Source organism: Vicugna pacos, chromosome 11 (genome assembly GCF_048564905.1).
Source record: "Vicugna pacos chromosome 11, VicPac4, whole genome shotgun sequence".
NCBI classification, from domain to species: Eukaryota; Metazoa; Chordata; class Mammalia; order Artiodactyla; family Camelidae; genus Vicugna; species Vicugna pacos.
The window spans coordinates 78,747,550-78,891,728 of record NC_132997.1 but is presented as its reverse complement, the minus strand read 5'-3'; the positions used below and the strand labels follow the sequence as shown (position 1 = coordinate 78,891,728).

At 37.7% G+C, this 144,179-nt stretch overlaps 2 protein-coding genes and 2 long non-coding RNA genes across 13 annotated transcripts; 2 read left to right on the top strand and 2 right to left on the bottom strand.

Annotated features, from left to right (window-relative positions):
• The first annotated feature begins 1,519 nt into the window (after positions 1–1,519).
• Positions 1,520–40,167, top strand: LOC140699834 (uncharacterized). 2 transcript variants are annotated; one of them, XR_012078078.1, is made up of 5 exons: positions 1,520–2,607; positions 5,215–5,256; positions 29,695–29,805; positions 30,336–30,479; positions 39,960–40,167. It is a non-coding gene; the product is annotated as an uncharacterized lncRNA (long non-coding RNA). The 2 variants fall into 2 exon arrangements; XR_012078079.1 differs by lacking the exon at positions 5,215–5,256.
• INA (internexin neuronal intermediate filament protein alpha) lies at positions 7,360–18,995 on the bottom strand. Its single transcript, XM_072972353.1, has 3 exons — positions 17,857–18,995; positions 10,578–10,702; positions 7,360–9,381 (listed from the first exon to the last, which is right to left on the bottom strand). The coding sequence occupies exons 1-3, from the start codon at positions 18,919–18,921 to the stop codon at positions 9,072–9,074; spliced, it is 1,500 nt and encodes a 499-aa protein (XP_072828454.1). The 5' UTR covers positions 18,922–18,995; the 3' UTR covers positions 7,360–9,071.
• Positions 40,168–61,144: 20,977 nt separating the features above from the next.
• Positions 61,145–62,084, bottom strand: LOC140699407 (uncharacterized). Its single transcript, XR_012077561.1, has 2 exons — positions 61,990–62,084; positions 61,145–61,663 (listed from the first exon to the last, which is right to left on the bottom strand). It is a non-coding gene; the product is annotated as an uncharacterized lncRNA (long non-coding RNA).
• NT5C2 (5'-nucleotidase, cytosolic II) lies at positions 61,812–142,486 on the top strand. Of its 9 annotated transcripts, XM_072971802.1 has the most exons (21): positions 61,812–61,892; positions 78,291–78,415; positions 103,413–103,486; positions 113,735–113,915; positions 116,764–116,782; positions 119,846–119,906; positions 123,748–123,865; positions 124,681–124,776; positions 130,824–130,915; positions 131,053–131,110; positions 132,135–132,228; positions 132,874–132,927; positions 134,901–134,984; positions 136,008–136,049; positions 137,156–137,263; positions 137,528–137,594; positions 138,313–138,483; positions 139,743–139,794; positions 139,910–139,970; positions 140,269–140,445; positions 141,027–142,486. In XM_072971802.1, the coding sequence occupies exons 2-21, from the start codon at positions 78,315–78,317 to the stop codon at positions 141,270–141,272; spliced, it is 1,956 nt and encodes a 651-aa protein (XP_072827903.1). In that variant the 5' UTR covers positions 61,812–61,892; positions 78,291–78,314; the 3' UTR covers positions 141,273–142,486. The 9 variants fall into 9 exon arrangements, with proteins under 9 accessions (XP_072827903.1, XP_072827904.1, XP_072827906.1 ...); XM_072971803.1 differs by lacking the exon at positions 136,008–136,049; XM_072971807.1 differs by lacking the exons at positions 113,735–113,915; positions 116,764–116,782 and having other exon boundaries at positions 61,856–61,892.
• The last annotated feature ends 1,693 nt before the right edge of the window (positions 142,487–144,179 follow it).

Sequence of the window (144,179 nt, the reverse complement as noted above, 5' to 3'; positions counted from 1 at the left end):
TTCATTGTTTTCTCCGTAAGTCAGCTTAATGATTATTTTCCCATTACTTTGTCACTGGGATAAAGAATACGGGTGTTTGAGAGCTCACTCACTTGCATGCAAAGATTTCACTTTTAAACATTATTTGCCTAAAATTAGCGTTGTGATGCTTTCTAAAAGAAATATTTTATAGACCTTATTTCACTGCAAAATTTTCAAGTCTGCATAAAAGCAATTACAATTGGATAAAGATTGGCAATTGTTTTATAAAGAATTTGTGGAGTATAAATCTCTTCTAACATTTAATACAATTTTTTAATAAAAATTTAACCTATTTTGGAAAAATGTTCGTGTTTATGATAGATTTTTTAAAAGTAACCAAAACTCTTTAAGAGACAAGGTATCAGAATCAGTGTTTAACTGTGCCATCAGATATGTTATAAACATCTTTACCTTCACTGACTATACTAGATGCCTTTATTTGACAATGGACAGAATAGCAACTATGGAGTTCATTGCCTCTTCAATGTTTCTTGCACAAATTACTTACTACTTTTATTCTTGTCTCATGTTAACATACCAGGGATCTTCAAGACAACCCTCAGTTTTAATGGTTCAGAAGAAGGACTCATGGGATCCAGAAATCTATTATACTTGTGGTTACAGTTTATTACCATGACAAGATACAAATTAAAATCAGCAGTGGGAAGAGATGAATAGGGTAGGGTCCAGGAGACACCAGCCAGGAGCTTCCATTTGTCTTCTCCCCATAGAGATGCAGGAACAGTGTTTAATTCTCCCAGCAATGGCATGTGGCATATGTGAAGTGTTGCCAACCGGGGAAGCACACCTGAGTGCTAGTGTCCAGAGTTTTTACTGGGAATCAGTCACATGGGCACTGCGTGCCCATGTGTTTGACTCAGCTATTGAGACCCCAGCACCTACTCAGCAGTCAAACTGATATAACATGTCCCTGAGCCCCAGGGGTACAAAAATGGGCCTTTACCATAAATCACATTGTCAGCATGAACAATTTGCTGCAGCGCAAGGACTCAGGCATACAAAGACAGGATATTCCAAGGGCTTAAAATTTATGATTTATAGTAATATGGGAAAGCACTTATTTTTTTAAAGTAGAATATTAACTAATTATTTGGTAAACATTTCTGCAGTGAACAAGTCAAAAGAACATCCCTTGTTACACATTGTGTGGACAACAAGATTAAAATTAAAGGAGGGTGATCTACCTTCAAGGAAATCACAGCCTGTGGGTTACATATGTCTCTCAGAATCTTAACAAAGGGCAGATACTGGCAAATACTGTAAGAGTCACAAAGAACGTCACCCTTCCTTTTTTTTTCCTTCCCTCCTGGGCTTGACCCCCAAGAACCCCAAGAATGAATTTGTATCTGGTTATTTCTATTTGGCCTTTTGTTACCACCAGGCAGTAAACTAAGTAAGAATGCTGATTGACTGGTTTACAAATCTGTGCTTCCAAAACCAGTGTGACCTTGGGCTACATCAAAAGAAATAGTTTCAGATCAAGATAGTTAATACTTCTAATCTCTAATGCATCTTGTGGTCAGTTCTGGGTAGCATACCTCAAAGATACTGACAGAAGGGAAGGCAGTGGGATAGGGAACAGACAGGGAGAGACAGAACAAGAGTAAGCATCGAGCAACTGCTTCTGTCTATCTTGGAGAAGCAAAAAGCAGCGGTGAGAGGCAATGGTAGCTATCTTCAGATAACCAGAGGGTCAAAGACTTAGACGCGGCAAGAACAAACAAATGCCCTGTCTTGTTGCCTTGAGTTAGCCTTACTGCCCCCACCAGCCCCATGTATTTAGTTTAGCTGAGATAGGGTCAAATGTTTTCCAAGAGGAATTTTTGCTAGGAACATAAGCAGAAATAAAACTAAATGCCCAAATCTCCACAAATAGGACTATATGAAGTACAGATTCCAGAGCCTAACATCAATGGCTAGAGAAAGATTTGTTTGATTGGCACAGCTTTGCAGATCCCTTTGTTTTTGCTTAAGTCCTCTCTGAGCAAAGATGCCCAGAGGGCTGCTAGTCTGTGGTAGTTGTAGTTTGGCAGAACGTGTGCTTGGCCAATATCTCAGTTCCTCCCCAGATGCCATCCCAATCTTTTCTCTCTAGTATTGACCCAAGTCATTTCCTCTGACCTTGGGCTTCACTGAGCTTCCCCACTGCTTCCACTCATTGCTCTTCCCTTCTGATTGAGTCAGATACATTCTTATCCATGATGATCCCTCCTCTGGACTCCAAGTTAACACAGACCTTGCACACACTCACATAGTGACTCTCCTACAGCAGCTCTGACTTTGGATTCTTGAAAGTAATGCTACTCACGAGTTTACATGTCCTATTCAGCCTGCCCAAAGTATATACTTGGTGGTTTGATCGAGGATGAATATTCTTGAAGGATGACCAGGTCATAATTGCTTATTAGACGTGTGACTAATTTAAAAAATGTTTCCCCTTTAAAGTTTTAATAGTTGCAACCTCTGTGGTGTGTTTTATCTTGGAAAGCCCTAGCAACAGAAAATTCAACAGATACTGGTTCCTAGTGTTAACCTTTGCTGTCTTCAGTAGATCATAACCAAAGGGTAAGTACTCATTTTTGACCTTTAATATGTTGTTGTGTATGTGAGTTTGATTATTGGCCTCTCTTCAAAACTGGGCTGATGAAATCTAAAGTTAATACCTATTGAGATTAATAGTCCATACACAAATGAAACGCCATATTGATCTTCTGAAAGGTTGCCAAGTATTTACTTACATGGAATGGATATTGTGGTTTGATCTTTACCTTATTTTGATTTCCTTTTGATGGTGTCTGTGGTTTTACAGAGGTTATTATTATGATACTATATTCATTTAAGTGAGAAAAGTTTTTTGTCTTCCAGTATTTCTAAGAAAATGTTTTCTCAAGAGAAAAGCTGGTTGAATAAAACTTTAAATTAAAAGATAAAGAAGACAAAGTTTACCAGGAACAGATCTTTTTTTTCCCCAAAAAAAGACACAGGGGCAGTATGCACAGTGGTTAAGGATATGAATTGTGAAGTCAGACTGCATAGCTTTGACTTTCAGCTTTGCTATTTGCAAACTATATGATCTTGAACATGTTATGTAACTTCTCTGAGCTTTAGTTTTCTTTAACTGTAAATGGGGACAATGGTACTCAAAGACTTGTTATAAGAATTACTGACTATGTAAAGCATTCAGCACAGTGTCTGGCTTTAGCCTGTTTTCAAATTCATATATGGTCCTTATGTGGTCACTTCTTACTTTGCAGAGTTAGTTTCTAATGAATAAGTAGGTCTGTTAATATTAAAAGATTGATTTTAAACCATCTGTTTTTTTCCTTCTTTGTTACATATTTTCTCTATCCACCTCCTATTAATAACTGAGAAAAGGGTGGGGATATAGACTCTGGAGTCAGATCTGAATTCTGCTTTCACCCTACATCTAATCTTAGCTCTGGTATTTCTACTTCTCAGACTAGGTTAGTCCATGGAAAGTTTCAGTTACCAGAAAGGAGTTCCTTTTGTTAAGCTCATGTCTGGCTTAAGATAAAAAGATTATCTAGCCCTAAGGACATCAGGAAATCTATATGTCATGTATGAATCCTTATGCCAGGAAATCATGGGGGATGCAAGTTACCCCTCTCATTTATTCATACTTACGGCATAGCAGATGAACCTGAGTTAAATTTGTTTTAATAAGCACTTTTAGGGAAAAATGTTTTTTTGTCCTGTGCAATAATCAGCAGTTAACTAGACCTGCTACTGATTGTATACGAAAATTCCCACCCTTATGCTAATGATTTTGGTTACACTCTGCTGAGCATTCTATAACCCCTAGGAGCGTATGATAGAACCAGAATGAAATATCTCAGCACAGAGACCTCATCAGGGGAGAGAGTAGCCATGTGGTGACCTACAGTAATTAATCAATGAGAAAGTGAGGCTGGAGACCCTTCCAAGGTCAATCTTCATTATTCTTTGTAGCCTGAGCTTTTTCTATTTTGTTTTATTCAGAATTACTGAAGCATTGAAGAAACATAAATCTTTAAATATCTGTGGTGTGACTCACTCCATTTTATTACAGTCCTGGTGTGTGTGTGTGTATGTGTGTGTGTGTGTTTCAAGGGACTGTAAGAAAGAATTTATAAATTTTAGCAATTTCCCTCCCCTCACCTAGTAAGCTTGTGAAATAGCATAAAATGTGAGGGCAATCAAATCATCTAGGAAATTGATAGAGGAGGACAGAAGCCCTTGATCTACACAGTAACCATTCTTTTCACCCTTTAAGTGCATGCAGCAGGGGTTGGTAATGTAATAAAAACAGTCCTTTGTTTGGCTGGATTCAGGAGCACTCACCCCATTTGCAAATGGCGTACCCATGTGAGATATTTGAAAATAACAAAGACATCAGTCTAACCTGTACATGAAATTTGAACATGCAGCAAAGCCAGTAACATATATTCTATAAGGAAAAATAAAATTGCACATTGGAGCTCTATTTTAAGATCCTGCAAAGCTCCTCCCCTCCCCCTCAGTTATTTCCATTTTAAATTAGTACTGTGCTTTCAGGTATACCAACTTATTTGGCTTTAAAAAAAAATGTATTCTTATGATTTAGATGCTTTTAAGGACCTTAGAGATTTCTGATAATAATAAAAATAAAGTTAGCTGGAAATCAGTGATTGTTGCTTATAAGCAAGCAACATTTCTAGCTATTCTTTCTTTTGCTTATATCCGAGGAGATTTCTGGCTTTTTCTCCAGACTCTGTTTTGAAATCAATACTACTCTTATTAGATCTGGCTAATGTTGTCCTAATGGAATTCCTTCTAACTGGGTTGACCCAGGTGGCTGTACATAATGGTCTCAGCTGGAGCAGAAGGTATGGGAGACTTTGTAATTTTATTTTTCTGATAGTTTCATAAATTCTCTATCAATGGATTTTTTAAATTGAGGTGAGATTTATGTGACATAAGATTAATCATTTTAAAGTAAACAATTCAGTGGCATTTAGTACATTCACAATGTTGTGTAGCTACCACCTCTATCTACTTCCAAAACATTTCCATCATTCCACAATAAAATCCTATCCCCATGGCCCTTTTCTCTAGCCCTGGCAACTACCAATCTACTTTCTGTTCCAATGAACTTTAAATACATTTTTAAACCTGTTTCATGTTTTCCTTTAGAGTCATGATTGGTGGTTCTGGGCTCCCTGCTTATGTTCACAGGTAAGTTCTAGAAGTTTATCCCCAGGACTATATGTAACTTGCATTATCTCTGGAGCTAAAATTTAGACATTAGTTTCCAGACAATTGCTCAAATCTCACCCCTGTCTTTAGCCAGTCCAGTAAAATGAATTATAAGTATCCTGGACTTATTACCTCTTGAGAAATTGTCCCTTCTGTAATATTCCCTTAATTCCAGGCCCTTTGATACTGAACTACAGAATTTCTTTGCAAAATTATATTTTGAAACCCCTTTTTAAAAAATAGTTAAATACCACCCAATTCTTATAACTGTTAACAGCAGCAGAGATGACTCCTGGCTGGATAGGCCCAGAGCCCAGTACGGGGCTGCTACCACCTCACTGCAGTGCAGAAGGGCAGTAGGCTCAGGAAGTCTGCAAAATTTAGCAGTTTCCCTTTGGGATTTGATTTTGCCAAGGATTTCTGGGGCAGAGAAACCTTAAGTGAAACCTGGTGAGGAAGGGGTGAAAAAGGAGATAGAAAGATTTCTGTTCCCTCGAATGAGGGGATGCTCTTTTACGTAGAGAGGTAACACAGGAAAGAAAAGCAAGCACAGCAGAGTTAGGAGACCAACGCTCAACTCCTGGCTGTGTTCCTCGCTGTGTGGCATCAGACGAGGGTTTTAACCTTGTTCTTCCAAGGCTCTAGTGCTTCATTTGTCAAATAGGTATACAAACACTACAGCTAACAGGGGTCGTGAGGTTTAAATGAGATCATCTATGTTTACCGCCTAGTACAGTGCCTGACACGCAGTACATAGGTACTGAATAAGTCACAGCTGTTGTTAATAAGGCCCAGGATGCAGGGGATCTCGTTACCGAGTGCTTCTGAAACTCATATTGGGTATCACTCATGTGTTTTGTGGACAGGAAAGCTTCCCTTTGTTGTCCTGTTCCGTCATAACAGTTGATGTTGCTGCTTCCCTTTCCTCCTCCTCCCTGCTTTATGATTTTGAACACTGTGCTTCCCTGTTACTATAATTGTTCTGATTTAATAATTTATCAACTCCATAAAATGCTTTTAATGTCTTTCTTTTATAAATGAGCTCATGGCAATTAGTGGCGACTCACTGAAAATAGGAGACACAAATTAGTCAGAGCCAGAAATTATGTAAATTAATGAAAAGCTCTCTGGTTTTGCATAGAGAAGGATCCATTAACCATATAGTACTACTCTTAGAAGTGGCAACCAGTGTCTATATTGCAAATGTATTGATGAGATTGTTGTTTCTTAAGAGGCCCTAAAAGATACTTTGATTATAATAAATTGCTCATGGTTAGTGTGTGACTTACTCTTTTCACTAGCAGTACCATTGACTATGCAAGTGCCCTTAGGCAGACGGACTGAGAATGATGCTACTGTTTAGGATTCAGCAAGCTCCATCTTCAACCATCAGCATCAGCTGTGAATTGCATCTATCCCCTCACTTCTGGTCTCCATCCTGGATCCTGGCACAGCATTAGGCAGCCTCAACTTGATGTCCACATTCTAGATACCAGAAGTAGATAGTCCTAGAGATGTCACAAGCCCCTTGATGGGTACAATTTTGTGTGTGTACTTTTTTGGGAAAATGGTTCACAGCTTTCTCCAAGAGCTGTTTAATCCCAAAAAAGTTTAAGAATCATTATAGTAGAGGCAAATTCCATTACTGCTGCCCATGTTCTGCCTAAACATCTGGGTTCTGCAGAAGTATAACCTCATCTTCAAAGAAGGAAAAGATTCGTATTATTTTGAAGAACTTTTTATCATGTGCTTTCTGCCAGTTCATTCCCAGAAATTTTCACCAAGCTAATTAAATCATTATCCAGGCACAGAATGCATTATTATCTTTCATCATCTGATTGATCTGATTTCCTGCTTCCTGCCATGAACTGTCCACTTAGTGCATTATGTGTTTCAGACCAGACAGTCTGCAGACTATAGCCCCAAGGCTTCGGCAGAGGGAAAAAAAACACTAAACAAAACTAAATGTGGATGCATGGAACAGAGAACATGATTTCTCAGTTATCTGGGATACAGCTGTCTCCCTGAAGCAAAACAGCGCTTCTCTGTTGAAGCAGCAGAAACCACAGAACACAAGTTATGTTGGTGGGATTCGTGTGACTTTTAATTCTTATTTTACTATTGTTTTACAGTTAAGTGTGGGGAGTAAAGACAGGGATAGAGTAAGGGAAAGGGAGAAAAATATTCTTTTAAGTTTCCTTGAATAATTGAAGCAGGTGCTAGGATAAGAAAGTTCAGTAAAAGCATCACGTCCTCATCACCACAGAGCTCTTAATGGAGAGATGTGACAGAGACATAGCAACTCTTTAGATGTGGTGGAAGTGACTCCAACAGAGAACTAATCCTGCATCAAACTGGGCAAACGTGGAAGGCTGGGCAATGCAGCTGCTACACAGTAGGGCAGATGAAAACCTGACCCTGTGGAATCTACTTCCTTGCATGTGAGCAGGAGCACGTGTGCCCTTCTCTGGTCTGAGTGTCTCTTCCTCTCCAACAGTGAAGGGAGACCCTACCAACCGTGTATCAGTGGGAAAACTGTTGGGTAAGACTCTTTTAGAAAAGAGAAATATTTCTTTTTTATACTTGCTGGTAGTATTGATTGACCAGAAGTGACTTCTTTTACTTTGGGGCAGTAGCACTGTGTCCTAGTGATAACATGATCTACACTTAACACTCTTAAAAGGCATAGGAGTGAAAATGAGGCCTCTTTAGGACCTGGACTAGTGGGAAGGGGAATATGTGGATTCTGTCTAAGGGTAAGGGCATGAAACAGCTAATTCTTTACCACCACAAATGAACTGACACAGATAAATGAGACCTTGGCTTTTCCCCTTTATACAAATACCTCTTCCAGCTTATACTGCTAAATCTAAGGTCAGCTTAATCACAGTTTGGAATTAACTATGACTGTGCTTCTAAAGGTGAAAAGCTACGTTCTTAATAAAGTATTCATTTTTCCTAATTAAATGGATTTGAATAAGCTGAGAGCCTAAAATCTAGGAACAGTTTTCATTATTTTATTTGTCGGGGGCAACCCTTACAACTTATCACTGCCATTTTTTTTTAAACTACAGAATTAGAAGGATATGAAATGGGCAGGGAGAAGTCGTTACACGAATCATAGAAATGGTCAACATGCATCTAATCCTACCTATTGAGCAAAGAGAGCTAAACGGGGCAAGTTCTTTTGAGAAGAATCTAAATGTGTTTAAATGGGACAAATACTACACTAGCCTTTTTTCCCCCCCATATGGAAGAAAAGGATATATGGACTTGAGGGGGGTGGGAGAGAAAGTGTCCATTACACAAACACCTATCATGTGTGAAACAATTCTGTCAGTGGTGTTGGGTGTGAACCGTGGGTTTATCTTTGGCAGTGATTTTATGTTTTAGATATCTAGAGTGAGATTATATAGCTGGATAATGGCTGGGTATAGTGAGTGAATATAGGTTTTAATTTCAACTCACAGCAAAATGATGATGATCACAGATTTAGCACCTCAGTTTGTACTTCCTCTGTACCTGAATCATCTATCGCTGTGAAGCCTGAGCTTTAGGTGAGAAAGCTGTACACTTAGATAACTCCTCTGTGATTGCTCTAGAACTGCGGTTTGCTTCAATCTAAGGTGTGGTTTTCTTATTAGAGAAAGAAAGTATTTAATGCTAAATATGAGACTGAAGCCTTGAAGACATTGTATCATGGTGACAGGTGTTTTGGATCAGGAATAGGCTGCTTAGCAAGTTAAATGCATATTATCCCTTCTTAAGCATTAACTTTTTTTTAAGCAACAGAATTATATTTTTTGGCTTGAAATGGTGCTTTCTTCTATATTTGATTTCTCGGTTTTCTTAGTAGATATTATTGTTTCCTCCAATATTTCTTCAAAACTTTCCCCTATCTGGGAGGTTTTCTTAGAGGCTACCTTAGAAGCCTCCTCTTCCTCCTCCTCTTTCTTAAGAGACAGCCCAGTGGATGAGATTTTGGAGGTGGTGGAGCTGAGGATTCTAGGTGGGAGCAGATAACTTGGATTGGGAAGTGGATTCAGCCCGGAAATGCTTAATCCACTGGTGCTAAAACGTGTCTCTTCGCCTTCCAGCAGTTTCCTGTAAATCCGACAGAGAAAAACTCTTAGGAAATCAGCTTGTAATTTTTTTTTTAAAGAACTTAAACCTCCAGCCCCTATTCATTCCAGATTAGAGAGATTTCACAGTTTCTTCATGAGATTGAGACCAATAAATATTGAATTCTAAGGCTAAAGACTTGGACTTTATCCAAAATGTGTGCACACACACACACACATATTTCTCACATACATCACTCACATATCTTTAGCACCAGCTGCATTTAAACCACTGTCAACGGGAAACCTATCTATTCGTAGACACATTTGAGAAAAAAAAATCTACAACTCCTCTTGGCCTCATCACACCCATTTTTGGCACTTAGAGTCTACAAAGCTCTAAGGAGAAGTAATTTTATTAATTAACACCTTAAGTGCAACAGGGATAAGATAAGAGGTCCATAAAGGAACTGCCCAATTCAGCCTGAACTTGAGATTTGTATTCTTCCAACGTGTTAGGGTGCAAAGGAAATGGAATCAACAATAACAGAAACCAGTGAACACAGCTGTTTCAGATTCCAGACTTTCCCCCAGCCTGGCCTAAACAGCATCATAAAAGAATGGCCCCCAATACCTTTTTTCTCATGACCCTAGTAATTTTTATCATCCTTTTTTTTTAAATCAGAAATTCAAAACACTATCAAATCCTCTTGGAGCTTTGTTTTAAAGCAGTACACATAGTGTAAGGAAAAAAAAGAAAAAAATTCTCCCATTTGGGGTTGAGTCTGAGCTCCTCCATCTACCTGCACTGTGACTTTGAGTAAGTTACACAGTCAGTCTGTGGTTCAAGTTTCCTCACCTGCAAAAAGGGTATATGACCTGATACCTAGATAATTTATATGCACTATAATTCTCAGCACACAGTAGTCATTCAAAAAATAGTACCTGCTGTTTTTTACCTTTCATAAAGGTAAATGTGGAATCCAGGGGGATACCTCACCTATTGGGACTTTCTATGTTGTATGAACCCTATTTTTACGGTCTGATGGGTTTTAGTTTAACCTCTGTGTACTCACATTATCTCCTTAAGCCCTAGCAGAGGTAGGTAGACTACTCCAGGACCAGTAAGGTGGAGCTGGGATATAACCAAGTTGAGGGCAGAGAGAGACTAAAACCACTTATTCGGCTAGCATTGCCCAGGTGACTGGATCTGCCTGGGTGAGTATGCCCTTTGAGTACCTGTAAGCTGCTATCTCAATGTCAAGAGCCATTTTGACATTGAGCAGGTCCTGGTATTCCCGAAGGTGGCGTGCCATCTCACTCTTGGTGTTCCTCAGATCATTCTCCAGCTGCCCAATGTTATCCTGAAAAGCAACATGTTCAACATATTTAGGCCAAACCAGCTGAAATGCATTGTGGTTGAGATTGAGAAAGCACAGATTCTCAACCCTGACTGCATATGAAAAATCCAGACCTTTCCCCCAGCCCAGATTCTGACTCATTTGTTCTGGGGTGAGGTCCCGGCATCTGCATTTTTTTCATAAAGGTCCCCAGAACACATGTGGACACATGGTGAGGGTTAGGAACTTCTACCACGGGGCACGTGGGTCTCAACTGAACACCAGGGAGATATTTATTTTTTACTTACTTACCATCCCTCCCTTGCTTGTTGTATTACTGCTGAGTCACTCAGTTGGTCCATGTCCTTTCCAAAACCAAAGCCTCAGGTTAGGAGCTTAGATTCAGAAAATTCCAACTGTGGAAAGCACAGAGAGGACGGGAAGTCTTCTCTGCCTCCATTCGTTTTGATGGTTTCCCGGAAATCTGCTACTCAATCACTTTACTGAAAGCGTTTCACATGACAGATAGGGAGGAAGCATAAATACTCCAAGGAATTTTTTTTTAATCCAAATGGCAGACTGAAATTATAATATTATTTAAAAAGAAACTAAATTTATATAATACTTTTGCTTTAAGTTCCTATAGGTGCAAACCCAGGCATAGAAGAAAAATAGCTTTAAATCTGTGATCCTTGGGCAGCCAGAGGATGTTTTAAAAACACAGAAGATTCTGTTGCTCATCTGGTTAAAACCCTCCAACTGCTCAGCCTGGCCTATACTCTTGCTCTTGCTCAGTGTGTTTCAGCTACCCTGGCCTTCTCTTTTGCTGCTTAAACATACCAAGTTCATTGCTATCCCAGGCCCTTTAGGCTGGCTATTCCCTCTGTTTGGAATGCTCTGGGGTGGGTCTTCACATGGCTGACTTCCCGTCATATTGAGATTCAGTTCAAATGTCCTCACCAGTTAGAAAAAAGCCCCCGTTTGAAAGTAGCCACTCTGCTCTTAGCTCTTACCATTATCTGAAATTACCTTATTCACTTACTTTCTGTTACCTCCTTCTATAACAGGGTTTTTCAACCAGGGCACTACTGACATTTGGGGCTGGATAATTCTTTATTGTAGAGGTCTGTCCTGTGAATTATAGGATTTTTAGCAGCATCCCTGACCTCCAGCCACTAGATGCCAGTAGCACCTGCTCTCCCTCTCGATTGAGATAACCAACAATGTCTCCAGACATTGCTAAACATCCCGGAGCAGGCAAATCGGTCCTGTTAGGAAACTACTACACTAGAGTGTAAGTTACATGGAAACAGGGACCTTTTCTATCTAGTTCACCCCTGGAAATCCACAGCCTAGCAAAATGCATACTGCAGATGCTCAGTGAATAACTGTTGAATGAATGATTGAATGATGCTACATAAACACTTCTTTTCTTATGACTTGAAAAAGTATGAGCAAATAACTTATATAGTTCAGTTGCAACTCTTATCAACATGAAGAGCAAAGTGATTGACAGTTATTTTCATGAAACAGTGATGCAGATAAACATATCAGAAACCTCAAGAAAGCAAGTGCTAAGAGACCCTTGTGTGGAGGTGATAAAGTGATGGTGAAAGGCAGGGCTGATACATCAGAAGGTGCAAACTTACAAATCAAGGGTATCTGCAGAAGGAATTAAAATTCATCCCACCTATCTGTTCTGTAAATATTGACAGGAATACTGCAATGAAGAGACTCAACTGATAGGTACAGAGCAAGGGATGATAAGCAGTGGGGAAAATACATGATACGCTGGACAGTGATGGAAATATTCCAAAATGTTTAAAAGGAATTTCACCAAGAAATTTTACTTGATGGTTGTTATATTTGAGGTTAAACTAACTTACAGGCAAGTCTACTAGTGATATATTAGGGGTAAGAGAATCAGTATTACTTTGCTAAGAGGGGAAAGAGCCTAGGGTAAAAGAAAAAGGAAGTGCTCTCATTCTACAGAGGAGCAAGAGAAATGTTATATGAAGAAAAGAAGAGGATTTCAGGAAGATCTTTGGGTTGCATTTCTTGCCCCTTGCATTTCTGCCACAAACATCTAACACACCTCAGTCAGTTTTCTATATTTTACTTTCTTCAAAACTTTCAGTTTTGTATATGGGAAATTATAATGTTTATTCTTTTCTGAGGTGTTCTGAGATCTTCAAGTTAGGATTCCACTTTAATGTTCCTCACATTATTATATGATGAGTCCATTATCCATTAAATTAGATATTGTGCATTAGAACAGCACTTGGCACGTAGGAACTGCTCAAAAAATGTTACTGATTTTTATTATTGTTAATATCATACCAGGTGACTCTCTACCCTTTTCATGATATGGAAAAACTAATCCTGAGCCCTCCCTACAACCCCTTAGATAACTAAAGAAAGCAATGTATAATAAAACTTAAATATCGGCAAGTTGGAGGCATATCCCTTAAAGCATCGGATATTTATTTTCTAATTTTTCACAAAGATGTACATCTTCATAACACATTTTTAAAAAATAACAATTTGAGGGGCTTATCTTAGTGGTAGAGTGTGTGCTTAGCATGCATGAGGTCCTGGGTTCAATCCCCAGTACCTCCATTAAAAATAAATAAGTAAATAAATAAGCCTAAATACTCCCTCCCCCCCAAAATAATTTAAAAATAATTTTTAATAAAAATTTAAAATAAAAACCTTTCTAAAGTGGTTTGTACTATTCTTACTTAGGATATTAAACATAATGCAAACTTTCTCAGCGACTAAGGGTTATGATAATGATCAATTATTTTTCTATAATCCTGTGATGTCTTTTATCTTTTAGGTCAACTAAGGTATATTAGGCTGTTCATTTCTACCCTAAATGGTCCTTTAGAGCAGTGTTTGAATTACTGTTTGCTACTTATTGGTTTTTTTTTTTGTCCTGAAAGTTGAACTAATCTGCTGCTACTCATTCCTGATGATGCCTGACTCCAGTGGTTCCTCTTCTGTGTCTTGTTGCAGGCTTGAAATCCAAAGAACAAAGTGCTTTAGAATCATGTAAAGTGACAATAAGCTGGGGCACCAGAAGGGCCAACTCCTGATATGTGATTTAGAGACAGATGACGTTTTGTCTCATCAGTAGGTTAATTAGGCCCTTTAAAAAAAAAAAACTATTTTGTCTCATACCTGTGTTTTCTGCAAAAGAGGTTGTTGGGGGCATGAGTTCTAGAGTGATGAAATTTTCTTGAACTTTTTCTGGTACACATTTCACATGTCTATTTTATGGATCAGAGTAGACAAAAAGCACGACTTTGCTCCTTTCAGAAGGAATTGTGCTGACTGCTGACCACTGCTCTTCAACGTCTAGTCTCTTTGTTTGCGTTCTCCTCCCCACACGAGGCTGTCTTGCATTGCCCTTCAAAAGCCCTGCCAAAGATGGCCTCCAGCTCGAAATCTGAGCAGAGCACTGCAGTCTGCCCCCTCCCCCAACCACGCAGCTGCTGCTGGCTTAGCCTGAGGGAATGGGAGAGAGGCACTCCCAGCTCCAGCGGGGGTCTCTCCTGGAGTAGCTGATATAAGTGCTGAGCATCTTCCTCAGGGCTGGAAGGATGTGGGAGTAAGAGAACTGGCCACACTAGCATCTGCAGTGGAGACTGGGAACAGCAAACAGTGCTGTGGGTCCCCTCACTTTTAGGGGCCTTCAGCCAGGTGAGCAGTAGTGTGCAGCACAATCTGATTGAAAGAGGCCATTCAGAATTACTGCTCTGACTGATAAACGATGGTGGGGAGAGAGGATTTCTATACGTGGTACACCTGCAGGTCACCTTATTCTCACTCTTGTCTTTGCTTCATCCCATCTTTGGTTGTTTGGGTTTTTTTTTTCCTACCATACTTTAAAATTTTGCATTATATGTATTTCTATAGGTTGATTTACATTGGAAAATGTGATTTAAATCAGTACACCCCAAAAATCAGTCTGAGGAATGACAGGACACAGTGCTTTTGTTGCATCTCTCTGGGCACCACCTGCGAACTACTGAATCCGTATCTTTGGGAGTGGGCCTGAGAATCTTTTTGTTAAGCCCCTAAGTAACCTTGGTTGGTCAATGGGTTTATTAGGAACCACTAGTTTCTTTGAGATTTTTGTTTTGTTTTGTTTTTCTGTTAAGGAGCTATCAGGGTGGCTCAAGTGACAATAATACAGTGAGGTAGAAGGGGCAAAAACAGAACAACACAAAGCAAAAAGCACATGGAAGAGTTGGAGCGAAAAAAAAAGGAGAGATAGGGACCAAAGGAAGGTTTTTTCCCCTTGAATTCTCATTTCAGAAATGGATCTATCAACCTATAGATTTATACGCAGCCACTGCCACCCCTAATCTCCAAGGGGCCAACCCCTTCTTGCTATTTAATTAGGCTGCATTCCAATCTCATACTGAGAGAAGAGGGCATACTTGGCTCATCTCCCTGGAGAGCATTAACTAATAGTGATCTTGATTGTTCATCAAGGTCTTTCAAGGAAAGCTGAAGCTTTCCAAGACTGACCATAGTGAAGGGCCAGGGCCCCCAGATGTCCTTCAAAGATGTCCTTAGACATCTCTGGCAGAACAGGCACTCTAATGGTGGTGAAGCAGCTATGACCCTGAACCAGAATCACCCTATGTCAGAAATGAAAAAGCCTTCAGCTAAAGAGGGTGGCTGCATTTGGCTTCTGAAGACAACCCCCCTAGCGCCTCAAAATTTCTCCTGTTGCCTGATTCAGTCTCTCTCATACATCATTGTATGCTTATTAAGACACCCTGAACCATTCTTTACCCTTTCAAAAGTGTAATAAGCTTTCTTTCCTCAAGTAGGCTGTCAGCTCTCTGGGGCAGGAAAAATGTGACTTTAATGGGGCCTTCTTCTGCCTCTAAGAGGGTGGGAAACTTGCAAAGGAAAATGGGCCTACCACTAATCTCTGAAGCAGAAGAAAGAGAACAGCCTCCCATTGCTGCAGTGAAAGGGGAGGGGGAGGGGTGAGAGGGCAAGAAAACAATGGCTGAATCTCACTGTGGGAAAAGACGCTTCTCATCTCGGTCAGCACTGCTAAGATTGTTAGAGAGAATAGCCAGATGACACCCTTGTGACTTCAGGCCTTCAGGATCCGCACGTGACGATGTGAGCCCCTCCTCAGCCTTAGGTCCCAAAGGGTAAGATATTTCTATATATCTATAAAGATATATCTGTCGTCTGATCTCCTCTTCCACTCATAGCAGGTCCACTGAGGCTCTGAGGCTAAAGCTGATGGGGGCAGCACTGCAGAGCTGCAGATGCCGCAGTTTGTTTTTTGTTTCCTGCAGATTAGGTCTGGATGACCCTACTATTGTCTAACATTGAAAGCCCTTAAAGCAAACAAGACAAGCCAGACAATACTATCACTAGCTCTTAGAATGTAGGAGCTCTAACAAGCAAACAGAGGACATGGCAAAGTCCAGTTCAGATGGTAGTTGATGGATAAATTATCCTTTTTGTAGAAATACTGGGCTAGCCCTTCAGAAGACCACCTAGCTCATCCTTTGAGCTTCTAGAAGAAAACATGAAGTCTCAATTAACTAAATGTGATTAATTCAAGCCATCCAGAAGCTAGGCCGCATAGTGAAAAGTTCAAGTTACAGATTTTTGAAGCAGAATAGAAGTATTTATTTGAGTATGACTGTAATCCCCAACACCAAAACAAATGGTCCAAGCCAGCTTTCTTCCTTTATCAAAGGGAGTCATGTATAATGAACAGCAAATACTGCACACCACTAATTCTTTAGCTCCAGACTAAAATAGTATGGAGGTTTCACTCCTTTCTTGATTATATTTTATTAATGTTCTCAAATCTTATTAATTTCATCAAATGTAAACTTTGATCTTGGCTAGAATGGATTACTGCAAGTTTCCAAATTATTAGCATTCTATCCAATGAAGCTTTTATTGCACCTTGAAACTGAACCACACTATTTAGATTCTTTTCTACACATTTCACCTGCCTCTGTGCCCTTTGTGGTCATAAGCCCAGAATGTTCTATATAGTAAAACCGAAGATGCAGTGGCCTTTGTTTGGAGAGAAAAGGAGGAAAGAACCAATCAATACCTTCACAGGAGCTTAGAGGACAGGCAAAGATGGAAAAAAAAAGTGACCTATAACAAAGATGAACCTATCTCTGTGATTTATTATATGCACTTAGGATGGAAAAATGTTAAGGAAATGGGCATTTTCAAGTGGGACGTCACTGCTGCTGAGCAGATTAAGTGGTTTTTGTTAAGTGTTAAGCCATCCATGAAAGTGCAAATTGATGCTGTCCACGAGGTGACCTTTGATTGCAGGTAACCAAGACTGATGAGTTGGTGTTGCAGAAGAAAAAAAAAGTTAAAGCAGTTAATTGCCTAGAGAGTAGTAACTGGGACATGAGACAGGAGGTAAATTTCTGAGCCGCCGAACTCGAGATCAGCACCGAGGACAGCGCCCGACCATTCTCGTTTGCTAATGGGTGTAAAGCTTTCTTTAGGAAGAAATATCATCAGTCGGGCGACAAGGGAACCGTTTGTATGCTGGGGGAGGACAGAGCAGGGTGGTTATTACTAGCCCAGTCACCCATCTCGTTCACTCCAAATCTCTACTCCTTTGAGGGCACAACTCAAGACAATGGGATAGGACCCTTCCCAGTTCAGTCCAGCATTCTTCCCCCAACCCAAGGGCAGACCTACTCCATAAATATTTCCAGAGCACACCGAAAGCCTTTCGAAGTCAACCAAATAAGCCAGACAGCGGAAACAGCAACGCCAACCATGGAGAGGAGGCTGTGACCCACCCCGGTTGGGCTCACTCATACTTTGGGGTGGGGTCGCCAGTGTGTTCATGCCCATTTGCTGACAGGGAGGCGTGAGTTAGATTTCCAGACTCCAAAGAACAGAAGCTGATGGCTTCTTTGTTAGAAGGGCTCGGACAGGGACGTAAGTGAGGGGCAAGGAAAGAGGGCGTCCAGGCCCCTAAAATTAGCGGGAGAGACTCCAGGGCTTTTTGCTTGCCAACGCCTCCAGGCGGGACTCTTTCTCTCCCCTCCCTTATCCTCCCCCTGGTTCCTAGGGCCCCAACTGTGCGGGAAATATGCGCAGGGGAGAACAGGGTGCCCCGCCCTACACAGCACTCCAGCCTTTACCTGGTAGCTAGCCACCTCGGCACTGTGCCGCTCTTCCAGCTCCAGGATCTGTCTCTCCAAGGACTCGTTGGCCCCACGCAGCCCCTCGATCTCGATGGTGCGTGCCTGAAGCTGGCGCCGGTACTCGTGAATCTCCTCGCGGCTGGCCCGGATGGCCTCGGTGCTGCGCGCTGCCTGCTCGTTCAGGTTGGCAAACTTAGACTTGTACCACTCCTCGGCTGACTGCAGGTTCTTGGCGGCCAGGGACTCATATTGAGCGCGGATCTCTCTCAGCGCCGAACTCAGGTCTGGTTTAGCCACAGCCACGTCCACCTCGGCCGCGGCCTGCGACGACGCCTGCAGCGTGGCCAGCAGCTCAGCTACCTCCTCGTCATGCACCTGGCGCACAAAGGCCAGCTCGTCCAGCAGCGACTCCACCTTCTTCTCCAGGTCCAGGCGGGCCAGCGTGGCGCCGTCCACGTCGCGCTGCTGCGCCTTCAGGGCGCGCTCCGCGCCTTCGCGCCCGCGGCTCTCCTCCTCGCAGCGCGCCCGAAGCCGCTGCACCTCCTCGGCCAGCCCGTCGCGCTCCAGCAGGGCCTGCGCGCGCGCCGAGCTCGCTTCCTCCAGCTGCGCGCGCAGATCGCGCAGCTCGCGCTGGAAGAGCTCGCCGACGCGCGACGGCTCGGCGTGGCGCTGCCGCAGCGCGGCCAGCTCGGCTTCGAGCGCACGGTTTTGCGTCTCCAGCTGGTGCACCTTCTCGATGAACACGGCGAAGCGGTCATTGAGGCCCTGCAGCTGCTCCTTCTCGTTGGTGCGGATGATCTTGTACTCGTTGGTGCGCGCCGCCGCCTGACTCAGGTCCAGCCCGTCGGACGCCGGAGACCGGCGGTAGGCCAGGCCCAGGCCAAGAGACGAGACCGAGGAGCAGGCGGCCGAGGAGGCCACATTGCCGCGGGACAGCGACTGCGAACGGAAGCTACCCGGGCCGCCAGCCCCAGAGAGGCGCGAAGACAGGCGCGAGCCGTCTCCAAACACCTTGCGGTAGGAGGAGCCGGCGCACAGATAGTGTTCGGAGCTGAAACTCATGGTGCCGGGTCCAGGGCCGGGAGAGCGGCTGCAGCTGGAGCTGGAGAGAAGAAGAGAGGTGCGCCGGGCAGGGCGCGCTGGGGCGGTGTGCACTGGGTTTTAAGGCGTGGCGGGGGAGGGGGACTGGGGCGGTGCGTTGGGGGCGGAGCTCCTGCTCTGGGTCTGGCGGAGCGAGGGAAGGGGGGCATCCTGGTGCGGGGGCGGGGAAGCGCAGTGACTACCGCAGCGCCCGAGGACAGAGCCATTTGCGTAGCGCCCCCCACCCCCGCTGTCCGAAACGCCCCTCCCCAAGAATCACCTGCTTTGGAAGCGACTTGAGCGGAGGGGTGCCTAAACGATGTGCGTTTCCCATCCAGAAACCACAAGGCTCTGTCGCGTCCCTTGACCCTACCCCCCTTGTCCCCTTTAAGCCACCGGGAGGTTAGTGTTTTCTGGGAGGTGTGCTGTTCGCTCATGCTCACCCCAGAGCTCTCAAGCTTGAGGCCCTGTTTTCCCAGATAGAGTGGGGACCCTCAGGGCGCGGCTTTGTCCCCTCCCTCGGCCTGCTCGGGGTTCCCAGGGGAAAAGTGGGTCTACGTCAGAGCAGCTCATCAGCTGTTCCTCTGCAGCTCTCAAGAGCGCCCGGGGCTGGTGGTTGCGCTGAAAGCCTGCGACGCCCCTGGAAGAGAAGGGAGGTAGGTAAAGAGCGTGGGCCTGAGTTGCAGAGAGTGGAGAGAAGTGGAGGAAAGAGCTGGATGGCTGCAGTGGGCAGAGCTGAGATTCCCCTGCCACTTGTATAAGTGTGCTCTCTTGTTCACCACAGTCTGCAGCACTCTGCACTGAATAACGTCCGCCTTCTTAAGTCGTCTACTTTACCTGCCTGGCCCTGTACGCATTTGAGATTTCAGTCTGTGTAAATCTCCATCTGGCTCAGGAGGACCCCTTCTTGTGGAGGTCTGTCTTTGAACAAAAGAGGTCCCTGCAAACAGATTAAACTCCAAAAGTGGGGAATAGTGCTGGTGATTAAGCTGGCCTCCATCATCATCACACAGTGGTGGGAATCATAGAATGCGACCTGTAGAGATGAAGGCTGGGAGGAGTTAGTGTGGGGTCTGCGGTATGCACTCACTTTCAAATTTATAATCTCTCAGGATGTGGCTAAGGCTTTGGAGAGGGAGAAGGAAGAATTTTTAGTAGATTCCAGAATTCCAAACTGAAAGCCCTTCTTGAATTTGGAATCTGAAGGATATAGCTCTAGGATAAGTTTTACCTTCATGGGGGAAATGTTACCTGAGACAGACCACTAAAGGAAGGGGGGGTGAAGTCCTATGGGACTTTGGAGCATATTCTTGGCTTTGTGCTTTATGTTGTATAAGATGGTCAGGCCCTGCCACAGCCTGTCCCCATGGTTCCTTATCAGAGACCAAGACCTAAGCTAGAGGGACTCAATTGTGAGTTTGTGAGAGCTCTCAGTTGTGTGGGCTCTGAAATACCTGGTGCTTTGAAGAATGGAAGAGTGCTAGTGCTAACATTGCTGAATGAATGTTCTCTGCCAGCCATTGTGCCAGGAATTTTGCATAGGTTTACCTCCTTTGGCCACTCTTAAAGGTGGCCCTTACCCCCATTCTACAGATAAGAAACCAAGGCTTAGCTGCAGCACTCTGCATGAGATCACTAGCAAACAAACATATAATTTTCCCTCACTGCATAATTCTCCTTCTTAGAGCAATGAGACTCTTAATGTCTCTTTAATTTCCATGCAGCCAGAATAAGGCTATGTGGGCTTCAGAAAAGTTTTGACCAATAACAAAGTAGCAGGCTGGTTTGTAATTTAAAGAATCAGAGGTGATAGGTTTGAATTGTGGCTCCTGCCACTCACTAAGTGTGGGGATAACAATACCTATCTCCCCAAGGTCATGAATGATTGAGTTGATGCATGTGAAGGTGCTTTGTACAGGTATAAGGGGTTATTGTCATCATTGCCCTTTTTCAAATAACACATATTGCTTTGTATCTACCATCAACAGCATATGAGTTGGGTTTAGTGATGGCGTTATCACCCACCATATCCTTGCACAGGTCTCCAGGCTGCCCTTTGAGAGAGAGAATACTGCCAACCTTGAATGTTTATAGTACCAGGGGCCAACATGAGTGTGGCTATGTGGAAACAGATAATTAGAAGGTCTTACTTCTGAGTTATCATTCTAGTTTCATTTCAACCATGGTATTCAGGACTACCAAAAATCAGCAAAGTGTCCTAGTTGGAGTTTCAACCTTCTTCTTCCTTCCATCCTCCAATAGAAGCAGTAATCCAAAGGCAAAACACACATAGAGGAGAAGAAAGTGAGGCAAGGCCTGAATAATCCAGCAAAGGAGTAGTGGCCCTGGAAAATCTGAAGTGGGCTGCATTTTGCAGTTTCTGAATAGCTTACTTGAGATTCCAAATTGAAATTCCCCCATGAGACTTAAGCCTCCCTGCCCCTCCTTTCTTGGCATACCACTCCACAGGCCCAGATATTTGACTTTAATAATTTTAGCACAAAGCTTTACTACCAAGGAGTGATCTTGGCTGAGCCTCAAACCACAGCTCCTTCCAGCTGGCCAGGTCTCCAGAGGGAGTGCCCTGCCCTATATGAGCTGTGTCTTCATCTTCCTGTAATGTCAGACTCAGGCATTGCAGACACTCTGGTTGGTCGTCCCCAGGTTCTCCCTGATACCACATCCTCTGTGACCTCTCTGTGGCATTTGGCAGTGCTCACTACTCTCCTTGGTTTCAAGGACTCCCTCTTTGGCCTTCTGCTCTTTCCTCATAAACTCTTTTTTTTTTTTTTTTTACCACAGGGAGGCTTGTGGTAAAATTCTCTCCAAGAGATCTAGTTTTGCATCATGGTTCTTCCTAGCCATGAGACTTTGAACAAGTCACTATTATTTGCTGAACCCTAGTCTCATCATCTGTAAAATTTCAATAAAACCATCCACCTGAGTGGTCTCCAAACCTGACTGCTCTTTAGAAGTACCTGGGAACTTAAATTCAGATTCCCAGGAGTTACCCTAGACCCACTGAATTTAGGTTTGAGAACCCTTGACCCCCATCTCATGAAATTACTGTGGGGTTTAAGTGAGATTACGTATATGAAATGGTTATCACAGTGCCTACTGTGCATGCTCAATAAATGGTGGCTCTTGGAAGTAGCAAGTTTTTTCATTCATCCATTCAGCAGTATTTACTGAGTACAAGGCACTGGACTAGGTGCTAGGACTCTGCTTCCATTGAACTGGAATTCTAGCAGGAGAGACAGATTAAACAATTACACAGTTAATTGTTAATTGTAATTGTGACAAGTGCTCTGAAGGAGAGTACACGTTGCTGTGGGGCATATAACAAAAGGCCTGACTGATGATGATGATTCTAAAATCCGTTTCCAATTTCCAACTCCATTATACTCTTCTGTTTTTGTTTTGTTTTGTTTTGTTTTATTTGTCTTTTTTTTTTAATGGAGTTATTGGGGGTTGAACCCAGGACCTCGTACATGCTAATCATGCACTCTACCACTGAGCTATTTCCCTTCTCCCTCAAATTTCCAACCCCAAACCCACATATCCAACTGCCTGTTGGACATCTCCTCATAAATGCTGGCTGCTCTTCAAGTGCTATTATCTAAAAGTGAACATATCATCTCCCTCTAGCCTCTCCATCTCAGCCCACTTCTTGATCTTAACTTTTCTGTCTCATCTGTTCCTCTGCTTACTGTGTGACTCAGCAACCTCACTTCTGAATATTTAGCCTAGAAAACTGAAAACTTACATCCACAGAAAAATTTCTATATGAATGTTCACAGCAGCTTTCCTTATAATAGACAAAAACAAAACCAGCCCAAATGCCCTTCAATAGGTGAATGGATAAACAAACCATGATAGAGCCATTCAGTGGAAACGACTCAGTATTGAAAAGAATCAACTATTGATGAATAATTCTTAGCAGTTTGGATGAATCACAAGGGCATTATGCTGGGTGAAAAAAATATTACATATTATATGACTTCATTTATGTGGCATTATGGAAATGACAGAATGATTGAGGACAGATCAGTGGTTGATGGGTTAAGGCTGGGGGAGGATGTGATGATAAAGGGGTAACATGAAGGTTGTTTTGTGGTGACAGAACAGTTTTGTTACTCAGATCTATACACGTGATAAAAATGCATAGAATGAAAGAAGACAGAGAAAGAGAGAGAGAAACCAAGAAACCTAGTGAAATCCAAGATCTGTAGTTGAATTAATTTGTTGTGTCAGTGTCATTTTCTGGTCTTGATATTGTACTAAGATTATGTAAGATGTTATCATGGAGAACAAGCTGAGTGAATGGTACTGGGAACTTTCTGTACTATTTTTGCAACTTCTTGTGGGTCTTAAAATATTTCAAAGCAAGAAATACTTCTTTGAAAATCATATACATGGAAAAAATAGGCAAATGTTCTTTGGAGATACATGCTGAAGTATCTAGGTTTGCAATGTCATGATTTATATAACTTACTGTCAGGTAGTTTGGCAGAAACAGTACACACACACACACAGATGGGCAAGATAAAGCAAATGTGGCAAAAAGTTAACAGTTGGTGAATACAGATGTCCATTGTGTTAGCCTTGCAACTTTTCTATAGGTTTGAAATTTTTCAGAATAAAAAGTTATGAAAATTGATTAATACGTATATAGATAGATATCTAGATAGATAAAGTAAGCAAAAAAGAATATATCAGTCAAATCTGGGATTGAACCAATGACCTTCAATCTAAGGTTCTACCAACTTTGTCTAATTATGAAGTCCTCTCCCCACTTCCTGGCCAACGATAGGAAAATCCTGCTTGTTCGAGAGTCATAGAAAAAGGTCAGAATTTGTTGGAAGTATTTTAAGTGCTATTCTGAGTCCTTGATGTTACCATAGCCATTTAACAATTATTTACTGAACCCTGGCTATGTGCCTGCTGCTGGAATTATAACAATAAGTATAGCTAGAAGTGTCACTTTTCTTAGATTAATTAAATTTTTAGTAAATATAGAATCATATGCATTTTATATACTGTTCTACAACATTCATTTTTTTACTTCATAAGTTATAGCCATTTCCCCACATCAGTTATATAGATCTATTTACTTCTTTTTACAGTTCAGTGTGGTGTTCAGTTATGTGGATGTGATATAAGTTATTTAATCAGTCTCTTGGACTTTTATATTATTTTTTAGTTTTTCTCTATTAAAAATACCCTGATTTTTCAAAAAGAAAGAATAAGATAATACATTACCTGAGTGAAATACAGCCTCCAGCTCTAATTTGCTTTAACTAGTCAACCAACCAACACTTATTGAACACCTACTGTGTGCCCAGGTACATGTTTATGCTGTTTGTGTAGGAGAAGACATGAGACATGGTCACTGCCTCTAAGGAGCTTATGATTAGTTGAAGAGTTATGGTTAATTTGAAGTCCTAACTTACGGACTACATAAAGCTGTATGTATTTGACTGCAGACCATATGTGCTAAATACTTAGAGGGAAGTCCGCCCCTTTTCTGTGTCTGGTTTTACACTCGTGATATTTGTTCAGCAAAGTTTCTTCAGTCCCCATGAAAAGATGCTTGCATGAGTATATCAGTAATGCAATTGGGGAGGATAATGCCCCAGACTTTCTGGAGAAGGGAGAATTTTTTTTAACAAAGACATGTGAAAGAACATGACATCAAGCTACGTCATACTCCTGTTTGTCCTCTGTCCATAAAAATTAAACTGTTTTTATCTACAAGAAAAGATAAAAGAGCTGTGAGTCCTTTGGTGTGGCTCAGTTGATGTGGTTGTAGTTTTGCTCACAGATTGGTGCTTACACAATTTTGTGTTGCATTGTTTGATGCACAGCCTTTTGTCCCCTTTCACTTGTTCCATATGTTTGCTTAGGGATTCCTTGGTGACCATTCTTACTTAAAAATAAAATAAAAGTGAAAGTTTCTATGTTTTGCCTTTAGCAATCTCTCTATGCTTGGGCTGATCCAGAAAGCTGTGTGTTTGTATACTTCTCTCTCTCTCATCCTTTCCCCTTTCCCAGAATTAGCTCTTCGTTTACCTATTCTAAATCTGAGTTTAGGCAGACTCGGAGTTGCCGGGCCCCAGGAATAGGAGAAACAGGGAAGCTCGCCCACTCTTACACTTCAGGACCTAGGACAGCTCCCCAGCCTTCCTGGTCTGGGTGCCTACTTTTTAGTCCTTAAAGAAAGTCAGAATGGAATCAAACTTGAGAAACCATTTGATCCACCCCTCCTTCCCCACTCCACCCCCTGCCTCCGCCTTTCGATGATGCCTAGAGAAAGGATCCCACTCAGCAAATATTTCAGGATTATAAACTACCTGGCTGTGGGAGACACAAAGGACTTGGAGGGCTCCCTCTCCCCCAGCATTTTCTATGCGTCTGTCTGCTGATGCCTAAAAAATTCCTTCAGTTCAATTCAGCAGACTTCTATGGATCAGGCTTTTTCCTACCTAGAAAGAGATGTGGCCTAAATACAGATATGCTGTGGGAAGGGAAACAAGGTGACTCCAGTTTGAATGAGAAAATAATGCCTCCTAAGGGACTAGAGGAAAAGAGAGCACAAAGCGTTGGGAGCCCAAGAGCAGCTGGAGAGGAAATGGCAGGGTGAAGTGGAGAAAAGGGGCATTCAGAGAAGTCTGGGGTCTTTGAAGTCAGGCGTGGAGAGCTTCACGCTGCTCACACCAGTATACCCTGAACAGAGAGTCCAAGGAGAAGCCTTGCATTTTCTTAAAATGAGAAAACAGAAGCTTGTTGTCTCTTCTTCCAAATACACATAGCAAGACTCACTAGACTCATTTTCAAAATATAGTTATGTAATGATTTACTGCATTTTGTCTTCATTGTTCCTCAACAAACTTAGAAAGGGTTTTATTTCATACATTTTCCAAGTGAATAAACCAAGACATTGAGAGTTGACACAGCTGGAAAATGACAGAGCTGGGTCTTGAACCCAGTTTCCCTGACTTCAAGCTGGTATTCTTTCCATCACAATGTATCCCTAATAGGGTCTTTGTGTGTGTGTGGTACATGAATTTTACTGTTTTAACCATTTTAAAGTATACAATTCAGTGGCATTAAGTACGTTCACAGTGCTGTGTAATCATCACAACTATTTATTTTTAGAACTTTTTCATCACTCGAAACAGAGACTCTGACCCATTAAATAATAACTCCCCCTGTCCCAATTCCCTGAGCCCCCAGCCTCTGGTAACTTCTATTCTATGTTCTGTCTCTTTGATTTTGACTATTCTAGGTACCTCATATAAGTGGAATGATACAATATTTGTTCTTTTGTGTCTGGCTTATTTTATTTAGCATAATGTTTTCAGGGTTCATCAAGTTGTAATGGGTACCAGAACTTCATTTCTTTTTATGACCTGATGGGGTCCTGTGGTTGCAAAGGACAAATTCACTCAGGCCACGAGAAGTAACGAGGGGTTATTGTAAGCAACCTTATAGAATTAAGGAAGACAGAAATCTCAGCCACGAGGCTAGAAGTTCAGGAGTAGCCATATGGCTGGGCTTACTGGGGATTATAAATATAGTTTGGAATCTGATCAGCACAGCTCTAGGGACCAAAATATCTCATTGCTTCTGTAGTGGCAGGAATTTGCTGTTTCCTGATGCTTAGCCCGTTTGCCATCTTAGTAGTCTGCTTCCCCAGCTTCTGTATGGTCTGGCACTACCTACTTCTTACTCTATGAAAAGCAAAGCTCAGGCTCTTGCTGACTCCAGGGTTCTACCACTTCAGCGATATGCTGTCTTTTCTCCCTCTGTGCCCTTCATCTCTGGTGACTGTTGCCAGTTGACAAACCTTATCCCATGATCTGATTCTCTTTTTTGGTTGGCCTAGTTAGTCTCCAGTTGTCTCATACCATACCACCAAGCCACCTGCCTGCCCAGAAATTAGCTGCCTTCGAGTCAAGCATCTTTCTCTGCCCTGATCACTTGTGGCCAGGGTGCTAAGTCCAATGCTATTAAATATGGCTCTTAGTGGTAAAGACCTGCCTCTCTCAGGAGGAAGTTGAAAGCCCAGCAGGCAGTCACCCAGAGAAGACTTCATTCTTCTTCATCAGTTCCCCCACCTCTTTTATGGGGATGTCTTTGCACTTTAACCCTATGGCCTGCATCTACTTCTGTGACTTCTCAAGTCATGGAGCAGAGGTGTAAATGTTTGGGTTGATGTGTACTATGCAGATATTTCTGTACTTATTTTTAGATTATACAGGCATACCTTGGAGATATTGGGGGTTTGGTTCCAAAACACTACAATTAAGTGAATATCACAATAAAACAAAAAACACAAGAAAGTGAGTCACATGAATTTTTTTATTTCCCTATGCATATAAAAGTCACTTTTACACTCTACTGTAGTCTATTAAGTATACAATAGCATTATATCTTAAAAACGTACATACCTGAATTAAAAAATACTTTGTTGCCATCATCTGAACCTTCAGCAAGTGACAATTTTTTTTTTTTGCTGGTGAGAGGTTAGAAATATTGTGAGAATTACCAAAATATGATGCAGAGACATGAAGTGAGCAAATGCTGTTGGAAAAATGGCACCAATAGGCTTGCTCGATGCAGGGTTGCTACAAACCTTAAATTTGTTTAAAAAAAAGAAGAAGGAGAAGACGAGGAGGAGGAAGAAGAAGAGGAAGAAAAAAGAAAGGAAGGAGGAAAAAGAAAAAGGAAAAAACCAAAACACAGTATCTACAAAGCACAATAAAGTGAAGCACAATAAAACAAGGTATGCCTGTACAAATAATTGCCATATGGTAATACATAGTTTGGAGTTGCTTGAAATATCCCTAGCTTATGTCAAGCTGCCCACTTACAGTTTCTGAATGGGGTTGTTTCTCTTAAGACTGACAATCTGTTTTCAGTTCTCTTGCCAAATCTGCAGTAACAGGAAGATACTCAGAACACAGGGTACACTGAGGTGTTAGCAAATCCATGAAGTGGATTCCACTTCCTATAAACTGTGGGGAAAATGCCCAGATCACAGGAATCAGGCCGGTCCTAGTTCTGTGACTGTGATGGAGAATGCAGTGCTCATGAAACAGCACATGGATAGCTCTCTTTCCTCTACAATTCCTTATAGCTAGGCTGGGGCATGAGACTAATCCTGCCAAAGGTCTGTGAGAGGAAGGGATACATGTTCTCCATAATTTCTCTTCCTAGAAGGTATAAGTTGGGTTGGCATAATGCACAATAGCAGACTAGATCCCTGAGTCATCATCTAGAATGGGGTGCTGCCCTAAGGGGGAGGTCTCCTGGCCTGCAGAGGACTTTTTGTGAGTCGGAAAAAAAGCTCTATGGGTTAGGCCCTGGAGACTGAGGTTTGACTGTTACTGCAGCATAGCCTTGTGTCCCCTTGACTGGTACATTCACTAACCAACAGTGTGAGCTTGGGAAGGTAACAGGGTCCTCAGATCTCATCTTCTTCTTCTTCTGAAACCTAAGACTTGCCCCAGAGAGTCTCAAAGGTCACCTTCTAAGATTCTCTGATTCCTAATTGACCCGTTTCCTGTTGACTTTTCCTAGGCAAGGTTTCTGTCCACTTCTTTCCATTCTTACTGTCATTGGGATATATTTTTTCTCACTTGAGCCATTCCAAAAGCCTTCTAATTGCACCCCTCAGTGTCTCCAGGCTCTTGCATTTCAGCCTTCCTACTTTCTCAATAGGTATTGAATCACTTTTGTTCTCAAAAGCCTTCACTAGCTTCCCACTGCCTATTGAACAAAGTCCATGTGATATCTGGCATTTGAAGTCCTTGATTGTCTACAGCCATACCACCCTGCACACCCCCAGTCTCATCTGAAGTCCTTGATAATCTGTGGTTGGTTATTTGTGCAGAATTCTCTCACCCTAACTGTACTGTGGGCTCATGAGATTCAGTACCATGCAGGTCTGACTCAGTTTATAGCCTCCCACATAGCTAATGACTGTTGATATGAAATGTCTAATATCTCCAAACTAGGAATGAAACTCCAGGAAAATGATAGAAACCACCAAATGAATTTCAGTGGTGATGTTTGCCAGCAGTAGCATGCCTATGTTTTGCATTATGGAAACATGCAGAATATGTGTATGTTAAAATGCAGAATACGTGTATGTTAAAATCCACATCCCAGGTTGATTGAAGACTATCTGAAAGGCATTGTGCAGTAAGGGAGGAAAGGGAATTACAAAAGATGTGTAAGGCAAGGTCTCTGCCTCCCAGGGGATGAGGGGTACGAAGGACATGTGTGCAGGAAGCAGTCTGCTTAGAACAGCAAAGGAGTCCTTGAAGTGGCTTCCTGGGGACTGCAGCAAAGGGAAGCTGGTTATTTGGGCTGGCCCTGGTGAAGCCCTCCTTCAAAGAAGTACTGTGACTCAGACCCCACTGGCTTCACCCCTAGGGCACAGGGGACCCCTGTTGGGTGCAACATAGGCAGAGGGGAAAAAAGGAGGAATTAGAAAAGAGGAAGGAAAGGGGGAGAGAAGGAAAGTGAAGAAGAAAATGGGAGTAATGGAAGTACATTACCAAAGAATCTAACATTTACATCCTGTCTCCTAGTTCAAATGGCATTTTCACAAGAATCCTGTGAGGTGGCTATTAATATTTTTATCTTGCTGATGATAAATAGAAGGAGAGGTCAAGGGACTTGCCTAAAATTTACAAATTCAGGCTTCTAACATATAACCTTGTACTGTGTTCTCCATTGTACCAGGTGTCTCTCCAACTAGAGAAAGTACCTCAACTCCTGTACCATGAAATAAATTGTGACAGTAATGGATTATGACCCAAAGACTGAAATAAATATCTGTGAGCCCATACTGAGGTAATTAAAAGTCTGAATAAGTAAATAAGTGGGGAAGAAGGAAAGAGGAACAAACCTCCCTTACAGAAGAATTCTAATTAATACATGTGAAAGGAATGAGAGAAACAGAAAATCATGATTAGAGCACCACAGTAATAACTGATTCAGGCAAGATCTACTGATGAAGCTAACAGTGGTGAGCAAAGCTTTAAGGAGAAACATGATATTTGCACAGCCTCAAAGTATAGACCCCACAATATTTAATTATCTTGATGTTAACATTTGTCCAAAAATGCTTTGATACTTCTCCCTGTACAAGGTAAACTTTCATTCTCCTCCCCTTAAATGTGGGCTAGATTTAGTGATAGATTTCTAATGCATACAGCAGGAGCCAGCAAAGAACCAGGGAGGAATTATATTGGTCTCTGTGAGCCATACAGTCTCTTTCACAACAACTTACCTCTGCTGTTGTAACATGAAAGCACCCACAGAAAATATGTTTAAAAAAATTGAGTGTGGCTGTGTACCAATAAAATTTATTTACAAAACAGGCAGTGGGCTGGATTTGGCCTTCTAGCCATAGTTTGCTGACTTCTGGAAGAGCATACAGAAAGGAAAAAGAGTAACTTCGCAGTGGAGAAACACACGCACTACCTCAACTGACTGAAGAAGAAATGGAAAATCTGAATATACCTGTAAGTAATGAGATTGAATTAGTAATCCAAAAAATCTCTTAACAACAAAACCTAGGACCAGATGCTTCACTGGTGAGTTCTACCAAGTGTTTAAAGAAGAATCAACACTAATCTTTCTCTTGCAGAAAATAGAAGAGAGAACACTTCCTAACTCATTATATGAGGCCAGGATTGTCCTGATACCAAAGCCAAAAATAATACATAAAAAGAAAACTACAGACCAATATCCCTTATGAATACACATGCAAAAATCCTCAATGCAATACTAGCAAACTGAATGAAGCAGTACATGAAGATTACACTTCATGACCAAGTGAGCTTTATCCCAGCAATGCAGTGGTGGCTCAACATATGAAGATCAAACAATGCAATACACCACATTAGTGGGATATAGGACAAAATCTACACATGATCATTTTAGTAGATGTAGATGCAGAAAAAGTATTTGTCAAAATCTAACACCCTTACATGATAAAAAACACTCAACAAACTAGAAATAGAAAGGAACTTTCTCAGCCTCACTAAAGGCATCTACAGAAACTCATAGCTCACATCATAATGGTGAAAGACTGAAAGACCAAAGATCAGGTAGAAGACAAGGACATTCACTCTTTCCATGTTTATCCAACATGTACTGGAAATTCTAGCTAAGGAATTAGGCAAGAAAATGTAATTTAAAAGCCTTTAGATTAGAAAGGAAGAAGTAAAACTACCATTCACAGATGGCATGATTTTATACATGGAAAATCCTAAAGAATCCACAAAAAAACTATTAAAGTTACTAAGCAAGTTCTCTGAGGCTGCAGGATGTAAGATTAATGTACGAGAATCAGTTGTATTTCTATGAACCAGCAATGAACAATCTGAAAATTAAAAATTTAAAACTCCCCTTACAGTAGCATTAAAAAGAATAAATACAGTTGATCTTTGAACAATGTGGGGGTTAGGGGTGCTAACAGTTGAAAATCCTCATGTAACATTATAGATGGCCCTCTGGAGTTTTTACATCCACAAATTCAACCAACTGTGGATCATGTAGTACTATAGTATTTATTGGAAAAAAATCCGTATACAAATGGATCCATGCAGTTCAAATCCATGTTGTCAACTGTGCTTAGAAATACATTTAACAAAAGAAATTCAAGACTTACACACTGAAAGCTATAAAACATTATTGAAAGAAATTAAAGAGGAGCTAAATAAATGGAAAGATATCCCATATTCATGCATTGGAAGACTTAATATTGTTATGATTGTTATACTCCCTAAACTGATCTACAGATTTAATGCAATCCTTATCAAAATCCCAGCTGCCTTTTTTGCAGCTCAACATGGCCAAACTGATTCTAAAATTTACATGGAATTGCAAGGGACCCTGAATAGCCAAACCAATCTGAAAAAGAACAAAGTTGGAGAACTCATGGTTCCTGATTTCAAAACTTATACAAAACTGTGGTAACCAGAACAATGTGGTACTGGCATAGGATAGACATATAAGTCAATGGAATAGAATTAAGTGTCCAGAAAGAATCCCGTTAAAAAAAAAAAAAGAATCCCATATATCTAAGGTCACTTGATTTTTTTTTTATTGAATTACACTTGATTTACAATGTGTCATTTTCTGGTATACTGCAGTGATTCAGGTGTGTGTGTGTGTGTGTGTGTGTGTACTTCTTCAGTCTTGAATCTCAAGACTGTTAATCCCAAACTTCTAATTTATCCCTCCCCTTCTTTACCCTTTAGTAGCCATAAGTTTGTTTTCTATGTCTGTGAGTCTGTTTCTATTTTGTAAATAAATTTATTTGTGTCACTGTTTTAGATTCTACATATAAATGATATTACATGATATTTGTTTTTCTCTGTCAGACTTACTTCACTTAGTATGATAATCTCTAGGTCCAACCATGTTGCTGCAAATGGCATTATTTCATTCTTTTTTATGGATGAGTAATATTCCATTGTTTATCTATACCACATCTTTTTCATCCATTCATCTGTCGTTGATGATATTTAGATTGCTTTCATGTTTTGGCTATTGTAAATAGTGCTGCTATGAAAATTGGGGTGCATATATCTTTTCAAATTAGAGTTTTCTCCAGATACATACTCAGGAGTGGGATTGTAGGATCATATGGTAAGTCTATTTTTAGCTTTTTAAGGAACCTCCCTACTGTTTTCCATGGTGGCTGCACCAATGTACATTCCCACCAACAGTACAGGAGGGTTCCTATTTCTCCACACCCTCTCCAGCACTTATTATTTGTAGATTTTTTGATGATGGCCATTCTGAATGGTGTGAGATGATACCTCATTGTAGTTTTGATTTGCAGTTCTCTAACAATTAGCAACATTGAACATCTTTTCATGTATGGTCACTTGATTTTTGACAAGACCGTTCAATGGGGAAAGAATAGTCTTTTCAACAAGTGATTTTGGGACAACACTATAGATGCATACATAGGAACAAAGCTGACCTACATTCATTTGCTAGCGTTGCCCTAACAAATTCGATAGACTAGATGGCTTCACACAACAGAAATATATTTTCTCATAATTCTAGAAGCTGGAAGTCTAAGATGAAGGTGTTCGCAGAGTTGATTTCATCTGAGGCCCCTCCCCATGGCTTGTAGATAGACATCTTCTCCCTCTGTTTCCATCTGGTCTTTCACTGTGTGTACCTATGTTCTTATCTCCTCTCCTTACAAGACCAGTCATACTGGATTAGGGTCCACAGCAATGATGTGATTTAACCTTAGTAACTTCTTTAAAGATCCTATCTCCAAATACAGTCACATTGTAAGGTACTGGGGGGTAGGACTTCAACACATGAATTGGGGTGGGGGGCGCACACTTCAGCATGTGGGGGTGACCTTGGGAGCCCAGCACAGAGCACCACAGAGATTCAAAGCAACCAGCTCCTTGCAGGAAGAAGCGGAGATGTGTTTTCCAGAGGGTTTTCATCAGCCACACATGTGGCAGTGACAGAGGCGGCAGCTCCCCAAAACAGGTTTTCTGGTGAATGGAAACGTGTCTTCCATTCTCTGTCCTTAAGGCAATTAGAAACAACACCGGCCCCTTTGGTTTGTGTGAAACCAGGGATGCTGGACAACTCAAGGGAAGAAAGGGATATTGGACTTTTTGTTCATCTGGCATGAGGGTGAGCAAGCTGGTTTTCTTTTGAAAAGTAGAAGAGATGTGACCTTATCTGTCTCCTGGGCTGGAGATCCTGGTTGTTTCTGGTCACACTGGTTACTAACAAATTAAAACTGGGCTTCTGAGAAACAATTGCCTTATATCTTTTGTCATTATTTCTTTCCCTGTTTCTTTGGAGAGCAGGGCTAGGATAGTGGAGAATTGGAATCCTAAAGTGAACAGAAGGGCCCTCAAACTTCAGAGAGGACTGCCCCTGTGTATCTTAGTATCCTATAAAATGTGACCATGTGCCCTTCCCGCTCACCACAGATAAGTGATTTTCTCATCATTTGAGACAGTTTTCTTCCCAGCCTTTCCATCCTTGTTGCTTTTTTTCAGTCCCTATATTTGGACATATGCTGAGTGTTCTGTAATTAATGTTTAGTGATCCATCATTTCTATTGCTCAAATAAATTAATTAGGATGGATTATTCCTGCTCTAGGAGCTCATGATTAATGACTTGGTGCATTTAAAGTGTTTCCTGGACACGCAGGCAGTGTCAGGACCTAGGCATTCAAAGGCATTTTCCTCTTTTGTTTCTTCATTTAGAAGGATGTATTCCCTCTTTCTCATAAAAATAGGTTCAAAGTCTTAGGTAGACCATAGCTACTCCTTCAGAGATTCTCTCAGAATTCGGGCTTTTGTGATAAGGACAGAAATCAGTCTTAAACTGAGCTTCCACCCAGGCTTGTAAAAAGAACAAAGGTTTATTTTTCCTCCCACTTCTTTGTTCTAATTCTCTATTCTGCTTTTGTAAAATTTAACTTTTTCATTTTTCCCAATCTTCAAATATTTTAAAAATTATTATTCACAATTTTCACTTTTAATAGCTGCATTATAATCCATCAAGTTGATACAATTTAGTCATTCCTCAGTAGCTAGACATTTAGGGTTATTGTTCTCCAATATTTACCACTGTAAAAAACATTGCACTGAATATTTTTTCCATTTTTTTCCCTTCATTTCAGTTATTGACTTAAGGCAAACTCCCAGAAGCAGAATCACTGTGTTAAAGTGTACAGACATGTGTTATGAAATTGTCTTCTAAAGTAGTTGTGCCAGTTTATCATTTGGAATTTATTAGTATATTCATTTTACCATACCCTCACCAACATGGAGCATTATAATTTTAAAACTTTGCTAACTAGAATATATATATTTTTATTTTTGACTTTTTATTTTGAAATATTTCAAATCTTCAGAAAAGTTACGAGTAATACAATGAACACTGGATGTCCTTTCCTTAGATTGCATTGTTAACATTTTGCCATATTTGCCTTTTTTTGAAATTTTTATATGCATTAACATTTTTTTCCTTGTATATTTTTTTTTATTGAAGTATAGTCAGTTTACAATGTTGTATCAATTTCTGGTGTACAGCACAATGCTTCAGTCTTTCATGAACATACATATATTCATTTTCATATTCTTTTTCACCCCAAGTTACTACATGATATTGAATATAGTTCCCTGCGCTTACTGCATGAATTTGTTGTTTATTGCCATATGTGCTTTAACTCTTTATACAAACATATATACATACATACACCTTTTCCTAAACCACTGAGTTAGTTGTAGGCATCCTGATACTTCACTTCTAAATCCTTCAGCAAACCTCTCCCAAGAACTTGGATGTTCTTCCACATAGCCACAACATAATTATCATTCTTGGGAGATTTATCATTGATATAAAGCTACATTTGATATTTATCCATATTTTAATTCCCCTGCTTGTCCTTTGTAGCTGTTTTTGTTTTTTGTTTTTAGATCATACATAGCACTTGCTGACGCATCTCTTCTAATTTCTTTATTCTGGAACAGTTTTCCGTTTTTTTTGGTATTTTTTACATTGATTTTTTTTTCAGCCTCCAGGCCAATTGTTTTGTCTTTGATTCTTTCCTCATGTTTAGATTCAAGTTAGAAACTTAGGAGAGGAATATCACATAGACAGTATTGTCCCTCCTGGTTTCTCACATTTGGTTTCATCATGTTAAAGCCTTATATTTGTGATAATTTTGATGTACAGTTATTATTTCCTAAGAAAGACAGTACCCTCCAAACTAGTGCATGAGATGAATCAGGCTCTGTCTAATAGGAAGGGAGAGGGAAGTAACACCAGTTGAGCACTTACTCGTTCCAAACACCATGCCAAGGGTGTTTATGGAATTAATCCCATTAAACCCCCATAACAACCCAGGGTGAATGAGAATGAACCCTCATAACAACCCATGTGTGAATTATACACATTTCATACATATGGAATCTAAGGCTTAAAGAAAGGACCAAGTCACATTTCCAAGTTCCAGAAACTGATGGGGCTTAATTTTAACACAGGTCAGTCTTACTTTAAAGCTCATGTTTATTTAACATATTATGTATGCCTTCTTAAAACCATGTTCAGAATAAGATGGAATATCCCCCCATGGACCTGTCCAGCATGAGGTAATCGAAGGACGTCAAGTACAAGGCTCATACATCACCACTCACCATTCCTCACTCACGGCAGACATTGCTAATCAAACCCACCACAGAGCTCTCTAAGTCCAGGTGTTTTCAATTCTTTCCCAAGTCGCTGTTCCAGGCAGGTGCTAACGATTGAGAGGAGTCAGTATGGGAGATGAAATATAATCTGTGGATTTGTAAGCAGGCACACATGGGTTCAAACCCATACTCTACCACTTAACTAGCTGTATGACTTTCTGAAGCTCAGTTTTGTTACCTATAAATTGAAATATATGTATTTTGCCATAGAGTTGCATTAGAATTATCACGAGGGTTGAAGGCATGTTTGTAAAAGAACCCAGAGTTCTACCTGGTCCATATTAGGCACTCAAAAATGTATAGCTTTTGATGATCAACTTTGCTAATCATAAGAGAAATGCAAATCTAAACCACAATGACATATCACCTCACACCTGTCAGGATGGCTATCATCAAAAAGACAATAAATAACAAATGTTGTCAAGGATGCAGGAGAAAGGGAACCCTCGTTCACTCTTGTTGGGGGTGTGAATTGGTACAGCCACTATGGAAAACAGTATGGAGGTTCCTCCCTCCTTGGTTCAGTTTATTTCTAGGTATTTTGTTGTTTTTGATGCAATGGAAATGTTTATGCCAGTTATAAAATTCTGGTTTTTGAAGTAAAAAAAAAGTGAATGAAGGGCTACAAATGGCAAAATATCCTTCTTTCTTATGGGTGAGTTGTATTCCATTACATATGTATGCTGCATCTTCTTTATCCATTCATCTATTGATGTGCACGTAGGACACTTCCATAGCTTGGCAATTATAAATAATGTTGCTGTTAAAAAAAAAACAGTATGGAGGTTCCTCAAAAAACTAAAGATAGAACTACCATGTAATCCAGCAATTCCACTCCTAGGTATATATCCAAAGGAAATAAAAACAGTAATTCAAAAAGAGACATGCAACCCAGTGTTCATAGCAGCATCATTTATAGTAGCCAAGATATGGAAGCAACCCAAGTGTCCATCAACAGGTGAATGGATAAAGATCACACACACACGATGAAATACTACTCAGCCGTAAAAAAGAATAAAAATTTGAGCACCTAAATATATAAAACAAATACTAACAGACATAAAAGGAGAAATTGATGGGAACACAATAATAGTAAGAGACTTTAACACCCAACTAACATCATTGGACAGATCTTCCAGACAGAAAATCAACAAGGCAACAGAGATATTAAATGACACAGTAAAACAGTTGGACTTAGTTGATATTTTTAGGACATTACATTCCCCTCAAAACAGAATATACATTCTCTTCAAGTGTGCATGGACCATTCTCTAGGATAGGCCACATATACGGATACAAAAGAAGCCTCAACAAATTTAAGAAGATAGAAGTTATTTCAAACATCTTTTCTGACCACAATGGCGTGAAACTAGAAACCAACCACAGGAGAAAAAAAAAGAGAGGAGAAAAAAAAGAGAGAGAGAAGAACGACTGCATGGAGACTAAACATGCTACTAAAAAAACAGTGGGTCAACGATGAAATCAAAGAAGAAATGAAAAAATACCTGAGACAAATGACAATGAAAACACAACCACACAAAATCTATAGGATACAGCAAAAGCAGTCCTAAGAGGAAAGTTCATAGTGATATAGGCCTTCCTAAAAAAATTAGAACAATCTCAACTAATCAACCTAGGGGGAGGTAGAGCTCAAATGGCAGAGCACATGCTTAGCATGCACAAGGTCCTGGGTTCAATTCCCAGTACCTTCTCTTAAAAGTAAATAAATAAGTAGACCTAGTTACCCCTCCTCCCCCCAAAAATTGAATAAACAACCTAACCTACCACCTAAAAGAATTAGAAAAAGAAGAACAAACAAAACCTAAAGTCAGCAAAAGGAAAGAAATAATAAAGAAGAGGGAGGGAATAAGTAAAATAGAGATTAAAAAAATAGAAAAAAATCTATGAAACCAAGAGCTGGGTTTTTGGAGAAAAAAAAAAGAAGAAGAATGAAATGTTGCCATTTAAAACAACATGAAGGGCCCTGGAGGGTATCATGAAATAAGTTAGACAGAGAAAGACAAATACTGTATGTTATCATGGATATGTGGAATCTGAAATATAAAACAAATGAATGAATATAGCAAAACAGAAATAGACTCACAGATATAGAGAACAAACTAGTGGTTGGAGCAGTCAGAGGGAAGAGGGGAGGGCCAGGTAGGGGTAGAGGATTAAGAGGTACAAACTACCATGTATAAAATAAGTAAGCTATGAGGATATATATTGTACAGCACAGAGCATATAAAATATAGCCAATATTATATAATAATTTTAAATGGAGTATAATCTATAAACATTTTCAATCACTGTGTCATACAGCTGAAACTAGTATAATATTGCAAATCAACTATTTACAAAAAAAACAAAACAAAACAACGGCAACTTTTAAGGAGCCCGTCCATAACTTCAGTTCATGCTCTGGAGACCCTGGGAAACATTAAGAAAACCAGGAAATAATATCAAGGAATCAAAGTTGGGAGAGAACTACACACAGAGATAATTAAGTACAAGTTCTGTAGTGGTTAAAAAAAAGTATTGTGCTGTACACCAGAAATTGACACAACATTGTAAACTAACTGTACTTTAATAAAAACAAATTTTTTTTAAAGGTTGGGGTAGGGGGTGGAGGAGAGCTTGGAGGAGTGTTCGCAGGTGGCCTTCTGGAGGTGGCAGGATCTGAACAGGTCTGATGGAGTTTTAGAGTTTGAATAAGCCGCGGGCGGGGAGGTGGTGCAAGTGAGCAAACGCAGTGAGAGAAAGTTAACAGTGCAGAAAGGAGACCTACCCGTTTGGAGCGTGGAGTTGAGCCTGGCGAACATCTCAGGATAAGGAGTCTTCAGTTGAGAAGGAAAAGCCCGCCCAGGCAGAAACCCTTGGTTTCCCTTGGGTTGCCTGTAGGCCCCGGTCTTACCCAATCAGCCCCAAAAAGCACCCGGGAGATTAGGGACGCTGCACGGTTTTGGGTTACCACCAGGGGGCAGTATGGCCAAACGGCTCAGAACTCCGGTTCATTTAGAACTTTTTCTGAATTCCTACTTTGTACGAAGAGCTGAGGTAGGAGCTTAAAAGTATCTACCTACCAATCTAGGGGTCTAACGTTTGTGGAGCGTTTTGCATGGAGATTGCAATGTACTTTTCCCTCGGTGATCTCATCTAATACTAACCACAACCCTGTGTGGTCTCCTTCTCCATGGAGGAGCTAACGGTGAGGGTTTTAAGTGCAAATAGACTATGAGGGACTCCGAATTTGAACTCAGGGCTATCATCTCCAACCCGTGTCCTCTGCTACAGCCTACAGCCTTTTGTCAAGGAGATAGAAGCATACAAATATTTAGCATAACAATGAGTTATATTAATACTTATTAAAAACCAATGGCTGAATTTCAGGTTGAGAAGGTGGAAAAGTTCTGGAGATGGATAGTGGTGATGGTTGCACAACAGTGTGTATGTGCTTTTGCCACTAAACTGTACACTTAAAAATGGGTTAAATGGTAAATTTTATGTCATGTATATGTTACCACAACTTAAAAATGGCAATTACTACCAATGTATATATAAAACATGCATTAGTAATAATACTTAATGTTAATATTAGTAGCTGTCTTTCTAAAGTGTTTGTGAATGTATTAATCATTTAATTTTCACAACCACCAACTGAGTAGGTACTATTATGATTCCCATTAACAAATAATTTCATCATTTGATCTGTTCTTCCTCCTTCTCTTCCTCACCACAACTTCCAGAATAGGCTATGCCCTGCACCTGACTAATCCAGGGTTGACCAGCATTGTAAAGCGTGGTGGGGTGGAACGGCCATGGTCTTTGGAGCTGACCGACCTGGAGCTCACACAGGCTCTGCTGCCTTACCAGCTGAATGTTCTGGGGGAAGACACTTCATCTCTCTGAGCCTCAGTTTTTTCATTTGTGAAATAAAGATAATAATAGTACCTACTTCATAGCGTGTTGTGATGAGCAAATAAGCTATATAAGTGTAAAATACTTAGCATAGTGCCACTACATGGTAAGTACTTGAGAATTATGGCCATTCTTATTTGCACATAGTAGAGTGTTCAGGAAATAATAAGTAAACAGAAGGGTGTGCCTTGAGAGTGCGTCAGCCAGCTCCTGGCCCTCCTGGGGACATTGGAGGGAGGATTCTCAGTCCCAATCAGTTCAGTGCAATCAGTCCAGGAGTCACAGGACTGGATAAGTTTCTTTGAGCCCATCTCCATCATTTTACAAAAGAAACCAAAGCCCAAGAAAGGGAGTGGTTTTGTGCAAGGTCACCCTTTGTGCCAAGCAGCCAGGAAGTTGCTCTGAGAAGCAGTCTGGTGTGGTGGGAGCAAGGCCTGGGTGGTGACGGGAGCTGCACATTAGCCAGCCTGGAGCCCCACCTAGAATACAGGTTATCATCAAGTCCCTCCCCAACACCGCTGTTTTCCAAGAGGTATTCACCTCTGCCCTTTCTCTGAAGGAGCGACCCAGAGGATCACAAAACTGGGAAGTCAGCAGTTTGTCCTAGCTTCCAGGGTGGGGAGCAAGGGGAGAGCGGCAAAGGGAGGGGCCCTGGGCACCCAGCCCTAGCAATACCTTTGGTTAATATTTCTTCTTTCTCCTTCCTTGGCCTGGAAACCAAGGGGAAGCCAAGCAGCAGCATGTGAAGCAAGATCCAGTGAGAGATGACTCAGCATCAGCACAGGCCTCAGAACCCCAGGGAGCCCCCCAGCCTGGATTCCGTGCAGGCTGGTGCACGCTGTGCGGGCCACCGTGGCTGCTCTGTTTGTCTCCTCAGGGGAGATTCTGTCTCCTAGGAGCCCAAGGACATCCTGGCAGCCCCCAGCCAATGAGTGGGTGGTAAAATCAGAGTCCTTGTTGTGGTTTGATCCCGGAATAATGTACTTTCCCTTGAACAAGCCCCTCATGTCCCGCCTGGATGCAGCTACCCACCCTCTCTGCAGGCTCTTGTCCTCACCACCTCCAGACTGGAATTTCCAGAACAGATGTCATCAGGGCACTCCCAAAAGGTGCATGACTGACTTAGAAATTGACCTTCAAACTCCTTAGCATGATGTGGTCCTGACAAAAATTTCTACCTCACCCCAACCCCAACTCTTTCCTCCCACCGGGTACCCTCAACTCTAGCCCAAGGATTCTCGGTATGAACTATGGACCACCTTCTTCAGAAACATTGAGGACACTTGTTTTAAAATGCAGGTTCCCAGGCCTACCGGATCCTTTGCAGCTGGGGCCTGGGAACCTGCATTTTGATGATACTGAGACTGATTCATGTGCCAGCTGCCGTTTAAGAACTACTGCTCTGCCCAACCAGATTGTTAAGTTTCATGACTCTCTGGGCCCTCGATGCCCTTTCTCATGCTGTGCCTCTTCCTAGGATACCCTTCCTACACATCCCAGGCTGGTGCACTCTCCTCCTTCTTTAAGGTTCATCTGGAGTTTGCTCTTTCTGTGCTGCTTCCCCCAAATCTAGGTTCTTTTCTTTGTTGTCATGCAACCCCACTGCACTTTCTACCTACCTCTGCTCTAGAATTTTCATATTGCCAGGGTGTGGCTCCTTGTGCTTGTTTGTGAGCTCCGCAAAGACTATGATATGATAATTCATTTTTGAATACCCCAGGCTTAGCAGAGTACCTGGCGGAAAGAAGGCATGTTTGCTGAGTGCATGAATGAGACTAAGCCCCAGTCTAACTCAGAAAGGTAGATTTAACCCATTTTGTAGCGGATGGAGCCAGGTTCATCGTGCAGGTTTCCTGCTTCACAGTTTCGGTCTGCTATTTGATCTAAATATTTGGTCTACTCTGGGGGAGGCTACGATTAACGTTTTGGTGAGAGGTATTTAGACTGGCTATGAGTTAGGACTTAGAATTATTTTTTAAAATCTCAAAATGTGATTCTGTTTTAGGCCAAAGAACTGTTTTCTCTTGATCTGTTTGAGGATAGACCCACCAGACTTTTTCTCCACCTCAGAGTTGTTCCTAGGGATCATCCATCTCATAATTGCTGACCTTTTAACGAGTGCCATAACTGCCACCTCAGCCAGGCACACCCTGGACCTTGTCATGACTGCTTCAGCTCAGGCCAGAATTCCCTTGCCTTCAGCTTGCTCACTTCCCCCTCTCCCAGTTCACTTGCTTTCTGACATCATAACTCCCTGAGCTCTTTTCTGAGTCCCAGCCCACAGGTGGCCTCTTTTCTTCTTCCCCTTCCGCAGGGAGGTGCCCCTCCTCCTGTCCCAGGCAGTCCCTCACTTGGGCCCTGGACTCCATCCCTCCTGACTCCTCAGCACATCCTCATCTCCCCTCTTTCCTCCATTTTCAGTCTCTCCTCTGACTGTTGCCCTACCACACATAAACATAGTCAAGCTTCTCTCACCTTTGTGGCTTCCTTCCTCTAGCTATTAATTGGTCCCAGTTAAGGTCTGGAGCCAATTCCAATGTGTGGGGATTTATTTCCTCACACCTCCAGGCAATTCTTCAATACCAGCTGAGGCTCCTGCAATTCAACTCAGTTCTGACACTGTCTACCCAGAGGCAGCATCAGATCCCACAGGTGAAGGGCTCAGTCTCACAAACAAGACTGCCCAGCCACCTTCAGATGCCAGTCGAAAGCCCAGGTTGTTACCTGTGCTTCTGACCAGTTGGCTATAAACAGAGGTTCCCACATCCTCCTCCTTCCCTGTGTTTGATTAATTTTCCAGGATGACTTACAGAACTCAGAGACTCATTTTCCTTACTAGATCAGCAGTGTATTATGAAAGGATATATACCTCAGGGGCAGCCAAATGGAAAGAGATGCAGGGGGCAAGGTGTAGGGAAGGGGTGAAGAGCTTCCATGCCCTCTCCTAACACCCCACTCTCCCCAAACTTCCACGTGTTCACCAACTGGGAGGCATTCTGAACCTTGTTTTTGTGGGATTTTATGGAGGCTTCATTATATAGATGCAATTGATTGAATCATTGGCAACTGGTGGTTGATTCAACCTCCAGCCCCCCACCCCTGGGGTTAGAGGGTGGGAAAGTTCCACCCCTCTAACACATGATTGGTTCTCCTGGCAGCCAGTCCCCATCCTTAGTCATGGTCCAAGAGTCACCTCATTAATAAAAGACACTTCTATTTCTTTCATTACTAGAGAATTCCAAGGGTTTTAGAAGCTCTGTGCCAGAAACAGATGAGAACCAAATATGTATTTCTTATTATAAATCACAATATCACACCAGTCTTTCAAGTTCCCTTCACAGCATAGCTTATCAGAAGAGCAGGCCCAGTTTGTTACCCACTCACTCCTAACCCCGTTTCTGTCTGCCCACCGCCCCCTCAACCCCCAGTGGTTCTTCCCAAGAGCACAGCAACCTCCTAATGGCAAAATCCAATGAACAGTTTTTAGTTGCTACTTTGCCTACACTTTGTGTGGCATTTAACCATTCCTTTCTTCCTGAATCTCTGTTCTTCCTTGGTTTGCAAATCACTCTACCAGCCGCCTTCTTTCTGGGGTCCTTTTTCTATGCTCAAATGTCAGGAGTCCATACTTTCCCTTGTTTAGCCCTTTTATCTTCTTGTTTTATCTGCTCCCTCTGATATAGCTCATATAATCTAAAGCTGGCCACTTGTTATGCAAACCGTCCATCTGCGAACTTTAGTAAAGTGAGAGTTGTCGTGAAAATTACAATGGATGCTCATAAAAGGCCCAGCAAAGTGCCTCCTACAGAGACTCCCTAAATGGTAGCACTTTGTATTATTAATAATAAAACAGTGTCTTTATCTCTGACCTGTAGGTTTACACCTCTCTTTGTTATTGCTTTTAAAACTTTTCATTATGGTGATTTTTGACCAGTCCCCAGAGTAGGCAGAATTGGATAATGAATCTACATGTACCCAAGCCTGAGCCCTAACAACCATCACCCCATAGCTAGCCCTGCCCCATTCACCCCTATTCCCTACCAAAGATACAAACTTAAAAAAATAACCACAGTACTATTAACATACTTGAACAAATATCCAATCTTCTGAGATCAATTTGTAGTATATCTGATTCCTTTAAGATATTGACACCTAGATATTCTCCAGGTACTTCAAACTTGGCTCATCCAGAGCTGAACTCACTACCCTCTTGGACACCTGTCCCTCTGCCACCAGCTGTGCAGGCCCTGTCCAGATGATGGACACCACTGTTCGTCAGTCCCTCAGGTCAGGACTGTGGGAGTAGACTTTTGGCTCCTCATTCTTCCTCATACCCCAGCCAGCCACTGCCTTCCTAGAAATCTCTAGTAGCTGTCCCCTGCATGTCCTCCTGCCCCTGGCTTACATTATCAGGCTCTTTTTGGTTCTTTGCCCCTAGGCATTAGCTTTCTTTTTGCTGGTCTCCTCATGGAGTTCTCACCCCACTAATCTACTAATGCTATTGCCAATAATTTTTTCCCAGTAACTTTTCTGTGGTAAAATCCACATAACGTAAAATTTACCATTTTAGCCTGGAGAGTTAAGTGGCATCAAGTATATTCACATTGTTGTGCAATCATCACCACCATCTATCTCTAGAACTTTTTCATCTTCCCAGACTGAAACTCTGTACCCATTAAACAGTAATTCTCCATTACCAGTCCCCCGGCTCCTGGCGACCATCATTCTGCTTTGTCTCTGAGACTTTGACTACTCCAGGCACCTCATACAGTATTTGTCCTTTTGTGACTGGTTTATTTCACCTAGCATAGTAAGGTTCAAGATTCACTCATGTTGGGACAGCAGCATGTAAAACAATGAAGCTAGAACACACCCTTACACCATATACAAAAATCAACTCAAAATGGATTAAAGACTTAAACATAAGACAAGATGCAATAAACCTCCTAGAGGAAAACATAGGCAAAACATTATCTGACATACATTTCAAAAATTTTCTCCTAGAAGAAATAAAAGCAAGAATAAACAAATGGGACCTAATGAAACTTACAAGCTTCTGCAGAGCAAAGGAAACCAGAAAGAAAACAAGAAGAAAACCTACGGAATGGGAGAAAATTTTTGCAAGGGAAACCGACAAAGGCTTGATCTCCAGAATATATAAGCAGCTCATACGACTCAGTAAGAAAAAAATAAACAACCCAATCCAAAAATGGGCAGAAGACCTAAACAAGCAATTCTCCAAGGAAGACATACAAATGATCAAAAAACACATGAAAAAATGTTCAATATCACTAATTATCAGAGAAATGCAAATCAAAACTACAATGAGGTATCACCTCACACCAGTCAGAATGGCCGTCATTCAAAAATCCAAAAATGACAAATGCTGGAGAGGCTGTGGAGAAAGGGGAACCCTCCTACACTGCTGGTGGGAATGCAGTTTGGTGCAGCCACTATGGAAAACAGTGTGGAGATTCCTCAAAAGACTAGGAATAGACTTACCATATGACCCAGGAATCCCACTCCTGGGCTTGTACCCAGAAGGAAATCTACTTCAGGATGACACGTGCACCCCAATGTTCATAGCAGCACTATTTACAATAGCCAAAACATGGAGAGAACCTAAATGTCCATCAACAGGTGACTGGATAAAGAAGATGTGGTATATTTATACAATGGAATACTACTCAGCCATAAAAACTGACAACATAATGCCATTTGCAGCAACATGGATGCTCCTAGAGAATGTCATTCTAAGTAAAGTAAGCCAGAAAGAGAAAGAAAAATACCATATGAGATCGCTCATATGTGGAATCTAAAAAACAAAAACAAACAAACAAACAAAAACAAAGCATAAATACAGGACAGAAATAGACTCATGGACAGAGAATACAGACTTGTGGTTACCGGGGGGGGGGGGTAGAGGGTGGGAAGGGATAGACTGGGATTTCAAAATTGTAGAATAGATAAACAAGATTACACTGTATAGCACAGGGAAATATACACAAAATGTTATGATAAATCACAGAGAAAAAAAATGTGACAATGAGTGTGTATATGTCCATGAATGACTGAAAAATTGTGCTGAACACTGGAATTTGACACAACACTGTAAAATGATTATGAATCAATAAAAAATGTAAAAAAAAAAAGATTCACTCATGTTGTAGCATGTCCCAGAATTTCATTCCTTTTCAAGGCTGAATAATGTTCCACTGCATATATATACCACATTTTATTTATTTATTCATCTGTCACTCAGATTGTTTTTACCTTTTGGGTATTATGAATAATGTTGCTGAGAACATGAGTGGACAAATATCTCTCTGAAACCTTGATTTCAGTTCCTTTGGGTACATGCCAAGAAGTGGAATTGCTGGACCATATGGTAATTCTATTTTTAATTTTTTGAGGAACTGCCCTACTGTTTTCTACCGCACTGCACCATTTTACATTCCCACCAGCAATACACAAGGGTTTCATTTTTCCGCGTTCTCACCAGCACTCTTTTTTTTTCATTATATCCATCCTACTGGCTGTAAGGTGGTATCTCATTGTGGTTTTGATTTGAATGTCCCTAATGATTAGTGATATTGAACATTTTTTCATGTGGTTATGACCATGTGTGTATCTTCTTTGGAGAGATGTCTATTCAAGTCCTTTGTCCATTTATGAATCAAGCTGGATTTTTTAAATCATTTTTTAATGGGGGGGAGGTAATTAGGTATTTGTTTGTTTGTTTGTTTTAATGGAGACGCCTGGAATTGAACCCAGGACCTCCTGCATGCTAAGCACGTACTCTTACACTGAACTATACCCTCCCCACCATTTGTTTTTTTGTTGTCCCATTCCATGAATCCCCCTTTTTCTCTGTTAAGAGTATACTTTGATGCATAAAAGTTTTTGAAGTAGTTCTCTTTATCTATTTTTCCTTTTGTTTCCTGTGCTTTTGATGTCATATACTCCAATAATCTTTTAAACACATAAATTTATATTTTTCCTGTGTCTATTTATAATCCTGCTATGTTTCCCTCTTTCAAACTCCTTAATGATCTAGCCTCTGTACTCCTTCAGTCCCACCTCTTGGTAATAGCTCCACCCAAATGTACGTGTCAAGTCATTATGAATTACTGTATACCTCTGAGCATTCATCCTGTCTACTCCCTGCCTCACTCCCGCTTCCTCTTCCTCGTGGCTTTTCATTAAACTACCTTTCATTCACATTTTAAGTCTTCAAGTACTTCCTCCTCTGGGAAGACTTCTTTGACTTTTTCCAGAATTAGGTTCCTTCTTTGTCCTTCCGTTGTTTATTTTTACTATAACATTTAGCAGACTGTGTTTTAAGTGTTGGCTCATCTGTGTCCTGTCCCCTCAGGTAGACTATAGACTCCTTAAGAGCAGGGGCCCTGTCTTTTTCTTGTCATCTGCATGCTGCTCAAACTTGGTTGAACAGTTGAACTGGGGTCTCTGCCCCTGTTCAGTTGCTTTGACCTTGAGAAAACTAGCTAAACTCCCTAGGCCTTGGTTTTTCATAAAATTATTGTGATGATGTATTGAGATCATGTTTGTAAAGTGCTTGGTGTTCACTCTAGCCCAGAGTAAATGCTCAACAAAAATGAGCTATTATTACCACAAACTTGTTGAACTGATATCTCAAACTCTAATCAGTTTTCTGAGTTTGGACAAAATTCTTAAAACTCCCAGGCCCTCAGTTTTTCCTTCTGTAAAGTGAGATTTTTGACCTGAATCATCTGTAGCAGTGGTTCTCAAACTAGGCTGCACATTGCAGCTACCTGGGGAGCTTTAGAAATACTGATATTTAGGTCCTTCCCCCAAAGATTCTCACTTAATTGATGTGAAATGCAGCCAGGCTAAGGTATTTTTTAAAAGCTCCCTTGATGATTCTAATGTTCAGCCAGACTTAAAAACCACTGATCTAAAGTTTCCTCCAGATAGGACACGTTGGTGTAACCAGCTGAGCGGCCAGGGTTCCTCGGAGGCCGGGGGATGGAATGTCTCTCAGCATTCTTCTGCTATCACCCTTTGTTAGTTTAGCAGGAAGCATTATCAGACAAGCTCTCTAAGCTGGAATTCCAAGAGTATCTGTGGATTCCTGAGTGTTTAATACTTAACAGCTTGCTTCGTCCCAGAGAGACCTGAGGGATCAGGGCTCTGATACCAAAAAAAAATGGCTTCTCCCTACCCCACTGCTCTAACCCAAGGCCTAGGAGTCTCCCGAGGACTGTGGAGTCCTAGTCAGGCTGAAGGAGAAGAGGAGGGAAGGATTCTTAGTGTAAACTCAGTAAGGAAACTTGGGGCCCTTATTAGAAGGTGGTGGGGTCTGAGAGTCACAAATGTACATTCCTTTATGGTACTTTCACATGTCACAGCTGTTATTTATTTGACTCCCAAATGACCTTGAGAAATACAGAGCAGGCATTGCTGCCTCCATTTTGTAGAAGAGAAATACACATCTCTGAATGGTTGAGGCCCTCACCAGAAACTGCAGAGTGGGTTAGCAGCAGGGTCAGCATGACAGCCCCCAGTCCTGACCCGCTGTCGTGGCCTCTCACTGTGTCTGGGAAGAAACCTTCTGCCCACCCAGTGTGAGATACAGAAAACATATATTGGCCTCTTTCCTGGTTCCTGGCACAGAGGCCTTGAAACCCTTGTAGTTTCCTGGGTGACAGAAATATCTTTTGTTCTAACAAGGTGACTCTGGGTGGGCTCCTGCATGGCTCCTGGATGAGCACTGGTCACTGGAAAGGCCAAGCCATGATTAGAAGCTTGGAATCTTCAGCCCTGCCCCCCTTCTCTTAAGAAAGGAGAAGGGCTGGATATGGAATTAGTGACCAATCAAGCCTATGTGATGAAGCCTTCATAAAAATCCCGAAAGTATGGGGTTTAGGGAGCTTCCAGGTTGGCGAGCACATCCACATACCAGGAGGCTGTGATGCACCCTGACGTCACTGAGACGGAAGCTTCGGTGTTCAGACTCTCCCAGGCCTCACCCTGTGTATTTCTTCATCGGGCTGCTCATCTGTATCCTTTATTGTGTCCTTTAGTAAACTGGTAAATGTAGGTGAATGTGTCTCTGAGTTCTGTGAGCTGCCCTAGCAAATAATCAAATCCAAGGGAGAGGAGGTTATGGGAACCTCCAATTTGTAGCCAAGTCAGACAGAAGTTGTCGGTAACCCAGGGGCCAAATACTTGTGATTGGCATCTGAACCTGGTGGGGGTGGGGGCAGCCTCCTGGGACTGAGCCCTTAACCCATGGGATCTGATGCTATAGCGTCAGAATCGAGTTCAGTTGTGGAACACTCCACTGTGTCACAGAGAATTGCTTGATGTGGGGAAAAACCCCACACATCTGGTGTCAGATGTGTCCTGAGTGTGGCAGTGGTGTGAGAATAAGGGAGAAACACAGGTGGAAATTGGAGGTTTTTTCCTACAACACCAGGTAGCTGAATCTTTCTTGGCTCCTTGGAATTGGAGCCATGGTTCTAAATGACCCCATCAAATGCTATTTAAACAACTAAAATAACTTTTCCCCATTTCCCTGTGTCCCATCGCCTCTGAGCACAGCAGTGCTCTCTGGGATCACTAGCAAATGCCTTCAGTTTTGCAAAGTTTGGGATGTTCAGTCCTGGCTTTGAGGCTTGGACATTCAGGGAGGTGGTTCGCTATGATGGCCTGTGTGTCTAGGAACATTCACAAGGGCCTGTAAAGCGCTGTCAGCCAAATGCTGAGTCACAGACCAGGGCTGGCTCTCGGCCACTGACTCAAGATGAAGTGGAAAAACCAGAAAAGGGTAGTGTTGTTTTCTTTTACTAAGCTCAATTTAATTTAAAGTCCTGTCTTTTATTCTGAGATTATGTCTTTTCTACTTTTTCTTTTTCTTTTTTTTTTTTTTTGGTGTTACAATTGTCTTTCAGGAAATAGCAATGCTATTAGATGGCAGTTTATTTTAATGTCCCGAATGACATAGTTAAAATGGCCACCCTGTGTGAATTCCCAAAACTGCTTTTGAAATGTTATTGATCCACAGAATCCTAAGTCTGGTAACACATGATTTTGGAGGGCCATGTGAGTCCAGCTCCTCAGGGGTGTGGGAGGCAACAGAGAGAGCCTTACCTTGAGAGTGGCAGTAAAACCTTGAACAGTAAAATAATCAAAATGCCTGGAATTGGACTCTGCCTTCCATAGTTCATGTGGTAAGAAAAGCGCCATTGCCATTTTGGTTTTATTTAACTGACGTTTATGCAGTGCTTGCCAGCTGCCCAGCCCTGTCTCAAATGCTGTACAAATATGATCTCATTTAATCCTCATGAAGCCTGTGAGGTAGAAACTATTATTATCTTCACCTCCATTTTAAAGATGAGGAAACTAAGACATGAGGGTATTGAGAAACTTGCCCAAGGTCACAGCTAGTTAGCAGCAGAGCCAGAAGTGGAAGCCAGGGACTCTGGCTCTGGAGTCCACGCTCTTAATCCCCACACGATGCTGCCTGGCTAGAAGCAATTTAAGACTTGTGTGTCATGTAATGATCTATTTTCAGCCTCTGATTCCATAGACAGAAGCTGCCTGTGGACTGAGCTGCCTGATCTGTATTGAGCAGCTGTCAATGATCTCTTTTGAGCCCGTTCCACAACACCAGTGGGAGAATTAGTGGGTGGGTGGCCCTTGGACAGGGCCTGGCAAGACAACAGTGGCAAAAGCAGTGGCCATAGGAGAAGGTCAGAAAGTCCTTGTAGCTTGGAACCTGAGTCTGTGCAGCGGCCTTCTGAGAGGTCCTCTAGAGCCAGATGTGTAGTTTTCAAACACTGGGTTTTTTTTTTTTCATTTTTATTTTTTCCAAGCACATTTAAAAAAGCAACCAAACCCTTTAAAAAATCTTAGACATATGGGTAGTTAATACATACATATATACATACATACATACATATATATGCCTACCTATGTGAAATCCCTTTTTAAAACAGGTACAAGTGGAGGGTGTATTGAAGTAGAAGTGGTGGAAAAGTCAACTCCGAATAGACCTGGATGCCCAAGATGGCAGGAGACAGACTACGGGCCGTCTAGGAAGGCAAGAGAAAGAGAGTAACCACAAGGCGCAATGTTGCCAGTTTTTACATGCTAATAAGTGAGAGGATTATCCCAACTACTTTAGGGAAGGGGCTGGGAGTCCCAGGAATTGGGCCACTGTCCACTCTTCGACCTTTCATGGTTAGCTTCAGAACTATCATGACATCTGTGGGTGAGTCATTCAGCATGCTAGGACATTACAGTGTAAAATGGAGCTCAAGGTCCACTGGCAGTCGAATCTCCTGCCATCTTGGGCCTCCAGGTCTATTGGGAGTTGACTTTTCCACCATCTTGGTGCTGATTGCTGTGTAATTTCTTTAATGGCTGTGTCCTGCCCTCTTCCATCCTGTCTCATTCCCTCCTCAGAGATTTTACTCCCATAATCTTATGGGGTTGCAGAAGGGTGGTAGCAAAATATCGATATTGAAGGGACCAAAAAAGAAATGTACATGAATTTAGCTCATCAAAATATAATCTTTTTTTTTTTAATACTTCAGGTTTTCTGAGCCAGATTATCTGGTTCAAAGGCAAGGCTCCTGGAAAATTCATAGGATAAGGGTTTCCCCTGGACCACCAGTAGAGAAAAGGGAGTGTGCACTGAGCCGAGAGGCCCACATTTGTTTGACTCTCTAGTCTGTATCTGTTTCTGGCCTTCTTTCCTAATCTCCTGTGTATTAGTTTCCTATTGCTGGTGTAACTAATTATCACAAATTTCATGGCTTAAACACACAAAAGCCTTAGCTTACAGTTCTAGGGATCAGAAGTCTCAAATGGGTTTCAGTGGATTAAAATCAAGGTATTACGGGACTACAGTCCTACGTTATTTCCGGAAGCTCTAGGAGAAAATCCGTTCCCTTGCCTTTTCCATTGGCACATGGCATCCTTACATCTTCAGAGCTAGCAATGGCCAGTCAAGTCTTTGTCACATCTCATCACTCTGACACTGATTCTTATCCTTCCCTCTTTTCCGTTTAAGGAGCCCTGTGATTACATTGAATCCACCTGGAAAATTCAGGCTTCGTGCCCTATTTAAGGTCAGCTGATTAGCAAATTTAATTTCATCTGCTACCTTAATTCTGCTTTGCCCTCTAATTGCAACATAGTCACCGTTTCTGGGGATTCGGCCATTATTCTGTTTGCCACACAGAATGCTAGTACTTAACCTATTCTCTCTCCAATTAGCATGGATTTCCTTTCAGATAGTATCTGAGCAAAAAAATAGTTGAAAAGAATTATTTTGGGTTTGCTGAAAGTAAAAGTAATAAGCTCAACTGTCCATCACTCAATGAGAGAAGATTTATTTACTTTTAACCCAACAGGACACTTGCTACAAGAGTGCTATAGATCCTAGGTAAGGGAGGACCCCAGATTGTGACAGGCTTGGAAAACTGCCTGGTGTCGGGGACTGCACCCTATTCATGCCAATGAAATGCAATCACTGAGGGCTCGTATCTGACATTTGAAGAGGAGCCAAAAAAGGGGATTAAAAGACTGGTGCTCTGAAGGTGAGGTGACGTAGTTTATAATCCCCGATCCTACAACCATGAGTCAGTTTCTTTGTTTGAGTCAATTGAATAGTTTCCGCAGTATTAAAAGACTGTTGTTCGCAATGGCTCCTTGGACTAGCAAACCAGGAAGAGACCCAAAAAGTCAGTTGTTGCCCGGGCAGCAGGCAGCAGGCAGCAGGCAGCAGGAGGTGGCTCAGATTGGCTGCTGCCATGGCAACATTGATTACCGTCACAAGCAGGCATGCAGTAGATGGTTAGCACTGTCAGAGAACACATGGACCACCTGCATCAAAATTACCTGGGGAGTTGGTTTAAATTTAATTTCCCAGGCCACACAGCCAGAGACTGGAATAGGGTCTGGAATCTGCCTTTTAGAAAGTTTCCCTGGCAACCCTTATTCCTCCCCAAATTTGAGAACCACTAATTGAAGAAAATAATGCATCCTCTTACAAAATCATATACAAATCCTCGCGTATCCTTGGATGAGGGCTCACCTCCTTGGCGGGACAACCAGAGCCACTTTCTTGTTTACAAAGGCCCACTCTTAAAGAGACAAAGTAAGTATGCTGTGCCAGGAATTTATGATGACAAATGCCCAAGTTTTGCAAGTGTAAAGAGTTTAAACAGGCCTTTCATGATTTCTGCAAGAATGGAACTTTTTCCCCAAGGAATAGCTATTAAATCTCACAGAACTAGTCATTCCAAAATATACTTTGGGACTCCCAAAATAAATTTCCCAAATGGGGAAATGCTGTGCAGTGTCATTGGGAAGGACTAGGGTGAGACCCAAGCAGGGTTCAGCTTGATCCAGGACTGGAGACGATGGGGAAAATGCAGGACTGAGCCTCTGATAAGACCAAGAGAGACAATTCTCTCTAGGAAGGTGGGACTGCAGCACATACATAAAGAACACCATCAAGAACACAAACTTCCTGATTTTCCTAAGAATCACTACTGTCATGAGCCACTGTTGCTGATAAGAATGTGTTCTTATCCTTTATGTGGGCTAAGAACAAGTGGATTAGTGGATGTGTGAAATTCAAAGTGTTTTGTACTTCTCTAATTGTGCTCATAACTCAAGGTCAGACAGATTCCAGTTTGCTAATTGTAGTGACTGCTTGCCTAGTTTCCATTCTTCCTGTCAAAAATCCCGGTTTTGCTCGGATATCCTCTCCATCCCTAAACCCCAGGGACAAAATCTGATTCCTCAGTGTATGATCCTTCCTTGGCGATGATCATTGGTCCTGGAGGTCTGCATGTGTCCTAATTCTTCCCATTTAGGTTGAAGGGAGGGACTTAGAATCTGTGGTGGAGGAGAGGTGTCTGTCTTTCGCTGCCATAAAGGAAACTTGTACCACCCTACAAGCATGTTCCCCACACGTTTTAGGGTGAAGGCAGCGCTGCAGGCTGCATGGCAGAGAAATGAAACCTGTTCTTGAAGCAGTGTCAATGACTGAATCACATACCCTGGAGTCTATCAGACTTCTGGATTTCTTATTGTTTAAGCCTGTTTTTACTGGGTTTCCTGTTACTTGTGGTCAAAAGTCTCCCAATGTCTACAGTTACTGATTTGCTTTGTGCTCCCTGGTTTATGCATTTTATATGTAAAATGTAAAAGAGTAAAAACAGAGATTGATTTGTGAGCTGAGAGGATAATGGTCTGTGAGACAAAATTTGTTTATATAAAAGCTGTTGTGAGTTGTGTGTTTATTCCTGTGTTGTCATGCCTTTCAGTTCCCACAAGGGTCCACATCCAGAAGATAAATTCATTAAATCCATTTCTAGTTGTACTTCTTGTCTCAAAAACAATCACATATTTGTTTAGCTTCCTTTTAGCGCAGAGAAAGCTGTTTACTGAGGTTGATGTGGAATGCCAAAATGGGAACATTCAGTCAGTTAGGAAATGCTTTTACTGACTAATGCTAGAAAGCCCAAACCTACCTGTGCTTATGAAAGGATTGGCTTTCCCAGTAAATGCTCTTCCTCATTCTGACATTTGTCTTTAGTTCTAATATGGATGCTGCTTAACCTGATCATGTGAAATGCTCGAGCAGGTGGCACTGCTCTACAAGGGGCTGGCAGTTCACACAGTGAAGAGGTGTTTCATTCTAAGTCCAATAACCTATCACTTATTTAGATGGACAGACACCAAGGTTGGAATAGTTGGTGATGCAGCAGATCCACATGGAAACAAATTGTGTCTCGCTCAGGCTCCTGCTCTAAGAGATTGCTGATGGCTTCACAAGGTAGAGCCCAGGGATGCAAGAGTGAGAGCCCTGATATGCTTCCCTTAAAAAAAAAAAAAAAAAGAAAAAAAATATATATATGTAGGAGGGTATAGCTCAGTGGTACAGTGTGTGCTGCTTAGCATGCATGAGGTCCTGCATTCAATCCCCAGTATCTCCCTTAAAATAAGTAAATTAATATATAAACCTAATTATCCCCCCAAAACACCCCCAAAAATGAAAAATAAAATAAAATTTAAAAAATAATAATTTAATTAAACTTACAGAATTGTTAATTGGCATTAAAATAAAATCCAATCACCACCCTATCACATTCACTCAGTTATCAATTAATTTATTTTAAAATATACACGGAATCCCCAGTGTGCCAGACCCTGGGCTAGGTGCTGTATCCCCTCTCGGTGGTCAAGACTGTCCCTGCCCTCCCGGAGCTTATTCACGTGAGGAGGCAGATATTACAGACATAATCACACAAATATTTATTTAATTGCAGTTGTGGGAAGGGAAGGTATGGACAGCATGCAAGAAAATACTAGCGTAGGGAGATTGGGAAGGCTTCTCTGAATAACCCTTAAGCTAAGACTGAAAGGATGAATACAGTTCAAAGGTAAAAAGAGCTTTTCAAGCAGCGGAAACAGTGTATGCAGGGACATGGGGATCAGGAACTGGAAAGTGGCAATTTGGAAGGAGCCCAGAGAACATGGAGGAAATGGTCCTATTTATGTATTTGATTTTTTTTAAGTGTTTTTGGATTTTTTACTATGGCATAATTTATATAACATAAAATTTGGCATGTTAACCATTTTTAAGTGTATAATTCAGTGGTATAAATACATTCACAGTGTTACGCAACCATCACTACTGTCTGTTTTCAACACGTTTTCATCATCCCTAACAGAAACCCAGGATCCTTAAGCAATAACTCCTCATTCTTCCGCCTACCGCCCCAGCCCCTGGTAACGTCTAATCTACTTTCTGTCTCTATGAGTTTGCCTTTTTTAGATATTTCACATAAGTGAAATCATATAACAGTTGTCCTTGTGTCTGGCTCATTTTACTTAGCATAATGTTTTCAACATTCATCCATGTTGTAGCAGGTACGAGGACTTCGTTCATTTTTGTGGCTGAATAATGTTCCATCGTACGGATGTAACGTATTTTGTTTATCCATTCATGTGGTGATGGACATTTGGATTGATTCCATTTTTTGACTACTATGAATGATGTTACTGTGAGCATTGGTTCACAAATATCCATTTGCATCTGTTTTCAATTCTTTGGGTATACACCCAGAAGAAGGATTGCTGGGTCATATGGTAATTTAGCTTTTTGAGGAACCGCCACAGAGGCTGCATCATTTGCATTCCTATATGCAATGCAGGAAGGTTCCAATTTCTCCAATTTCTCTACATCCTTGCCAACACTTGTTATTTTCCTTTTTTGTTGTTGTTGTTTTTATTTTTGGTTTTTTTTTTTTTTTGGCCTTCATGTATAGCTATCTTGGTAGGCATGAAGTAGTATCTCTTTGCATTTGATTTTAACTCTTCTGTCAGGAATCCATCTCTCCAGAAACTCTGAAGCTCTTTCGGGTCACTAATCTGGCATGGGGCTTATATGATCTGCCTTTGTGTTTTACTCAAGTGTCTTATTTCCTCAATAGATATAGAGCAACATCTGTAAAGTGTGGGTAGGGGATCAATTTAGATCTTCAGTATTTACCATCTTGACCCTATTCAGTAAATAAAACAATTGTGATAAAGGTTGCAGATCTTGTCTCTCATGTTGTAAACACCCAGTGGAAGTTTCCAACAGGCACCTAGGAGATTTTTGCTTGATTCGAATGAATCAAATCAAACTCAAATAAATTAATTTTCATGAACATATGAGGCAATTGATTGATTGGTTACATTCCAGTCATTAAAAAATTTTTTTTAAACTTTTATCACCCAGATTCTATTTTTATTTCCTGGGAATTGTTTGTTTTTGGGGGGTGGAAGGTAATTAGGTTTATTTATTTATTTTTAATGGAGGTACTGGGGATTGAACCCAAGACCTTGTTCATGTTAGGCATGCACTCTACCACTGAGCTATACCTTCCCCCTCCAAATTTATTTTATTTATTTTCAATGGAGGTACTGGGAATTGAACCTAGGACCTCATGCATCAAAGCTATCCCCACCCCCTCCACTCATTTAAACTGCAAACCTGATCCCTCCCACTCCTCTGCTTTATGCCCTCAGTTACTCTCCATTGCGCTATGGTAAGGCTGTGGATCATGTATATGGTCTATAGTACCCTGCAAAGTCTGGCCCTGCCTCCTTCCAGGGCCTTGGGGGGTGGGGGCACTTTCTCCCTTTCTCTCTAGGCTGCTGATTATTCTGCAGATACACAAGGCTCATCCTACTTCAGGGCCTTTGTGCCTACTGGTCCTACTCTCAGGAATTCTCTACTCCTCCAAGTAAGTCTGTCTCTCCCTTTTTTACTTAAAAAAAGTCCTATTCATCCTTTGAGTTTCAACTGAGATGTTATTTCCTCAGGGAAATGTTTCTTGACCCTCTCCCTACCCCAAAGCCTAGCTCCTATTTTGTTCTCCCTCATAGCATCTTTTACTTTTCCTGCAGAGCACTTACCAAATTGTAGTAAAATAATTGTGTATTTAAAGTCCATCTTTCCAAGCAGCCAGAAAACTGCATGAGGGCAGAAACTCACGTCTCTATTGAGAAATGTTAGGCACGTGGTAGGAGCTCAGTGCGTATTTTTGAAGAGATGTTGGTGCTCCTAAGTCTTACACGGATGGCCTGTCTCTCAACTTGGACTAGATGTTTCTAGCTAGCCTAAACGTTTTCTGATTGTCTCCTTACATAGTGCCTGACTGGCCTTATCACAGTAAGTGCTGACCCTGTATTGTTAGAGGGATGAAGAAGAGAGGAGACTTCCAAGGTGGCTGATTGCATCTATGACTGAATACTTCCTGGAAGAATGATTTGGGGGCAGGCATTTCTAGGCCCCAGGCCAGGGAGTAGAGCAGAGCTTTCACTTCTCTGAGAGGTTGTGCCAGGAAGCAGAAAACTGATGAGTGACCTGTGAATGCTGTGCATATTCTGGGTGACTCAGAGTTAAAGTATTCTGGGGGAAATTGTGTTAATCAGAGAGGTAGGGCAGTCATGTGGATGCTTGGTCAGGAAGTTCAGCGAGGGGCCATCCAAGGCCACAGTGGGATGGCCTCTCTTGCCAAGCACTGCCAGGGCCCTTCAGTCAGTGTTAAGTTAGAGACCCAAGGCAAGCTGCTTAAGACTCTTCATTGCTTCCACAGGCTCCCCAACCCTCTGTTGGAAGGTTCAGCATGGCTTGTCTTATTCCTGAAAGTCATGAGGCCAAGTACCTTGTCCTTTTGCATTTTTAAAAATTAATTTTTGACTAAGAAAGCAACACATGAGTACATTCATCTTCTAAAACATTGAAACTAAAGCTAATATTCCCTTTGAATATTACCTACAATCTTGGTCTTTACCCCTATCTTTATAGGTAATCTCTGATAAAAGTTTGGTAGGTAGCCTTACATTCTGTTTTAAAAATTTTAGAGACTTAATGTGCTTAGTTCAGGCTGCTATAACAGAATCCCAGAGATTGGGTGGTCTATAAACAAATAAGATTTACTTCTTGCAGAAGAGCAAGTTATCAGCAGGTTCAGTGGTGGGTAAAGGCCCACTTCCTGATTCAGACACCGCTATCTTCTTGCTGTGTGTCCTCACAGGGCAGAAGCGGGTAGGAAGCCCTCTGGGATCTCTTTTATGAGGGCACTAATTCCACATTTGACCCTAAACACCTCCCAAAGGATGACTTCTAGATACCATCACACTGGGGATTAGGTTTCAACATACGAATTTAGAGGAGGGGCATGGATATTATCTATAGCAGTAATGATAGGAAACAATGGTATTTGTGTCTCTGTTTTGTATTAACTTATTTTGAAATAATTTTAGATTTACAGAAGAGTCAAAAAGATAGTCCAGAAAGTTTCAGTATACCCTTTAATCAGCCTGTCCTAATGTTAACAGCTTACATACCTTCCATTCAATGATCAAAGCCAAGAAGTTAACATTAGTACATTACAATTAACTAAACTGTAGGCTTTATTAGAACTTCACCAGTTTTTCCTCTAATTTTTTTTTAAAGTGTTCCAGGATCCAATCCAGCATCCCACGTTGCATTTAGTTGGCTTGTCTCCTTAGTCTCCTATAATCTCTGACAATTCTCAGTCTTTTCTTAGCTTTCATACCTTAACACTTTTGAAGAGTCCAGGTCAGATATTTTGTAGAATATCCCTCAGTTTGGGTTTGTCTGGTGATTTTTCATGATTAGGTGGAAGTTATGCATTTAGGTAAGAAGTTTTAAAAAATATCAAATCAATCAATTTTATGCTGCAACTTGCTGTTTTCATTCAACAATATGATTTTTAAAAATTTATTTATTTATTTAGGCAGGGGGAGGTAATTAGTTTCATTTGTTTTTAGAGGTGGGACTGGGGGTTGAACACTCTACCCTGTGCATGATAATCTTGCACTTTACTGCTTGAGCTACAACCTCCCCCCAACAATATGATTTTAAGATAGATCTATATTAACAGATAGATCAAGGTAAATTCTTTTAAATTCTCTACAAAATTCCATTTATATGAGTATTCTACATTTTACTTAGCTTCCCCGATTGGTGGGCTTTTTGGCCGATTCCGAAATTTCCCTCTTAGCAATATCATAGTAATAATTATCCTTGTACATACCTCCATCTGCACATGGAGTTATGACAGGTAACTAGAAGTGGCATTGCTAAGACATGGATTTAATAGATATTGTCCAATTGCCCTTTAAAGTGGCTATGGCAGTTTACACTCTTTTGATATCATGAAGCTTGAAAATTGTGGCCAATTTCAGTTTTAATTTCATTTCTCTGATTACTACTGAAGTTGGGAAATTGTTGGCAATTTACATTTTCTTTTCTGGGAACTGCCTATTTATATTCTTTGTCCATTTTCCTAGTGCATTTTATTGTTTTAGTGATTTGTTAAGATTCCTTTATATGTTCCAGATACATATGTTTTGTATATTACAAATGTTTTATTCTAGTCTCTTATCGCTTAACTTTGTTTCCCATTTTTTTTCTTTCTCTGATTTTTAAATTTTTTTCTGACTTTTTCTTTTGAAAACAAAGTTCTTGATTATAAAAGTAATATAAACAATGTAGAAAATTTGGGAAATTTATGAAAAAGTATAAAGAAGAAAATAAACCACCCCAAGTTTTATCACTGAGATAAAACCGCTGTGAACATACATATTTCCTTCTAGTCTTGTGTGTGTGTGTATGTGTGTGTGCGTGCACTGTACATTTTTTTGCTCAGTTGAGATCATACTGCATATATGTATGTGTGTGTATGTGTATGTATATATATATGTATTTTTTTGCTCAGTGCCATGGTCTTTAGACATAAACTCTGGCCTTTTTCCATGTGTACTTGTTTAAAGATGGTGTTAGACTACCATCCAAGTCCTATTTTTTCCCCTGCATATCCTGAAAAATCTAGTAGGTAAGAGGCCCAAGGACTGTCCTCAACCAACCTTATCTGAAGTTGGCTCAAGAATACAAAAGGAAACAGAAATGCTCCAGCAGAGTATTTATTAAAAAGTTCTGGAGGTTTCAATTGAATGCAAGCTCAATGAGTCAATAGTGCAGGTGCCAGTAACTGTACTGCGTGACTGCAAGGCAGTAAGTCCTACAAGTAGGAAGCTTTGGTCCTGCTTTGCTCTGATGGTACTGCAAATATTTGGTTCAGTCTTGGGTGACATACTCTAAAGGAGACACAATCAAACTCAGTAGGTGCAGAAGAATGAGGACAAAGATCCTCAAAATTAGGGCAAAGGAGGAACAAAGGAAGGAATGGGAGATACAGGTCAGGAATAAGAGAAAACCTTGGGTAGAAGTCTTCAAGTATCTGAAAAGTAGAAGGTGGAAGAAAGAGTAGACCTGTTTGTTTTCTGAGGCTTCAAGGGATAGGACTTGACAAAGAGAGTGGATGCTTCAGAAACACTTTCTAGCTAGTCAGAGCTGCAGAGACCAAGGAATGCATTGTTCTGGAAACAGTGGCTTTCTGTGATTGAGGAGTTTTCTTTCAGACTCAAGTTGATGGTAAATAACCAACATTTATTGAGTGCTAAGTGCCAGGACTGTGCCAAGGACCTTCCATTATCTTATTTCATCCTGGCAACACCCTATGATGTAGGAACTATTATTCTCTACCCAAGTATCAAATATGAGGGAACTGGGTATGATGAGGTCAGGTAACTCTCCCTGACACAAGATGACACAATTTGTAAGTGGTGAACTGGGATTCGAACCCTTTTTGAAAAACTCCAAAGCCGACACTTTTAGTCATCATTGGGATTCAAGCGTGGGGATTCAAGCGTGGTATGGGTGTCTGGATAAGAGGGTTTTTGAGGTCCATTCTACTGGAAGACTTTGTGACTGGGAAAATGGATGTTCCCACCCGCCTAAGGGAAATCGTTGGAGTGTTAGCGAGGTAGTCCAGGGCCCTGCAGAAGGCCCAGAGCTGGAGACTTTAAGGACATGTAAGAGTTGTCAGCGTGCATCACCTCACAGCTCAGCAGCAAGCGATGCTCTGTCGTTTGAAGATTCCCAGACCTGCACAAGAGACCAGGGCTCAGGTTCTCATGATGCTCCACTCCAGCAGCGCGGCCAGGGAGCGTCGTGGCGGCCGGATTCTGCGGCGGAGCCGGGGGTCGGAACAGCGCTCCGGTCCCTGGCCGGGCGTGAGCCGGGGGGCGGTGCCAGGGAGGCGGGGGCGGAGAGGGCGCGCGCCTAGGCGGCTGCGGCAGTTGCGCGCTGGGGTTGCTGCGGAGCGGTGAGGCTGGTGAGTGTGGCGGGACCTGGGGGCAGGAGGGAAGGAGCAGGAGGGAAGGAGCGGGAAGGCGAGGGATGAAGGGAGGGTGCGCGGCCGAGCGCGCGACCTGGGCTTGGGGACCTTGCCCCGGCCTCTGCGCCCCTCAGGCCCCTCTCGGTCCGAACGCCCGCCTGCGCGCCGGCGACCCCCGCACCAGCGTCTCTGCAGGCCCCCAGCCCCAGGTCGCCCCCTCCTCGGAGTAGCCCCTTCCTCCGCGCGGCGGTGACACTCCCAGCCCCACGTCACGCTCGCGCCATTGTTTCCCGGTCGTCGGCTCCCTGGGACCCGCCTGACCCTCGGAGCGCGGCCCTTGGCCTTCGCAGCCAGCCTCGCCGCGTTCCGGCCGGTTGCCCTCACGCTCCCGGCTTTTCTCTCACACTGGTGGCAGCCCCCATCCCGCCTCTGGCGGGCACCCCTTTAGTCAGTTCTTATTTTTTCCGGCCGACGCCGGGCTCCTCCCGTCCACACCTTAAGCCTGCCTTTCCGCCTTTATGAGCTTCCCGCCCCCTGCGTGTTCCCGGTGGACCCCGACGAACTCGTGGGCAGCTGTGGTAGGATGCGAGGTTGACGGTGTTGTCGCAAGAACGGCAGGAAATTGCCAACTGATTGCCTCCATGCCAGTTTTGTCGTTTGCAGCACTTCCTGGAAGGCTTACATCGAATTGCAAGGCGCCGCAAAAAACAAAAAACTGGCCATTTTCCAATGGCTCCCAAGTCAGGGGCCAACTGTCCAGTGGCATTCTGTTTTTCTCCCTTTCCTGGGGATCCCTGAAGCTGGCGAGAGCCGAGGTTGATTGCAGATCTGAGGCCTAAACCATTAGTTGTCAGCGTGACGTGTAAGGGGGTTTGACTCCGGTAGGCCCCAGTTTTTACAGGCAGTGGGTAGAGCTGGGTGTAAGATGCAGTTTCCCTTGCTGTCAGCTTTGGGCTGTTATTTTGAGGATGCATTATATGTGCGGCGCTCTGCAGTGACTAGTCACCATTATAGGTTTGTGTCTGTGTGTGCCTGCGCGCGTGTGCGTGTCCGGGTGCGGGCAGGTTCTTGGTTGAACTGGACTTGTCTCACAATGTCTACACACTGTTCCTTTTGCCTCTTAAGGTAGCGGATGCAAACTCTGCTAACTGTAATGTGAAACTGTGCCGTTTACTGTGGAAACAATGTTATTGAGATTTTTTTAGATATTTACCATGACACTTTTCAACAATGGTTAGAACTTACCCAGATAGACATCCAGGTCGGAAGAGATTAAATTCAAGTAGGCACAGCTAGTTAGTAATTAAAAGCAGAACTCCACATGCTGGGCTGATGCAAAGGCACACAGACTTTATTTCTGAAATGCATTTCTACTGCAATATAAGCCACTGCATTTCAGTAGTATAGATTGCTGCATTACTCTCATCAACCCAGAATTTAGACTTAAGAATTTAATGATCAAGTAATCTGTAAAGTAAGAAGGCAGAAAGAGATGTTCTGCAAGGGGTCATTCAGTTCTAAGATTTGATTCCATCGTATGAAAATTTACAATCAGCTACAAGTTTCCAAAAGTTTATAATTGTAGGAAGATTTACATAGAAATTTACTTACGGTATCTGCAAGCCTTCCAAATATCAGGTATATTTTCCTAAAGAAAGTCACATTACAGTGGAATGTTAGGAGGAATGTTCATCTGTCTCTAGGCTATTTCTGCTGTTTAATGGGGGATAGAAAGGAGCACACAAAACGTGTTTTTTAAAGTACACCTTTTTATCGCTTACTTCTCTTACCAGAAGGCTTAAATTCAATAGTAAAAAAAAAAAAAAAAACAAAACCAACTTTATCGTGTTATTTAATTTAATTTTTTTTTTTGTCTCTGACATGCCTTTATTGTGGAGGAGTACACAGGAGATAATGGCGGCCTATCATGTTATTTATGATTATGCTCTTTTCGAGTTCTTACGTAAATATAATTTTTATGTGGTAATAATTGCTGTGTACGTATTTAAAATTTTGAACTTACCCATATTTCGGGGATGCCCATGTATCGAGAGAATGCATCTACTTTTCATATGTCGAGGCTCTGTAACATGTTTTTATGCCCAGTAGTCAACAGTGCCTGGCATACAGGCTCTCAGTAGTTTTTTGTTGAGTGAATGTAGTATTTTGAGTTGCTTAGACAACATCTCCAAACACAAAATGTTAACTATCACAGGGCATATGTTAAGTGACATGTAAGCAGTCAATACAAAGATATGTGATTCAGGAGACGGCACCACTTACGTTTAAGGGCCTGAGTTCTAAAGTTTTGAGTTTGAGACCTGACTTGCCACTTAACCGTCCATGCAGCCTTGGAGAACTCAGCCTTAGAGAGCCTCACTCAGTTTCTCTCACCATGAAAAAGGGAAAAATAGAACAAATTTCACAGTTGTGTGGGCAGAATGGGATAATTCCATTGAAGCAATACTGGCACACATTAAATTCTGTATAAATATAAGCTATCTTTTTGGTTCATAGTGGAGAGATTACTGTAGGTTGGTGCTATCAGGGAAAGTCTTATAGAGAAGGTGACTTGAGTGAGAGTATGGAGAAGATACAAAAGTGGATATATTAAGAGTTTAGTGAGTAGATTGTTCTCACTAAAAGGGTTTGGTAGAGTGATAGTAAGAGATAAAGCTGGAGAGAGAAATTCTGGTAAGCTGTTTACAAGATATGCTGCATGCATAGAGCAGAATTAAGAGCCCTTTTTTATGAGTAGCTGATGTTCGTTTTGTTTGCTTTTTAGGTTCAGACCTGAAAAGTTATTAATTTTAAGGAAATTGGTACCAAATTGTTATGCAGTGTTTAGGTCCTTGTCATTTGGCACAGTACATCTTATATGACTTTTAACCGTTTGAAATTTGATTGTGTTGTATGATTTGTTACCAAAGTTTGCACTGGCTGTTTTTTCTTTCCTTTTTTTGTGGAAAACAACTTTAGCAGCAAACAAACAAACAAAAACAGCAAAATTGCCAGCAGAGCAGCAAAGCTGCTCCCTTATTAGGCAGAATACACAGAGAAATAAATTTGATTTGGAGAGTCTTGAACTATTTGTTCCTACCTTTTGTGTGTTTCTTTTGGTTGGGTAGCATTATCAATAGTGTGAGGTAGAAACGTCTGGTATGTTGCTTGGAAAGGGAAGACTGAAATCTGGTGCCTGAAGTTTAATGGCTAAAAATAAATAAGTAAAAAATACAATACAGAACATACGTATCAGTAAGTTTGTTGAGTACAGTAAGTCCTATCCCGTATGCGGATGCAGAACCGGGGGGAAGAACGTGGGGGTGACTGTAGGGCGCCATTTTACCCACTGGACTTGAGCATCCGGGGATTTCGGTATCTGCGAGGGCAGTGGGGTGGTGCTTCCGGGACCAACCCCGGCGGATACCGAGGGACCGCTGCTGTATCCATACGTTTCCGTCTAAAATGGCCAGTAATGTTTTTGTTTTAATGGTCCTTGGTTCAGTTTAATGGGATTTCTTTAATGTTTTAGTTTAAATTTATTTAAAAACATGAAATGTTTCAAGCACACAGAAAATACAGTAATGGTCACCTTAGTTATAGACAATAATATTTACTTTTGTGGGTTTTCTTTTTCTTTTTTTTTTCCATTTCCTAGTTGTGTAGTGCCTTTCTCTTTTCACTAGGTTATATTTTTCAAAGAGATACAATTACAGATACAGTTGAGACCTATATAAATCCTTGCTGGTCCTATTCCCCTCTCTTGCCCGCTCATGAATTCAGTAGTTATTATATACTGTAGTAAAGATATAATGGGAATGATAATCCATATAAGTGCATATACTCTTGTTTAATATATTATGCGCATGATTCTGCAGCTTGTCTTTTTATTCAACATTGTTTTTATTTTTTAAGATATGATGGTTTTATGATAAAGCATCGATTAAAGAAGCTCATAGGAAGATTTTGGGGGGAGTACATTTAACTTCTTGTCTTGCCTGTGTTTCTAAATCTATCCCAATATAGGGTCTATTTTTTTAAATCGAGGTAACATTTATTTATAACATGATACAAGTTTCACGGGTACAACATAACATTTCTACTTCTGTATACCCTCTGCTCACCATCAATAGTTTGATTTCCACCCATCACCATACAGTTGATCCTCTTTACCCATTTTGCCGTCACCCCACCACTCCCCTTCTGGTCACTACTACTCTGTTTTCTCTGCAGTTTTATTTGGTTTGGTTTGTTCATTTATTTATTGTCTGCTTTTTATCGTCCACAGATGAGTGAAATCATATCGTTTTTGTCTTTCTTTGACTTATTTCCCTTATCTTAATATTCTTAACGTCCATCCATGTAGTTGCAAATGGCAGGATTTCATCTTTTTTATTGCTTAGTAATATTCCGTTGTGTGTATGTCTACACACCGCCCCCCCCACATCTTTTTACCTGTTGATGGGCACTTAGGTTGTTTCCATTCTTGGCTATTGTAAATAATGCTGGGATGAACATAGGGTTGCATGTGACTTTTTTAAGATTAGTGTTTTAATGTTATTTGGATAAATATCCAGAATTGGGATAGCTGGATCATATGATAGTTCTGTTCTTAATTTTTTGAGGAATGTCCGTGCTCTCTTTCATAGTGGGTCTAATTTATAGTCCCACCAACAGTGTATTAGGGTTCCCTTCTCTTCACATCCTCACCAACATTTGTTATTTCTGGTTTTTTGTTGTTGGTGTTTTTTAAAACAAAATAGCCATTTTGTCAGGTGAGAGGTGATATCTCATTGTGGTTTTGATTTGCATTTCCCTTTAAGTAGTGATGCTTACCATTTTTATATGTATCCATGTTAGATATATCTTTAGTTCATTTATTTTAATTGGTCTGTACTATTGATTTATATGAATAAACCAGTTTGTTTATGAATATTTAGGTGTTTCTGACTTTTTTGCTCTTTCTGACTTTTTTGCAATCAACAGTGCTGTAATAAACATTTTTGTCATCTTGTTTACATTTGTGAGAGAGAATTCTAAGCCTAGGGAATTCTTACATTGTAGGCTATGAGATTCTTTACCTTTATTAGATAAATCTGAATTATTTTCCAAAATACTAAATACAAAGTACCCATCAGCAGGTTGTGAGAGTCCCCATTTTGCCATATCCTTAACCACATTGATATTGTCAGACTTTTAAATTTTAAAATCAAATTAAATTTCATTTTAATTTGCTTTTCCATTTATTGTAAGGATTACTCCGTTTACATCCATTTATTGTAAGGTTTTCTTTTCTGTAAATTGCTATTTATATCCTTCATTCTTTTTTCCTGTTGGCTTATTTGCTTTTCCGTCATTAGTTTGCAGCTTTCTTTATCTCTGTACAAATTCTCTCTTAGTTTTGCTGTTGCAAATATTTTTTCAGTGTTTGGTTCTCTTTACTTTTTGCTGTGCATAAATTTTACATTTTTATTCCAACTTTTTATTTGAAAAATTTCAGTCCTACAGAAAAGTGCATTGATAGTTTGATGAAAACACTTACATCTTCATCTGGATTCACCAGTATTTAACATTTTGCCACATTTACTTTTTTATTTCATAAATACATGTTTTTCTTGAACTATTTAAAAGTAAGTTGCAGACATCATGACACTTCACCTATCAAAAGATACTTGAATGTTCTAATTACAAGGATGTCCTACAAAACTGCAGTAGTCATCACATTTAATATGAATGTAACATTATTATCTAATATACAATACATATTAAACAAATTTCTCACTTGTCCCAATAATGATGTATATAGTTATTCTCCAACCCTACACCTTGTCCAGTATCTAGTTAAAGATTATGAATTACATTTAGTTGCCTTGTCTCTTTAGTTACTTTTAATCCATAGCAGGTCCCCAGATTTTTGTTTGTTTTCATAATATTGATAAATTTGAAGAGTCCAGGTCAGTTGTTTTGTCAAATGTCCTTCAGTTTGGACTTGTCCGATCATTTCCTTGTGTTTAAATTCAGACTAAATGTTTTTTGGCAGGAATGAGATTTAAATTTTAGCATAGTCAAATTTGCCTCTTTTTTGTAGTTTGTGTTATGTGGTTTTGCTTTTTTTTTTTCTAAAAGTTATGTGGTTTTGCTTTTTTTTCATATATTTAGTTTATAGATACTGTTTATTTTTCCTGCTTAGTCCGCCTTTAATATGGTGTTCACTTATCATTTTTGCCACACTTTTTTTTTCTACCATCATATTTTTCATAAAATTACTTGGACAGCTTTTGTTATGTTCTAAATTTGGGCCAGAATATCAAAGAAGGTGAAAATTTTGAGTTATCTAAACAAGCTAAACGTGTAGAGGTTGAAACAGCTCAGGAATTCTGTATCAAAATTGTAAAAATTTTAAGGTAATTTGTAAGAATTTAACTGGTATCATGCTGTGAATAAGACCAAAATATAACTTAGAGAATAAACATTGGAATCTTTCACAAATTTGAAATCGCTAAATGCCATATTTTTAGCCTTGAATTGTTTACTTTTGCAGTAGGTTTGATGAGATAATCCTATGTGGAACTAAAAGAAACCTATAGATAGTATATTAGGATACATAGATTGATAAGAGAAAGGTGTGTGAAATTGTGTAGCCTTTGGCACTTAATGGCATTCTGAAGTTTTGACTGTAAAAGTAGAAACCTATTATAACGTTCCTCCAAACACAGAGTACTGCATTGTGCAGAGGCCACTGCATTGTGTAGAGGCCACAAGTATTAAACACTGTGGGCTCTAATATTATGAATAGTAATTTATTAAGCACTGTGTCAGCCCCTGTTCTTAGCACTTTGCATTTATTAATGCATTAAATACTTGTTCCAATTGTGGCCATTTTGGAGTAGAAGAAATTGAAGTGATTGTATAATTTGCTCAGTCATACACCTAATTCATTTTGGAACCAGGTTTTGAACTTTCTGTGGCTCCCAATTCTGCACTCTTCAGTACAAGTATAATTCTGTGACCTTGATCAGATTATTTAACTTCTCTATGCTGTTTTCTTCTTCATATAATGAAGATAACAGTACCTGTTTCATATGATTGTTGTGAGAAGTCAAGTAGATAAAATGTGTATAGAGCTTAGAATAATACATGAAAGAAGAGTGAGCTCTCAATAACTGTTAGCTATTATGTTAGCATTATTAAGGCACTGACTTACTCATATCTCTGAATTTTTACCAAGTAGGAAGACTAAGCCATGAATACGAATTTTTATACAAAAAATTAGAAATATCATGGTGATTATTTCTGCCTTCCTGATTTTTATCTCTTTATTATTTTGGAAGAGAAAGGTAACAGCTAAAACAAAGTTGAATGGTGAGCCAGGAGCTTATTGATAAGAGAATGAGTTCTTTTTGAAATAAAGCAGAACTTTTTACCTGCCTTTTAATAGAATATTCAAGAATTATTACTAAAGGTGCAAAGTATTATATATTAGCTGAATGTAAAAATCGTTCGGCTCTGTTACCTTTATGCTTTTGAAAGACCTTAGAGGGAGTGTATAGCTAAAGTGGTAGAGTACATGCTGAGATCCTGGGTTCAATCCCCAGTACCTCATCTCAAAATAAATAAGCCTAATTACCTCCCCCTCCACCAAAATAAAATAATTAAATAATATGATAAATGAAAGACTTTTTAATTATAAGACCTACTTAATTATAGCAATGTTTTGAAGAAATGTAAGTCATACAGTGTTTCTCCCCTTATTCACAGTTTCACTTACCTGTAGTCAACCATGGTCTGAAAATATTAAATGGAAGATTCCAGAAGCAAACAATTGATAAGTTTTAGATTGTGTGCTATTCTGAGTAGCGTTATGAAATCTTACAGTGTCCTGCCTGGGACCTCCAGCCATTGGCATTGTCATGTCTCAGTGATCCTGGATCTCCCAAAGCAGATTATGCTCCCTCTGACATATCGTCAGGTCAGTAGTAGCCTAGCACTACGTCACAGTGTCTACGTCATTCACCTTACTTCATCGCAGTACGCAGGCATTTTTCCATCTCATATGGTCAGAAAAAGAAGGGTAAATGTAGTAGAGTAAGATGTTTTGAGAGAGACCGCATTCACATAACTACTCTTACAGTGTGTTATTGTTTTATTATTAGTTATTGTTGTTAAGCTCATATGTGCCTAATTTATAAATTAAACTGTATCAAAGGTATGTATGTAAAAGAAAAAAATAGTATATATCGGGTTCGGTACTACTTGCAGTTTCAGGCATCTACTGGGGGGGTCTTCGAATGTATCCCCCTGGGATGAGGGGGACCTCTTTACTACGTATTATCAAGCCCAATTATTTAAAATGTTTTCTTTACATGCTCTCTTGTTCCTTTGTGTCAATAACTGTGTTATTTTTGAAGATCTAGTATTACTCAAAACATTGAGTTGGAAGCAGCTTTGCAGATGTAGAACAAATACAGCATTCTGTGTGATATGGCAGAGGTAATGGAATTCTAGGAGTAGCAGCAGCAAAATGTTCAGGAGAATGTAATAAAATTCAAGTCTTTTTTGTATATTTTTGGAACTTGAGGAACATATGAGATAAATTCATATTTTCCAGTTACAGTTTCAGACTAGAGAATAGAGCATGCTGTTGCTTGAAGAAGAAAAACAAACTGTCCAGGCAACAGGTACTACATTTCTTATCTGACAAGATCTCTTCTCGGTTTTGTTATTTTCTATCAGAGAACAAGGAACCTTTTGTTCCGAGGCCTGGTGTTGAAAGAGCAAAATATTACGTTAATCAGGCCAAGAATCTTTTGCGTTTCTGAACCAAGAGTAATATTCCATGAAGATTTATTTAGAGCCGTAAAGGAAACTAGTGCAGTAATATTCTTGCATTTTCAGGGTTACAGAAAAATTAGCTTCGGAAAAGCAAAGAGCTGCAAGTGTAGAGGTTTAGGAGTTTATTTCTGCCTGTATGTGTCAAGACTGCTGTTCAGGGAACGGGGGATACAGCAGCGAACAAAACAAGTCTCACCCTTATGGAACTTACATTTTAGAGAAGAGGACTTGACAGTATGAAAACTGTCAAATAGTTTATGTCTGCAAGTGTAAATGTGCAAAAAAGAAAAATAAGGCAGGGTAAGAGGATAGCAAGTGATATGTGTGGATAGATAAGTGTAATTTTAGTAGTTGGAATTTGTTAGCCATCTGTATCTCTTGGTGTGCAAACTATGAATGTTGGCCTTTTACACAAAATTGGTAGTACAACTTGGGGCAAATGATATGAAGAACTCTGAATGAAAATAAATGAAAAATGAACAAAAAGCTATTCCTCATGAATAATTTAAAAGATAAAAGTTAATGAAACATTTAACACAATTTACACATAACACACTTTTAAGGAGTCTTATTTTTTGGGAAAATTGATATTCCTTCATCTTAAAATATTTTATTTATTATTACCTTCCACATATTACTTTTATGATTAGAAGGAACAAAGGTTACAAAAATACTTGTAAAGCTATATTTATTTCAAAGTGCTGTTCTTTGAGTTGGGGTGACACTGCTAACGTAAATCACAGTGTCTATAGTTTTCAACACTATTATTAGATGAATTAATCTAAATTTGTATTTGACTTCCCTTGTTTTCCAGGGAATGTATTTGTAAGTAGGTTGGTTTGTGGTCTTGTTACAGGCGGTACACTTGACCGCAACATAACAATCTAACCAGCTAACTTACCACTATGCTTTTTTGGTTTTACTTGCTCATCTGTCAAGGATTAGGGTTATCAGGGGCTGTGTGTAAAATGTGCTTACTTAGTATGATACCAGGCATACAGATGGACGATACAGCTTTATGTTTTCTTTTTCCCTAAAATAAACTAGTTTAATATGTGTAATATGCAGTTAAAGTTGTATTTATGAAAATAAATTTCAGGCTGGTGAGAAAATTTGAAGAAACCATTCAAAATTATTGTTTCCATTCAGGTTTCAGAGCAGTGTTCATTAGAATGAGAATGGTTGATTATAAAACTTATGAATTCCTAGTTTTGTATTTCAAACACAAAATAAATTTCAATGAAGTTTAGTAAAACAGTGTGTTCATACTTAGTTACAGTTATCGTTACCCTGTTACCTATATTGACACACTTACTCCATTGAAAAATGAATATTTGGTTCAAACTGCCATGTGTATTAAACACTTTGCCTAATAGACCTGAGCTGCATACTGTGTTTAAGTGCTACTCATTTCTTTCCGAGTGAGCTACTGATTTGACCTGAAACAGACATTTAAAATGGCCTTGCTACCTAGGCTGCAGGTTGCTCACCAGGCTTATCCTGCAGCTTCAGTTACTCTTTACTTCCTGTTTTCAGCCGTTGCCTGGAGCTGTTGGGGCAGCTGGTTTCCCTTTCTTTGGGGGAGGGTGATGTTAGTGGTGAAGGGAATTATGCATGATTTGCCTATGAAATATTTTTAACATGTGAAACTAAAGTATTTTAGATGCTTAAGGGTTCATTTGGTGCTCTTCAGATACAACTACTTTGCAGGCTGGATATTTTATATTGAGACAAAGAACCGTTTCAATATAAACTGTACTATTAATGTTTGAAAGGAATTAAAATTAGAGCATTTTACTCAGTATTAGTCACTGCTTTACCTTACTGAAAAAACTGCTCTTAAGCTGGACACTAAACAGGTGACAAATGAAATGTTTACCTACTTATTGGGAACACTATCTGTTTCTCTCTCTCTCTTTTTTTTTTTTTTGCCAGATAATAACAATCTATAATTTTATTGTCACTATGAAAAATAGTTAAGCATTAGATAGACTTACTCTGTGGATAGAGTCCGAAAGTCTCATAGTAATACTAAGGTGTGTTAGATAAGATCACAGGAAAACTGTCAAATAAGGAACTTTTTGAAGATAATGATTTAAGAAAATGTCACCTCACTCCTTTACCTCACGTAACTATATAGACTTCCTAGCAGATTTTATTTGATATTAGTGATAATATAGTTACTTAATCATTTATGTTTACATTTTTAGTTGAATAAAGTTTTGTGTTACCTTTGCTGAGCCTCTGTTAACTTGAATTTTTAAAATAAAATGTATTTTGTTTAATCCATGTGTGATCCAAGAAAGTGCTTTGAAGTTTTCCTGCAGCTTCTAGAAAGTAATTTTAAAAAATTAAAATATGTAGGGGAAATCTTTTCTTACTCTAATTACTACCTCTAAGTTGTAAGGAAAGAGGGAAAAAAGCCCAAGTTTTTAAAAACAGCTTTATTGAGGTATAAATACATCTAACACAGTGTACATATTTAGAAGGTATAGTCAGTTTTACCATATACAACTGTGAAACAGTCACCTTAATCAGAGTAATGAACCTCCTCCCCTCGCCCCCCTAGTTTTCTTGGGCCCTTCCCCACCTTACTCCTCCATTTTAGACAACCACTGATCTGCTTTCTGTCACTGTAGATTAGTTGGCATTTTCTAGGATTTTATATAAATGGAATTATATAGTGTGCATTTTTTTGGTCTGCTTTCACTCAGTCTAATTTTAAGATTTATTCGTGTTGTATATCAATAGTTCATTCCTTTCTATTGGTTAATAAATTCTGTTGTACGGATGTACCACAGTATGTATCCATTCACCTGTTCGTAGGCATTTGGTATATTTTCAGTTTCTGGCTATTGCAAAGTTGCTATGAATATTCATGTACAAGTCTTCATATGGATATATGCTTTCATTTCTCTTGGGTAATTACTTGGGAGTAGAAAGATTGGGACACAGAATAAATAAGTGTTTAACTTTTAAAGAAATAACAAAGTTTTCCTATTGTGTTTCTGCCATTTTTATATTCTCACCAGCAGTGCGTTAGAGTTCTGGTTGCTCTATACCCTCACCAAATTTGGCATGGTCAGTCTTCTTTTTAACTTTTTATTTATTTATTTTTTTTTAGGGGAGGCGAGGTCATTAGGTCTATTTATTTATTATAAGTTTTTTTTTTTTTTTTAATGGAGGTACCAGGGATTGAACCCAGGATCTCATGCAGACTAAGCATGTGCTCTACCCCTTGAGCTATCCCCTCCCCTGGCATGGTCAGTCTTAATTTTAAACATTCTATCTAATAGGCATATAGTGGAATTTCATTATGGTTGTAATTTGCATTTTCCTGATGATAACTGATGCTGAGCATCATGTCATGTGCTTATTTGCCATCTGTGTATCTTTCTGTTTTGTGTTTTGCCATCTATGTATCTTTTCTGATGAAGCGTCTGTTCAAATATTTTGCCTGTATTTTAGTATTTGGATTGTTTGTCTTATTGCATTTTGAGAGCTCTTTATATGTTTTGTATACAAGTTCCTCTATCAAATGTGTGATTTGCAGGTATTTTCCCCTAGGCTATAGCTTATCTCTGCCTTTTCCCCCAAGAGAGAGAAAACATTTTAATGGAAAGACAATATGAAAATACAATTTTGTTTTGTTTTTTTATAGTCCTGTGTTAGCCATGAAAAGGGACCTTCAATAAGTTGAGTATGCAAACAAGACTGAAGAGACAATATTTAAACTTCCTAAGAGAATAAAATATTTTAAAATATTTTGCATCATTCATATATATGTAAACCATAATGTGCAAAACAGGTTAACATGGCTTGTAATGCTAACCTAGTAGTAAGTTGATTGTTCTGTTTTATATAACATCCCCTCACTTTACTGAGGTCTCTGAACAAATAATATCTTCTTATAGAGACATTCTAAGGTTTTCCTGTCTACAGTATGACCATTGTCATTCTTTATTTCTTCATCTTATTTATTTTACTTGTACCACATACTGCTTATCAGCACCTGACACAGTATTTTATATTTGGTTACTGTCTGACTCCTCCACTGAGATGTAAGCTCCACAAGGTTGAAAGTTTTTCTCTTTTGGTGTAGCTTGTCTTTTCTTTTCCTTAATGGTGTCTTTTGAAGAGCAAAAGTTTTAAACTTTGGTAGAATCTAATTTCAACTTTTTTTCTTTTATCCATTGTGCTTTAGGTTTTGAAACTAGGAAATTTTGACTAACCAAAGCTCACAAAGATTTTCTCTTATGTTTTCTTCTAGAAGTTTTATAGTCTTAGATTTTACATTTAGGTCGATGGTTCATTTTGAATTAATTTTTGTATATGCTGAAAGATGCCTGATTGTACTGACTAGGATAGAACCTCCAGTACAATATTGAGTAGAAGTGGTGAGAGCACTGATCTTAGGGGGAAAACATTCAGACTTTCACCTTTTTAGTTTAATGTTAGCTGTAAGTTTTTGGTAGGTGCACTCTATCACTAATGTGTTTTAGTTTGGATAGTTTCTGTTGTAATGTCTTCAAGTTTGCTAATGTTTTCCTTAATGTCTAATCTGCTGTTAATCCTATCCAGCATATTATTCATCTCAGATATGATAGTTGTCATTTCTAGATGTTTGATTTGGGTTTTCTTTTTTAGTTTTTTGTGCCTGTGCTTAACATTTTCAGCCTTCTAGTTTTCTGAACATATGAAATATATTCAATTATAAATTATGTATTGAATGATGTATTATTGAATTACATACTATATATTGAATTTTGTGCAGTTATAACTTTAGAGCTTTTGAGTATTAATTCCACCATCTACGTCATTTATGAGGTTTGCTTCAGTTGATTTTCTCCTCATTAGGGATCATATTTTCCTGTTTCTTGGCTGCTAATTTTTTATTGGATGCCAGACATCATAAATCTTACTTAGTTGGGTACTGGTTATTTTTCTTTTACTATGTATATCTATCTTTCTTTCTTTCTTTCTTTCTTTCTTTCTTTCTTTCTTTCTTTCTTTCTTTCTTTCTTTCTTTCGTTTGTTTCTTTCTTTCTTTCGTTTCTTTCTTCCTTCCTTCCTTCCTTCCTTTCCTTTTTGTTTTTTTTTTTTTTTTTTTTTGCTTTCTTTTTTTTTGATATGGTTAAGTTACTTGGAAGCAGTTTTATCCTTTCAGGTCTTTCTTTTGACTGCTGGGCAGGACCAAAGCAATATTCAGTCTAGATAATTTTGCCTTACTGCAGACACAAAACCCTTCTAACTGCTCTACTTAATACGTAGTGTAAATTACCGTGTTTTCCATTCTGGCTAATTGGGGCAGCAACCATTCCCAGCCTGTGTGAGCTTCAGAGATTGTTCCCTCAAAACCCTTTGGCTAGTTCTTTTTCAGGCCTCTGCTGGTTTCCTCGCTCAGCCTCTTCTGTGCTAATCAACATGCAGATGAAAATTAGAGGTTTCACCTTCCACAGATCTTAATTTCCTAAAATAAAAAGAAATGCTTTTGTGAATACTGTTAGAGATTTTTAAAAGTTGGAATTCACTTAAGGCCTTAACAATAAATTTTATTTCCTTTGTTTTACTATGTGGACTATAAATATAAACTGTGGAACATGTGGAACTCAAGTTGAAGTCTTTCTTTAATGGCATGACTATTCTGATTTTCTTAATTCATTATAGAGTACAAATTCATTTTTGAGTCTTAAACTTATGTAAGATATATTCATGATCCTTCCTCCAGCCCCCATTTTCCCTCCAAAATCCTTGAAGTTCCATTGTAATTCTCTACTTTCAAATTTTCTCCCTTTTTTGGTCCATAAAATAGTCTGGATTTGCTACATGATTTTTTTTTTAAATTAAAAACTCTCATAGTATATGTAGATTCAGTTATAATTGTCTAGCAGATAATATCTCTGAAGTTAATTTTACGTTTTAGTAAGATTTTCACTTGAGTTTTTTGCCAGTATTTTGGTTCTATAAACAGTCTTTGGAAATCTTGATTACTTCAAAAACATTACAGATCTAAATATATATCCAAAACAATTGAAAACTGGTACTCAAGTAAATACATTGTTCAAATATGTTTATAGCAGCACTATGCATGGTAGCCAAAAGGTGGAAATAGTCCAAATGTCCATCAATGGATGAGTGGATAAACAAACCAGTACATACATACAGTAGAATATTTATTACTCAGCTGTAAAAAGGAAGGAAGTATATGAAGCATAGTACAACATGGATTAAACTAGAAAACGTGTTAAATGAAAGAAGCCCATCAAAGAAAGTCACATGTTACATGATTCTATTTATATGAAATATCCAGAGTAGATAAACCCAAAGAGACAGAATTAGAATTGGTGGTTGCCAGGGGGCGGGGGAAAGGGGGAGAAACTGCTTAACGAATAAGGGGTTTTACTTTTTTTTTTTTTATTGAGTTATAGTCAGTTTATAATGTTGTGTCAATTTCCAGTGTAGAGCACAATTTTTCAGTTATACATGAACATATATATATTCATTGTCGCATTCTTTTTCACTGTGAGCTACCACAAGATCTTATGTATATTTCCCTATGATACACAGTATAATCTTGTTTATCTATTCTACATATGCCTGTCAGTATCTACAAATTTAAGGGGTTTTACTTTGAAGTGATGGAAGTATTTCAGAACTAGATAGAGGTAGTGGTTACACAATGTTATGAATGTACTAAATGCCACTGACTTATTTGTTTTAAAATGTTTACTATTCTTCTGTAAATTTTACCTCAAATTATTTAAAAAGCTACAACTATGGTTTATTTAAAAATTGACTTAATGTCATAAACAATGTTAACATTTTCAAAATTGGACAGAAGTTAGAATGTAGATGTTTGGTGGTATTGGTATTTTAATAAAATGTTAAAAAACTTGACTCTAAAAGGTTATTTTTCATCCTTATTTAAAACTGTTTGCAGATGAAAACTTCAAAAATTGAAGTGAAACCTAGAACAGTGCCTATAGTTACTTTCAGTAAAGACACTTAGCTGCTCATCTTGTTTTAGTTGTTTAATGAGGTGAAATGTTTTAGTTTATTTCTTCTTTAGTTTAATACCAGCTGAAAGATAATTTATCATAGAAATATATAAAAGCATGATATAATTAGAAATCAGACATTCATTACATACATTTGTATTAACATTGACTGAGCTTAGTATGTTTATTAGAATTAAAATGTTGCTTACTTAACATATTTTGGAATATATATTAACTGAAAATTGTATGTTTTTACAAGTCTATGGTCTCAGCCCCTTTCTTAGAATTTAGGATTAAGGTTAGTTATAATTAGCAGTCATGCTTAATTATTTGGAAGTGGTATGTATGATCTTTCTGGATAAAAATTGCTATATGAAATTACTTTCCTAAATTTACATAGTTTAGAAGTATTGGTATAATTTTTCAATACTTCCGTATTCAGTATATTTAAATAGATAATTTTATCAGGCAATTTGCAAACTAGAGTTTTACTAATATAAAAAAATCTGATATAAATATATAGATGCCAGCATTAATCTGTTAAATTACTTATTTTCTTTTCTAGAATTGAGCATACAATTAAAATAAAATGACAACCTCCTGGAGTGATCGGTTACAAAATGCAGCAGATATGCCTGCTAACATGGATAAACATGCCCTGAAAAAGTATCGGCGAGAAGCCTATCATCGGTAAGTGTTTTGCCTGTTTAATCCTCAAAACAACTGTGTAAAGTGAGCACATATCTTCATTTTACACGTGATAAAATTAATGTACAGAGCAGTTACATAATTTACTTTAGATCACATAGCTAGTTCAGGCTTCAAACCCCATTCCGAAGTCCAGACTTTTAATTGCTAGTTCCACACTCCTGCTGCTGCTTTTTAAAGAAGATATCTTAGTGCTTCTTATGTCTTCTAATAAAAATCCTTAAGAGCAGAAAGTCTTCAGCTGCTTGAAAATTGTGCCTTAGTTATTAAGAATGCAGTTCTAATTGCCATTTACCACAAACTGATTATAGTTTTTAAATAGATTTTTAGGATTGTGCCTACTGATTACTGTGTTAGATTGAATGTTGGTAACTCTGGGTATTAACAGTGTTTTCTCATATTGATTTAAGACTTTAAAATTTTCTCGAAATCATTTCTCCATTAAAAGTTTTAAATGTACGTTTTTTCAATTTATTTGGTACTTTTAATGGATTCAATTAAATGGCTCCTTCTACCTAAATTTTAAGTAGCTGAGATGCTTGGAAATAGGTGCTGCATTTAGGAATCATTTGTTTTTAGACAAATCAGAAATTTCTATTTATAGGAAAGGAAGGTCTGGGCCCTGCTAGAACTCTCTCTGCCTCCATCCTGGGAAAGCCAGGAGTAAGTAGAAATGCTGATATACTGGTACTGCTAAAAAGTTGCATGGGAACTCCAGGAAGTCTACCACAACTCATAATTACTCATCTGTTTCTGGGATTGTAAAACTAGTTTATACAGATAAATTTTTATAAGCAAACAAAGAAAATTCTGATTCTATTTTTCTCTGTGTAAGAAAGCTAGGTCAGAATTGAGTAACATTTTAGTGATTTAGTAAGCATGATATTTTGAAGAAAATAGTTACTTGATATTAAAATGTTTTGAAAGTTAATTATTGTATCAGTAGTTTTTAAAGTAGGTTGGTGATTTTTGCCTGATGGCAGGTTACTAGATAGCATTTTCCCCAATTTGTTATTGTTTATGTTATAAAATTAACATAAGAACAAATATTATTATAAATACTACTTGTACTATAGAATAATATTTTGGGAACTATTATATCAAGAGAGAGTTCAAGATGAAAAATTAAAAACTGACTTCTAAAAGCAAAAAGCTTTATATTTAAATCATTTAATTCATAATACATACAAACTTTTGTCACTTTTAGGTGAAAACCACACCTTGCTGCTAACCTCTGTCACATACTTAGAAGGATGCAAAGGATGAACTCTGAATCTCACAAATTGTGCTAATTTTTGTACTCTGAGTTTAAAACATGAGTACTGTCTTTTCTAAAATACAGATCTTTTATTCTGCTTTTTCTTTTTGCTTGTTATGTTCACTAGGAACACTTGTTACTTCTACATTCTCGATTCAGTTTGGTCAGTTTGGTTTTATGTTCTCTTACCATCCAGAACAATTTCAAGTGTTTGTTGAATGGGTTGATCAACAGATTCATATAGTGCAAACCATCCTTTCTCCTCAGTTTTCATTTAACACATATTTATATTTCACATAGTCCTGGAACTCAAAAATATGACCTTAATTAAACACGTGGGCTTACAACAAATCTTTATCTTGGCTAAGTGGAATCTCCAAACTGTCCCACTATAAATGGTATACCCATTTACCTTGTTTTTGGCCTTCATAGATTTTGTTTGGTCGTTTAGTGGTACAGATCTATCAGAGAAAGAAAAATAAGCCATATTTATACTGGTAGTATACTTCAAGGAACTGAAACATTTATATTGAACATTTGTACATAATTTTAATAAAGTCAAAAATGCATATAACTGATCGACTTTAAAAATGAAAATGTCTAAGTTAGATATATTGTATGTTTATGATGTCTAAGTTAGATATATTGTATGTTTATGATGCAAACCCAGGAACATGGTGAGGATGACAAAATACAAGATTATAACACTGTCTCTGCCATTAGTTCTAAGCAGTGGAAAAGGAGTAAACAGTTAGAGTCGGAAGAGCTGGGTTCAGGTTTTGTGATACTGAGATCCTGGGGAGGCCAGTTGGCCTCGTTGTGTGATGGTTTATCTTTAAAATGATGAGATTAATGCAGAAGATTTCTAAGATCTCTTCTTCCAATTTTAAAAATTCTGTGCTCAAGGAATATTTGTTGCTTGGAACTTAGTAATTGCCAATCAGTAATTGCCTACTTGAGAGCTTAGGAGCCACACTACATGTTAGCGTTTTTAATCAACAATCCTCAAGTGAAAACAAGTTAAGCGTTTACAGGATAAACTCCCAATCACTGACCCAGCAGGTCATGATTTCAACCTTCATGGGAATTCTCTGGTGAATGTGTTTATTTGAAGGAAACAAAGTATTTCATAACAAATTGATTTATTTCTATTAAGCAGAAAAATCTGCTGACTATGTAGCATTTCTAGATTTTAGGTTGCTGCTATTCCTTAAACTTTGGAAAAGTAAAAACATATCAGGTTCCGATCAAGATATGAAGACTCAAAATCAGTGGGTACTAGTGATCCTCTGCAGTGTGTGAAACATGTTGCTAGTTGTGAAATGGAAATTAAAATGTAAAACAAGAATTTTTATGCTTATCTGTATAAATAAAACATATAGCATATGCATTTGGAGGAGATGAAATATATAGAGGTGTTTTATACTTTTCTGTTCAGTTATTTGCATAGTCTTTATGTTCATAAAGTATACATTTGGTTATAATGTAACATTTATCAGTGGAAACAAGGGCTAAAATTATGCAATGCAGAGAGATCATCTAAGGAAACATCAAGTGTCCTAATTGTACCTGGTATATCACAGCCTGAGCACACTCTGACTCATTTGGAATGGTATTTCCTGGAAGATTTTAGACGGGCTGGGCTCCTTACATTCTTCATATAGTAGAGTGTCATCTGAAATGAAACAAAAGAAAAAGCGTCTTAAGGTTTTGAATTTTTAGATCATTTAAAACTTTCTTTCCCTTTTTTCTATTGTGATAAAGTACACATGATATAAAATTTGCCATCTTAACTGTTTTCAAGTATACAGTTCAGTGATATTAAATACATTTACATTGTTGATAGTGGTTCATTTACCACTATCCACCCCATAATTCTTTTCATCTTGAAAAGTTGAAACCTTATACCTGTTGAGCAATAACTCCATTCTCCTCTCACCCCAGCCCTTGGCAACCAGTCACCATTATCTTTGTCTTGATGATTTTGACTACTCTAAATACCTCATTTAAATGGAATCATACAGTGTTTGTCTTTTTGTGAATGGCTTATTTCACTTAGCATGATGTCTTCAAGGTTCATCCATGTTGTAGCATATTGCAGGATTTCCTCCTAATATTAAAAAATAGGTTTTTGATTTCTTGCAGGTGTCTGTGTTAATTAAATTTTTAAATAGAAACCATTTAGAGGAAACTTATTTTAGTTTCCTAGTTAAGGCAGTTTGTAGAGTATTCTGTTTCCAAGGCTTTTTATAAAAGACATTTATTGGAGTTGATAATTTATTATTGGTTAAGTTAGGCAGACTATGTTAATCATCTATGATAACTTTACATTTTATATGATACTTTAGAATTCCCTTTTAGAAGCTAAATATTTTTAATTAAATAATATTTAACTTCCAGCTTTTTTTTTTTTTTGGCTTAATATTAGGCTTCTAAATTTCAATATGGTCATGTGTCATTATTAAGAAACTGGGCTTCAGAATGTATGATTTGTCTTCTATTTCCTTGTTATGGTTGTTGAGTCTCCTAGGTGGGGCTAATTATCAGGCCAAACCCTTCATTGGAATATGTGTAGCTATATGTTCAGAAGATAGGCTGAGCTGCTCAGATGTTATCGTGCCTTGAAGGAAGCAGTTTAGACGATTACCTCTGGAATAGTACCTTGTTTATCACCTAGAATCTGATAGTGATGAACACAGATCGGAATTTATATCTACCAGATCCAGGAATGGAGCAGTTAGAATTTTCATCTCCTCTCCCCATTGACAGTGCTCAGGATGCCGAAGTCAGGTATTTGCTTTTATCCTTTTAAAGTTTCAATGATTGTAGTATGAAGAATTTTTGTAGGTGAATTGGCTCTTTCTTTATGAACACAGCTTATGAATTCATTAGTGGTTTTTATCATGTTGAACTGAAATTTGATAAGTAATTGGGATTGTGAATTTTTGGTTATCCAATCTTTATTTTTAATTTAATTTTTTATTTATCTTTAAAATTTTGTTTGGGGAGGGTAATTAGGTTCATTTATTTATATATTTTTTTAATGGAGGTACTGGGGATTGAACTCAGGACCTCGTGTATGGTAGGCATGCACTCTTGCCACTGAACTGTACCCTCCCTCCTTGGTTATCCAATCTTTTTCCTTATTTTGAAAGACATTGCAATCACTTTGTCTTTAAAGTTTTTTGTATATTTATCTGAATTTTTTAATTGAAATTTTGGCCAAAATCAAAGTTATACCAGTGTTTATTTAAATCTGTTGAATAATAATTTACTCTCTAATCAAAATAAATTTATTATATATGTTTGAGTAGAAACTTTTGTGTATATATAGAACATTATTTTGTAGTCCCTGTAGCTTGTCACTCTAGTAGAATTAGAAATGTTTTTGATTTTTTTAACCTCAAATTGAAAGAGGTATCAGGTTTTATGCAGACAAAGACTACAGGTTGATAAATTTTAATTTCTTTGTCACTTAGCCACTATGGATAACACATGAATGTTATTCAGGTTTTTAGTTGTATTACCAGTCAAGTTAAGTTAACCTGTCATTTTGGTAAGGGTTAAAATATTCAGATGGATAAGTTGTTAAAATTTCTGTGTCCATATTATAAATTGAAAATCACATAGAAGTTATAGGTCCTTAGGAATGCCAAGGAGCCATCCCTTTAAAAAAATTATTTATTTAATTGAAGTAGAGTTGATTCACAATGTTGTGTTAGTTTTAGGTATACAGCAAAGTGATTCATTTATACAAATATATATCTATTCTTTTTCAGGTTCTTTTCCATTATAGGTTATTACAAGATATTGAATATAATTCCCTGTACTAGTAGGTCCTTGTTGTTTATTTGTTTTGTGTGTGGTAGTGTGTATCCATTAATCCCAAATTCCTAATTTATCCCTTCCTTTTTCCCTTTGGTAACCATGAGTTTGTTTTCTATGTCTGTGAGTCTATTTCTATTTTGTAAATAGTTCATTTGTATCATTGTTTTAGATCACACATGTAAGTGATACCGTATGGTCTTTGATTATTTTACTTAGTGTGGTAATCTCTAGGTTCATCCATGTTGTTGCAGATGGCATTATTTCATTCTTTTTTAATAGTTGAGTAATATTACATTGTATCTGTATATGTGTATGTATATATATATCACATCTTCTTTATCCATTCATCTGTTGATGGACTTTTAGATTGCTTCCTTTTCTTGGCTATTGTAAATAGTGCTGCTATAAACATTGGGGTGCATGTATTTTTTTGAATTAGAGTTTTCTCTGGATATATACTGAGGAGAGGGGTTGCAGGATCATATGGTAAGTCTGTTTTTATTTTTTTTAAGGAACCTCCATACTGTTCTCCATAGTGGCTGCACCAGTTTATATTCCCACTAACAGTGTTGGAGGGTTCCTTTTTCTCCACATCCTCTCCAGTATTTATTACTTTTTGATGATAGCCATTCTGACTGATGTGAGGTGGTAACCTCATTATAGTTTTGATTTGTGTTTCTCTAATAATTAGCGATATTGAGCATCACTCCATGTGCCTGTTGGCCATCTGTGTGTCTTCTTTGGATAAATGTCTGTTTGGGTCTTCTGCCCATCTTTTGACTGGGTTGTTTGTTTTTTTGATACTGAGCTTTATGAGCTGTTCGTATATTGTGGAAATTAATCCCTTGTTGGTCTCACGGTTTTCAAATATTTTGTCTCATTCTGTAGGTTGTGTTTTCATTTTGTTTATGGTTTCCTTTGCTGTGCAGAAGCTTTTAAATTTAATTAGGTCCCATTTGTTTGTTTTTGTTTTTATTTCCATTACTCTAGGAGACAGATCTAAAAAAACACTGCTGTGATTTATGTCAAAGAGTATACTACCTCTGTTTTTCTCTAGGAGTTTTAGAGTATCCGGTCTTACATTTAGATCTTTAATTCATTTTGAGTTTATTTTTGTATATGGTGTTAGACAGTGTTCTAATTTCATTCTTTTATATGTAACTGTCCAGTTTTCCCAGCACCACTTATTGAAGAGACTTATCTTCTCCATTGTATATTCTTGCCACCTTTGTTATAGATTAGTTGACCGTAAGTGCATAGGTTTATTTCTAGGAGGAACCATCCTTAAATAATGTACAGATGGCATATATCTTACTAGAATAAGAAGAGTGAGGTGGAATATCAGAACTGTGTTAAAAATTTTTTTGTTAGTATATCATTCTAACGCTTTGATTAGTTTTCATATTCCTAAGGAGTGACAGATGAGGATTCAGGGATTGGCAAAGTTTTTTTAGCCTATTTATTTTGACCCAAAACATTTGATAAGTGGAATACTATTCAGCAATGAAAAGAAATGAACTATTGATACACATAGCTTTGATATGTCTCAAGAAAATTATGCTGTTAATAAAGCCATCTCAAAAGGTTACATACTGTATGATTCCATATCTATAACATTTTTCAGATGACAAAATTATGGAAATTGAGAACAGAGGGAGTAGTGGTTGCCAGGGTTTAGGGATTGGCATAGGTGGAGGGAGGGAGGTGTAGCTATAAAGCAGTAGCACAAAGAATCCTTGTGTTTGAACTGTTTTGTATCTTGACTCTAGTGGTGATTACAGGGATCTACACACACACAAATGAGTGCATATAAAACTGGTAAAATCTAAATAAGGTTGGCAAATTCTATCAGTGTCAGTTTGCTGGTTGTGATATTGTCCTGTATGTATGTAAGATGTTCACATTGAGGGAAACTGGATGAAGAATACAGGGGATCTTTCTGCATTATTTCTTACTACTGTATGTGAATCTACAATTTATCAACATAATAAGTTTAATTTTAAAAATTCTGTCAGTGACATACCTTTTTTTAACATCATAGGTGTTGTGTGTTCCAGTTACAAATGCTGTTTATAATATGTAGTTAAACTACTTGATGGAATACAAATTCTCTGAACTTTATTCTTCAAAAGAAGATACTGGATCCCAAAACATTCTGTTTGTCTCCCTGCCACCATTCCCCTGTGCTTCTTCCCAAAAGAACATACCTAAAAGTAAAATAAAAAAGGAAAGTGGTGGTGGTGGCAGCAAGGAAGAGAAAGAATAAAAGATAGCACATCTTTGATTTAATGAAATTCTATAATAAGAAACTTAGGTTGAAATGTTATTCATATTTAGATAGTATAGTTCACCTTCAAGGATTCTTTTGGGTATGGCTTCTTTTATTAAGTGTAGTGTCTGAGAGAGAGATTCATCCATATTTTTGTGTATATCAGTAATTTGTTCTTTTATGTTACTCTGTGACATTCCATCATATCAGCATACCATAGTTCATTTATTCATTTTCTGATGATGGACCTTTGAGCTATTTTTGCTTTTTAGCTATTAAGCATAAAGTGCTACAGACTGAGAAAATATTTGTAAGTCACACATCTTATAAAGGGCTTGTATCCAGAATATATAAACAACTTTTAAAATTCAACAATACGAAAACCCAATGAAGAAATGGGCAGAAGACTGGCCATGTCACTACAGAAAATATACGGATGGCATAAAAGCACATTTGTAACATCGGGCATTAGGAAAGTACAAATTAAAACCACATTGTATATACTAATTACAGTGACTAAAGTAAAAAATACTGGCAATACCAAGTGTTGTCAAAATTAGGAGCAATTGAAACAATGAGGAGTAATTCTCATACATTGCTGGTAGTAAGGCAAAATGCTACAGCTGCCCTGCAATACAGGTAGTTTCTTATAAAATTAAAGATGCTTAGCCAATGATCCAGAGATCTTACTCTTGGATATTTGCCCTAGATACATGAAAACTTATCCTGACATGAAAAGCTATGCATGAATAATGTTTATAGTGTGTCAATCTATAATTGCCTCAAACAAGAGACACCCCAAATATCCTTCAATGGGTGAATGCATAAATAAAATGTAGTACATCCTTACAATGAAATATAACTCGGGAAAAAGGAAAAAAAAACTGTTGATTAGATGCAGCAGCTTGGATGACTTTTAAAGACAGAATGCTGAGTCAAAGAAGCCAATCTAAAGAGGTTTCATACTGTATGAGTCTATTTCTCTAGCATTCTGAAAGGCAAAACTGTAGTGCTGGAGAACTTATCAGTGGGTTCTAGAAGTTGTCAGAAGAGGGCAATTGTGACTATAAAAGGATAGCAGGGGGATTTTGGGGGGTGATGGAACCATTTTGATTCCAGATTGTGGTGGTTATTATGAAAATCTAAAAATGTATTAAAATTCATAGACATGTACATCCCAAAAGTTTAATTTTACTGTATTTTAATTTTGAAAAAGTAAGAATAAACTGCTGCTATAAACGTTCTTGAATATGCCCTTTGGTGGATGTATGCACTCATTTCTTTTGGTTTCTACCAAGGAGTAGAATTGCTGGGCCATAGGGTAAAGCATATGTTTAGTTTTAGTAGATATAGCAAAAATAATTTTCTTAAGTAGTTGCTCTGAGTTACAATTTTATGTGCAATGTATGAAAGCAACACAACCAACACTTTAATATTAATCTCTTGAATAGTATTTTTAACTTAAAAGTTATTTTGGTGGATATGTGGTGGTATCTCATTTGGTTTTAATTTGTGATTTTCTGGTGAATAATTAGGTTGAACACCTCTTCATGTATTAACTGGCCATTTGGATATCCTCTTTTGTGACTTGCCTGTTCAAGTCATTTGTTCATTGGGTTGTCTCTTCCTTTTGATTTGACTTTATATATTCTTTAAAAAACAGCTTTATTGAGATATAATTCATATAACATAAAACCATAGTATACAATTCACTAGGTTTTAGTATATTGAGAGCTGTATAACCATCACCATTATTTAATTCCAGAACATTTTCATCACCCTAAAAAGAAACCCCATACCTGTTAGTAGTTACTCCCCATTCCCTTCTCTCCCCAACTGGTGACAGCCACTAATCTACTTTCTGTCTTTATGGACTTGCTTATTCTGGACATCTTATATAACTAGAATAATAAAATATGTGACTTTTTTTGTCTGACTCTTTCACTTAATGTTTTTGGGATTTATCTATATTGTAGCATGAGTCAGTACTTAATTACTTTAATAGCTGAATAATATTCCATTGTATGAATGTACCACATTTTGTTTACCTTTTTACCTGTTGTTTAATATTTGGATTGTTTCCACATTTTGGCTGTTATGAATAATGCCACAAAAAATTGTACATATATATGTTTTATGTGGTCTTGTTTTCAATTTGGGGTGTATATATATATGGATATATGGATATATACATATATACATACGTGTGTGTGTGTATATATATATACACATATACACATACTTCAGTGGAATTTGCTGGGTCATATGGACTTTATGTTTTCCAATGCAAATGCGTCTTTGTACATTCTCTACAGCAACGTATAAGGCTTCCAATTTCTCTGCATCCTCTCAGTATCACTTGTTATTGTTAATGGGTTAAAAATGGCTACAGGCATCCTAGTGTTTGTATAGTGATAACTCATTGTGGTTTTGATTTGCATTCCCCTTATAATTACTGATGTTGAACATCTTTTTATGTTCTTATTGGCTATTTGTTTATCTTCTTTTGAGAAATACCCTTTTAGGTCCTTTGCCCATTTCTTAATTGAGTTGTCTTTATTGTTGAGTTGTATAAGTTCTTGATATATTGTAGATACTAAACCTTTGTCTGATACATGATCTTCAGATGTTTTTTTCTAGTCTTTGGGTTGTCTTTTCATCTTCTTGGCATTGTCATTTGAAGGACAAATGTTTTTTAGTACTGGTGAAGTCCAATTTACCTATGATTTTTGTTGCTTGTGCTTTTGATGTCATGTTTAAGAAATCATTGCTTAATCGAGGGGCACAAAGATTTACACCTTAATTTTCTTCTGAGAGTTTTATAGTTTTATATTTAGGTTTTGGATACATTTTGAGTTAATTTTTGTATATGGTTCAAGACGGGTTTAAGTTCATTCTTTTGTATGTGGATATCTAGTTGTCCTAGCACTGTTTGTTGAAAAATGAGTATTCTTTCCACATTAAATTATCTTGATACTCTTGTCAAAAATCAGTTGGCCATAGATGTTTGTGTTTGTTTCTGGACTCTCAGTTGTATTCCATTGATCTTTTTGTCTGTCTTTATGTCAGTACTAACACAGTCTTAATTGCTGCAGCTTTTAAGTTTTGAAAACTAACTTTAAGTTTTGAAATTGTGATGTGAGTCCTCTAGTTAGTTTTTTCTTGCTTTTCAAGATTGTTTTAACTATTCTGGGGACCTCCTATATGCACAAGAATTTTAGAATCAGCTTGTCAATTTCTGTTAAAAAAAAAGCCAGCTAAGATTTCGGTAGGGATTGCATTCAATCTATATAACAATTTAAGAAGTATTGTCATCTCAACAGTATCAAGTGTCCTGATTGATGTATATGGGATGTCTTTACATTTATTTAAATCTTTACTTTCAACAGTTTTTGTGGTTATTGGTATATAGGCCTTACACTTCTTTTGTTAAATTTATTTCTAATTGTTTTAGAATCTGATGCTATATTAAATGGAATTGTTTTCTTAATTTTATTTTTGTATTGTTCATTGTTAGTTTATGGAAGTACAACTGGTTTTTATATACTGATCTTGTATTCTGCAACTTTGCTGAATTTATTAGCTCTAATAGTTTTGTGTGTGTTTGGATTCTTCACAGATTTCTAAATATAAGATCACGTCATCTACAAATAAGGATAGTTTTACTTTTTCTTTCCCAATTTGAAGACCTTTTTTCTTGCCTGATTGCCTTGGCTAGAATGTCTAGTACCATGCTGAATAGAACTTGTGAGAGCGGACATCCTTTTCTTTTACCTTACCTTAGGAAGAAAGCTTTCAGTCTTTCATCATTAGGTATGATGATAGCCCATCTCTGACTATGACTACCATAGATCAAAGAAGGAGAGTATAATACAATTATTGATCTCAAATTTTAATCTCTTAATTATTTTTTGAAAAGTGTTTAAAATTATTTAAATAATATACAAGTAAATTCTTACTGTACAATATTCAGGAATACAGAAATATATAGAATAAATGTGAAAGTTCCTCTTCATTTACCCTTTCACTCCCACTTCTCTTTCTCATAGGTAAACATTGTCAGTACTTTGGAGATCATCCTTCTAGTCCTCTTTCAGTACATTTAAACACACAAGCACACATGTGCACTTTATTTTTTAAATTTTCTAAATGGAGGTACTGGGGATTGAACCCAGGACCTCATACATGTTAGCCATGCGCTCTACCACAGAGCTATACCAAGCCCCTATATGTGCACTTTTAATACAAACCTAATTTTTCTGGATTCTGGACTTTTTTCTTCCTGATAATGCTAGTCCAGTCTCCCTGCCCTTCATCCTTGTCCTCTTCAGATCTATTTTGTGAATCATGTTTATCACAAAACCTTCAGTGGCATCGCATCCAGCCTGCTTTAGGATAAATTCTAAGCCCAGTAACATAGCATTTAAGGCTCTGTAAGGACTGATCCTTTCCTTTCCACTTTCATCTGAAGTAGCTCCCTTCCTCAAACTGTGTGTTCCATCAATTCTAAACAGCGTCTAGGTTTTTTCCACACATCATGGTATCTGTGTCACTCTGCTTTTCATTTATAGTTTCTCTTCAGTTGGAATATTCTGTACCCTTTCTTTTCCTCTTAGCCTGATTAACACCTGCTAATCCTTTTATTGTGGTAGTTAGAAGCCTGAGCCTTGAGTTAACATTTTGGATTATTCCATATAATTTCTTTAGAATCATGATATTTAACTGCTATAAACTTTGTTTTGTCATCTATGAAATTGGAATAATTTCTACCTCATAGAGTTATTTGAGGATTAAATGTGCTAATAAATGTATAAAGTGCTTAGCATAGTGTCAGTTTAAGAACAATGTGGGCATCCTGTCCTTCACTAAGACTCAGCCAGGAGAATATAGATACACCTCTGTTGTGCATATCTCTAATACTACAGCTACACATGACTTTTTAAACTGGGAGTGGGCCTCCTCCAGTAGACTCTCAACTCCTTAAAATCAGGGACTGTCGCGTTTGTCTTTGTATCACTGGTACCAGGCACGGGCATGTAGAGTCAGTAAGTACTTCTTGAATATGTGAACAGAGTTTGAAAGCGCTAATCATCTTTAGATGGTGCAGTCTCCTTCGGCACAGGAAGCTTATATAAGTGTGTATACCCTCTGTTCAAGTGAGTTGTTTTCCTTTCTCTTTATAAGTAGTAAAGTCTTAAAATAGTAATTACATTTATTTCCACCACACTGAGCTGTGATGCCACAAGCTGAAAATCCAAGGAAGCCATGGGAAATTGGCGCTCTTAAGGATTAGATCATTTTCCATATTTAGTTTGTATTCTTGTATTTATGGAATTTGGTTTGAGGATAGTGAAAGTCCTTCATAGTCAGGTATAATTGAGAATTGGATTTTTAAAAGGTGTTTCTCAAGAGGTATTTTGTCAAGATAATGCTTGACATTCCAGTTGCTTTTCCTGAACCCCAACCCTCCAAGTTACAATAGTTCTTTGAGTGCTTACAAATGACAGACAACAGCCCTACCAGATGTTATCTGTCTTCTGTAGATAAAAAGCTCAGGCTTAGGTTAATCAACTTATTCAAGGCCCCAAAGCCAGAAAGTGGAGAAGTGGGATTTAAACCTAGTTGCACTGGTGCTCATTCTCTTTCCATACTGCTTTTCTAAATAAACTGAAAATTATTTTAGTTTGAATTTGTAGTATTTAGTAGTGCTTTTAGTTACTTGATGACTGTTTAAACATTTTAATAACTAATAGAAACCGTTATGGTAGGTAATTTAGGTAATATTTAAAGAAAAAAATTTTTAATTGAAATTTTAACTCATGTAGTATTTCTTTCAGGTATATATACTTTATCTTGAATCACCCCTGGGAGGATTTATTTGCCATCTCAGTGTTCTTAGACTTTAGCACACTTGTTTATTTCTCCCCCTGTTGCATAATCCCTATGCATTACATTGGCCAGGAGGCAGGAATGTTGCAGATGTTTTTCTTTCAAACTTCAATTTGCTCTGAGATTTGGAATTAACCTTTAGAATGTTCTGGGTTTATCGCCCATATGCCAAAGATCTGTGGATTTCTTTTTACATCAGCTGAAATTTTCAGGCAATTGAGTGAAATGTTTGTGAACACAGATGCTTTCCTTAAAAGCAGTTAATGATCAGAAAAAAGACCTCAGTGTGGAAATACTTTAGGTTCCTCATTTAATATGATCGGCACATAAATATTTCCTTCTCTTATAGTTCACATTGCTCATTTTCTAAGGAAGGAAATAACTAAACTGATAATTAAAACATAGTGTTTTTTTAATCTTGTTGATTTTTTTTTTCCTCCCAGAGCAAACTAAACATGATTTGGACTGACTAGGACCGCTCCATTCTGTGAAACTCACATTGTTTGCGTACTGTTGGCGGGCCTCATTAGGGGGTAAATTTGCTTTTTCTGTGTGTTTGCCAGTAACGATTCCTGTCTCTTACGGGAACTTGCCATTTGGATTGTCTCCTTCCTAAACTGGCTAGTCTTACACAGTTCAGACTATTAGTTACTTTTCCTGCTCTCCAATTTTTTCTGTTATCTTAGGTTTTTCAAGTATTTAAAGCTGAGAATATTGGTCTCTGAGATACTGCTTGGTTAGGGTTCGGCATTGTGCCCGAATTTGTTGGGCCTCTCAGGGCCTGAGTTCTCTGTGCTTTAACAAATGAGCTACAGTTCTCAAGAGATCAGTGAAGCTTGTTTGTTGATCCTGTATTCTCTTCCAGAGGAAGTAGATCTTTGAGAATGTCTAAGGAAGGGTAAGTGAGTTTATTATTCTTTTCTCCTCATTTTTCTCAGTGAAGAGGTGTTATAGTCATCTGAGTGAATTAGAAGATTAATAAGCAGTGCTACTAGTCTGAAAGTAGAGATAGAGGGAGAGATTGAAAGAAATTCAGCTGAAAGCTTACATTGTTAGTGTTTCACATGTAATCTACTGTAAAGTTACTGTTGCTGTTTTGAAAGACCACATTGAGAATGGATAATCTTAATAGGAATTTAGTGAGATATAAGCACCCTGTGGTAAACTCATTTTGTTTTTCAATAGAAAGTGTTTAAGATTGGAAGAAGCAAACAGTGATGTTTTACCAAAGAATTTTACATAGAATAAATGAAGTTTAAAAATTTAAATGCATTTTAAAATAATTTGTACCTTTAGAAAATGATATGAAGATTGAAAAGCATCCTGTGTTTTTGTTTCTTTCTGGGCAGTATAGACAAAAAAATAATTTCAAGTAGAATCCCCTATTCCTCTTTATTTTGCAGTGTAAAATAGTTCTCTGTTTTTTGTTGTTTATATTATTTTCTCTTATGCCTCAGAGTCTGAATTGTTACTGATACTCTTTTTGTGACCACTGTAATAGGTGATAAGTAAGTTTATAGCTGCATACTGTTAATTATCTCATTTCTAGTTTTCAAGCATAACTAGACCTGGTTGAGAGAGACAGTCCCTTTGATCAAACAGAACATAGATCTCAAAAAAAAGTCTTTAAAAATAAGTACAATTTAAAATTTTATTTTAATTTGAAAGCTCTTGATTCTTTTCCTAATTTTTTCTAGTAGAAATTTTGAAGTAGTTTCAGAGTCTCACATAATTTATTTTTACCTAATCATGTGTTGACTATGAGCAAAATAAAATTGGCCCACTTTACTGCTATTTTAAAACCTCATTACTGAATAAAGAGAATAACCATGTGTATAAATAATTCTGTATTATTTTTAGATCTCTCATGACATCACTAGAATTTTGAGGTTTATTTAAATGTGAAAATTATGAGAGGACTGCCTCTTCAGGTTTGTAGGTTTTTCTTTCCGTCCAGCACTGGCGACAAATTTACAGTTTTTGTTAAACAATTTTTATGATGAAGATTATCTCAGATGCTGGTAATAGTTGTCAGTCTTGTACAAGTAAGTGGTTGTTTATAAAGCTCGTTTATAGATTTAAGAACTATACTTCTAGATGCAGTCTGAATTCTTGGGAAGTAATTACTACTACCTTTCCCCCTATGGTAAAGCATATGTTAGAATTGGTTAGTTAAAAAGATCTCTGTGTAAGTTAGCACTCTAAGACCTGAGGTATTCTTTTCGATTCCTTTCAAGGGGTCCCTGGGAGGAATTCCTATACTGTCTGAGTAGGTAATGAACAAGTGCATTTGAAATGCATGAATCCTATAAGTGAAGTTTATTTTATTAGCTTTTATTCTCATTTGCTATCTCTACAGACAAATGGATGAACTTCTACTTTGGGATGAAAAGAATTCTTATATTCACAATTTTTAAATGTATGATGTTTTGATATCTATAAAATATTTCCCTAATAGTAATAGGAAAGGATTGTTAAGAGTTAAATCATCAAAAATTATACTTGAGTGTTGTTATAAACCTGTGGTAATTGAGACGTGTGGTATTAGTGTAAGGATAGACATATGTAGATGATGAAACCTAGTAGAGAGTTTGTGGACCCACACGTAAATTGTCAATTGATTTTCAGCAGTGAAGCCATGGTAATTCAATGGCAAAAGGTTAGTCTTTTTAACAGATGTGCTGAAACAACTGAACATTCATATAGAAAAAAAAAATGAACCTCGACCTTTGCCTTAAACTTATATTTAAAAAAAAAAACACAAAAAAGAATCGTAGACCTAAATATAAAAGTTAAAAATAAAGTGTAGTTGAAAATCTTTCTGACCTTGAATTAGGTAAAGATTCCTTAGATAAAACACATTAAAAACATGAAAGACAAAATTGACAAATTGGGCTTCATCAGAATTTTTTTTAAAATCCTCTACTTTTTGAAAGACAGCATTAAGAAAATGAAAATGCAAGCCACAGACTAGGAGAAAATATTCTCTCTGAATATGTATCTGATAAAGTACTTATATCCAAAATATATGAAGAATTCTTTATAACACAATAATACAAACAACCCAGTTTAAAAATGATTCTTCACACAAAAAAGACATGGCCAATAAGAATCTGAAAAGATATGCTACATCATTAGTCATTAGAGAAATACAAATTAAAACCACAGTGAGATAGCACTGCTACCCACTAGAATGACTAAAATTAAAAACACTGACAGTGTGGAGCAACTGGAACTCTCATGTTGCTGATGAGAGTGCAAAATTAAAAAAAAATTCGGGCAGTGTCTTTTAAAGTTAAACATACACTTACTAAATGAACTAGTAAATGAACTCCACTATTAGGTATTTACTCCAAGAGAAATGAAAGCATATACCCACACAGATTTGTATGTGACTGTTCATAGCAGCATTATTTATATATAATAGCCAAAAACTGGGAACAACTCAATATCCATAAGTGAATGGATAAACGAATTGTGGTATATCCATAAAATGGAATACTACTCAGGAATAAAAGAACAAGTTTTTGATACATATACAACATGAATGAATCGCTAAAGTATTGTGCTGAGAAAAAGAAGCCAGATGCAAACTACATGATGTTTGATTCCATTTGTATGAAAACTGTAGTGACTGAAAGCATAGATCAATGGTAGCTTGGGGCCAAAGGTTGGCTAGGGTATTGCAAAAGGACATGAAAGAATATGTTGTGGTAGTTGTTACATGAGTGTGTACAATTGCCAAAACTCACTGAACTTTACACTTAAAGTGGGTGAATTTTATTTTAGGTAAATTATACCTCAGTAAATTTGGTAGGGGGTGAGACTTGAGAAGCTCCTCAACTTGCTTATTTAAAATTTTGTAAATAAAAATGTTATTGTTTATGCATTTTCAAGGGAATATATTTGGGAAGATACAGGTGCTCGAGGATGTGTAATGCAGGAAACAATGCATTCTCCTTTTAGTGTCATTGTCATGATTGAACCCTAATCCTCTAGAGCTGTTAGAATGCCTTTTATTACCAGAGCTGATGTTTTTTAGGTTAGAGGTCAAAATCAACTTTATCATTTGCTTTTATTTTAAATTCTAGATTTTGACCTCTCTTTTCCATTATAGGCATAGTCAGTACACTTGTTAATTTGGCCTATCAATAACATGGGTAGTATTTTCTTCTCTAATTTTTATCCCACAGAATTCAACCTTAATATGTTGCTACATTTTGTAAATTATCCTGTATACATTGGCCTTTACTTTTAAAAATTGGGGCAAAATAGTAAAAAGGAATTGAAGGGAAAATAGGAAAAAAAAAAGATAGGGAAAACCTATGTTTAATTAAACTGAGGCTTTAGAACAGTAGGTTTATTTTCAGGAGTATTAATATTGTTTCTGGTTTTTCCCTTAATTAATGTATTCTTCATTTGTTAGTCCTCTTTTTTATTCCCCACCATCCTTGCTCTCATTACTGCAATTTCTTCACTTGAGAATGAAGGTGAAAGGAATTTTAATCTCTTCTTAAAGAGAATCTCCTTAAAGTGTGCTCTGAAATCTTTGGTGGAAAGACAGCATGATCACTACTGTTAGTCTTTTATTACTTTCAAGATACACATTTTTTCACATTTAGACGTCTCTGAACTTGGTCTATATCTATCAATCTACCACCTAGAATAAAGCTGAGTTCTTCTAGAGAGGACATCATTTCTTTGAGTCACCTAGGGGCAGTATTAACCACTTTAGTAGTGTAACTTCAGACGACAAACCTACCTGACTTGGTTGTTCAGATTCTCAGGGGGAGATTTTTCCCCTTTCCCAGACTCAGTGTCAAGGCTGAGATGTACGAATTTCTTTGTGTGTTCTTTCTGTGTGCAGATTTATTTCTCTTTTTCCCTTGTATTATGGGTATAGGCCTTTGATAATCCTAGCTTTATGAGGCTCTGACTTTTCTTGTGCATCTCCTCCCCCTTTCCTTAGTAGTATATGATATGAGTGAGCTTTATGATTGATAGCATCTTGAATTTTAATTGTCTTTAATTTTGTTGTATGCATGCCTCCATATTCACTTCTTTTCACTAGAACTTTTTCATAAATTGAATATTTGAATGAGAAAAGTTCATATTTTAATTAATTCATGTATTATTTTAGAAATGATAATATGCTTGTTCAGATTTTTAAAACACAGGGAGCTGTTCTCCTGGCATAATCTGATAAACAAAAAGTATCCCACCTGAGGATATTCCTCAGAGAAAATAATCAGACAAATTAGTAAGAACTTATTGGCTAAAAATGTGTGAAAATGAGATCTAATGCTATCAAATGACTCTTCCTCTTATGATCTAGTCCAAAATTTCTTGTTGTGTCTACATATCCATGGTATTTGAAGTTTCAATTTTTAAGAATCCATTTCATAAATTAGAAAGTTTTTACCTATTTTTTAGATCACTAGCATACTTTTACTGAAAAATGGAGACATGTAGGCAGTCTGAGGTCTTGCCATTATGTTTTTTAAGTAACAGCTTTATTGAGATATAGTTCACATACCATTCAATTCTTCCTTTTAAAAGGTACAGTTTGGGGGGAGACTGTATGTATAGCTCAGTGGTAGAGTATGTGCTTAGTGTGCACAAAGTCCTGGGTTGAATCCCCAATACCTCTATTAAAAATAAATAAAAACCTAATTATCCCCCCCAAACAAAACAGCAAAAAAAAAAGTGTAGAATTCATTTAGTATATTTATAAGAGTTGTGCAACTGATAATACTATCTAATTTTAGAATATTTTTATTAGTCCCAAAAGAAACTCCCCAGTCCTTCTTCCCCACAGCCTCTGGCAACCACTAATTGCTATTAAGTTTTTAGTTTAGTTTAATTTTTAGTTTTGTTAAATGTTGTGTCTGCTTTTTACAAGGCCCTATGCTAGTTGTTGGGAAGGCAATACATCTTGGTCTCAACGTTTATAGTAAAGAATAAGAGAACTAGCCACATATTTTATGTATATGATAAAATATAGTAGGTGCCAAATAAAGGATTTTGAATATTCATACTTCTAACATGGATCACAACTTTATAGAATTTTAGTTGTTAGTGAAATCTCTTTCATTAACTGAGAAACTAATCTGAGACCCAGAGACATCGCTGTTACATAGTTCTTTGGCACAGCCAGAATAGTTTCTTAAAGAAATCATTTGAGATTACTGGGTCCTGAGAAATAAGATAGAGATAATTAAGCAGGACATTTCAGGTATGGGGGACAGTATAAACAAAGCCTCAGGGCACCTTTAGGAAATAACAAGTAGTTATTTTGTTTATTTTGTAAATTAACAAAACATTTTGTTTATTAGAGTAAAAAGTGCATGATGTGGAGAAATATGAAATAAAACTGATTTTGGAAAGATGGTGAAAGACTTTGAACTCCTTCAAGACACACAAATTTGTAATACATTTATTTGGGTAGGTAGTGAGGGATACCTAAGGTTATTAACAGGAGAGAAAAATGATTAGAAATAGGGATTAGGACAGTGCTCATCTATGTTGGAGAACTAGTTTTTTTTTTTTAATTGCATCGTTTCAAATTGATACACTTACAAAATATAATAAAAATGAATTACTAGAAAAATGAAGAGACATAAAATGTAAATCTACATTTTTTATGATGTTAAACAAACAAAATTTTTTTGTCAAATTGCTATAAAATTTTCTAACTATTTGCAATTTCTGTACATTTCATATCATGAATTAGTAACAACTATTCCCAAACCACCACTGGGCTGTGGACCACACTTTGAGTAGCACTACTTTAAAGCAATTAATCTGACATTAGTGTGCAGGCAGAGCAGTTGAGAGATGGTTGCTGAAGAGTTAATGAGAACCTAGATAAATTGTTAGCAGTGTGAAGATCTGGATTAGAGACATTTGGAAATTTAAATGAAGGCAAATAAGATGATGTAGATTTGAGGGAGAGGAAAGAAATGAAAGATATTAACTAGATTTTAGGCTTGAGGGGAAGAGAGTGCCAATAGCAGAAATAGAAACTAGCTTGAGGAGAAAGATACTAAATTAGGTTATCAACAAAAATCCACATTATCACATTTTTCTATTAAGTAAAGACACAATACATCATTTGGTTGATAATCTCAATTTGCACTCTCAAAAAAAAGCACATGTAACTTTTTCTTTTCTTTGATTGTAACAAACTTAGAGTCTATAATTACACAAACCCATAACCAAAACATGTCCAAGAAGATTTTAAACTTGTATCCTTGATCTCATTTGTTGTTGCAGTAACTGTTGTTGGGCCTTTGGCCAGGAAATTGTGACTCCTAGGCAGGGGGAGGAGCTAGGGATAAAGTTCACCATTGCCAAAGAAATTCTATTCCAAATGAATTTGTGTGGAGCAACAGTGATATCCAATGACAAGTTAAATTAGACACAGAGGTGTTTTCTCCAACACTGTCTCAGAAGATACATGCTGTTGAGGGGCCTGGTTCAGACTAAAACAGTCTTTCTGAAGTTAGGTTAAAGTCACACACAAAAAGTTATACTAGGGACTTGAAGAAGATTTTTGTTATGTGACTTCAAGAACTAGTTGACTCAGATAGTTTCACACTTTGCAGAACGGCAACCAGTGACAGATGAGGTAATGCTGCTTTGAATTATGAGTTAAATCTCCAAACCATTAAGAGTTTGCTATTTACAAAATTCCAAATTTAGCAAATTGCATGTTCATGTTCCTTAAGTGTGAGAATATTATATCCCTGTTCTTAGAGCTCATTATATTAATAGTCTTATTTCTTTTGGTTAATATCTGTATTTATTTTGATAGCATTTCTTCAAGTTTCATGCCTTACTACAGTGGGATATAATAGTAAAAGCTGTTACATTTGTCTTTCTGTTGAAGTCTGTGCCTGATTTTTTAGTGTTCCTTGATTTGTCTCCTAAAGATTGTCTCTTGTTTTTAATGCTCAGATCTGTATCTTGCAAATGACTTAGCATATAGGAATTTCTGGCTGACAATTGTGTTTTAAGATTAGGTGCTTAATTAGTTCAATCATGCTTTCTAGGTTGGCGACTTTGTGCTTTATTTAAAGCAAGCTATAGAGGTAGAGTATGTTCCACTGGTTAATAATTTAGAAAAGCGACACAAGTTAACTGGCATTGACAAAGATACAGTGAAGGTCCTGGGACCAAAAGAAATTTTTGGATTCCCTGAGGAGATATGATCTTTTTGTTTTAAATGTCTGATGAAACAGTGAGCCAGGCTTTTAATTGATACAGTACCTAATACTTTCTTTTGTTGTAACAGTAAAGAATAGTCATTAGTTTGAGGCCAAGAAATTAGTTTCTCTTTAAGACTGTGTTCTGGAGACGTGGTATTTCTGGCTCAAGGCTGCCTCTCTGCTGAAGTCAGTGCATACTTTCAGCATTTGGATGTTTATTATCTTGTAAGTCAGCATGTACATTACTGCAGTTCTCTAAAATGCAGCTGTTCCATTTCGTCATCATAGCTTTGCTTATGCACTTTAGATATTCACACATGAATTAGATTTAATTCCCTATTGCCCCCTTCTCCCATGTTTTGTAGCATAAATTAGGTAAAGAAAAGGAGAGATGAGAATATATGTGAGGTTTCTTTTTGTTTCATAATGAATTAGACAGGGAGACAAGAGTAATTGTTTCTCTTTTAAGTTGAGGGATTCCTTCTGTGAGTAGGGGTACCTATTTTAAATGAAAATGAAAAGATAAAGGGTATTTGGTTTCATAGGAAAATGTCCTTTTTTCTAATTTTAGACATCTAGAAAGTCTTTTTAATAGTTTTGGCTACTTCCTAAAAGACAGCTTCTAGAATATATGTCAGAAATGGTACCTGCTTTGTAATAATAAGCATTTGACAAATACTTTGATTGAATAAAGTGACTAGTCAAAGAGGAAAGCATGTGATTTGATGGATATTTAGCAACAGTTATTTTCGCAGAAACAATAGATTTTCTTATTCCTGAAATATGTCGTTCCCAGAGTTTGTATGGATGATACCCAAGGTACATTAAAATCTCTATATCCTTAAAAACATAAGGAGTACAGGCTTAACCTCTCTTCTGGATGAGAAAGAAGAGGGTAAACTCTCTAGGTGGGTCTGTTGATAGTTTCTTTCTCCATTTAGCAGTGATTGATAAAAGCAAAGTATCTTTTTCCCTGTGATTTTAGCCGTGCCTGAAACCAGCTTGCATCATTCTTCTATCAGAATCAAAGCTGTTTCTTTTATTATGTGGTCCCATATATATCTCTCCTGGATTGTATCATAGAAAGAAAATCTTCCCAGTCTGTTCCTGCCTGAATTCCCATAGAATATTTTAGGCATGTCAGCTGTTTGGGCTCTGATCAAGGATTTGATCCAGTTGGCCCCCTAGCCTGAATTCAGAGTGTGTTTGAAAAGCCTAAGCTTCAGTGGTAACATTTGGTTTCCAGAGTTAAAACCATTACTAACTAATATATATGTAAAATAGATAAACAACAAGTTCATACTCTATAGCACAGGGAGCTATATTCAATATCTTGTAGTAACTTAGGGTGAAAAAGAATATGAAAATGAATGTATGTATGTTCATGTATAGCTGACAGCATTATGCTGTATACCAGAAATTGACACAACATTGTAAACTGACTATACTTCAGTGAAAATATATATACAGAGTTAAAACCATTACTTGATGTCTTTTCCCTCTCTTGTGCCTTCATAAGGATTTATATAAATGGGAAAAGGTGATAGTAAAGTAGATGCTCTTATCAGTAAAAATAGAGTGAAGTTGATGAAGTGGTAGAAGAGTCATGGTGATATGTTTGGAGTTGTGGGGTATTTTAAAAAATTTTGGGTGGATGTCATTTATCCTCTAGTTCTTTGTGTCTTTCAGCCATCCACTATTCTTCCCCAACCCTCCCCCCCCATCCATTATTAACCCAATCAAAGTAAATGTTGATTTTTCCAGAAGACTAGGTTTTTTTAGGGAAAGAAAGTATAAATATTTTATATAATACCTCTCTCAGGACCTAAGAGTTTTATTCAACTAATCTAGTCTGCATAGCACACTATGAGACGAGTAATGATTTTCATGTTTTTCTGAAAATGACAGTTCTAATGCAAGGGCCTATTGATTTTAAGTCCCCAGCTAAAGTATTTTTAAGCAAATATTTGATTATTTGTCTGTTTAAAATTGGTGCATACATTCTGAGATGAGAGGGGTGAAGAGTTAAAAAAAAATCATTACCTAGATTTAATGGTTTCTAAACTCTTTAAGTTAAAATATGGAATATTCATCCCTGTGTGTGCTTATTTATACATTATACTACGCTATTCTTACTTGTGCATAATAGAAAATGTACACAAATTAGACATTTTTAAATGATGAAATAGTATCAGTGTAAGATCTAATACTTTCTTCTGTATCCCAGTGGAGTCTTCTGTATCCCCAGGTACAGTCACTCTTCTTTGGAGACTGCTGACGTAGATCGTTAATGGGGGAAGCCCAGCTTAGACATCTTTATTTTTAACAAGTTTCCTGGGTGATTTTTGAAGCATTCTCATTTCTCAGAGTTACTTATGAAATGAAGTCAAAGAAAAGGTTTGGTAATAAGAGGATGAACATTGGATAAAAGTAACCAAACCTGGGGATCAGATGGAAAGGATATCCTTATTTTCAGAGATGATTAAGACTTACCTGCAAACAGCATCATGGTGATGATCCACCATACTATTATATGTTTAGTTTTCCGTGTGTCTTCATAGTCGTCATTCTGAAATTTGAATCTGATTATTTTATTTCATCAAAATCTGATCATTTGTTCTTGCCTGCAGGATAAAGTCCAAACTCTCTAATGTGGCATACAGTCTTCATGATTTTGACCCTTGCTATCCTTCTTAGCTTCATAACCGTTTTTGCCTCTTTCCCTGTTCCTCTGGAAAAACCTCTGTTTGCAAAAACAAACAGAAAAGCAAAACTAAAGAAAACTTAGCTCCAGCCACAATAAATGTTTTATAGTTCACTACAAACCTTGTCTTTGCTTGGTTATTCTGTCTGGAATGCCTTTGTTGCTTTGTCCTAACTGGAAAACTTCTACTGATTAAGGTCAGCTCAAGCATCTCTTCTGGTCTCTAAACAACTTGTGTTCCCTCCTCCATGTTATTTTATAGCATTTATTGAATTGTTATAATTATTTGCTTATAAGTCTCTTCCCTGTTAGGCTGAATTCCTCAAGGATCGAGATTGTATGTTAAAATGTAAGTTCTATGAGGGCACATACTTATTTTTCTCTGCCATATCACAGTACCTGGCATATTATAGGCATTTAATAAGTATTTGTTGAGTGAATCTGTTTATATTTATGTCTTAAGTGTCTGGCATATGGTAGGCTTTAAATGAACCTCTGTTTATTAAATAAATTACAAATGAATGAGTGAATGAATTATAAAATCTCAGAAATAAGCTTATTTTATGGGGTTAGACTTAGAAAAGAAGAGCTGATTTTCTGAAATCTTGAGTACATGGCATTAAAACTAAGTCACAATAAGAAAATTCATGTATTTTCATATGATATCTGATGTTACTTATGGTATAATAAGGACTTGAGTTGTTTTTATTTTGAATCTTAATACTGATATTTAAATGAGATTAGAAAGATAGATAATTCCATTGAATTTAATTTTTTTATTGTTATTTCAGTGTTAATATCATTTTTACTCCTTTTTTTAGGGTGTTTGTGAACCGAAGTTTAGCCATGGAAAAAATTAAGTGTTTTGGTTTTGATATGGATTATACACTTGCTGGTGAGTAGCGCTTTCTGATTGCTTAAGAACTACTGCTTTAGATAAAACACAGTAAGCCATTCAATAAACACTTGTTCATTTAGTCATATGTCTAGCTGCCAGAAGCTCTTGTCTTCAGGCTGCTTCCATTGAGATTTGTGAATATTGAAATTATCAGATATCCTTGAGATTTAGATTGTACAGATAGGTAGAACAAGTGCTAAATTACTTTTGAGACCCTGGTAAGAAATGAAATGATGAAATTATACCTTACTGTGTATAGTTGGGCTTTTTTGGCTTTTACTTTATTAAACTGTTCTTCAAAGATAGAATTTTGTATCTACCACAGGTAAACTTTTTTCAGTTAAGAATCTTAATGTTATTCTTAAGACAAATGGAACATGTGTTCATTTTCTATTGAAATGATTTCACACATACTATGTAAAGACTTTTTAAAAACTAGAGCTGTTAGCTTTGTTCATTGTCAGATGGACCTTAAACACCAGCACTGAGCTGTTTTTCCGTTCCTGTCTCTGAGATATATTTGAAATAATCAGTGTAGTAGCCAACAGTTGCAACATCTTTTCAGAACTTAAGTTTTTATTAAAATATTTACAGTCTGGAGAAAGTGTCATTTAAGAGGTAGTAGGAATGAAGGACTGAGTTGAGCACATGTGCATGTATAATGCACATATCTATAGCTGTGACACTCAGAAAAGAATCTTTCAGAAATTTTCTCTAAAAAATACTGTCTTTAAGTACACAAAACCTTAAAATGTGTAGGTTCACTCATCTTCAGAAACCTTTTATATAATAGCATTAAAAATTGACTTCCATTTCAAATTAGACAAATTTCATTTGATGTTCAATTTAGACCACAAATATAAATGAATAATAAATGTACAAAAATGAACACATGTAGTTATAGGTACTTGCTACATAGATATGGGCATATTTACCAAACAAGTTATATATTAAAAAATGTACACTGACTTGATTTGAATTTCTCTTTCTTCCTTCCATATTCTTTGTTATTTATTTGGTTTTCTGTTGCCTTAAAGGTGTTTTTGCAGCATTTAGATTCTTTTATATTTTCCTAACTGGATGCAGACTCTTTCAGGTATACTTGTCAGAAATCAGGTGGAAGCACTGTACTCTCTCAGTGTAGATCGTGCTGTCCAAATTGGGAGAAAATCCTAGTCTCTCTCCTTTGTAGAATTCTAGCTCCCCAGGGAAAAGAATGGTGAGGTAGTTTGGCAGCTAAAAGGGATGTTATCTAAAGCAGAAATAGAAGTAAATGGGGTCAAAAAGTGACAGTCTTTTTTTCTTAGTTACTAAGACATCTCACTGTATTGAAATAGCTCAATGCAGTATTTGTTGAAAACCTGTAATGTGCTTGGCACATTTTTTTTTTACTGAGCATTGAGATAACTATATCCCAATGAATAATTTAAAAAAGAATTCTCTTGTTTCACAAAAAGGCCACTGAATCTTAGTTTCTAAATTTTAAAGCTAAATTATGATTTTTGTTTTTTGTAATCCCATTTTATATTTTAATGTTTGCTCTTAGTCTAGACACTAATATACTTCATTTATATAGAAGTATAATAGTAATTATTAACATTTATTAAGTGTTTATTATATGCCAAGCCCTATTTTAAGTGTTTTACTTAGGTTCTTTCATTTAATATGTAGATTATCTCATTCACATCACTTACTTAATTTTTACAAAATCCCCATGTGGCAGATAGTACTATTACTGTTTTCCTTTTACAGATAATGCCAAGATTTTTAGGACTTTGTCTAAAGACGTTGGCTATGATATAGCTGAACTAAGATTCAAGTGTAAGCACACATGTATATCTGTGTTATACAATATATATGTATATAATGTTTAAGTTATCATTTTGAATAATGACAGTTTATAGTGAGGTTTAATTTCAAACCAGGCACCCCAAGAAACAAATCAAGACTTCAGCACTCCAAAGGACAAAGCTCTTTAAAGTAGTCCTCTTGAGAGACTATACATTATTTCAAGAAGTCTATGTTGGATGAAAAACGTTGTTACTATCCTTGTGGTATTGCCTTCAGTTCATAAAAGCACATAGGAAAAGAAGTTTATTGACTTTATACTTGCACCTGTTTTCCAGAATGGTATTCATTAAATTTATCTGTGACTAACTTTTGGTTATTTAAACAAACCAACCACACCCTTAAAGTGCTAAGGACTTTTCATCAGAAAAAGTGCCATGAAGTACAGAGACAAGACTAAAAGAAATGTTTTTTTTAAAGCTTTGAGTATTTGGGATAAATATTCCTAAAATAAGTGTAATAGCTTCTCAGGGTAAGTTCTTGGAAAGGGCCTGTATTCTTCCTCAAGCCTTCTCTGAGACTACCTTCTCTGTAAAATCCTGACACCTTGGCATATCATTTATCAGAGCGCCTTGTATGTCAAGGCAGCTTTTGTTCACTTGCCTGTCTTCCTGTTGACCTGTGAGTTCCTCAAGGGTAAGGGTTTCTTTTTCACATTTATATCCTATGTGTTGCCTGAACCTCACATATAGTAGGTGCCCAGTAAATATTTACTGAATGAACAATTTGAGTGTATCAGCTTTAATATATCAGTTTAAAAGTTAATCATGGTACTTTAGTTTACCCAGTACAAAATGTACACTATCAGTGAAATATTTTTAAATACAAACTTATTTTTAAAATTTTAATAAACTTTATTGAAGAATAAGTTACATATTAATAAAACAGATGCATTTTAAGTATATAGATTGAATTTGACAAAATGTATGCACCTGTCTAACCACCACCACAATATTTCCATCACTCCAAAAAGTTCCCTCATTCCCTTTTTGAAGTCAGGTTTTTCTTCTGCACCCCCCTCTGCCTCAGTGCTTTTTGTCATTACAGATTAATTTTACTTTTTCCAGAACTTCATATAAATGGAGTCATACACTTAAAGCATTCTTGTGTCTGGCTTCTTTTTCTCAGTGAATCGTTTTTGTAATTCATTCATGTTGTGTCTGTCAGTAGGTAGTTCATTCTTTTTTTTTTTACCTCCAACATTAAAAAAAATTTTTATTTTGAAATATTTTTAGACCTATGGAAAAGCTGCAAAAATAATAGTTTGCCTTTACTCTCTCCTAATGGTAACATCTTACTTGACCATGGTAGACTATAGTACAGTTATAAAAACTAAGAAATTAACATTAGTACAATACTATTAATTGAACTACAGACTTTATTCAGTTTTTACACTAAAGTCCTTTATTCCAATCCCAAGATCCAATCCAGAATCCCACAGTACATTTAGTTCCTATATTTCTTTTTTTAACTTCCTTTCTTTTTCTTTTTCTTTTTTATTTATTGAATTAGGTCAGTTTACAATGTTGTACCAATTAGTTGTTATATTTCTCTAGTGTCTTCTGTGACACTTCCTAAATATTTCATTGCTTTGACACCTTTGAAGAGTATTGGATAGGTAGGTATTTTTGTAGACTGTTCTACAATTTGGGTTTGTCTGATGTTTTTTCATGAATAGATTGAAGTATTTTTTATATTTGGGAAGAATACCATAGAAGTGATGTCCCCTTCTTAGAGCATGATATAAGGTGTACATAATGTTATTAGGTCTTATTACTAGTGATGTTAGCCAGTCAACATTATGAAACTCTCCTTTCTTTTTCTGGAGAGGAGACCAAGTAGTAGTCCTTTGTTTGTATACTGCAATTTGTTTTCCCCTCAATTAGACCTGCTGAGTGCTCTGGTTTCCTATTTTTTTAAGGTGCCCTAATGTAGGTCCATTCTAGACTCCAGATTTTGTGTTTGTGCTTTTTATCTGAGAGTAATCTCCAGCCTTTTCGTGCTTATGTGAGACAGACAGATGGATCAGACTTGTAAGTGCATTCTCCAGGACAAATCAAGCCAAAAATCACCTTGAAAATCAACCTAAGATTAGGTCCTTGGGCTTGTGAGAGAACAAAAAAGTTTTTAATCCAGTTATTCCTTCTCCGCAGAGTGAAGAGACCACTGTATACTCTTTGTGAATTTTGTTTATTTGGTTTAATTTGCATAAGGGACTCCTAAAAATGTTATGCTGCCGAACTTGTTGTTACTAACAGTGGACAAAAAAATGAAAATAGAAAACAAAAGAATTGAAGTTTTTAAGGTTTAGTGCTTGTTAATTTTTCAAGTTGTATTTGCAGAAACAGATGCTCTGGTTTCCATTACTCTTAGTATTCTGTTACTTAATTTTATCATATTCTACCCAGAAATTTATTGCTGAGGTTTCAAATGAGAAATTCGTTTCTGATTAAATGAGTGACATAATGTACTTATATCACCTCCTCAAGGTTATAGATCACTTCCTGATAGACTGCTACTCTACAAAATGTGGTTTCTTTATCAAGCAAAATGTTAGTCGGTAGCTGCTAAGTGAGAGTAATCTGGGTATAAAAAAGTGATTTTTAAAAAAGCCAGGATAACCTTTCTGTTTTGAAGGATAAGCCCCATACATTCTGACTTTGGACCCAGTCTTGCTTTTATCCTTACCTTTAGATGCTAATGTGGTTGGAGGAAAAGGAGAAACCTCAGAGGATGATAGACCTAGGTTTGGATCCCAGCTCTACCTCTTGGCCACCAGCATGTTATTTAACCTCCCTGAGTCTCAGTTTCTTCATTTAATCCAAAAAGATGGGTAGGGCATGGGGATAAACTGTTGGTATAAGGTTTAAGTGAGATGATGTATATAAAATAATTAATGCAGTGAAAGTAGTTTTTATTAATTACTTATTTATTAATTACTATACTGAACTTGAGCTGTAAGAGAAGTGCTGAGGAGAAAAATATCAATATTAAACTCATTTGCACTCGTGTATATTGTGGGAAAACCTGGAATGCTAAACGGATGGCTGTGGAATATTGAATCACTCTTTTGTTTTTTAATTTTCTAAGTATTGCGTATGATCATGAACTTAATAGAAAGTTAAAGTTTTCTGAGTAGATTTTTAATGACAAGATATTTAACATCAGATTCTCCATAGAAATTAAGCAGTGTTTCCGGTAAAGGGTTATTTTTTTAGCAGGATCATGCTGAAGAATAGATTTCTGAGACAAGGTCCTTATTTAAATTAAAATTTTTTTACTTTATGACAGAAGTATCACTGATACACTTCTAATAAGTGCAAGGGGAGTTATTTGCTTTTTTGATACAGTAAGACTCTTTTAAGTAGAAAAAAGTAGTTGACCTTTGCAGTTCCATGGAAGACTTAAATGTGCAGAAGTTCTATAGAGTTAACATCACAATTATATATGTAGAATTGTTATGTTTTCAAAAGTCCTTACCCCACGGGAGAGTAGAGCAGCATTTTTTGACTGGGGAGAAAGTTTGTTAGTATATTTATTACTTAATGCCCTTCACACATGTAGAGTGAGTGACTTTTACTTTAGGATTATGAAAATGTATTACTATTTCTAACTTGGTTCATTTAGGAAATCATCTTGATTTTTCTTTTTTTCAATTAAAAAGTCTGGTGGGTTTTTTTTGACCCTCCTGGGCTCAGAGATCCAAAAGAGATACGTTCTAATATTTTACCAGCTCCGACACCTTTAGGTTTTGAGCCACTTCAATAAGTCCAACAGTAAGTTCCTTATTTCTGTTTCCATTTCAGAAGTAGTGGATGTATGGACAGTGTCTAATCTCTCCCATTTTTTTCTGAGAAATTATCAGGAGGAAGAGAAACATTTAATAAGCACATACTGTTACGAGCTAGAAAATGTACTTTGTGTATAGTATACTTTTTAATCCTCAGTGATCTGAAGTAAGGATTACTAGCTGCATTTTTCAAATAAGGCCACCATGTCAAGAGATAAAATGACTTGTACATAGCTTGTATATTGACTTAAGACTCAAAGCTAGAATTTAAACCCGGGTCAGTTTTTATTTCTCATGCTGCTCCCAGCTCTCACAGGTATAGAAATTATTTACCAACCTTTAGACAAGAACTCAGTAAAGAAAAAAGCTCATAGACATAAAAGATTATCCTTCATTTTCCCCAAAATGGGAATTCTTCCTAGGGCAGACTGCATCTTGTTCTTGCATTTGAATGTAATCCTCATCCTTAGAATACAGATACTATAGTCCCCTCTTACCCTCAGTTTCACTTCCCATGGTTTGATTTACCCACAGTCAACCATGGTCCAAAAATATAAATGGAAAATTCCAGAAATCAGTGATTCTTAAGTTCTTAATTGCATGCTGTTCTGAGCAGCATGATGAAATTTCACACCTTCCTGCTCCATCCCACCCAGGGTATGAATCATCCTTTTGTCCAGTGTATCCTGGTCTGTTAGTCACTTGGTAGCCCTTTCAGTTATTAGATTGACTGTCATGACATTGTACTGCTTGTTCAAGGAACCTTTTTTTTTTTTTAAATAGTGGCTCCAAAGAGCAAGAGTAGCAATGCTGGCAGTTCATATATGCTGAAGAGAAGCCTAAAAGTGCTTCCTTTAAGTGAAAAAGTGAAAGTTCTCACGTTAATAAGGGAAGAAAACAATCATATGCTGAGGTTACTAAGATCTACAATAAGAACGGATCTTCTATTTGTGTAATTGTGAAGGAAACAGAAATTCTTGCTAGTTTTGCTGTTGCACCTCAAACTTCAAAAGTCATGGCCACTGGGTGTATGAGTGCTTAGTTAAGATGGAGAAGGCATTAAATTTGTATGGTAAGATATTTTGAGAGACCACACATAACTTTATTATAGTATATTGTTTTAATTGTTCTGTTTTATTGTAAGTTGTTATTGTTTATCTCTTACTGTGCCTAATTTATAAAGTAAACTATCATAGTTGTGTATGTATGGGAACAAATGTGGTGTAAGGTTCGGTACTATCTGTGGTTTCAAGCATCCACTGACAAGGAGAGGAGACTACCATAGTTTTACACAATTTTTCTTTTGTTTAATTTTTAGAAACAACCTTAAGGGGATGAAGCCTTAAGGGTACAGTATAAATACTCTGTTCCAAGTATTGTTAGAATTCTAGAGGGCTTGAAAGTATACTTTGGACCCTTTCTTTTTGAATTTTTTTTGTCCTCCCCTTTCTAGGCCATGTCATTGGCCACCGGGGGTGAAATTTAATTATCCTAACCTAAGCACTTTGCATCAACAAGCCTAAAGTGGGAAGGGAAGATAGAGTAAAGCTACTATATGAGTATCAGGGAAGAAATAAGAGAAACTAGTTCTTCCTACTGCTTAATCAGAGTTATCCTGCTACTAGCAGAAGCATCTCAGGACTTTTGATCTCTCATCCTATCCTCCCAGGTGTAGTAGGTGCACTCTGATCTTGTTTTATTATTGTTGGAATTGACTCAACTCACTTGACATTTAAATGAACATTTTTTTGCATGCTGTATTTACTTGGACCAAAGTACAAGGCACTCAGATCATGTTTCTGTCAGTGACTGTATATTCTTACCAAATTTATTGGCATTAGAGGCATTTAAAGGGATGAGGAAAAACAATCTAAAGTAAGAAGTATTACACAGTATTAGCATACTATCACTGAAGACATCTCAAACAAGGTAGAGAACCTTTTTTCTCCCTTTTAAAAATTGTGGTAAAACGTACATAACATAAAGTTGACTACTTTCTCCATTTTTAAGCATATAATTGAGTGGCATTAAATACATCCACAATGTTGTGCAACCTTCACCTCTGTCCATTTCCGGAACTTTTTCATCATCCCAAACAGAAACTCTGTACCCATTAAGCAATAACTTCCCGGGCCCTCATCCCCTCAATCCCTATAACCTCTGATTTTTCTGTCTCTGTGAATTTACCTATTCTAGATATTTTATATAAATGGCAGAATCATAGAATATTTGTCTTTTTATGTCTGGCTTATGTCTCTTAGCATGTTTTTAAATTTTATCCATGTTGTAGCATGTCTCAGAATTTCATACCTTTTTAAGGCTGAATAGTATTCCATTTTATGTGTATACCACATTCTGTTTATCCATCATCTGTCAGTGGACACTTTGGCTGCCTTTTGGCAACTGTTAGTAATGCCGCTGTGAACATTGATGTACACGTATCTGCTGAGTCCTTGCTTTCAGTTATTCTGGGTCTATACCCTGGAATGGAATTCCTGGATCATATGGTAATTTTATGCTTAATTTTTGGGGAACTGCCACACAGTTTTCCACAGTAGCTGCACCATTTTATAGTCTCACCAGCAATGCAAGAGGTTCCAGTTTTTCCACATCCTTGCCAACCCTTGTTATTTGGGTTTTGTTGTTGTTGTTGTTGTTGTTGTTGTTGTTTTGATAATAGTTATCCTAATAGGTGTGAGGTGGTATCTTACTGTAGTTTTGATTTACATTTTTCTAATGGCTAGTGATGTTGAACATTTTTCATATTCTTATTAGCCATTTGTATACCTTATTTGGAGAAATAATCTATTCAAAATCCTTTGTCCATTTTAAAATTTGCATTTTTTTTTTAGGGGGAGGTAATTAGGTTGGTTTGTTTATAATGGAGATACTGAGTATTGAACCCAGGACCTTGTGTGTGCTAAGCATGCATTCTACCACAGAGCTACCCCCTCCCCCCGTGCATCCTTTTTTATTTAAGTATAGTCAGTTTGCAGTGTTGTGTCAATTTCTGGTGTACAGCATAATGTTTCAGTCATACCTATACATATGTATCTTCATTTTCGTATTCTTTTTCATTATAGGTTACTACAAGATACTGAATATAGTTCCCTGTGCTATTCATTGTTGTTTATCTGTTTTATATATAGTAGTTAGTATCTGCAAATCTTGAACTCCCAGTTTATCTCTTCTCATCCCCTTTACCCCCTGGTAACCGTAAGTTTGTTCTCTATGTCTGTGAGTCTGTTTTGTAAATAAGCTTGTGTCCTTTTTTTTCTTTTTTTAAAAAAATTCCACATATAAATCATATCATAAAGTGTTTTTCTTTCTCTTTCTGGCTTAATTCACTTAGAATGACAGTCTCCAGGTCTATCCATGTTGCTGCAAGTGTCGTTATTCTTTTTATGGCTGAGTAGTATTCCACGTGTGTGTGTGTGTGTGTGTGTGTGTGTGTGTGTGTTTGTACACACCACATCTTTATCTGTTCATCTGTTGATGGACATATAAGTTATTTCCATGTCTTGGCTGTTGTAAGTAGTGCTGCTACAAACATTGGGGTGCAACTGTCTTTTCAAGTTAAAATTTTCTCCAGATACATGCCCAGGAGTGGGATTACTGGATCATTTGGTAACTCAATTTTCAGTTTTTTAAGGAACCTCCATACTGCCTTCCATAGTGACTGTACCAATTTATATTCTCACCAACAGTGTAGGCGGGTTCTTTTTTCTCTACACCCTCTCCAGCATTTATTATTTGTAGACTTCTTCATGATGGCCATTCTGACTGGTGTGCAGTGAGACCTCACTCTAGTTTTGATTTGTGTTTCTCTAATAATTAGCAGTATTGAGCATCTCTTCTTGTGCCTGTTGGCCATCTGTATGGTTTTTTTGGGGGAGGAATGCTGTTTAAATCTTCTGTACATTTTTGATTGGGTTGCTTTTTTTTTTATAATTAAGCTGTATGAGCTGTTTGTATATTTTGGAAATTAGTCTCTTGTTGGTTGCATCATATGCAAATATTTTCTCCCATTCTGTAGGTTGTCTTTTCATTTTGTTGATGGTATCCTTAGCTGTGCAAAGCTTTTAAGTTTAATTAGGTCCCGTTTGTTTATTTTTGCTTTTATTTCCATTACTGTAGGAGCTGGTTCCAAAAAATATTGCTGTGATTAATGTCAAAGAGTGTTCTGCCTGTTTTCCTCTAGTTTTATAGTATCTGGTCTTACATTCAGGTCTTTAATCCATTTTGAGTTTATTTTTGTGTATGATGTTAGAGAATGTTCAAATTTTATTCTGTTACATGTCCAGCTTTCCCAGCACCACTTATTGAAGAGACTGTCTTTCTCCATTTTATATTTTTGCCTCCTTTATTGTAGACTAATTCACCATAAGTACATGGGTTAATTTCTAGCCTTTCTATCCTGTTGCATCGATCTGTGTGTCTGTTTTTGTGCCAGAACCATACTGTTTTCATTACTATAGCTTTGTAGTATAGTCTGAAGTCAGGGAGCATAATTCCTTCAGTTCTGTTCCACTTTCTCAAGATTGTTTTGGCTATTTGGGGGTCTTTTGTGTTTCCATACAAATTTTAAATTTTTTTTGTTAAAACAGGGTCTCTTAAAGGAACACATTTCTTGAAAAGTTTTTTGTACAAACCAAGGAAGATGACCTTCATCAGAAAGGCCAGAGAAATTCTCATTGTTCTAGGTCATGAGACAGTGGTCAGAGCATCCTTCTCACAACTTGGAAAATGTCGAACTTGGACATTACTCCACAATCCTCCAAACAGATGGTATGCAAGAGAATTTTGTGTTAGAGAATGAGCACCTCCAAGTCAGTGAAAGGTTTTAACCTGTATATGTCCTCTGACTTATTCTTGAGGGATTTATCAGTTTGTGAATGGATTGAATTATAAATTGAAATTAAAGGAATATAAAAATAGGTGTAGTTTGGTAAGTGAAATGCAGTCATTATCCTTAGTGATCTTTTTTCTTTTTTTAATTTTATTTTTTAATGAAGTGTAGTTGATTTACAGTGTTAGTTTCAGGTGAACAGCAAAGTGATTCAGTTATATATATACACATATATTTTCGGATTCTTTTCCGTTATAGCTTATTACAAGAAATTGAATATAGTTCCCTGTGCTATACAAGTGATCTTTTTTTCTTAAAAGAACTTTTGAACTGGATTTTTTTGTTTCTTATTTTTCTGAGATAGATTATGGGGATAAGCTGAGTGTTTGAACAGAGAAACTACAGTAACAGATAAAAAGGGGCGGGGGGGAGGGGAACCTGTGTCCAAAAAGAGATTTCCAAAAAAGAAAAAAAACAAAGGTTATGGTTCATAAAATTACCAATAAAAATAAATTGGAAAACACCCTCATAATACCAAGCAAAATAAAAATCTTGTTGGAATGTATTATGAGGACTCAACCCAAAAAGGAGAACTGTGAAGGTGAAAAGTGATAATTTAATTCTAGAGTCCAGTCAGTGATGTGTATCAAGGATCCAGCTAGAGTAAGCTGTACTTGACAGGGCCTATGGTTTAATGAGTTTACATAGCTGGAAGTTTTGTTACCTATAAAGCAATAAAATTTACTTTTATGTAAATCCCCAAAAGAGATTTGAGGTAGCTTATAAAATTAAACACATATAAAATTGGTCAAAAGACTGATTTTTATAAAAGAAAGTCCATAAGAAAATATGCTTCCAAATAGATATTATCCTTCATAAAGTCACCTTATTAGGGAAAACTTATTGCAGTTATCTTAGAATTTCTTAGAATTTTAGGAATTCTTTTGAAATTGTTTTCATAACCAGTTCATAAACCCACAAGAAAACCTGCTTCATTGCTTCAAGTAGTCACATCTGTTTTTTAACCCAGCTTGAATTCCTCTTTTTGTTGCTAGTTGTTCTGAATAACTGCCCCCCCAACCCTTAATTAAATTCATCATCTTTTGATGAAAATATGCCACCAGGAAGGATATATTTCTAGAACAATGTGCTATAGACCCTGAAATAGTTTTGAAAGAAGAATTTCAGATATGTTTTGAGTGATGATTTGCATTATTGGAATAAATGTATATTGCCTTGGGAGTGATTGTTTTGAGTGGGAAAGGCTCCTTTGGATGAGTAAGTTTTATTAAGTTTGCTTTTAAAAGATGTTACTGGGGTGGGGGAAAAAATAAAAGGCACTATTTTATGTCACAACTCATAATACAATTTGTTTTCGTTTCAGATTTTTGTTTGTTTCTGTTGTTTTGAGGTACCTGTCTTTTAGAGCAGGAGAACTTACTTGAATAAATTCAGTGATCCTTATATAAAGATATTTGTCGTCTTTATTATTTTGTTTCTATGACTGAACTAAGCTTTTTTAAACTAAGCTATTGTTGATGGCATTCCTAATTTAAAGTTTTTCTCGCATGTTTACACTGTTTAGTTTTCTTTGACCCAACATATCACCTTATGTGTTAACTCTGATTTCCTAAGAGTATTAATGCATGGTAACACTAAGCCAGTACTGTCATACGAAAATATGAGTGCTTTTGGTAGAACTGATTTTCTCATCAAGACTGTAAAATTGATAACCGTAGTATAGTTAAAATATTTCTGAGCAATTCTTAATTTGGAATGCTCTTATTATAACTTATTGCTGATAAAAGACTGTTCTAGTATTGTGTTGGCCTCTAAATGGGAAGGATTTTTAAGCAGTAACTAAATGATCATCTGACCTAGTTAATGAAGTAATTCTGTAGTTGCATATATATGATACTTATGTACGTTTGTGGTACTTAAATATTCTTTGTAAGATAAGTTTAAAAACGTTTCATCTGATAAAAGTTTTTCAGTTGGGGAGAATAAATTAGGTAGGGTAAGTGAAACAAGAATCCAAAATAGTGATGATTATTAAAGCTTGGGTGATAGGTTTAAAGCAGCTCATTTAATATTTTCTGTACTTTTGTGTGTGATTAAAAATATCCTTAATAAAATTAAATTTAAAAATCAGGTGAAGGAAACTGACAAAATACCAATGAAGTGATTTTTTTTAAAGGATATTTAAATTTAAAGGTCTTTTCTAATCTTTTCCACTTGAGAATGTAATCTTTATTTTAGCTCTTCTTACTGCTTTTTCTTAAACTTGAGGATTTCTCACACTACCTCCCTCAGGAAATGAAACACTGTTTCTTCAGCCAAGCATATTTTTGAGGTGGTCTCTGTATGTTAAGAAAGAATTTAAAAAGAAGTAATATCTTTCTTGTGGATTAAAGTTCTTTGTATTAGTTGAGATAAATACCCTCAAGACTATTATTATTTTTAGATATATATTTATATTACATATATATATCACCTATTTTAGATACATAAATTACTTTCAGGCAGCCCTATTTATATACATATGTATGAGTCTATGCTTAGTTTCCAAGCTTTGATTCCCTTTATGTCATTTCTCTATCCCAGTTAGGGTTTTAAATAATTTTAGATTCATCTCTCTGAATTGCAGTAATATATGGTTTGTTCTTAGATCATTAAGAGATTTAAAAGATTGCTTAATAAAACCTAATTCCATCTTCTCTGTATTTTGTGATGAGTGACAGAAATAATCCATTGCCAGTATTTATGATCTTTACTTCCCATTGCCAGTCATAAAAAGTATTCAAAGGTAAGCTAAATACGTTTTTATAAATAAATATCATGTAGTATTAGTTGCATCAGTGAAGTTACTAAAATGAAACTTTTAAAAAATATCCCATGCCATTTTCAACATGGATAAACTTATTTTCAGAGTAGTCCCAATATAATAGCTATCTTTGATTAATTATCTCTTTTTTTGGTTACATATTCTCTGAATGTTTATCATGGGGATAATGGCCACTGAGAAAAGGACGAATAATGGAGTTAAGCTGTGTAGGGAAGATTCAGGTTAAACCTTATGGATAAAACCTGCTGAGTCAGGGAACCCAGGCAGATCATTAAATGATTGTGATTCTTTCAGTCACTGTGAACATTTGTTTGATTTCACAGTTATGAGAAGGAATCAGATTCAGATTAATTACACTTGTTATGGCATAATTGTTACGGCGTCATGGTAGGGGACCAAACTAAGTGACTACATAAAACTTCCTTCATTTCCTACATTTTAAAATCCACCCCTCAATTTTTCCTTCAGATGAATAGAATAAGCAACATTGTCTTGGGTACTCTGTGGTTATTGAAGAATGAATTTAGTTACACCTGGATTTCCAACTCATTAATTACCTAAATTCTATTTACTTTTTTAAGGCTCTTTAAAAAGGATAGTCAGAACATTTCAGTTAGATGGGAGAACTTACGTGGAAGTATCTGATCTAAAGTATATGCTAGAGGTTGCACAACTGTGACCTATGGACCCAGCTCAGACCACAGACCATAGTTTGGCTCAAATAGAGTTTGTTGGTTTTTAAAATTGAGTCAGTAGTTAAAAATTGGAAGATACCAAGTAAAAATCTAGGCTGGCTGTTACCACATAAATGGCAACTTTTGGTTCTCATTCCCACAGGAAAGTCAGCTACAGCTGACAGCTACTTCTCCCTTTAGGTAAGACATGTACCAACATTTGGACCATTTCTCACATTAATTGACCTACCTGACCCTAGTATAGGTATTTGGAACATATTACCTGAATTTGAATCTCCGAAACTTTGGCAAACTATAGTACCTTGAAATACTGGTTATGAAAGTGAATTATAAAAAAAAAATTATCTGTGTAAACCTGAGTGAATCATACACATTTTTAAAGACTTCCTGGGCTGGGTTAATTGGCCCCGTTTCTGTCCCTCTATACCTCCTTAGTCATGTTGTGCTATGGATCTTCCAAAATTTGTCGTAAATATCTAGTTGTATATCCCTGTAATGCACTGTGTACTCCTTCATGCCAAAGACCATGAATTGTTTTGTTTTTTTCCCTCAGCATCTAGTACCTGTACACAGTAGGCATCTAAGTTACATTCTTCTAACTTTAATACAGGCATTTGAGTGTAATGATGTGTTCTTATTTTGAGGGGAAATATATATACTAGCTAGTTTTTTTTAAAGTACAAGCAGCTCCTTTGGTTAAAGAGGAGTTTTAAAGTTTTATTTCAATAATTTTCAGTTTTCCTGTTTCAATTTAAAAACAATACTCTAAATATACATTTCTAGTAAGTGTGCAGGTTCTCAGAGGGAAAAAATTGAATTAGGTAATTGTTTTTCATTTTACTTTAAAATAAATAGTCTCTTAATTCTCTTGGTAATTTTTTAAACAAATCTCCCATTTAGTTTTGCTTTTGCAATAAATTGAAATAGGCAGTCTTTCAGACCACTTGTTTACTTATTTACATATCTAGTCTTTTGGGAGTTGGCTTTCTTTTATATTACTAAAAATGTTACATGGTATCTAGCTTTTGTATTTTAGGTAAATTAAAATTGAGATCATTTTTAGAATTTTTCAGTAACTTTAAAGATCATTTGTGGTCTCTTGGATTAGAGATAAAAATTTTGACTATATGTATGTTACTGTGTTGGGGTTTTCAAATAGTTGTGAAAAGTGCAAAAAAGTCTCCTGGTATCTGTTTATATGAGAATGGAAAAGATTTTTTTAAGTTTTCTTATTGATAATGTGAATTATTGCTTTTTCTAGTTAACAGTCTCAGAGAGCTAACAAATCATGTAGCCTAAATAGAGAATGTGGATGTTCTCATTTACAGCATAAAAATCAGTAACTATTTTTGGGTGGTTGGGTAGGATTTTGTTTTTCATAGTGATTGGTCATATTGGTTTCCCCTAGTTGTAATGTTTTTAGGACTTTTAGACATTATATTTGGTTATTTTTGCTGTTCAACTTAGGACCGTCTCCCTTTCACAAAAACATCCATAAGTTGGATGAATCTAACCATATGTTTTCAAAAACCTTAATGTCTCTGGGGAAAATGACTCCCTATAAAGTTTAAAATAATTCATATCTTAGAAGTGTCAATATCTTGGAAGGATTCATGTATCTTTAAGTCAGTTATTTTACTAGACCAGGTAGTTCCTTTAATTTTATGACAGTAGAATAATATGACCCTATTTACCAAGGGCAAATATCTACTCACAGAATCAAAATAAAATTTTTTCCTCCCTTCCACATTTAGACATCTGGTTAGGTTTTTTCAGTAGGGTGAAGTAGGTTCTTATCTATATTAAGATCACAAATTTAGGTGTTGGAAGGGTAGAAAAGTAGGTAGATAGGTACAGGTAGACTTAGTTTAAATGGGTATGTAAAACCAAGATGAGACTGCTCTGGTTTATTCTTGTGTCCTTTATCAATCTGTTTCACTTACTAAAGTTTTAAATGCTGTTTACCAGTTGCATTCAGTTTCTATCATATAAACCTGAAATGTGCTAGAGAAACTAAGACAAAATAAATTTATTTTTGTCTTTCGACTTAACATTTCAGGATCAGACTCGATTTGTATTCTAGGCTCAAAGTACCAGAAAAGTTAAATTATGCATAATACTTAGGCTTATCTTAAATACCCTTGTTTTGTTATGGCCAATTAGATGAATTTTAGTGATGGTCAATGGCTTCTAAATAGGAGGGCAGTAACTCCTGTAAATACCAGTTTCCAAATGGTATCTCTCTGTTCCAGCCCATCGCAACAGCTTTAAAACCAGTTTTTGTTTTTGTTTTTGTTTTGTTTTGTTGCTTTGTTTTGTTTTTTAACAGGCGAGCCAGTGTAACTCCTTCAAGACTGGAGTGACACACTCTGCATCTGCATCTGCCTCATGTGAGTTCTCATTTTGGCAGCAGCATTCTGCTAGGCTGGAACCTCTGTAGAGGTTTGCCCTTCCTTTTTCTAAAATCTATAAGCTATTACACAGTGTATCTTGGTGGCAGAGTTAAAAAGTGCATGAGAATTCCAGACTTCCCTTGCAGAAAGTTTTCAGCTCATTCCAAAGGGGCTGCCTCCTCCAACGTAGGTTCTATCTTGTATGAACAAAACATACTCAAAACAGAGCCCACAGCTTTCATCTCCACAGCATGCAACTGATATTTTTTGAAGAGCTGTTTTTTCTTTGCAGATTATGAAGTAACGAATATCTTAAATGCTCTCAGTAGCTTCAGCTTTCAAAGCTTCGCTTGTTCTCTTTATAGTCTGGTTACGTAACCTGAGAACACTGTGTGCTGCCCTAGTGCCTGAAGCAGTCCTCTTTTTTGGACTCTAGCCCTTAAAATAACTTCTTCCTTTGTCTTTGGATATTGGGTAAATTAGGGTAGGCCTGAGGACTTTCTCAAAGAAGAAATAAGCAGTGAATGTGTGAGGTTATGTTGACTCTTGAAGCTTGGCTGTGTTTTGGAAAGTCAGTTGCAAGAACTGAGCTAGAAGCTATGCATCATCTAGTTGCCAGTTTTGCCAGAGAAATTGAAATTAGAGCCTTTGCAGCTGTGGAGAGGCATATAGAGCCTTAAGTCTAAGGTTGTACATATGGTTCCCCACAGATGTCAAGGCTGGCTTTGAAGAGCCTGGCTGATTAAAGAAGGAATTTTGCTTTTTATTTGTCCATTTAAGGAATGATGGTACTTTATAGGCTGCAGGAATAGTCGTTTTTGCCACCAGGTCAGAACAAATTGTGATTATTCCCAAGGGACACTTAGAACAAAACATCTAAACTCATGCTCTGTGCAGCTACAGTTCTGCTTCTGCAGCCCTAGTTGAACTGTATAGTTCTCTAGCAGATGGTTTAATGACCTGGGAGTTAGTGTTACTGAAATGATTATCTGGGAAGCTTATGAGAGAATGTCAATAGCTTGTAGGTCTTGCTGATTAATATAGAGCTTAGTGAAATAGATAATGTTGTCAAAGTCGAACTTGGACTCTTCTTTGCTAAATCCATTCCCACCTGTGACTAGAGTAGTTTATTTTGAACTAGTTGAAAGAAATTGGAGGGAGAGTAGTGTGTTTCAATACCCAAGCTTAAGTTTTGCTGTCCTGTGTAATCTAGAAATTACATATACCTATAATTACACTGTACCCCCACCCCACCCCAAAAGGCTTCAGATGAGACTTGGGGATTAGATTCTGGCTTCAGCTGATGTTTATACTTGCTATGTAACTTCACGTCAGCAAAGGGGAAAATACATTGTATTTTTGGGAAGTACCCTAAACTCACTGAGAGAAAGGAAATTTAAAGTATTTATTTCTATAGGTGGAATTTCTAGAAAGTCACCTCAGTTGAACACTTGGAAATTCTTCCCTGGATTCAACACAATGTGGCAAGAGTATAGTGTTGTATTTTCTGCTATTCTATGTTTTTTGGTGACAAAATGGGGAATTGAGACACCACCACCCCACCTCACCCACATTTTTTTCACTAAAAATTCTGAATAAATTAATTTGGATATTAATCTACATTGCCTCATAGAAATAGATTTTAACCACTTATTCTATCACTTCTCTAACTAGGGAAAATTGTTTATTTAGGAGTGAGCCTGGGTGGGGTCGTGATTAAGGTTTCTTTCTGTCTCCCATTCTTAAGACATATCCAACAAATTATCATTCTGAAAAATTAATAATTGAAAACGTTTTATATGAGCCAAGTCCTGTGAGAACAAATGTCAGTGAATTATCCAAATTACTTAGCTGTACTGGTATTTTGTTCCATTAAATATTGTTTGAAATAAGTGGGACTTTGTTAGGATTGAGAAGTAATCTTTGTTTTATGGAAATTTTGTTAAAATGAGATTTATTTTCAATTGAAGTGGAAGTAAGGGGTGGGATAAGATGTTATTGTATATGTCTCAAAATAATTCAATTTGACATCATTGGATAGCATGCTTTCCTGGTTTTATAATAATACACCAGCTCTTATTCTGGTAGTGTGTATGAATATATAACACTTTCTTTACCACAGTATACGTCATCTACTTTTAAGAATTCCACACCTGATGCTTCAAAAAGTTTTGGGGGGCGGGAGGGTTGAGGATGGGGCTGGAATTGAGGGGAAGAAAAAAATATAGCCAGTTTTGAAAATGTTAGCCAGGGTTAGCATTAGTATTAAATTATTATTACCCCTGAGGCAACAAAAGAAATGACAGCTTCTTTAGGCACTGTTCTGGTGAGATGAGACTTAATCATCTCCTAAAGGACCTTAAAATTTTTAGGCTTTTTAAATGTGACAGTTGTTTATTAAAGGATTTTTAAAAACTCACCCTGCTTTTTAAAAATTTCAATTTAATTAAAAGAATGTGTAAATATATGAGTATGTTACAGTTTCAGAGGTACTTAAGAAGGTACATGAAAGTCTCCTTCCTTCCCCATCTCTTAGCCGCTCAATTCCCTTCTATGAAGGCAACCAACCAGTATTACCGGTTTCTTATATCTGCTTCCAGAAATATTCTAAAGGATTGTTTTTGGAAAGAGAAAGTTGAGTCATATTCATTAAAATATTAGCACTAACTTGGATAGGCAGACTGATTGTAATGAAAAATCAGTTTGAGCTGTTAATCATAGCTACAACTATAATATAATAATAACAGTTGCATTATTATGAGACGTAAGAATAGAATTTTCTTTTTTCCTCATTTGGCATTTAGCAAGATTGTAGGTCATTTTATTTTTATTTTTAATATGGCTTACCCACTCCTGGAGATTGATGGAAGGTTGCTTACTTAAATATTTCATTTGGAAGAAATCTGTTTAAAGGAGCAACATTTTCTTTATACTGAACCGCAGTGATTCTAAAAAGTTTTTTCATTATAGAAAACTTCAGACATACATATTAAAGAGGAAACCCCCACATTCCAAAATCTATTTTATTTTACCTGTAACGTACTCAGTATTCTCTTTGGCAGATAAAGAGGTATATATATTTTATGTGTGTGTGTGTGTGGTGTGTGTATTTGCACATACCCATTCTTCCATAATCAGGTCTATAAAATGAGTTATAATTCTTCAAAGTCTAATTGCCAGTTCACATCCAGATTTCCCTGTCTCAGATATGTCTTTTTATGATTGTTTTAGTAGTGATAATTTGTAAAATGCAGTTTTGATGACTATGACATTGTTAGGGCTGATAAAGAAAACAAATAAATCCTAACAAATAGAATTATGCTCATTGGAGAAGGAGTATAAAGCAATTACCAAGCCAGACAGGATTTCTAAAAAATAGATTGATTTTTTAAAAAAACCTAATGTTGAAGGATTCTTACACAAGTTATGCATATCAGTGAGGACTTTAACATATTTATTTAGTTTTATGTTAATTCTAGTCTCATGGCTAATATCACAGCTGTGCATATTACTTGTTTTTCCTGCCTTTAGATCTTGGGCGTGAAAGAATAGGTAAAGGGGAAAAAATGTTGGATTAGGTTTCCTAAGAATCAAAGAGCTGTTCTGAAATGCCTGATAATACATCTTGTTGCTGCTCCTCTTACTATAATATGACCTGTTTCCACAGATTAGCAATTGAGTTCTGTGATTACTCGGAGCAGTACAAAACATGGAGTTTGAAAGAAAAGAAGAATGGCAGATTTAGGACGAGAGCGGAATTGGGAAAGAGTAGAAATTCACTCATTTGCCTTCTTTTTTAATTGGCTATTCTTTTAATGAGAACCTCCTCTTTATGCAGTGTACAAGTCCCCGGAGTATGAGTCCCTTGGCTTTGAGCTTACTGTGGAGAGATTAGTTTCTATTGGTTATCCTCAGGAGCTGCTCAGCTTTGCTTATGATTCTACATTCCCTACCAGGTAATTTTTCAAGATTTTTTTGGATTAAAACCCTTCCTTCTATCCCCCAAATTAATAATTCCAAATGCATCCGTAACCAAAACAACAACAAAACATCAAAAGGTTCTTTTTTTGTTTTGTTTTTAGTTGGTGTTGATTCTGAAATTACCATGAACCTTTCATGTACACCATGTGTTTTGTGTTCTTGACTTGAACTTTGAACTTTATTGTTATTAAAGAACAATAAGAGAGATTATTTATGGGAAAGAAGAGAGATTATTAAAACTGATGGGCAGTAATCGCAAATGCTCCTACCTGACACTGTTGGAGAGCAGTTACATGTTTTGCTAATGTATTTAACTTGGTAATCAGGAGCCTTCTTGGCAGTTTGCATTTCTGGATTTGATAGGAAAGATATGAGGTTCAGAAAGATGATGCTTATTTTGAGATATCATCAAATATGTCCCATATACAACATCTAATAGAGGAAAATACAAGCCAGCTCAGTTGTCCAAGGAAATTAAAAGAGATACTACTCTAGAATAGAACTAGCTGTAGTATTTTTTACACCTTGTTTGATTAAGCTCTTACTCCTCACATAAAACAGTTGTGGTTATTTATCTGGACAGAGAAAATATTTGTTAGTTGCTCTGGGATTCGTTTTTAAGATTTTATTTACTCACTTTAGCCTCTCAGGTTATATTGTTTTGAACATACTTGAGTTGCCATAAAACTTGAATAAGATAAGGGTTGGTTTGTCGTGATTGAGTAATTACTGCATTAGATTACTGCCTGTGTTACTCTGCATTATTGATGATGTCTTCATTTTCACATAGGGGACTTGTCTTTGACACACTTTATGGAAATCTTTTGAAAGTTGATGCCTATGGAAACCTCTTGGTCTGTGCACATGGATTTAACTTCATAAGGGGGTGAGTGCAAAGAACCTTTGGCCTCTTTCTAGTGTATTTTATATTCAAACAATATGAAGATGATACTGTCTCCCCAAATGTAATGTATTTTCCTATTCTCTTGATATTAAAGAGCAATTCCTTTACATCGGGATACTTCACAATTATTTATTAGGCAGTTAGGACCCAAACTGGCTTACATAGTGAGCAGTTACATTTTGTTTAAATTACATGCCTTCTAATTATATAGAATTTGACAAAGCTGATCTTGCAGTTGGCCCAAAAAGAACTGTAGTGGCTTTGACTTTTTTGAATTTCTAAGACTTTTATTTTCTCCTTTTTAAGGCAGTTCTTAGGTAGCTGCTCAGAAGAGGTATGCACATAAAAGTGCTTTGAAAAATTTAAAACTACAGCAATGTAAATGACTAAGATTTTTAACAGCTAATACATTATTTTTTGTATTCTGATGAATAGCTTCAAATGTTTGATCATGTGGTTAAAATTTTTTAAAACATGAGGTTAGAGAGCAGCCAAGATGGTGGAGTAGAAGGAGGACCCTCAGCTTACTTCCTCTCATGAGCACACTAGAGTCACAACTAACTGCAGAACAACCATTGATGAAAAAGACTGGAACCTACCAGAAAAGATCTTCTACAGCTAATGACATAAAGAACCACAATGAAACGGTTAAAGTGGCGCACATGCGATATAATCAGATCCCATACCCCCATCCCCAGTGGGTGACCCACAGACTGGAGAATAATTACATTGTAGAAGTTCTCCCACAGGAGTGAGAGTTCTGAGCCCTACGTCAGGCTGCCCAGCCCAGGAGTGCGGCACCAGGAAGAGGAGCCCCCAGAGCATTTGACTTTGAAAGCTAGCAGGGCTTTATTGCAGGACGTCCACAGGACTGAGGGAAATAGAGACTTCACTCTTAAGGGACACATACAAAATCTCAAGCACATGGGGACCAAGGGCAAAAGCAGTAATTTCATAGGAGCCTGAGCCAGACCTACCTGCTGGTCTTAGAGAGTCTCCTGGGGAGGCATGGGATGGCTGTGGCTCAACCTGGGGACACAGACACAGACTGATGGTGGACATAGCAAGGAGTATTCATTTGCATGCACTCTCCTAGAGGCTGACATCTTGGGTCATTAGTACCAAGACCTGGCTCCCCTCAACAGCCTGTAGGCTCCAGTGCTGGGATGCCTCAGGCCAGACAACTAATTGGGTGGGGACACAACCCTACACATCAGCAGATAGGCTACCTAAAGACTTCCTGAGCCAACAGCCACCTCTAGACACAGCGCTACCCTCAAAGAGCCAAGACCTAGCTCCACCCACCAGTGGGCAGGCATTGGCCCCTCCTGCCAGGAAGCCTGCATAGGGCCTCTAGATCAGCCTCACCCGCCGGGGGAAGACACCAGAAGCAGGAAAACTATGATCCCACACCCTGCTGAATGAATCCACAAATGCAGGCTAGTCCCTACCCTGGGACAGCTGGCCCCTGATCCTTCGGTGATGAGCAGAGAATGCATGGCTGGGATGCATAGGATGCCTCCTACAGAGGGCCACTTCTCCAGGGTTGAGAAATGTTACTAACCTACCACATACATAAAAATACAAATAATAATTTAAACAAAATGAGGTGGCAGAGGAATGTGTTCCAGATGAAGGAACAAGGTAAAATCCCAGAAGAAGAGCTAAATGACGGGGAGATACACAGTCTTCCTAAGAAAGAGTTCAGAGTAATGATCATAAAGGTGATCAAAGAACTCGGGAGGAGAATGGATGCACAGAGTGAGAAGTTAGAAGTTTTTAACAGAGAATTAGAAAATATAAGGAACAGCCAAAGTTGAAGAATATAGTACCCAAAATGAAGAATATACTAGAAGGAATAAATAGTAGACTAAAGGATATGAAGAGCAGATCAGTGAGTTGGAAGACAGAGTAGTGGAAATCAGTATGCAGAGCAGAAAAAGGAATGAAGAGATATGAGAACCGTTTAAGAGACTTATAGGGTACATCAAGTGCACTAATATTCACATTATAGGGGTCCCAGAAGGAGAAGAGAGAAAGGGCCTGAGAAATTATTTGAAGAAATAATGGCTGAAAACTTCCCTAACCTGGGAAAGGAAACAGTCACCCAAGTCTGGGAAGCACAGAGTCCCACACAGCATTAACTCAAAGAGGAGCACACCAAGACACATTGTAATCAGAATGACAAAAATCAAAAAGAATATTAAAAGCAACAAGGGAAAAGCAGCAAGGAACATACAAGGGAACTCCCATAAGACTATCAGCTGATTTTTCAGCAGAAACTCTGCAGGCCAGAAGAGAGTGGCACGATATATTTAAAATGATGAAAGAGAAAAACCTACAGTCAGGAACAATACTCTACCCAGCAAAGCTCTCATTCAGATTTGCTGAAGAAATCAAAAGCTTTACAGACATTCAGATTTGCTGAGGAAATCAAAAGCTTTACAGACAAGCAAAACTAAAAGAATTCAGCACCACCAAACCAGCTTTACAACAAATGCTAAAGGAACTTTTCTAGGCAGAAACAAAAAGGCCACAACTAGAAACAAGGAAATTATGAAATGGAAAAGCTCACCAGTGAAGGCAACCAACCATACAGTAAAGGTAGGAAATCATCTATACACAAACTAGTAGGTTGAAAGACAGAGGTAGCAAAATCATCTGTATTCACAATCTGCTAAAGAATACACAAAACAATTAGATGTAAGTAAAGTATGTTATCAAAAACAATAGTCATGAGGGGAGAAGAGTACAAATGCTAGGTATTTAAAATCCATTTGAAATTAAGAGATCAGCAACTTAAAGCAGTCATACATACAAAATGTATATATATATTTATATATATTCATATACACACACACAGATACACAAAAACCTCATGCTAACTGCAAACCAGAAATCCATAATAGATATACACACACAAAAAGAGAAAAAGGAATCCAGACATAACACTAAAGATAGTCATCAAATCACAAGAGAACAAAAGAAAAGAGAAAAAGGACCTACAAAGTCAAATCCCAAAACAAAATGACAATAAGAACATACATAACGATAATTACCTTAAATGTAAATAGACTAAATGCTCCAACAAAAGATGTAGACTGGCTGAATGGACACAAAAACAAGACCCATATATATGCTCCCTGCAAGAGACTCACATCAGATCTAGAAAGACATACAGGCTCAAAGTGAGGGGCTGGAAAAAAGTATTTCACACAAATGGAAATCAAAGGAAAGCTGGAGTAGCAATATTTGTATCAGACAAAATAGACTTCAAAATAAAAACTGTTACAAGAGACAAAAGATGTATTTCCCAGTGTTCATAGCAACACGATTTACAATAGCCCCAACACGGAAGCAACGTAAGTGTCCTTCGACAGATGAATAGATAAAGAAGGTGTGGTGTATGTGTGTCTCACACACACACACACACACACACTCTCTTGACTGGGATATTATGCTATACACCAGAAATTGACACATTATAACTGACTATTTCAATTAAAAAAAAAAGAAGTAAGTCATTTATGAATAAATGTAGAATCATTCAAACAACACTTACCTCTGTAGTCTTTAGAGTCTAAAAAAAAGCCCATGGAGAAGGAGAGAATGAAGATGGAGGGAAAGGGAGATAGTTATTGAAGTCTAGAGGTAGACAAGGTTAAAGGGAAGTTAGGGCTCCACCAGGTGTCGCCTTACATGCCTTGCCAATGAGGTAGAGCTTCTTTTCAGACAGTGGTAAAGGCTTTTAAAGTTTCAGACTAGGATAATACCAAGATCAAATTTTTATTCTATGGGTCACAGAAAGTTAGCAGTACTGTACTGTAATTGTTTTATTCCCAGCTCCAAGTCTAGTATCCCTGCTTTTATGATACATTAACTCCCCATTAATTTTTATTTTAAATGTATACTAGCATGATTTGACACTTAAATACAGTTAGCAGTTACATTCTGTTTAAATTATGTAATTTTGGGGTTCTAATTGGCTAATAAATAACTGTTAACTATCCTTATATAAAGGAATTACTCTTCAATGATGAAGGAAATAAGACAGTATGTTATATGTAAGGGGACAGTGTCATCTAAACCTGGCTAAGGAAAGCATATCATTATTCTCTTCAGCCTTAATTTTCATTACTGTAAATCTTGGGAGGCTAGAAGATGTGATATTCTACAAAATTATTCTTTATTGGAAACTCTTATTTCAGAAGGATGACTAAGATAGGGAGCTGATGTGACTTTATATTCCTAACTAGAGTTTATGCCATTTGTGGTTAACAAACTCAAACGGAATTTGCCCAAGTTATTCTGAGTATGAACTTTAAATTTGGTGTCCTTTATTTAAATTAATTAATCTCCATATATTCACTGTGAGGATTGTGCATTTTTGTATTTTAGTTTTTCTCCCTTTTGGTTTCTCTGTAATACTTTTTATTAATACTAACTCTTCTTCTTGTACTGTTTTATTTCACTCTCCAAGGTTCTCATGCATCTGTGACAACTTCTGTTTGTTTCACTGACTTTTTCTTTTAAACTCTAAATATTCTTTGTGGATCTGTTCCCAGTCTTCTCTTTTTTCTCTTCACTCTCAGCGGTCTCATATATAAATAGTCTTCATGACTTCACCTGTTACCTGTGCATTAGATGATCCCAGCTATCTCTCAAGTTTAAATCTCTGTTTTAAGTTCTTGACCTTTGCTTCTAATTGCCTGTAAAAATGTTTACTTAGAGCTTAATGTATTCAAAATAAAACTCTTATATCTACTTTTTATCTAGTTTTCATGTTTCAGTTAATGGTACCCCAACTGTCTCAGAGATACCTTAGTGTGAGCATCATCATCTTTGAATCTTATGTCCCTCATCTGCCACATTTGATCAATTGTCTGGTCTTACTCATTTTATCTTGGTAATCTCTCTTAAATAATTCTACCTTTTAATTTCCTTTGCCCTTAGTCTGGGACATGTCCCCACTCTTCTCATCTGGACTAACTGTGGTAACCACCTGATTTCTCAGTCCTTTGTCTCTGTGTCGGTTAGTTTTTGCTGCATAATAAATTACTTCAAAACTTAGTGGCTTAAAACAATGACCAGCTGGGCATTTCTAGGATTACTCAGCTGATCTAGAATGGCCTCACTCACATGTCTGACAGTTGGCAGCCTGTTGGCTGGGGCACCTCATTTCTGCACACAGCCTTTTATCCTCCGGTGGGTTATTTCACTTTCATTCACATCGCAGTCTCAGAGTTCCAAGTGCTGCAAGAATAAGCAAGCCCCAATACACAAGTGTTTTCTAAATCTCTGCTTGGATCCCATTTGCTGCTATGTAAGCCTGTATTCAAGGATGGAGAAATAGACTGAACCTTTTAATTAGAAGAACTGCAAATTCACATAACAAAGAGATAGGAAGAATTTGTAGCCATCTTTTCAACACATCACATTTTTTCCTCTATTTTATCCTAATATTGCTACTAATTTAGTATTTTTTACAGTTCAGCTCTGACGGTTTTAAAAACTATCAGTGACACTCTGTTGCCCCTGAATGAAGTATAAGAACAACAGCATGATCTGACTCAATTCATCTTTCTAGCTTTATTTTTCTCTGTTCTCCTTCCTATGCTCAAATTGGACTAGTTTCTGAATTGTTCTACCTGGCCTTTAAGGACCATCTCAGATGCCACCACTTTCATGAATCCTTCCTAGATTTTCCTTGCCACATTCCCACATTCACTTCTCTCCTTAAGTTGAAATGGTCTCCCCTTCCTCAGTTTTCTCATGGCTCTTCACACCTTTCTTGTGGTAGTTGTGACTTTTTACCTTGTTATAATTGTGTATGTGACTCACCTCCATGACCAGACAGATCTTTTTAAGGGCTAGAACCAAGCTTGTTCATCTTCAGAGCTACCCACATACATCATTTGAACCTTGCCTTGCACATAGCCACCAAAATATTTGAATGAATTTTTGAATGATGAATATTTCTCACTTATTATGTTAATTTTTTATTGATAATTTAAAACTTTTTCTTTCAGACCAGAAACTAGAGAGCAGTATCCAAATAAATTTATCCAACGAGATGACACTGAAAGATTTTACATTCTGAACACACTATTCAACCTACCAGGTAGACTTACTCTGTGCTTGTATGTACTAACGCTTTCCCGTCTTTCCATGATCATTTGCCTTTGTTCAGGGGAGATAATGAAACAAGTTTGAATTATCTCACTTACAGCTTATGAGTATCTATTCTTCATTTTTCAGAGACCTACCTGTTGGCCTGCCTAGTAGATTTTTTTACTAATTGTCCCAGATATACCAGGTATGTGTATACTATAATTTTCTTTTCCCAATTGATTTTTTTAAAAAAATTAATGTACAGGGTTTTAGAGAACTGGCCATTGTAGGTCTTTTCTGCTTTTCTGAAGTGAATTTAGTGCTAGTGAGAGATGCCACATTGCCAGCCTGAGAGATGGGACAGCACCAGCAGCTCCATGCAGGCTCTCACCTCCCACACGGCCCCTCTCCTTGCCAGTGTGCTGCAGCCATGTTTGGAAGGGACCACTTCTGATTGGCTTCTCCTGGGAATGAAGACGGCCAGCAGAGGTGCTAATTGTGACAACTGAGTGGGAGGTTTGTGTGATGATTATCTGTCCAAGCAGAATTGCACTAAAACCCCCCAACTCATTTCACAGCAGCTACCCAGGAGCCTTTCAGGGATGGTAATTTAGTTTCATTCCCAGGCCCAACAAGATTTGGTTGAGGAAGAAATATTGTTTATCCTCCCTGAAGTAAAATGTTGCTTAAGTCTTAAACAAGTTATCCTTCCTTTCTAGGGGGAATTGTAAGTTCAGCCATATGTGCCAGAGTTTGCTAACTTCTTATCTTCTGTAGGCCTTATCCACTTTAAGGCACTAAATTTGGTGGAGCACTAACTCACTAAGATAAATAGAAAATAGGCAATGCCTTTGTACCTAGACACTGTCAGAAAAGTCAGGGTGGAGAGCACCTGAATTACTCATTTTAAATGTTTCTTTGATGGGAACCTGTTTCTTAAAAGTGATAAATAAAAGAACCTGATATTTTTGGAACTGGTCTTTTAGCTTCCATTCAGTATATTATTCTACCATTTTGTATCTGTTCACAATTATTGTATTCAGTTGAACACTATAGTCATCTCTGGTGGTCAAAGTGGATTTTCATTAGGGAGTAATTATTTTCTGAATTAGCCACACAGCCTCTATCCATGTGACAGTGGAACCTGTGGGTCCCCTGGGCAGTGTTTGATATTCATTTTGTTTACCCTCCTTTGGATTCCCTGTCATGTTCTTTTCATCTTTCTGTAGCTGTGAAACAGGATTTAAAGATGGAGACCTCTTCATGTCTTACCGGAGTATGTTCCAGGATGTAAGAGATGCAGTTGACTGGGTTCATTACAAGGTACTAGATGCTGCTGCTTCACCTGCTCTCTGTCTGGCATGTGTTTTTATGGTCTAACGTTAACTTTCCAAGTGTAAATAGAGCAGGATTTTTCATCTGTTTAGAAAAGTTAAAAAGGATTTGTCCCTATTGATAGCTCTCTAGAATTCTTTTGTCCTTATCTTTAGCTGTCCTGCTTACAGAGGTAATGCTGACTTTTCTCAGTGGTGGTGCCTGGCTTCTGGATCTTTTTTCATTTTGCATTTCCCAAACTTACTAGAAGAGATTTTAGTGTTAAGATGATACTTACCATCCATATCTTTGAGGAGGATTATGGTCCATTTATTTTTTGCAAATACCTCCCACTTGCCCAATAACATTGACTAATTAATATTACTATGTTTACATTTATTATAAATTGTACCAAATAAAATATGAAATGCCTTTTGATTTTTAGTTTAAAATAAAAATAATTTTTATTTTAAAAACATTTTGGAGGCATAATTGCAGCAAATCATGTCTACCACTTTATCCTGGCCTTCTTTATCTTACTTACTTTTCCATTCTGGAAATACTCAAAAAATGCATTTAGGTTGATAATAGACACAGTTGTTCTTGTAAACTGTTAAAAATTTTGTTCTTTATTTTCTTTTTTTCTTCCTCTAGGGTTCCCTTAAGGAAAAGACAGTTGAAAATCTTGAGAAGTATGTAGTCAAAGATGTAAGTAATAAAGAGAAAAATAGATCTGCGTGGTAGCTTCTTTTACCTATTAGGGAAATTAATAACAAGCCTGTTTATAATGAAATGGACAAGAGAAGATATTTCTTTGTCTTGGCAATTTAACACATGCCAAGTATAATCACAGAATTTTCAGCTGGAGCATAGGTCTTAGTTTTTCCTGTTTGTTGATAGGCAAGAAGACCCAGTATTTCATTTGTCCTTTTAGCTCTAATTATAGCAATAGCAGCTAGCGTGGTTACTGTGTGCACATCACTGTACCAACTGATCACACATAATACCCCATTAATCTTCCATATAACCCTGAGTTACCTCTGCCTTACAGACAAAGAAAGTGGGGCTGGGAGGATTAAATAACTTGCTCAACTTCATACAGTTAGCAAGTAGTAAAGCCAAGAGTCACAGCTGAATATAACCTGAATCATAACCACAGTGCTAGGTCGTCTCAAAAATGTACGTATGTGTGACTTACTTAAACTGTCTTTAAGCTATCAACAGAGAATAATGAGGAAATATTTAAAATACTTTAAAAGATATTAGTGGCAAATCTAGTAAAATTTTAAAATATCTATAATTTAGTTAATAACATTGTGCCAATCTTAATTTCTTACTTTTGATCATTGTACTGGGGTTAAGATATTAATATTAAGGGAAGCTGAATGAAGAATATATGGGAACCCTGTGTACTAATTTCACGACTTTTGTGTAAGTCAAATTGTTTCAAAATAAAAAGCGTGTGCGCACACACACACACACACAGCACTGAGATGAGATATGTCTTCCTTATTTCATATAGGAATGCAATATTTTCTCAAAGTACTTTGGTAAAGATTTCTTATTATTTTCAGCCTTTGTACCTCCTGTTTTTCCTCCATTCCCACCCCCATGATTGTTGTTTCAAGAAAGAACATTGAAGGGTTCAGGAGAGATCCAGGAGAATTTGAGTGAAGGGAACCTATTTACTGTGAGAGAAGGAAAGGCTGTTTTTCTTTCTGGTCACATCAGGAGTTAGAATTTCCTCATGTATCCGCAGGTGGGTCTGGGCATTCCTAGCTTGCATCCTACACACATCATTTCGTTCTGCAAGGTGTTTCATGAAATGAAAGTATACACAGTGAAGCCATAGCTAACACTCTCCATAGGGTACTTAGCTGATGTTTAAAATTGGCTTCTCCTAGTCTCTGACACACTTCACTCACTTTAAGAGAACAAAGTAATTTAAGCCCTTTCTTGAGGCAGACATAATGAGGAAGTTAGAAATATATTTTTAATAAGCATATAATTTATATATCATTTTATATATATTATATATAAATCTGTTATACAGCCATGTATGTTATGTATATAATTCATGCATAGTGATAATGTGGACTTCTAAATGCAAAATTCTGAAACCAACCAACCATCCCTTAAAGGATGTCCCCTATTCCTGTTTCAGGGAACAAAAGTCCAGTGTATGGCTACTCCACAGTGCAAATGAATATATGTAGATGGTCCCTGACTTAAATTTTTTGACTTTACGATGGTGTGAAAGCAGTACACATTTGGTAGAAACTGTATATCGAATTTTGAATTTTGGTCTTTTCCTGGGCTAGCAGTATGCCCTTCGGTACTCCCAAGATGCTGGGCAGCAGCAGCAAGCTACAGCTCCCAGTCAGCCCCACCGTCACGAAGGTAAACAGCTGATACGTTCGTTCAGCTTTTCACTTTCAGTACAGAAATAATTTAATGAACTAATTTAAAAAATTTAATAAAGAGATATTCAACACTTTATTATAAAGTAGGCTTTGTGTTAGATGATTTTGCCCAACTGTAGGCTAATGTATGTTCTTAGCATGTTTAAGGTTGGTGAGGCTAGCTATCATATTCGGTATATTATTGGGACATAACCCCATCTTAAGTGGAGGAAAATCTTTGTTTGCATTGTTTCACTCATCACCATGATTACATTTCAGGGAAAACTGCCTTTGCTTCTGAGCCGGATGAAAGAAGTAGGGAAGGTATTTCTTGCCACCAACAGTGACTATAAATATACAGATGTAAGTACTTAATACTCACATTTGTTGATTTATACAAAGGAATTATTTTGGACTAAAGAACTGTGAAGATGATTAGGAAGATAGTAGTTTATTAAGTGAGGGTAGTTTTTTTGCCATTTCATTTTGAAAGCAGAATGAAAAAAGTGAAAATATATAGCATACATTAGAGCGGTTCTCAAATTTTTCTAAATATTTCTTTTGATTATTTTCCCTGATTACAATTGGCTACTTGAAGGTTTTCATTTTGGGGTTATTGAAAACATTTGTGCTGATTAAATGTCTTCTCTGTCTCTTTGTTCATCATTTCTATAAACTTGAGAAGTCATACCCTTTATTGCACATGTGTGCATACGTGCCCTCCCTACTGTTGGGAGCCAGACAGCAATAGATGGTGCAAAGATGTTTTGATTCTTAGCCTTCAAAATTTACTGTCTCTTAACTTAAAAAAAATTTTGCCACAAGGAAAGCATATAGAATAGTCTGTTTAACTCTTTAACCTCATGGTATTTTTGCTGACAGTTACAAGTTCATAGTACTAGCAAGAAGCTCAGCGCTCCCCAATTCTCTTTATTAAAATCTTGATCTAGAAATCTGGTGATTTGGAGTAAGCAAGTAAGTTGGCTTGGTTGGCCTAGGAACAGTAGTAAGGAGGTCAAGTATGTTGTTTTCATGTGAGTCATTATTTTTCTCTACGGCCTTATCTCGGATGCCCCTTACCTCTACATATGTGTTCCAGTCCACTAGAATTGGATAGGAGTACATGGATAAATCTGTATAAAAATGTCTCCCAGAAGAAGCCTGTGTCCTCCTGAGAATGTCAGAAGCTTGTGTTTGTTTGTTATAATGAAGCATTAATTTCTGGCTTCCACTGCCATGATTTCATAAATCTTTAGCAGAAACAGGAATGTGATGAATCCTATATTGAAAAAGACATGTCTTATGAAAAGCTTGTGTGTGATTTTTTTAGGTACATATCTTTTGCAGAAGTAGTATTGGACCTTATGTTGGATTTTTTTTTTCCAGAAAATTATGACTTACCTGTTTGATTTCCCACATGGCCCCAAGGTACTCTATGTAACTTAATAGACCATTGCTTTAATAATAATGAATGCATTTAATCATCCTGGAATACTGAGGGTAAGGAATTGGTCAGGAGCCATACAGAAATCTTCATTATTAGAAGTAATGCAAGAGCTAGTATAATTTAAAGTCACTAGCAGTTTGAAAACTTACTAGACAGAAATAAGAGATTTATGTGGTGTTTTGTAGGATGGGATCAGAATAACTTTATGCCCAAGAAGTTTATACAGAATTGTTAAATTTTGTGTGGCAAAGAAAGGAATTTTCAGGCTGAGGAAGATAACTTGATTAAAAGAAACAGAGAAAGTGTGTATATTCTTGACAGCGTCTAGATTCTGCTGTTAATTATTGCTGAGTTTTGTGCCAAGAGAACAGGTAACCTTGATGCTTAGCAGAGAAGTTTTCATTCCTGCAGTTTGGCTGTACCTAGATTTGAGGAATACTTATTGCAACTTAGTCACTAGGTTTCTTTGAATTTGAGATGACCCAAAAGCACAGTATGCAGTGCTCTTCAGCTTGACTTTAAAAGGTTAATGCCATGGTTCCAGTTGAGGTTGGAAATAATGTTGATAGGCATACTTTCTGTATTAGTGCTATGATTAGCCTGCAATATGAGCTAAAGGCCAGTGTGCACCTGGAGCCATCATTGTGAGAACATAACCCATGAAATTTACTAATAATAGTTCCATGTTAGTTTGTATACTTCAGTTCTGATGCTAATCTGCCTCTTTCTTAATCTTTCTTAAGTATTTGTTTTACATCTCCCTTAGCCCCTTTGAGCCTCTTAAGCCCATTTTAGGGTGTGAGCACACTTTCTTTTGTACATTAAACTTCATGAAATAAATTAATAAGTAGGTGAAACGATTTAAAATACAGAGATTACTAGAGTCATTACTTATATTTTCACTTTGCCTGCCTCCAAAAGGATGTTGGCTTATAATATGCCACATTGTGTTTTCAATAAAATAGTGGGCTCTTCTGGTTATACTTAGTATTTCTACATTTCCTCACATCTGAGTGAGATCAAATATTAGTGCCTTAAGGTTAGGATGTTAGTGATGTTTTGGCTTTTGCTGTTTCTCCCTTATCAGCCTGGGAGCTCCCATCGACCATGGCAGTCCTACTTTGACCTGATCTTGGTGGATGCACGGAAACCACTCTTTTTTGGAGAAGGCACCGTACTGCGTCAGGTGGATACTGTAAGTTGAGAGGATGATCTATCTGCGAGCACATTATGCTTCATGTTTCTCCTTTCCTCACTCCTACTCTCCCTAAGGAAACAGGTATTTTTCACTTATTAGCCATATCTCTCTTTCGAAATTAATCTAAGAGTTTTGGTATTAATTGAGATGGCTGAGTAATTTAAATGTAGCATTCATCTGGCTGCCTAGCCATGTAGCATTTTGGGTGGCGATGGTGATAGAATGATAAAGCATTACAAAGTCCATATTCTCTTCTCACAGAAAACTGGCAAGCTGAAAATTGGTACCTACACAGGCCCCTTACAGCATGGCATCGTCTACTCAGGGGGTGAGTCACAGACTTCCCTTTATCTAGTGTAAGTCTGCTCAGTTCCCACTGTGGAAGCTTCAGCGTCCTCCTGGCACAGTGCCACCTATGCTTTCTAGTATTCCAAAGATACCATCTACTGAAGGGAAACACTTCAGTCACTAATATGACAGGAGTCAGGGAAAATGGGCTTAAGAAGTTGTTAGTATGTACTAATGAATCTTTGTTTTTTCACTAAAAGGATCAGTTTTTCCCCATCTTCCTTTACCCATCTGAGGCATTTCCTGTGTCTGGAATCATTTGGGGTGGTTCCCAAGGAATCCTCAGGGGGGTTTTAGGAGCCCCTGTGGACACAGATGCATATTTTGTTGGAGTGAGCAACAGTTCAGCAAAGTCAACTCATGGCAGATCCGTGATGAGAAATGGCAGTGTTGCTTTTGAGAGTTATAATCCCTAGAGCTGAGACATGTAGTTTTGTTGCTCTTGAATTTGGTGATCAAGAGCTTTGATCAGCACAGTGGAGCTGAAGGCCTTGTCTTAGAGGCAATAAAAAGACTGATGAAAAAAGACCTAGTAAGTCTTTGTCTTTAAGAAAGGCAAGCCCTTTTTCTAGACTGTTCCTCACACAATTAAAAGAGTAAAATTAATCTGCACAGTATTTAATGGTTAGGATACTTGGCATGCTGGTTTTTAATATGAAGACATTTTTGTTTTCTCATTGTTCATTCTGTTATTTCAGGCTCATCTGATACAATCTGTGATCTGTTGGGAGCCAAGGGCAAAGACATTTTATATATTGGAGATCATATTTTTGGGGACATTTTAAAATCAAAGAAACGGCAAGGGTGGCGAACCTTCTTGGTGATTCCTGAGCTTGCACAGGAACTGCATGTCTGGACTGATAAGAGTTGTAAGGAGCCATTACTCTTTTATAAATTGTTGATATAGCTACTTTATATCTGAATGGTCAGCTGTGAATCAGTTCTCTTTGATGAACCATTACTTTATATGTAGAAGGTCAGAGGTAGTCAAAAGATGGGCCCTCGTATTTGGACACCTTCTCATATAGCCAGATACTTCATAGATCTCCAAAATTTTGAGATGAGAGGTTATCTTGTTCAGCCTTCTTGAATCTTTCAGTTACGTATAGAATGTTACTGTTCTGAGTTCTGTTCCAGTAGTACCTAAACCATGAACTCTACTTTCCTTTGTAGTCCCGTATTTGTCCCATCATACGTACTAGTCCCAACCTCTCTGTTCCCAGCCCTTATCTGTGACTCTGAGTGCTAGTCAGCTCCTGGAGAAGTAGAGAATGAGGCGTTCTCTGAAGTGAGCTATACTCACTGAACTGAACTTATGGATCTAGTTGTGTAAAGATGTTTGACACACACACAGGTTCTCCAGCCAGTCCTCGCTACTGTCACTCAGTGTGGTGGAAGGCACTGCCTCTGGTATTACCTTGGCTCCACCACGTGCCCTTAGGCAAATTACTGAGATACCCTGTGCCTTAGTTTCCTCAAATGTGAAAATGAGGATAATGCCTACCCTCATAAGCTGCTGAGATTTAACTGAAGCAGTATGTTTGAAAGGAGATAGGCTCAACCTAGGCACAGAACAGAGAAAATGATTTGAGTGAGTCTCAGTTCTCTCAAAGATGGTAGATAGAGAATTTGTTACATACAGTGAGTACGTTATAGCTTAATCCTCTTTGGGGAGCCCAGGTTGAGAGAGGCTGGAACACACACAACACGCACCTGGTGTGGCTGTTGCTATTGGTCATACTTCTCGGTGGGGCTTCTATCTGGTTTTTCGCCTACATTTTTAGCTTTCCACCTATGGAATTTTAGAAATCTAGTCACTTTGGTTCTGTTTTTTTGGACTTGTGACTGATTCTTTCCTCTAAAAGTGGAACTGTTAACACTTTGCTGACACACCTGAGATAGGGTATGTAGTGGCACTTAGTAAGCTCAGCATCAGCATGATGGGAGAGCTGTATCCAGTTGGTGGTTTTAAGTAGGTAGGAGGAAAGGCAGTTAAAGAGGAAAATTCTGTTATCATCTGCTGCCACATTCCAAGCAGAGTGTCAGTGGGTTTTCCGGAAGGCAGTAGTTCAAAACAAGGTGCTTTTTGAATTACTTAAGACATTTTCATTTTTCTTCCAAACTCTAGCACTTTTTGAAGAGCTTCAGAGCTTGGATATTTTCTTGGCTGAACTCTACAAGTAAGTTTCCTACTTCTAAAATTTTCCTCCCTAAAACCATCTACTTCTTCAGGAGTCACCTAGATGTAAGAGACATCCTTTCTAGAGGTGTTCACTGGATTTTTCTTGTCTCCAGGCACCTTGACAGCAGCAGCAATGAGCGCCCAGACATTAGCTCCATCCAGAGACGTATCAAGGTATCCAGATGGGATTTGGAAGAAACCTGGGAAAATAAAGTTTAAGTAACTATACAGGGAGTGGCACATAGCCCATGTTCAGTAAATATTTGTCGAATGAGCTGGGCCTCATCTTTTTTTTTTTTCCCTTCTAGTTTACTTACTGTTTTTTTTTGTTTTGGGAGAGGAAACTAGGTTTATTTATTTACTTATTTTAATGAAGATACTGGAGATCAAATCCAGGACCTCGTGCATGTTTAAGCAAGCACCCTATCACTGAGCTATACCCTCCCCACAAGCTTTAATCTTGTTCTTTTAGAAAGTAACTCATGACATGGACATGTGCTACGGGATGATGGGAAGTCTGTTTCGCAGTGGCTCTCGGCAGACCCTCTTCGCCAGTCAGGTGATGCGTTATGCTGATCTCTATGCAGCATCTTTCATCAATCTGCTGTATTACCCATTCAGCTACCTCTTCAGAGCTGCCCATGTCCTGGTAAGTTAATACAGGCTGAAGCTGCTATTTGCAGTTAAAATACTAAGGCCAAGATCTGCAAGTAGATCTGTGGCACGGCTCAGGAGAGTTCAGATCATTTCTTTCTAATGTGCATAGCCCACAGCCAGGCCACATGGTTGCCCAAAAAGGAGTCTTTGAGGAAGTATGATTAAGGCAGAAATGTTACAGAATGTAACTTTACTCTGAAATGTACTCTCAAAAGTTGTTTGAACAGTGAAGACATTCCTCTATTGTTGGTGCTAAATGAGAGAAATGTAGTTTTATCTTCTTTTCATTCTAATACTGATGTATGTTTCAAAACTTTTTTGCTATGAAATAGGAACTAATAATCTTCTCTCCCATCTTATCCAATTTCAGGATACAGTTTTGAGAGAGTTTGGGGAGAGAAAATAGAATAGGTAATTTTAGGAATTTCTAGGAAGATACAGTGTCTGAATTGACTTGGCCTCTGGTCCATTATAGGTGCTTTTGTACGGCCATCTAATAAAGGGAGAGGGATTAGGATCTGGGAAACAGCTGCTTTGCTCTGCCTGCTTTCTGAACCTCTGACTTCATTCTAGATGCCTCATGAATCAACAGTAGAACACACACACGTAGATATCAATGAGATGGAGTCGCCCCTTGCCACCCGGAACCGCACATCAGTGGATTTCAAAGATACCGACTACAAGCGGCACCAGTTGACACGGTCAATTAGTGAGATTAAACCCCCTAACCTCTTCCCACTGGCCCCCCAGGAAATTACACACTGCCATGATGAAGATGATGATGAGGAGGAGGAGGAGGAAGAGGAAGAGGAAGAATAAGGAGGAAAACCAAAACTCTGAGCACCCACTAAACAAGTTCTGGCAGGACTCACAGGAGGAAAAGCTGTCCCTTTGTGGGTTCTAGGTGGGGGTGGGGGGCTTCATCAGAGGTACATCTGGCAAGTTTCTGAAGACTTTAAAATATTCTAATAAGGAGATACTTGTTTTAGTTGTGTGTCTGCACTCTGCAGATGGCTCACAATTGTAATGGAATCTGTACTGGAGGAAAGTCATCATAAAGCTGGGCTGAACTGCATGCAGCTGCTCCATCGTGGCTTGTAACACTGTTTCCTTGTCTTGTTTCAGCATCAGTATGTCAGTGCATCCAGTACACTAAGGGTGGTGCAGGGTCTCAGAGTGGAGCAAGGAGGACAGTGGGAAAAGCTGATCCAAAAATGTTAATGGTACAAATTGGGCTCTTACTCCAAATCCATCTTTTTCAATGCATTACCTAAGTATTATGTGTCAATGGAGAAATATGTTTCCCTTATCAAATGTAGGCTTCTGTTCAGGTCAGGGTTCCTTTTACAAGCTTTCAAGTGTCCTCAGTGACTCTGGTAAGGCTGCTGTCAGTGGCTTTGCAGAAGTGTTCTCTACTTGCTGTATGGCCAGTCTGGAATGAACTACAGTGATTTCATTTTGAGGCAGAAGTCTCCATCCCTTTCTACATTTTTTTGATTGATTGATAGCAAAAATGCTTATGATCCAAAAACAGTCTTTTTCTCATCTCAGATAAGTCTATAGAATTTAGCTGAATGAGGACAAAAGAGCAGGCTGCCCCAAAAGAACCTCCTTCTTGTATTACAGCATAACTGAGTAAAATTCACTAGTGTGGGTTGTACAGCGTAGCCCATGTCACCCATTCCAGCCTTCTTGATCCTCATGCTGTATTTCAAATTAGAGTGTGGGAAGAGGGCTCTGTAAGCCAGAACTTTACTAAAGCAGAGGGCACAATCTGTGTGAGTAAGTTCACTTCAGAATCCCAAGTGAAATCATTTCTTGTTGTTTTGAACAAGAATGGATCATTACTGTAAACTTTAAGGAATTATAACTGCCTCACACTAGAACAGTGAAAGTTGTTACAACATTTTTCACAGTGGTGTAGATTCTTACCTTAACCTTCATGTTTCTTCTGTTGTTACTGTCATTTGTCAACACGGGAAGATAGATTAGATGCTCTAGAATTCAATAAAGTATAATATTTCTAATACTGACTTTGACCCCTTCCTGTAGCACAACTATAGCAACTGCTGGTTTTCAAGTGGGTTTAGGTTTAGGTTAGTGCTGTCAACTTGGCTTTCTCTTCCCTTAAAGGAAATACAGTCTAACCATTAGTTGTGCTCAATACATAGCACTTAAATAGGCTTCAGTTTTTTCATGGAAAGGTTTTTGGTACAGGACTGTGAGATAAGGCCTTTTTTTTTTTTTTTAAATCATTTTGTAGGTAGGGAACACAGCTCAGTAACTTAGCCATATTACCTCACCACTTTCAATTTATATGGCTTTATATAAGTCACATCAAGAAATATACATTCTAACTGGTATCTATTAGGAACATATATTACTTTTCAAGTATTAGGTTAGAAATGTTATTGCAAGTAGCAATTAGATACTGCTCCTATTTTAAATTTTAGAGAATGTGTTTGTGGTCACCCCCAGCTATTAATTATTCTCATTCAAGATGGAGATGCTGCCCAGTTTGACATGGTCTTCAATTTTCTCAAAGCCAAAAAATGTCTAAGTGACCAATAACAACTACAGCACTAACTTATTTCACAGCACCTTCACACATTCCTCCTGTTAGAGCAAGGACCAACGCGATCATGTTGCTTTAATTTACCACACTTTTTGTATTACGTTATTCACGTAAGACCTTATCTAAGTTTCTTTTCAGCCAGATGTGTCTCTGGCATTGGGTCCAAAGATTGAGAAGCGAAAAGCACAGAACTGAAGAATTCCACTACTGGTTATAGCTTTCTTCAGGACCACCAAAATACATTTTAAAGAGCTAGGATTCCGCACGCGTCTAAGACTCAGCAGAGCTGTTGCTTCTCTATAAGTTATTCCTGGTAGAAGAGTGTGCTGGGAGTAAGTGGTCCATGGGGAGCTACTCAGAGCAGCTGTAATTGGACTTGTTAATACATGGATGTGAGTTTCTCTCTGTTGCTAATAGCTAAGGAAGCTAAACTTTAAAAACAAAACCCTAAGGGGTTTTAGACTAAGTAGACATTTCTTCCAACTCTTTTCAGAACTTCCTTCCTGGGTATTTGGAAAACACCACTTAGTTTCAGACTTTGTAAAGCATCAGGCAGCCCAGCACATTCAGCAGCTGGTCAGGGGCACAGCAGACCCCAGTCTGGCCTCTGCAAAATGGCTTGCCCCACACGTTCATCTCTACAAAGATGGTCAGTTAAAGCTCAGGTGGTGTATTTCAGAAAAGTTACTTAAGGTCAAGAAAGTTTAGTGTTAAATTTTCTTCTACCATAGGCATAGCTCTGCTGAGACCTAAAATAAGAAAGCAAGCCCTGCAAGATACTCTTTTTAAGATGCTTTTAGAAGTGGGTCTTAACTAGAATAACTTAGAGCTACAAATCGTTTAGACATGTTAGTATTGCTTTTAAGCAACCCACTTTAAAAAAGCCACTTGCACTGACATGCCAGACTTAAAAGTACTTTATCCGTGTTTAGATATTTCTAAATCAGATGTATTTATTTAAAAAGTATTTTATCAACAACTTTAAAGCCATGCAATTTTTCCAAGGCTGCCAGAGAATTTAAAAATACTCTGCTTATTCACCGCAAATAGCCTGAGACAAACAACTGCATATCCAAGTCTGCATTAAGGGTAGGAGCCTTGTCCACATTCCATGTTATGGAAACTATTTAAGCTTTCTTTGATGGTGGGAA

Bases quoted from the DNA above. Each gene is read 5' to 3' on its own strand.
- INA (XM_072972353.1), bottom strand. From the start codon at position 18,921: ATGAGTTTCAGCTCCGAACACTATCTGTGCGCCGGCTCCTCCTACCGC. The intron at 10,703-17,856 runs GTAAAGGCTGGA...GTTGCTTTTCAG, and splicing joins CCGAGGTGGCTAGCTACCAG to GATAACATTGGGCAGCTGGA. The intron at 9,382-10,577 runs GTACTCAAAGGG...TCGGATTTACAG, and splicing joins ATTGAGATAGCAGCTTACAG to GAAACTGCTGGAAGGCGAAG.
- NT5C2 (XM_072971802.1), top strand. From the start codon at position 78,315: ATGACAACCTCCTGGAGTGATCGGTTACAAAATGCAGCAGATATGCCT. The intron at 132,928-134,900 runs GTAAGTAATAAA...ATTACATTTCAG, and splicing joins AGAAGTATGTAGTCAAAGAT to GGAAAACTGCCTTTGCTTCT. The intron at 138,484-139,742 runs GTAAGGAGCCAT...TCCAAACTCTAG, and splicing joins TGTCTGGACTGATAAGAGTT to CACTTTTTGAAGAGCTTCAG.